A 144,179-nucleotide genomic window follows, 5' to 3' on the forward strand; every position below is an offset into this window, starting at 1 on the left:
AAATGCCCTAGAAGGGGGAGAAATAATGTACATTGATGGGTCCTCAACAATTGACCAGGGCGATGTGGTATGCAGAACTGGTGCAGCAGTGGTAAAATTGACAGAGAACTGGACGTATGTTCCAGTGAAATGTGTCCAGCTACCACAACACTACTCTGCCCAAGCAGCAAAGTTAGTGTCCTTAATTTTAGCACTCAAAGAAAGCAATGAAAAAAGAGTAACTATATATTCCGACAGTGCATATGTCACATCAACTGTACACTCTGGATTAATTAAATGGCAGCGCAGAGGTTTCAGGAGGGCTGATGACACTCCAGTGCAACATGGCCTACTACTTGCTGAATTAATTGAAGTAATAGAAGAGCCCACAGAAGTGGCCCTGGTGAAGTGTCAGGCCCATACAAACGGGGATGATCACATTTCCAAAGGTAATGAAACAGCAGACACACATGCCAAATATGCTGCATACTATGGAGAGAAATGGATCCCCCCAGGAAAAGAAAAATATAAGGGGAGAATGGGTGCAAAACAGATGCTGATGAGGGATGGGTACACTCATATCCCTGAGAATGAAATAATGGAGCTACAGGGAGCAGCACCCATGGCAGAAAAGGAGCTTTGGGTCAAAAGGGGATGCACAATGTCCCCTACAGACGCGTTATGGTGAGAAAACAACACAGGCAGAGTAGTTATGCCCCTAGCCTTATTGAAAATAGCCCTGGCGCAACTGCATCATCCTGCACATACAGGGAAAGAGGTGATTGCAGCACAAATTAAGGAAGGTTGGTTCTGTCCTGAGTTAAATTCACATGTTGCAAATTTCATTAGCAATTGCCTTACTTGCCAACAGTTTACGGCTGGTCACATGCTGCAAGTGATAAAAGGTGTTATACCCTGGCCGGAAGGACCATTCCTGCACCTCCACATAGACTATGTTGACATGATCAACGTGTGTCAAGGGTACAGATACATGATTGTAGTTGTGTGCCCATTTTCAAGGTGGATTGAAGCTGGGCTATGTTCCCGTGCAGATGCTTTTAGAACAGCCAAGTTCCTAGTGAGGGAAGTTTTACCGCGGTGGGGGGTGTGCAAGGTATTGCAGTCAGATAACGGCAAACATTTCGCAAACAAACTGTTCCAACACATAACTACCCTTCTCAGAATCAAACATAAATTCACATGTGCATATCACCAGCAGGCAAATGGCGTGTGAACGCCTCAACGGCCTCCTGAAAGAAGAGATAGCAAAGATACAGCAGTCAACAAAAAAGAGCTGGCTCTACTTTTTGCCCTTAGCACTATTTGAATTAAGAAACAGGCCAGGGTCGGATCACCACCTCACGCCCCACGAGGTGGTGACCGGGCGACAAATGCACCTTCCGCCGACCCCACCGTCAAGGTCCATTTCTGACTGTCACTCTGTACAAAATGTTTTTGGTGATGAAATGATAGAATATATAAATTCCTTGATTACTACTGTCACCTTTATCTCTCAAAAGCTCGAGAGGACGCCGGGCGGGTCGAAGACCACCCAGCAAGAGGACAAGGAAACTGAAGGACTGAAACAACCTTTGCAGTGGACAATTAAGGAGGGGGACCACGTCCTCCTCCATAACTTTAACCACCAGTGGGACAGCCCTAGGTTTACAGGGCCCCACCAGGTGGAAGCAGTAGCTCCTAGAGCAATTAAATTGAAAAATAAGAGCACCTGGGACCACCTGCATGACGTCAAGCCCTACAAAGTTAAGACTGCCCTTGCGTCGAAGACAGGGCCAACACAGCAGCAACGACAACAGAGGAAAACACAGTATCAGCATTAACAAAAGATACCAGCGACACATACCCTGTCCCCTCCCAAACCCCAGAAGCCCATAAGGACTCGAATGGACAATCGCCCATAGCCCACCACATGGTCACAAGATCCCAGAGCAAACAAACACTGTCCCAGCCAGTAGCACTCCTTCCACTACCCCAGTGAAGGACATTGTCTAACAAACTGTAATATCGCACCACACTTGTAGACACATGTATGTTCTCTTTCTCTTTTTTGTCTCGCACATGCAGGTACCCCGTTCTACTGTCTAAATTTAAAGAAAAGTAACTAACATTACGTTTTGCCCAAGAGTAAATGCTGCCCACGGGCAACGACACACCTGAAGAACTGTCCTACCTATTTGTATATGTTATAAAAAGACCAAAGTATTTACAGAAGAGGAAAATACGTGTGTATTACAATACATTTCTTTTGGCCATAGAACAATCATTCCCACATCTTCACAAGCACTTACCAGCCCTAAGATATAGATCATTAAGGTACGCGTGGGAACAGCTTTTCGCTTGGGCATTAAACAACTACCTAATAGGGAGGCCTTAAAATAAACAAAACTTACAAATTAATGCTTGTTTTTAGACATTTTCAGGCGGGCATCTTTATCATCAGACATAACAAGCTGCAGGACCGCAGCAAAGGTAAGAGAAAAATACCAGTGATATTAGCTATTGTATTAAACATTATAGGAGTGTTGTTCATCACTGGTCTACTTGCTGCCACTGTCTGGCAGGCACACTATGATTCCCTTGTTATGGCTACATCCTCTACTAATGAAACCCCCACCACGGCTGCAACAGGTACGGTTCCAGGTGGCACGAGCAAGGGAGGAATAAGAGGAGGGAGGATTAAAAGCAGTATGTCCATTGATAATAATGGGGTTGACTCATAACTCACAGATTTTGCACACGTCTCAAACAACATGTGGTATCAGCACATGTCTAAAATTGGTAAGGGGACAACTAAGGACAACTGCTACATGTTCTCACTGATCCCATACGCCATGAGTGCCTCAAGAACTTTTGTGGCTACTGAAGTACCAGCAACATCAGTAGAATGCCTGATATATTTGCCCATGTTGCAGACAAAAGGAAGATTTCAAGGGAGAATGGCAATGATGAAATGGAAGATGAGGTATACATACCCGTATGAAAATAAATTCATCAAGACACTACACATGTACAATCACTACTGGCAACCAACTAGCAGAAAGGCTCCAATATGTGACGGATGGGCCAGACAAAGAAGAGATGAAGGAAGTAACGCTGAACTATCCACCATGTGAATGGCGCGCAAGTGAAGTTGCTGGAGTAATGGGGTGCTGGGAAAGAGTCCTGTTGGTGATATATGGGAAGGTATACACGAAGGAAGGATGGACAGATGGAGTTGTGAGGAGTGAAATGATAACACTAACAAAGCCAAATATAGTGAAAATGGACGAAGAAAACAACAAGTGTTTCAACGGATGGATAAAGACAGCTGGACTAGTGACTTGGTTGGAGAAGGACGAAGACCCGGTGTCCATACTTCCTCTAACTGCACCAACACTATGCTACCAACACAACGGAGACATCCACGTCAGAAGAAACAACAACTGCAAAAGAATAGTGACAATAACGAAGGAGGTCGCCGGTACAGCAGTTTTAATGGATTACTATTGGGCCTGTGGAGATAAGGGCTACCACAGCCTGCCGTCGTCCTGGAATGGACTGTGCACCATGGTACACATAAACGTACCATCCTTAGTGGTCCCACAGAAAGATGTGAACTTTGAAAACTTCCCTAAAATGGATGAAGGGAATAAAAGGAGGAAAAGATCTGCGACGATTTGAGAAGGGAAAAGGAGGCAGGAGGCAGTAGTTTCCAATACCTCGCACCCACATATTGGAACACTCTTCCCCTCCCCATCAAAAATGAGCAAACATTCTCAGGTTTCAAGAAATCCCTGAAAACGTGGCTATTTAACCAAGACTAAAAAATCCCCCTCCATGCTTCAGGAAATATCATTGTACTGAAACCCTGCATTTAATGTCTTCGTGTATGATTATTTTGTATTCACATGCACTGCGCCCGATTGGCAAAGTCCAAGAAATGTTTTAACCACGCTGTCTGTAACATCGTCGTGGTACCCAAGGGTTTGGGCGAGTAATAAATGCAATAAATAAATAAATAAATAAATAAGTAATGGAACAAATGTGTTGTTGAGAGCAAAAAGACAGGGGGAGCCGCTGACAGGGAATTACTTGCAGGGTAGATCAGAAACAGCTCTTAGCGATATCCCACCAGGACACAGACTGTTTAGCAGAGCGGCAATGTTCTTCTCCTCTATAATACATCTGGGACTGCAGGCCAAATGGCTTCAAATTACCAGGTGGGAGCTAATGATGACGATAAACTCAACAGTAAACGGATTCAACGCAATAAAAGAAGAACTGAGCGCCGTGCGAATAGTAGTGCTACAGAATAGATATGTACTGGATCTTCTCACTGCAATGGAAGGAAAAATTGGAAAATCATGCTGTACATTTACACCTGCTAACAACGCAGACAACGGTACACTTACTGAAGCGGTGTCACAACTAGCCAGAATGCACGCCAAAATGGAAGAAGAAGCTAAGGGAGTGAAGAAAGACAGCAGCTGGTTTTCTTGTTTATGGTCCTGGATGCCATCGTGGTTGTCAGACGGCCTTAAAATAATAGCTGGGTGCATAATATTGGGAATGGCGGCCATTTCAGGATTAAGGTTGTGGAGAGCCCGGACAGCTCAGACTCACACCCGCTGTCTGTGAAGGTAGAGAACCCAAGGAACCCGAAGAGCTATGTTGGAAAGTGGGTTTATTGCAAACCCAGTGGTGGATGTGGAGGCCACGCGGAGAAAGACGAGCAGATAATTTTGTGGTCGACAAGTCGATCAGAGGGGGGACTGAAGTGGGAAAATCAGAGAATTCTTTCCCCCATTCTCATCCAGAACATGGCCAAGAGAGGAGTTTGACCCGCTCACCCCAGATGACAAGGTACCATGTGTTCGCGACCCACATGCACGAGGAGCCTGCCCACTACCATGCTCCGGTCAAGCTGACACCTGTGATATGGACCAGATTGACTAAAACAGTCGCAAGCCATCAACATCCTTAGAGATGGCATGATGAGATAGCCAACTGACAGGAACACATGTGCCACCATGCACACTGGTCACTCACACACCAACCCACACGAAGAACATACCCAGTGCTATGACCTAGTGGACTGACTCACTCACGGACGTGCATCGTGGTTATTTTTCACATAGGCTCAACAGCACCGCAGAAACGCAAGATGCCTGAAGAGCTTGTGTATACGTTTGTTGATGCTTTATGCTACCTGACCCCTATAGAGATGCCGTCATATGTACATACAATACTACAACGTGTGACACTCTATTGCCCTGTGTCACCCATCTTGTGGATCATATATTGCTCCCCAGGAACTAGGCCCGAGTAGGCCTCAAGCAAGAGTTCCCAGGCCGGAGAAAACCCTTTTGAGACGAAACGCACTGCGCTGACTAGGCAGAGTGAGCTACAGCCGAAATGTTGCAACCCACATACCCAGCTCCCACCGCCAAGGTTACACCTACCACCTCCAAGCACCCTCTGGGTCAACAATCCAAATTAAATGCTCATAATTATGCTCCAGCTATGGTCTCTCCACACATAACCAAGTAAACCTGACAAGGTGCCAAGCTTACGAGACAGAAAGTCGCCGGGGTCCCACGTCTGGGACACAGGATGCAAAAACAAAACGCCAAGTTGGACATTCATACCGATGGGAAAGGCGTGATCATCCGCCACTAGCAAAGACCTGTCCATTATCCCCCTCTAACACATAGTTACACAATTTTGCAAATGCCAGGTACCTCGTGGGCTGGGAACAGCAGTGGTCCCAGGCTTGGGGGCTCACGAGGCAGCCAATCAGGGGACGCAGAGCTCTTTACTGATGCCATTTTGGTTAGCCAATCATTGAGGGTCCCCATGTAACAAGTTCAGTGTAGCAAGTGTTAGAGACACCCCAAAGTGTGCCACCTGATCCATCCTTACCCAATAACCTTCCTTCATATAAGCTTCTATACTAACCCTACCACTTGCAAAGCTTACCCGAAGTGGCGATAGGTTTTGTGATGATTTTCTCATGTCACAAAGTTTTTTTACTGAATTTCATAGGTTTTTAGTGGCACAACTTAACCAAAACGTCCCTTTAACAACGTGTTTTTACTGAATTTCATAGGTTTTTAGTAGCACAGCTTAACAATAATATCCCTGAATTTATGTACATGTAACATAGAACATACTGAACCCCCACTACTGAATTTGATGTCCGCGAACTCTTCCTATGTCCGCGGACAGATGCGGACAACAGCAGCACTACCCAAAACTTCTGGGGGGGTATCTTAAATTGTTATATCATAACATATGAACACTGCACAAGTTCACAAACCAGCACACATACACATTATATGCAGTAATAAATAAGAAGTGTAACCTATACATGTAACACATCAACCATTCATTTAAATACAATATGTTCTAAAATGGAATATACCAACAGAAGAAAGATAGGCTTCCAACATGATTACCTCACAGAAACTCCACATCTAGGAGCAGCAGCAGATCTACAGACCACTAAGAACACACCTTACCAGAAGCTAGTAAGTGTACTTCATTTTACTCATATATTTCTAAGATTTCTGTATTAAATACAAAAAAAGTAATGCCATTTTTTTTTTCTCACAGAAATGTCTAGTACTCTGCAGTGGCTAGAGGAGAATTTCCCACATGAGGAAATGTCTGAAGATACTGAACCTAATGGTAGACACTTTTCTATTTAAACCAATTAATAAGTATTATTTCATATACATTTAACATATACATTTTTTTTTTTGTACAGACCATACAAACATTTAAATAGTACACGAAAAGAAATAATGGATGAGACTCTCCAGAAAAAATGGACATACTTATGGCAAATTTCAACAATTTGAAAAACTTTGTGAAGGATCACTTGAAGGAAAAAACTAGATACCATTGTCCCACATCTACCTGTCCCCCCTCACCATATCCATTCAATTGTTCCCAAACCCTCTCCATGAACAAAAACGTTTTGATGAGACTTCCATCCCTTCTTCACCTCATATGAATCCTCTTGAAACCCCCAATTCACCTGTGTTTGTCTCAGTTTCTATTTCACCTTCTCTGTCATAAATTTAACATCCATATATAATAAAGTAAAATTATTATATTGTGTCCTTATTCATTTCTTGTTTTTTTTTGTTTGTTTAAAAAGCAGTTAAGGTGTCCGCGGACAGCGCGGGTGTCCGCAATGTCTGTAAACAAATGAAAATGGGGGCGTCCTAAGGACACTATGCCTGTCCGTACTGTTTGCAGGCAAGTTGAAACTGTTCTAAGAACACACCTGGTGTTTGGGATGTCCATAATTAATCAAAATGGCGGTGTCCTAAGGACATTATACCTGTCTGCATTGTTCACAGGCAAGTTGAAACTGTTCTAAGAACACAAGAGGTGTCTATGATGTCCATAATTAATCAAAATGGAGGTGTCCTAAGGACACTATACCTGTCCGTACTGTTCGCTGGCAAGTTGAAACTGTTCTAAGAACACATGAGATGTTCGGGATATCCGAAATTAAACAAAATGGATATTGTTATAAGAACATTATGCCTGTCTGTAATGTTTGCAAGCAAGTCCAAACTGTTCTAAGAACACAATCGTCCAAACTAAAATGGCGGTATCCTAAGGACACTATACCTGTCCGTACGCTTCATAGGTAAGTTGAAACTGTTCTAAGAACACAAGAGGTGTCCAGGATGTCTACAATTAACCGAAATGGAGGTGTTCTGAGGACACTATATCCCCTAACATCCAATAACATAGCCTTAAGAAACCAAGCATGTTTCATACACTTGGTATTCTATTTATTTGCATAGCATGTTCAACCAACATAATGTAAATAAAATATGAAGGCTGCACATAGTCAAAGGAAACTACATACTATATACAATCAAAATTACTAACTACTTTCCTTTACAATTACAGTGAAGAGCACACTCCTGAAAAGCAGCAGAATATGAAGTACAAACAACAACTCAGAAGAAACCTAATCTTTCCACATAAAAGGTAAGTACAATACTACCATAATATGCTTACTGTTACTCAAACAAACTGTGTGGTTGATTAATGGTATTTGTGCAAAAAAAAAAAATAAGAGCACCAGTCTGTCCACAAATACCCATTTATTAAACAGGAATTTGTAGGCAGAATGCTGCACAAATCCCAATTTTTTCAGTGCACAAATGACATAACTCAGCCTCTAGAATGTTATTATTGCAGAACAAAGAACTGTTTTAATCCTGTACATTAGATCTAGTATTTGTGCTTCTCCTCACAACTAGCTTACTTTCTACTGTCATCTGAACCCTAGTATAGTAACACACAAATAGAAGAATAGCCTCCACACACCATCACATACATCTCTACCATCATACTCAGACACTCACACACACAGCACACAAGCCATGCAGAACAACACAACCCATACCTTCTTTATTTTTTTCAACAGACCCCAAAGAATGCCTACCAAAAAGCAAGTCCGTAGAAAGCAACGTAGAAGTAGAGCAAATGAAAAAAGAATTATCCAAAATAAGCATCCATCTCTAGAGGAATTTGTACAAAAGGTTCAAGCAAAACAGCTAATACAGTCATTTAGCAAAACTAAACATGTTTCAAGTACAGAAACCTTGTCTCCTCTATCGAAATGTAAAATGAAACAGAAAATGATTATCAAGAATTCAGCTACCACTACTGCTAAAACTACTCCTATAAATCTTGATATAATGGCAAGTAAAAATACCCCAAAAAATATTTTAGCAAAAAGTTTCTGCCACAGAGTCCTTCAAAATCTTATAAAAACAGAAGAGAAATCATACACAATCCTTAAAACCTACCGTAGAAAATCAATATTAGAAGCCTTGATAGACAGTGCAATCCTACTCAAAAGAAAATTATTTATTTTAGTGTTAAAAAGAATGAAACCACTAAAAAAACGAATTAGTAAATTACAAAAAAGACTTCTCAATAAACGGAATGTCAACAAAAATAACTTCTTAAATATCTGTGGAGGTGAATGGAGTCACACCACAAACATAGAACAATATTTTAATGAAGTAGCATACAAACAAAAGCAAACAAAAATACGATTGCTATGCATAGCAGTGGCGAGGATATGGAAAAATGTTTAATACCATAATGGAACAAGAAATACTGCTTACAAAAATATCCCCTGAAAACCCAGAATTACCTCTCCATTCGACTGGACGAAAACATCCAGTATACAAATGGTCATGCACGTCAATGTGTAACATTTCCAAAAAATCTTTCAAATCTTTACGCCAATTTCTCAATCAATATGAGAAAGGCAAAGACAACATCAAAATGAAACTGCTGAAAAATATGGATACCTGTCCAGTACGTAAATACACAGGACTACAAGGACATTCATTAGCCTGCATTTCAGGACCAATTTGCAAAAGCACCGTCCATCATATCAAAATGATATGAAGACATCATCCAACTATAAGAAATCTAGTCTATAAACTGTACTATGCTAAAGGTCCTGCATTAGCACTAGCCAATTTAAACAACAATCTTCTACATGGTACAGCCAAAGAACTACTTGAAGAAATTGACCATATCCAGGAAAAATATTTTGGAAGTGAAAGCCACTTACAAAACGCAATACCTTTACAACAAACTAGCAACAATTGTACACATGGCAACCTTCTACTAAACACATACAAAAAAGAAATACTGACATTTAAAAGTACATCCGCTGAAATACCAAACCATGTGTGTGTGTGTTGCCACATAACTTTTTATAAAACTAACACAAAAACTATAGACAAAACATACAAAATAGACGACAATGAAGATTCTAAATGGTTTGAATTAGCTCTCTACCTTATAGCAGAAAACAAATATGAAATAACTGACCATTTAATACTTTGCAGTTACTGCACCACAAAACTTGACAACAACCAAACTCCTTCACATGCTATCACAAACAATTTGCAATTATTTCCACTACCAAAACCACTGCAACAACTCAATGTATATGAGAACATCATAATTCAAACAGTAAACGCATTTCAAGCAATAATACGTCTTCAACCAAAAACAGCAAAATTACCTCCCTCAGAATTGGTGAAAGGTATTTGTGGCAAAGTAGTTTATTAAATCTGACAGAAAATGTACACACTCTAGGAGTGCAACGTCCAATACAACAATCTTTAATTATCTTAGTAAATGGTGTACCAACAAAAGACACAAAAATTTGGCAAAAACTTGTCGACTTACATAAAGTTAGACAAGCCTTGCAATATTTAAAAGAGAATAATGAGTACTACAAAGAAATGAATATTGAAGAAAAATGAAGTGGAACAACTGAAATAATTCAGAGTCATGAAAAACTGGTCAATTTGAACTTCTGGATACCGATGCAGTGTCCAATATTTTAGACCATTATACAATTCATCCATTGCACTCTAAAGACAGCATAGATGATGCACTAGAAACATACCAAATGTGACAAACCAAAGGATCACCAATGAGCATACTATTTCCTACTGGCAACGGAGGAAGATACGATGACAGACCCATTCAAATAACAGCATCAGAATACCGCTCATTACGAATGTATTCTGAAGAACCCAGATTTAGACAAAATGTGGAATAAATATTCCACCTACTCTTTGAAAGTGAACTAGCAACTCTATGTTACAGAGTTGCACACATATTAAAATCAGGAACACAGTTTCAAAATATGTCGGCTGCACAATTAATACAAAAAGTGCAAGAAAAAGATGAGGTTTTACAATCAAGTATTACAAATCTGTTTGGAAACATGCGTGGTACGAAAGAATACTGTTTCCAACGTCACAGAGATGTACGTTGTATGATCAGAAACCTTGGCCCACCCACTTGGTTTGTTACATTAAGTTGTGCAGAATATGCATGGGAAGATTTACATGATTTCCTACACATATCAAACAAAAACAAAACAAACATAGATATACTGGAGAACTTTGCTCTCTAGATCCGGTTAATGTTTCAAGATATTTCCATCATTGTTTCATGGCTATGCAACACTTTATTTGTAATAAAACTGTTCCTCCACTCGGAGAAGTGTAACACTTCTTTTGGAGAAAAGAATATCAAGTCAGAGGAGCACCACATATCCACATGCTTTTATGGATTAAAGATGCTCCTAAATTTGGTCAGGACAGTGATGCCACTGTTTTGCAGTTCATCCAAAAATATATCACTTGTGAAATCCCTTCACAAACGAAAAATAGTGACCTTCATGCACAAATAGTACAATTTCAAAGACACAAATGTGGCCAATATTGTCGTCGCAAATACAAAAAGAAAGGGAAATACTACACCAAATGCCGGTTTGATTTCCCTAGACCAGTTACAGAAACAGGTGAAGTAAAGAGCTTCATGTCTTCAGTTAGACATAATGTTAAAAGTAAATCACCTAAGAACACATATTACATAAAAAGAACAGAAGAATCAAAATATGTCAATGACTACAATGCAATTATTTCCCACTTATGAAATGCAAACATAGATGTGCAGTACATTGCAGACAATTCCACTGCAGTTGCACAATATGTTACAGCATACTTAACAATAGCAGAAAAAAACAGAGCTTCAAGACCTCTGAAATGACCTATCATCAGACAAAACCCATCTCAGAAATTGTACAGCTTAGACATAAAAATGCTCTCTCATAGAGAATGCGGCACCTAAGGAGCTGCAGATCGTTTAACTGGTACTGCTTTGTATGGGAAATCTGAAAATATGGTATGGCTAAGTCTTGGTCCTGCTAAATCTAGGAAAAGAGTTCTCAAATCATATGATGAGATAGAAACAATAGCCAAAAATTATCCAAACAGCCAAGACATTTTGAAAAACAATTTACTAGACACATACGACCCGAACAGGAGTACCACTTTGGAAAACATGTGTCTATACTACATAGCCCAATACTTTGCATACAAAAATAATATAAAACCCGATGAAAGCAAAGGTAGATATACAGTGACAGATTGTGAAGGCAGCTTAGTAAAACTTACCAAACAAAGGTTAATTAATCATCAAATTGTCATTAAAAAGTCCTCAACAGAAAGAACTATATTACGTGTCCCTCCTACAACTTTTTAAACCATGAAGAAAAGAAGAAGAGTTACTAGATAACTATGACTGCTACAAAGATGCTTTCAAAGCAAGTGAAAGCACTATCACCGATGTGAACTTTATGCAGTACAAAACAATGTTGCAAAACGAACAGCAACATGAAGAAGAACTCCAGGCCCAACTAGATAAGGACGCTCACGACAGTAATCAACCTTCTATAACAGAAAGCCAAGAACCACTGGGACAGCCACTAATAGCAAATGAGGCAGTATTAGCTATGCCAGAAGTAGAAAACACCATGTTTCACTTTGAAGAAGATACAGAAGACTTAACTGCACTACAATCAAAACTAAACAAAGAGCAGTGCATCATTTTTTAAGAAGTAACAAAACAAATTGCAAATGGTGTACAACATGAAAATAAAGAATGTACCTGTCAAAATTACAAACCTATACTACTATATGTCACTGGTGAAGCTGGTTCAGGTAAAACATTCTTAAAACCATCAGCAGGTTCCTTCAACAATTGACAAACAACAAACTGTCAGCTGTTGTAACTGCCCCCACAGGTTTAGCTGCCCACAACATAGGTGGTGTCACTTTACACCAATTACTACTCCTTCCAGTAGAACACAACAAATTAGATTATTACAAACTTTCTACAGAAGCTGATATGGAACTACGCAGACTTTTGAAACAAATGAAAATGCTACTAATAGATGAAGTGAGCATGGTCTCCAACCTAATGTTGGCTTTTATTCATCTTAGATTGCAAGAAGTACTTAAAACAAACTGTGAAGAACTCTTTGGAGGAACACACATTATTGTTTTCAGAGATCTTTTTCAATTGACACCAGTGAAAGGTGAATCTATTTTTAAAACCTTAGGACACAAACTGTGCCGTAAAACTATTGGCAGCATGGGAAAAATGTCAACCTTTGGCAACATTTCCAATACACAAAATTAACAGAGAACATGCGCCAATCTACAGACCTCACCTACGCCAACATTTTAAAAAGTATTAGAGTTGGAGTACTACCTCAAGAAGCACAAACAATATGAAAAACAAGGCACATCCATGCACTTTATGGCGATAACTCATGTGCTACTGATGCTATGGAACAATTAGCACAACAAAATGTCAATTGTATGGCATTAATGCCAACTCTTGCAAGCTGTTCCAAATTCAATGAAACAATGTTAAAAAAAGAAATGCAACCAATAATTGAAATTTGCTCCACAGACAAACTGGACGTAAATGGTATTACACTACCTATGTGTCAACAAGCCACAGCAAGACTAAATACCTTAGGAAATTCAATCTCACAGCTGGCTTGGAAAACATATTTAAATTATCCTTAAACTGTAGAGTAATACTTAAACATAACCTAGACGTGGAACAAGGGCTAGTTAATGGAGCAATGGGTACAGTTGTTAGATTTCAAACATACCCACGTGACAAAAACATTCAGTTTGTCAATATACTCTTTGACAAACTTTCAGAAGTAAAAAGGATAGAGCGCTCAACAGCTCGATTCCTTCTCTTCAAAGACATGCATGTACGTAGAGAACAATTTTCTCTAACTCTTGCATATGCAGTCACCAATCATAAATCCCAAGGTCTTACCCTAGACAAAGCATTGATAGATATTGGTAACACAGTCTTTAAAGAAGGCATGAGCTACGTAGCACTATCACGCTTATGTACACTTGAAGGACTATTTCTAATCAACGTTGATGCAAAGAAAAGTCAACGCTGATATTTCTTGAATTCTAGAATACAATTGATTTTGTTCACTATACACCCCCAATCTAAAAGCATATCCTGTTCCACGAAAAATAAAATGTAAAAGAAAACTAATTCAAACAGAAATGCAACAGAATATGGCTGCAAATCCTCCGAAGAGAGAAAAAGAAGCTAATACTTAATTATTCACAATAAGTAAAGAAGAACCTATTAGTCAAAGTAACTTAGGTACTTCTTCAGAAAGGCAACATACACATAAAATGACTTGGACACAGAACTACCTGGTCCATTCAAATGTTCAAATGTAACTGATGTAAGTTGTTACGCAAATGTAGCAATTAATATTCTATCTCAATTGCCACCAATTGTTGACAACATTTACATACACAGTACAGACCAACTGTGTTTGGAAATGTTAGTCCTTCATAGAAACGCAAAAAGCAATCCTGACAACACATATAGTGTTCACAGAATAAGACAAAAACTGGACTACTGTGCTGGAATGGTAAAATTCACTATAAACTCACAAGAAGATCCACAAGAATTTCTAATGTACTTATTACAAGTATTGGAAAACAAAAACATACCTATAAATTCAATCTTCCAGATTTCATACATGTGGAAACATACCTGCTCTCTCTGCAACAATGTTACACAAGAAGAAATCCCTAATGAGCGCTTTGTGTATGTATCCATACCAAATTGTGAATCCATTCCATTTCAGCAATTTGTACAACATGCAAACCATGGCAGATTATGTACTAACTGCAATTCAGATAATCGCTCCTCCTTACTAATACAAACACACATTAAATGCTTAATACTAATGCTGCTACGTTTCAATGCAGATGGTACCAAAAACAACTGCAAGCTGATTGGATTCACACATGGTCAAGTATCACTTGGTAGAAAAACCTTTAAACAAAAGGTATAATCCACCACGCAGGAGCCACAACCAATGCTGGTCACTTCACTATATAAAAAAGAAATGTGGATAGTTCGAATGTAATGATAGCACCATTACTCTAAAGCAGAGATTACCAGCAAATCTCACTAATGCTTATTTAATCTTCTTAAAACCGAAATTTAATAACTAATCTGTACTTAAACATTAACAAAACTTCAATTAGAAAACTATAAACTGTTACAATATACCAACAGGTATCCTAATACCCCAAGATTCTATAACAACCAAACAGATTAATCAATACCACTAAAAAAAAAATAAAAAAAATAATTACAGTTAGAATACGCCATCAGGTATCTAACTGCTTAAGAAATCTGCAATAAAAATGTGGATGTTTACTCTAAAGCAGAGATTACCAGGACATTATACAAACACTTTGTAATCTTCTTAAAACCAAAATTTAATAACAAATCTGTACTTCAACATTAAAATAAATCAATGAAAAAAACTATTAACTGTTAGAATACGCCAATAGGTATCTAACTAGCCCAAGATTGTATAACAACTAAAAATAGATAGTTACAATACACCATCAGGTATGTAACTGCTTCAGAAATCTGCAACAATCCAACAGATAGAACATTAACCACAAACAAGAAGTAAACACTGAAAGGAAACAAACAAATAGACTGTATCAAAACAAAAAAGTTTTTTTTTAATCTGAGAAGGCTTTTTTTCCCACAGACCCAATGATTTAAAAAATAAACACAGAAACTGAGCAAAATGCACAGTACACTGGTTTGTAAACCAAATATGAGGGTAAAAAAAAGCTGAAATATCTATTATGAAATGTAATAAGTCTTTATAGAATACATACACTAACATGCTCTTTTCGTTTATCACATAACTTGAAAAATAACACTTCCTCCAGGTACCAAACCCATGCAAAAAATGTATCGAATGTCAACAAATCATGCAGTATAATTTTGAAAGATAATTAAATCTATAGGTATGATCTATGGCTGTGATATGGTGCAGTGGTTGTGGTCAGGACCTATAGTATTGAGTATACAGCCTACAGCCTTCACCCATGCACTCTGCCACAACCACCACAACATATCACACCCATAGTAACTTATAACTTCAGCCCTTATAATTTCGGTCTTCGGTACAGTCTGGCCACAACTCCAAAACATATCACATCCACACATCACAACCATGTTTGATTCTATGGGTGTGATCTATGGGTGTGATATGCTGCGGCGGTTGCTGCCAGGGACAGGAGTCATAAGAAAACACGAGCAATCTTCTGATCAACAAAAATCCAGTGACCACGGTATTCTATGGTCTCCCCAAAATTCATAAGAGTAGAACGGACCCACCATTGAGGCTGATCGTCGCAGGAACTGAAAGTATTTTTCATCCACTGGCTGTATACCTTGATACAGCACTACAACCGCTGATTCAAAAAACAGAAACTTAGCTGAAAGACACTACCCATTTTTTACAACATGCATGAACCTAACTTACTACTCTTCACAATGGATGTGAGTAGCTTATACAACTCAATCACACACAACAAAGGAATTGATGCTCTGGAATGGTTCCTTTTAAGACATGGAGAAGTTAATATACATAAAGTTTTTGCAATAGAACTCATAAACATTATCCTTTTTAACAATTACTTTTGATTTAACGGACAATGTTTTCTGCAAACCTCAGTTACCTCCATGGGATCATCAGTGGCACCCTCCCATGCTAATATATTTATATATTTTTTTAACAAACTTACGTCCTGGACGACGCAATGTAGAAAGACAAAATCAAAAGTTGGTTTAGATACATTGACAATGTATTTGGCACATGGAAGGCACGGAATCAGAACTCCTGCTATTTTGGGAACACCTTAACAAATGCAATGACAGAATCAAGTTTACAATGGACATAGGTAAACCATCAGTGAATATTCTTGATGTCACTATTGAGATCACCAATGAGGGGCTTAAAACGCAGATCTACAGGAAACCAACTGATGTCAATAGCACCTTGCATTTTCAAAGTTTCCATCCAAAACAGTTCAAAGAAAACTTACCCTACAGCCAACTCCTCAGAGTTAAAAGAATCACCTCAGAAGTTGACAAACTGCAGGAGGAATATACCATCATGAAATCCAGATTTAAAGACAGATGTTTCCCAGCGTATCTTATCGACAAAGCCATACTCAGAATTACAGAATCGTGAGGACCTTCTGGTCCTGAAAGTTAAAAGTGAAAAAACAAGCTTGATTCACTCATTGAAATGAGTATTCAAATAAAGAGGATAATTCACAAAAACTGGGATATCATCAAAACAGACCCCCCAATTGAACCATCTCTTTCCTGAAACACCAATGCTGGCATATAAGAGGGGAAAAAACATTTGTGACAAACTGATCAAAGCAGAAAAACACAAAGCCACTAATCAAACTGCTCTGAATATACCTAAGAATGGCACTTAGCCATGTCTCAACTGCCAACACTGTGCCAACATGATAAAAGGTGACCATATTCGACATGGAAACACTGCCAAGAAAATACCATTGAGACAATATGCAACTTGTGATTCTAAAAATGTGATTTATGTTGGAAAATCAACCAGAAAAGCTAAGGAAACATATACAGAGCACATATCAAACATCCCTACTAAAAATACCAAATCACCACTATACAGACATTTTAGAGACCATCAACATACAGTAGCATAAATGAGAATGGTAATACTAGAGGTTATACATCCCTAGAGGAGGTGATCTACAGAAACTATTATCCCAGAGAGAACTCTTTTGGATTCACTGCCTTGACTCACTCTCCGACCCTAGTTATGAATGAGGACTATTACCTGGGCCGTTACTTATGAAATATGAATACATTATAAAGTTTTTCACAAGTCCAAATCCATGGTTATGTGCCATTCCGTATCGTTAATGTCTATACTTGTTTTTTATCTTTTTACTTTCCTTCTAAATGGTTGTTTTTCGTATTTTCCTGTTTGCTTTCTACCTGCAAATTATATATATTGATGTATCAAGCTGTGACCGAACTGGTATTATTGATCTCTGAGCCGTTTTGTTTTCGTCTTTTTTATCAATATATACAAATGGTTAAAAGATTGTACGTCCCTATGGGGACAGGATAAAAAGGACTGACCAGTGTTTTTAATTCAGGACTGTTAGACTCTTACAATCAAGACTGATTGACACTTCAATGTCTTCCAAATGGGGGCTCTATTTTTGGGTCCTGCACTCACTCCTTTATTCGTTAATTTTCTTTATTCTACAGCTAAATTAGGGAACAAGCTCAGTTTACTTTTCATTTTCTCACTTGGCGGGACCCAAGTATTGTTGAACTTGGAAATACATTAGCATATTTTACATCTTTCCACACACACGCGTAATAACGCTACGCGTTTACCTCTCTCCCCCTAACGCCTCCGCGCATGCACGGGGATGTCGTCATACATATGACGGACATCATCTATGGCGGCTGCTTCACCCATATGTTGGACGCATGCACAAGCAGCACTTGGGGTAAATTAGGATACATACTTATTTAGTCTCTCTTGTCTGGTCCTAAGTTGTTTAGGACTTGTAACCATGTTAGCATTTTATTTATTTAGACGCGCACACGTGCAATTACGCGAAGTGTTTACTTTTCTTCTCTTGACGCCACCGCACATGTACGGGTGTGTCGTCAGACCTATGATGGTCATCATCAATGGCTGCTTCAGCCATGCGTCTGGTACATGCGCGCGCAGAACTGTGCTTCCGCGCATGTACTTGTATGCATCATCACTTACTGAGGTATATAAGAATGACTGCCATGAGTGAAACACATCCTCCTCCAGCAGGATGTGTTCCATCATGGCTCCTTCGCTCGTATCTTCTTCTTAATGATGTAAGTATTTGGGGGATGCACAACGACTATTCTTTCATAATGCTTCCTCTTTTTTACGCTATTCCTGTGCTCCCACTTATTTTGCAGTTTGAGCGCTGGATCGAGTTTTCCTGCAATTGAATTTTGTTTCCTGGTTCTAAGCTCAGTGTAAAAACAGGAGTGCCAGAGGAGTGCCTCCGAGAGGAAATCAAAAGTTTCATGGACCACGCCTTACAAGAGAAATGATTTGACCAAGACGGACATCACTTCTTGATCAAAACATCTCCTACTACTCCAGCATTTTACCTTCTTCCGAAGGTTCATAAAAATGCAACCCACCGTCCGGGCAGACCGATTGTTTCGGCCATCAATTCTATTCTTGAACCCCTATCTATTTATGCTGATTGGTTCCTGAGGCCTTTTGTCACAACCATGAACTCATATGTTAAAGACACCACTAGTATGATAAACGTGGTAGACTCCCTTCGTTTAGATACCCAAGATCTTTTGGTAACCTTAGATGTCACCTCTCTTTATACAAGCATCACACAAAGGGGAATGCCTGTCAATCATGGAGACATATCTCAACAAACATACTGACACCCTCCATAAAGTACCAACCTTCTTTATTATGGAATGTATTAAGATTGCCCTCACTGAACATTTCTTCTTATTCGATGGGTCCTACTATAAGCAAATACATGGCACAAGCATGGGGGCCACTTTTGCCCCAGACTTGGCGAATTTGTTCAAGGACCATTTTGAATCTATATCCATTTACGACTCATCCAATCCTTTCAACAATCACATCTTAAAATGGCTTCGTTATATAGATTATGTCTTTCTAGTCTGGCATGGAGGCCCTATCCTTCTCCATTATTTTTAGAGTGGCTTAACAATCACAATCAACACATAAAATTTACTATGAATTATGATTCACAAACTATTCCTTTTCTCGATCTCTCCATTTACAAAGCCGAAGATGGGTCTTTGCAAACCAGACTTCTTTGTAAATCTACAGACAAAAACACACTGCTCAGATATAACAGTTTTCATCCCTTCAGTTTATGAGAAAATCTACCAGTTGGTCAATTTTTGAGGTTGAGAAGAAATTGTTCAGAGCTTGGTGATTTTATCCAAGAAGGAAAAGACCTTAAACAACGCTTGAGTACTCGGGGCTACCCTAAGAAATGTATTAATAGGGCCTACAAAAGAGCAAAACACGCAAATAGGACCTTATGTCTTCACCCTGAGCCTTAAATCACGGAGGAAACGATTACGTGCGTAAGTACCTTTAGTCCTATTAGTAACTCCCTACGTAGAACCATCAAAAAACAGTGGCATATCTTATCCACTGACGATTTTCGCCCTGCTCAACCCAGATTTGCTTTCAGACGTCGGAAAAATGCCAGAGACTTCCTGGTCCATACATATCCAACAACACCTATTCCCCTGGCTCAAACCACGTCCTGGGCCATTATAAATGTGGTCATTGTTCAGTTTGCTCGTTAACAACCAACTGTAAAACAGTAGACCTCAATGGGAAAATATGGAATCTTCGCTTCTTTTCCAATTGTGCATCTGACTGGCTGATTTATGGTATCAAATGCCCATGTAATGTATTGTACATAGGCAAAACCAGCAGAGCCATACGACAAAGAATATACGAGCACCGCTCATGTTTGAAAAATAAAACGGTGGCCCACTATAACAATGGCAAGCACAAATACACAGATCTTCATTGGTTTGTGATTCAAAAAATATTGCCCTCCCTCTGAGCATGGCAGAACAAAGATGGATTTATAATCTTAACACAGTAAACCAGGGCTTAAACTCTTCTGTGGAATGGAATAGTCCTGTCGCCTAACTTCGTCCCTTTGGCTATTTCGTAGTTCCATCCATATTCCTTATGTAGTAACAACTTGAAGTCTCCTCATGTGGAGTTTGTATGGTGCCCACTTCTTATTCTGATTCTTTAGCAAGGTAGCTGTTTTGTCCCTTCAGTGTTTTGGGTCTTAATATTGAAGATTCTTACACAATCTGCAACCTCGGCTCACCGCATACCACCAGTTTGGCGTTATATGTAATATCAAAATAACATGATTCCAAACACCTTTGTTGCGGATTATTTACGTTCCTCACGATATTTAGTTAGAACTAATTAGTGTTTTGATCACATTAATCCTCATATGATGGTCGTGCCGTGTCCAGTGTTCAAATCATATACTGCCTCTTTAAGATCAACACTGACTGCTGCAATCATGTGACTTGTAGATGTTTTCAACATCGCAGTATATTTACAAACTCACTTCTCGTGATCTTTCTTACATCCGGATCCGAGTCGTGAGAGTAAGCTGATGTACACTCCAGTACACTACGCCGCTTAGGTAAGCCAAGTGCCTTCCGTCCATTAATGTCCGCGAATACAAGAAAATCCGTCCTTGTATTGCACCGTATACCTGTGATTACCTTATGTAATCCGTAACATCGATTCTAGGATACATGCAATTCACTATCTATTTGTGTTCTCTTTACACGTTTTAGATTGGTAAAACTCGCATCCTGAAGCTACGACTTCCATTCAGGCTCGCATTTAAGTCAAACCATCCCGTTATGAAGAATACGGGATAGCGTGAGTCACTCGCCTTCCGATGCGAAGATCGGATTGTATTTTAGAAGGCATAACCTTCCACATCGCGCATCCAGTCCCATAAGGTATTAATCTTGGGACATCTATCGTATCTCCTTGTTATTATACGACTGTAACAGTATGTTTACCCAATCTTTTCTCTATTAAAATATAGAGACTGATCCTCGCAGTAGTACTGGCGCCCGGCGCTGCCCATCAAATAAACATAGTATTTCTCAGCAACTCAGTACCAGCCTCTAAAAATCAGTGATGCTTGGGTTATGTAAGTATTTTTTTCGAAATTTCACATCTTCAGTATTTGGCCTGATGTTGCGTCACGTATATCTAACTTTCTTGCCAGATAGGGCCAAAATTTAGCTGCCCTCAAACTATATGAAATTAGGGTGAAGTTTGTCCCTTGGAAGATAATATACACTAATAGTCCACCCAATAGATTCAAACATGGGTGTAGTCCTTTTGAGATGTAAGGTGATGAACACACCTGATTGTGAATAATCTATAATATTTCACTTGATCTATTAAATGATCTTCTGACTTTGATCACTTGATACTCATTTTTAGAGTGACAACGTTTGCCCATCTGGAAAAAATTAAAGGAATGGTTCGGTCAAAATTTGTTATTGCCCCTACGGGTCGGCCATGTGCTTTTAAACCTAAATCGCTCGATTTTAGAAAGATTTCCTATGGACCTTACCCGAGTTTTCGTCCATTAAACGCACGCGAAAACAGTCATCAGGGAGCCGCCATTTTGTGATAATCCTATCATTTCCCCCATCGCCCTGGCTGACCTCCTTTTGCGGCACTAAATCATATCCCCCGCCCCTGAGCCCGACATTATCAAAACATTCATATTCCCTGCCTCTCTCCGTGACGTTTCTGTGCTGCGTAGGCAAACACGCCCAGTCGTCTTCTATGCGACTTCACACAGAACCCGGAAACCAACACAGATCAACTCACAACACAGCGCGCCACAATTCGGAATATGAAACTGTACTTTAAAATCAAACAGCTACACGGTACATTTGGTAAAGTACATTTATTTGACATTAAATGTTTATAGAATATTCAGCAATTGCCGTATGAACTCCGAATGCCATTTATTTTCTTTTATCTCTATCTGCAAATCCGTAAAAGTTTATCATGAGTCACGCGCTGTTCCTTTATGGTAAACAGGGTGTTGGTTTTCGTTAAAAGAAGCACTTTGGTCGCACGTTGAACCGCAAAGCTGTTCCATCAAGTAGGCACTAGGCCAGTGTAAAGGTTGATATGTTGCTTCTAGCCGTTAGTACCGCGTAAGGGCATATGGGCCCTTGGCGATCGTCCCATAAAATCATCAAAATGGTGCAGTTGTTTACATGAAGCTGCAGCTGGCGGTTGAAAAAAACATCTGCCGGGGTCTGAAACTGGTGGCAGTAGTAGTAGGGAAGGATATACCTGTTTTGAAAACATAAAATTTATAATTAGTCTCGCCAGCCGATCTTTATTAATATTATTAATTTTATTTATTACGGCCAAGCTGAAACTATTTGCTTTCAAGGATAGTGCAATGGAGTATGTTCGGCTCTAAAATCAATGCGAAAAGTAACGAAATAAATCGAGGTTAGTACACAATGAGAAACGACTTTTTGTCTACATGCGTGTGGAATGTGGACCTGCATGCCCATGTGCCCGCTACAAGGATGATCCCACAAACGTTTTCCTAGCGCTTCATTCATTCATTTATTCATGCATCGATTAATTAATTCTTCATTCCGGTATAAAAGCGTCTAAAGAGTTACTTACATTAAATTTGCAATTTCCATTGTGTCTCTGCGTAATGCAGTTCGTAAATCCCACTGTGGTCTTCACAATGATTTTTCGTATACTGAACTAACATGAAACTCGGTCTAGTTTCAGAATTTTCTGCCTTATCGTCTCTTACGTTATTGCACCCCCCCTTCAAATGAAGTTCTTTCGGCATACACATATAGACAAGGTCAGAAATATGAGATGAATACAGAGAGAATTCAAAGATGACACCCAGGTTGTTCGCCTCCCAGGATGGTGAAGGTAGGGGTTAGGGTTAGCGTACTCTGTATGTACACAGTAAAATAACATTTATTTACAAAAAGACAATCGTATTACAATTATTTAAACCGGGATTTGTACTTCACAACCAGCTCTCCTTTGGGTGGACATGGCACAGTGGCAATGTTGGGTGGCAATGGATCAGTGCTCTGGACAGAAACATTCAAAATTCCATATCTGTGCTTCTCTAATACAGCAACAATAAGGCTTTTGACAAAGTCGAACTCCATTTCCTCATAGACTGGTTTCATCACCCATTGCTTACTTCTTTTTGAAAAGGCCTTAGTGTAGCGAGGCATCCTTACATTACCCGCAGTCCTAGATTGTTCACAGCCGAGATTCTTGTTATGGGCCAAGACAGCAAGTAGAGTCCTATGTCTCATGCCTTGTATGCTGAAATGCAAGCGCTTTGGCCTGTACTTTAGGCACATATTGTGGAACACCTCCAAAACTCCTGTGTGACAGAATTCTGTCAGTCCCCTCAAATCTCTTGATAGAGTTTTATCGAAAACAATCTTCTCAATGGCTTTGTCTGTCAGTGAAGATGGATTCAACCACTTCTTCTTCCGTGCCTCCACTGGGGACAAAGGGCCATGTTCACATTGGTGGAAATGTAGGTTTTCTGACCAGCGGTGCACGTTGGTACAGTGGTGCATCAGTGACCGCCATTTTTCAAGTAGTATTTCCACTGACCCTCCACAAGTTTTGGAGCTCCACCAAAGATGGTTGCTGATAGACTGGGACCACTCTGAAATACTTTCCAAACCTTTTTTTTCCCTGCAGCCGAGATTTTATTATTGATTGATTTAGCAAGATGCCATACGTCAAATTGATGTTTAATATGTGGGAACTGCTCTCTCATTGTCTTGGCAATTGAAACGTGTATGTCCGTGGCTATGAGGTTGATGTGCATTCCCCTCGATTGTAGATATTCCACTGATTTTATAAAACCTAGTTTCTCCATGGCCACTGAGGATGTACATTGTGTTACCTGCACGACCACCATCTTCTTACTATCCATGTTCTGAAAGTGGTAGGTGCAGCACTTGGCAGAAAATCCCGGTCTGTCACACTGTCCATCCCCGGCTAGCCTGAATCGTTTGCCTTTACTTGCTATTTGAATGTACTTGCTAGAGACAATTGTTCAATTTTCCAAGCATCACTAATGGCCGGAAACAGATAATCATGTTGGTATTTGTGGTACTGCGTTTTTTAAATGAAATGGAATCCCACAAACCGAAAGAAAGACTCTAACTTTCTATAACTGGAGCCACTAAAAAGTGATGCAGCTGCACACAGTAGATTGCCTGCTGGCAGTTTCCCCAACATCGGTTGTGCAGTCCATGAGAACGTATGATGTAATCTACAGGCGGCATGTATTGTGACATTACTGCCTTGTTTTTGACGAGTTACATGAATCAATGGCTTCCCACATACTTTCCCTCTGATGGAATGCCCACATTTCAGCATACTTATAATATCCATCAAACAACTGTTGAATACTATGTATTTGCCCTCTTTCATTAGACTGTCATCCTGCGTCAAAGTTGTTTCGGCCTGTGACGTTGAGGACATATCACCACATTTGAAAGAAATATTGCTGCTATCAAGTTCTGATGCATCAGTGAATGCTGCTGCTGGTTCGTTCTCTGTCATTTCAACATCTGCTACTTCAACATTGATGGGAGAACACAACAATGTGGACAGCTTTTTTGGTGGCAATTTTTTGGCGGGTGTAGATTGTGTGAATTGATCTGCGACTACTTCAGAGCTATCTTCAATGCATCCAGTATCATGTTGTTGTGGTGGTGCGGTCGCACTGTAGCAATGGTCCTTTACAACTTTACTGTATTCTCCAGACACATTCATTTCATGTTCTGGCCATTGGACATGAGCATCTCTACTCTAAACACGTGGCGTCTGAATTAATAGTTCCTCCATAGTGTAAATGGTCTGGTAATCAACATCTCTCATTCGCTTCACTGTCTGTGTATGTATAGTTCGGACACCCACGGGTAACTAGAGGACAGATTGGAAAAGGGATGTTCAGTTTAAACACAAGATAATGTATAGTACAATTGACTGGAAAAAAAAACATAAAATAGTCCCCAGCACAAAAAATGTCTAAAGTTATGAACTGTTTGTAACTAACCTTATTTTTGTTTCTTTTCTTTGCAACTTTCTTGACTCGAACTTCAAGATCTGCACGTTGTTGCTCCGATTTGTTTCCGCATGTCTTCCCTTCCTCTGGCGCTGCAACGACTACATTTTCTGGATCTGCATAGACAGCACGGAATGACGCTCCATCGACTCCCTGAAACATATTGCTTACATTACTATGTATCACAATATTGAAAACATAAAACACACGTGAGGATGAACACACAGGTACATCTCAATAGCTTAACGCAAATTAAATATTGTGTAGAACAACCAAACAACAAGTATTTCAGCTCTGATGATCCAGTTCGATGGAACTGTCAGTATCCATACCTCTGGCTCCGAATGGACTTCCATGAATGATTGTATTGGAGAGGAAGCATCAGCAACTCCCTGAAACACAGTACTTGAATTAGTATGGTTTTCAATATTGTAAACATAACAAACACTTGGGGTCGACGGCACAGTTACATATAAAGAGATAACCACAAATGATGCATTGTCTAAAAGAATCAAGGAATATCTAAATATGATGAGATTTCATCGACTTATTTCTCCGAATTCTTTACATCTGCATCACCTACAAGGAATGTTGTCATTGTAGAGGAAGCTCCGTCGTCTCCCTGAAACACAGTACTTGCATTACTATGGTTTTCAATATTGTAAACATAACACACACTTGGGGTTGACGGCACAGGTACATATATAGAGATAACCACAAATGATGCATTGTCTAAAAGAATCAAGGAATATCTAAATATGATCACATTTCATTAACTTATTTGTCCGATTTATTTACATCTGCATCATCTAAATGGGATGTTGTGATTGTAGAGGAAGCTCCGTCGTCTACCTGAAACACAGTACTTGCATTAATAAGGAAGAAAGTATAGCAAATGGAATCATGTCATATGATCACGCTCGATGGAGCTGTCAGTATCCATACCTTGTGCTGCTGAAGAATATCTTGGGATGTTGTAAATGTAGTGTGCACTTCCGAAAGCTGTTGCGCCGATTCGTATACGCAAGGTCCCACTTCCACTTGCCCTGGAATTACTTGAATGTCAGGCTCCGCATGAAGTGCAGGGGTTAACTCTCCATCTACTGCCTGAAACATAGTACTTGCAATAGTAAGATTACAATATTGAAAACATAACACACACTTGGGGTCGACCGCACAGGTACATATCAATGGCTAACCATGAAAGAAACATTGTGTAGAACAATCAAACGACAAGTATTCCAGCTCTGATGATCTAGTTCGATGGAGCTGTCAGTATCCATACCTCGTGCTGCTGAAGAAGATGTATGGATGTTGTAAATGTGGTGCGCACTTCCGAAAGCTGTTGTGACGATTCGTATCCGCATGGTCCCGCTTCCCCTGAAATTACTTGAATATTAGGCTCCTCATCAAGTGCGTGGGTTGACGTTTCAACAACTGACTGAAACATAGTGTTTGCATTAGTAAGGATTACAATATTGAAAACACAACACACACATGGGGTCGACCGCACAGGTACATATCAATGGCTAACCACGAATGAAACATGGTGTAGAACAATCAAACGACAAGTGTTCCTGTCCTGATGATCAGGGTCGATGGAGCTGTCAGTATCCATACCTCGTGCTGCTGAAGAACATCTAGGGCTGTTGTCAATGTGGTGGACGCTTCAGCATCTCCCTGAAAGACAGTACTTGCATTAGTATGGATGACACTAATTATAACTGAAAACAAACACCAGGGGACGACAACTAAGGTGTATATCAATTGGAAAGCACTAACCAAACATTCGGTAAAATAATCACACAATACATAAAAACTATTACTTGACATGCATAAAACATGTCTGTAGCGGAATAGCCAAGTAAGATTACCTGATACGCGCTATGAGTGGTTGATAACTGCGAGCACGTCAGGGATGTTGAATGTTCTTGCTTCAGATTCAAGGGATAGTCAAGCAGTTGTAAAGGTAAATTATTGTTTGATAAAGAAATGCCAATATTAAAAATTGCCATGTAAGGAGACAGAATACTTGAGAGTAATGCTATCGAAAATGCGCAATATAGCACAGATCCCTGTGCCCATATATAGATTTTGTTTGTGGGTTATGAAATCGAAAAAGAATATATTGATAAATGTCATTATTCAAAAAGTTATACACTCATATCAATGTCGAAAGTATTACAAGGGACACAACACCTAAAATATCAATTAATCCATTCGGCTACCTACACACTACCGCAAGGCCTAAAGCTAAATCCGGACACTTGACTCACCAGTGGTGGAATGTGGACGAATAGAGTGGGAATGGTATTTGCAAGCAATTTTCGTGTCGTTCGCCGTTTATTCTTCTTTGTTACCCAAGATGTGGTATACATGTTCGAGGAAAAGTGCCGGCTGCAGATGCGGTATCGATCACCCCTCTTGTCCTCTAAGACTTGTTGGACTCTACTTTCCAGCTCAACCAGTGGATATCTGCAATGTCTGACCCATTCTCTTATTCGATCAACAGTTTTCGGGAATACATGCATTGTAGTGCCTTCAGTTTTATCATGGGTCTTCCAAGGGCAACCGCTAATCGAACAGGCAGGCATTGGTGAAAATTCTGAAAAGTAAATATCGACATTATTATACAATCTTGATGAATAAAAATGTGATACAAAAGTAAATGAACCATACAATGTTCAATGCAAGATTTGTTTTGGTCGCCGGAACTATACCAGTTCATCATGTGCGGCTTAGTATTTGCATAAGATGCATAAATGTATAAATGATGTGACTAAACTCTGAACATGTGACTCGTCACTAAGGATGTTCTTTCTTGCACAAGAAGGAAACATGCTTACATTATAGACTGGACCCCCGAAGGATGCAATTCGATGACAATTGACACAGATGAAAATAAATAGATCTATTGATAGCATAACAATTGAAACTCAAGTCAATAGCAATGAGACCAATGAACATAGCACTATTGAGTACTCTACTTGCAAATAGATAGAAATTTAAAAATCAACAAAATATGACTAGGATACATGGCCTTACCTTGACCAACAAACAGTTGGATTCAGCAAGCCGAGCAGTATGTTGCAGGAGAACAGGTAGATGGCCACAGGTAGCACACTGACGAGTTTGCTCGAAGTGGTCACAGAAGTTCACGGATAGCACGACCATGAGCAGATTAGCATAGATCTTAGTGGTTCTCAGGTGCACGTTCAGGAGTTGATTTGCAAAGCACAAAGATGTTCTCATGAGACATATGAAGTGGTTTATAAAGTATTAGAAACAGTGGTGTGTTTGTGAATGGATGACGTGTGTATGTCGTGGTATTATGTGGTTTGCCGGGGGCCGGCCAGCGTGAGGGTGGCGGGACCTGCCTGGAGACACGGGGTCTGAGGAGGCCATGTGAGCGATGGCCCCTGGGCGTGGGATACCTTTTGAAGTGTACACCTTGCGCCCCTTTCAGCCCCCTATGCCAGCGCTTATCCCCGGGTGCGAACCGACCGCCTTTGATAGAGGGGGTGGGATGGATGGGCCGGTGGGCATGCAGGCAAGTGTGTGGGAGCACAGTGAGAGAAAATCCCCTGTAATGACCGCTGTCACTCGGGAACGTTTCTCTTATGGCACGAACGGCACAGGCGGGTATTACTCTTCGAACGTGGTGTCCAAGCCTCCCGTGAAGCCACCATGTAAAGGAACGATAGGCCACCAGCCTGTACCACCTGTGAAAAGGAATGAAACAAACTGTTTTTAAATGACCAAGATGAGTTTAATAAACGTTTGTTGTCAATGACAAGTCTTGTAACTAATGGCATTCTGCTCGGACAAATGCTATCTAGACACTGCACACTATTGAACGACTTTCATGCGTTACGATGATATGTATATGTAATTTTGGATATAGTAGAAGACCATGAAACAGGACCATGCATGACATGAGAGTATACTTACTCGTTACTCGGATTACGAGGACAAATAGTTGCACAAAGTTCCCGCATAAGCACCATCATTATCCTCAACACGGACCGTGCGAGGTAGACTGCCCTGAAGTCTGGCAGCTCGGTGATGCATTGCGGTCGTGGCTCTCCTTCCGAAATGTAGGCCACTAATCCTGAGTTTTGACAGCAGCAGTTCTCGTCCTTGGTTGGCATTAGCTCGCACCGATTGCATGTGCACAAGGTGGAAACACCGTCCATGCGACTTGGTCCAGGCTCTTCAGCTGTTGAATCGTCCTTCCAACTGCCGTCCGAAGATCCATCGTTTTCGCGTGTTTCCCTTTCCAGTAGATCCTCCTCAGTATACTCGGGCTCATAAATGTAGGACATTATTGTATCCATTGTGTGTTAAACAAACTAAAATAATTTTTAGCGGTGGTACTGGCATGTGTTCACATGGGCAACAAGCAACGAAGGTAGCTGACCAGAGCACAGAAACGAGTCACAGAATACTCAAAGTAACACAGAGAGAGGGATAGAATCAAAAATCTGCTGCTGTGTGTTGTGAAATGGTCTGTTTATACTTATTGAGGAAAGAGGCGTCCTGCCATTTCCATGGCGACACGTCATTAGCTGAAGCGCAGCGAATGTAGACACGAGATTTGCTTTGGCGTTAGGAAATGGGCTTTACGAGTCTGCTGATGACAGGCGGGGGATCTGATTTAGTGCCGAAAAAGCAGGTCAGCCAGGTTGATGGGGGAAATGATAGGATTATCACAAAATGGCAGCTCCCTGATGCCTGTTTTCGCGTGCGTTTAATGGACAAAAACTCGGGTAAGGTCCATAGGAAATTTGTATAAAATCGAGCGACTTCGGCTTAAAAGCACATGGCCGACCCGTAGGGGCAATAACATTTTTTGACCGAACCATTCCTTTAAATTTCGCCAATGTGCTTTCAGATACAACCTTTACAAGCCAATTAACGGCTTCTACTACATTACACCCGATCCAGTGATAATAAGTAAGATTTTGAATTTTTCTATGTGTCACACTTTGTCATGTCATCTGTCTGGTTTGTAAATGTGGTTTAGTAAAAAATAACAACTTGTCAACAACGCTGTGTTTTTCCATCAAGCCACCCTTTTTAACAAATTTTATAATACCATGTGAGGATAAAACAACTTATATGTCAACGTTTTTGAATGTATCTGTAATTCTGTCTACAGTTAAGCTGTGCCTGTTTCATTTGGTAATCATGTGTATAAACATCTTTTCAGATCCGTGATGTTATTACCCAATGACCAATAAAGCCCACCTTGAAGAAATGTCCTGTCCTGATGATGGCCATAATATCTACCTTTGTATGTACACCTGAGAGAATGTCCAATCCATCTGGCCGAAACATGTCGACACTCTATATCTCAACAAATGTCTAAAAAGTAGGCTCTTTGTGAAAGGACTATATAGGACAATAGGGCGCATTTATTCACCCATTCTTTCCTTTCTTTTCTTTGCCTTTTTTTCTCCACTGTAGCCCTTTATATTGTCTTCTGACATAAGGACTAGAGAGGTTCTTTTGATGCCTCTGATCATCTTTTAGATGGAATAAATTGTTTTTAAAAAATGTATATTTTTGATACATTAATGATTACATATTTTGAATTCATGCATTTGGCAGTGTTTGGTTGTTATGTTTTGTTAACTTTCTGGAAAAATGTCTAGTAGTAGACTTTTGTGCATGTGACCATAGAATCTTCAATCTCTTCCTAAAGATCGGAGTAGTAAGGGCTAATCAATTCTGAGTGCCACCTCTGGCATCCCTGTTTTTGCATATATTTACTGATCCCTTCTTGAGAATTGCTCCCCCGTAAACAAAAAATTCTGGGATTTGGCTTCTTTTTCTTAGTACTCTAATCTCAGCGTGACACCGATTGATTGTGTTATAAGTGTAGACCGTCGTTATTCTATTACTAAACCCTATACTATACCATAGTATATTTCTTTTACTTTTGGTACATTCTCTTATTTTTAGCACCGCTTTCTACTGATTATGGGACTGAAAGCCTCAGAAACTTTCAGATTTTCAACGTATCCAAATCATTCACTTTTAGTGGTAAGTGATGCCTCGACCTGGGACTTTAGTTATCATTGAATTTGCTGACTTCACCTTCTGAATTACCTTATATTTGACTGGGTAGACTCCTCCTAGTTCTCTGATTGTGACAAGGTTTTATAATTACTTTAAGTAGGGATGAACACTTTATGCATTAAGCTGACTCAGCTCTCTAACTTTGTTCAAATTGTCAAAGGGGTGTGTTTATTACAAAGGAAATACATGTATGGGGTTTTTATGGAAGTACAATTACAAGAACATGCTAAGATGTATCCTTTTCTATTTTTTCTAGAAATTTAAGGAATTGTGATATTGCCCCTGAAGAAGAGTGCAAACTCGAAACGTGTTGGGCTTAACATTTTACAATAAAAAACAATAAAAAACTACGATTGTTTTGATTTAAAAATTGTGAGATGGTATTTCTTTACACTATCTTACATATTGAATTTTTGATTGCTAAGAAATTGTAGTAAACAGTTTATATGAATCTTAGATTACCTTATCAAATGACTGATTTGTTTCACAGATAATAGATAGTGTGCAGGGGACAGGAGTTCCTAAAACCCTTTATGAATAACCACTTTTTGTTCTTCGATACACAACCTAGATGCCAAGGTTGAGTCTTTCTCCCCCGCACCTCAAAAACCCTTTAAACCTTCTGTGAACCATTGTAGGTTCTATCTACAAAGATCCCAATCTCTATTTAACACAGGTGTTCCCTGGTGTTTTCTCCCTCCTCTTATGGTAATGTGATGGAAGTCAGGTATGTGTAGTATCAGTAATTGCCTGACTCTGCCTGATCCTAGTGTTGGGACATGTCAGGTATGGGGTTCGGGTGTTGGTCCGTTTTCGCTTAGAGTGAGCTGTCTGTCAGAAAGTGTGTCGGAAAAGGGGGGATCATTTCCTAGGTACCTTACCTGCTTATATGGGGGAAAGGTGTTACAAGGAAGGGGATACCGCATCTCACCCTCCAGAGTCCCACTTCCACTCCTGAGGACTCCCCATCCAGGTGAACCCCCTGAACAGGTCCACCCCCAGGAACTGGATCCAAAAGCGATGGCTGTGTCCTGGCCCCCTGGATGACAGATACCCGCGGACTGGCGGTTGAGACACCTTCAGATTTCTCACACATTTTTAGCACAGCCGTGATTTCTCCTCGTGTGAACACTGCACAGGTGGATGGCTCTTGATGTTATGTATGTACCTGACACATTTCACACATTATTCAGTTTCAGTTTTGAAAGCATACCGCTGTATTTTCTTGACAACAGTTTTAAACTATTTACTCTCATAAGTGATTCAGAAGGCCTCTTGTTACTTTGGCTATTTACACACATCTATCAGGCAACAAATCACAATCCAGACGGATTGAATAATGCACACATTATACTGCAGAACACTGAGCGTCTCGATATCTTGATAACTTCATATCTTCATCATTTCTCTAGTATAAGTTTCTTCATCTTGATCCCAAGATGTCACTTATCTTTACTACATTCTTGATGTCTTATAGAAAATCTTCATTCTCTTGTCTCTGCCTCTCTTCTATATATGTCAGTCTGGCTTTGTGTAACATCACCAATCTGCTCTTTCATTCATTGGTAATTGTAAGTGATTTCAATCCGGCACTTCTCCTAAGTCAATGCCTAGCATGGGATGCACAACTGAAACCCTTAATTATTTATTTGTGTCTATAAGTTCTTTTATTCTGAACAATGTATCACTTATATCACGCTCCTCTCTTTGAACCTCCCCTGTCACACTGAACCAGGAAGCAGGCTTGTTTGCAAAGTTAAAATATGTATTTATGTATTTCACAATATATATCACACTATTTCTAATGGTTATACAATGATCACCGATGGGGTGATGTCACACTTAACAATCTCTTTAAACATGAGGAGTAATGAAAAACAATGCAGCATAGCAATAATACTTTTGGGTATGTTCAGTCAAATGGCACTGTGGTTACTATTTCCCCCTGTACACCCCTCAATCCCCCCCAATATGCAATATAAAGAGATGGAAGGAGAGAAAACAGGGTTCAGAAATGCAGAATTCAAATACAATGTGAATCCCAATTTCCCCCAAGCAAACACAAGAGAGAAATAGAACTAATTGGCAAACTGTTAAAAATAGTTTTAAAGTTGGCTTCGAATGGAATGGGTAAAACACTAAAAATGGTCTAAATCATTAAAATTGATTACATTTGAATGGGAGACACTTTGTATGGTTGTAGACAAACATTAGCAATGGTTTGAGAGTAATGCACAATGGGAAAACTTACATTTTGAGGTCGGGTGCTATGAAAAGCTATTTTACATGTTATAGATTTTGTCAAAACAAAAAACTTGTGGCAAACTTTTCTGCACGCGGTAATCGATTGCGGGAAAACTATAACTATTCGAGATTCGTTTCTAGCATGGAATTTGAGGAAGTTATGGGCATTTTCGTGGAGGTCATTTTTTTCAGAAAGAGGCACGTGTAAAACAAGGATGCGCTTTTAAACAGACAAACGGGATTTCTTGACACTGAGGATGGACTATGAAGAAGCAAACTACACAACAGCACAGCCACCAGCCCAGGACATCTCTGGATGGTTTTTGCCTGCCAAGACGCTCGCCTTCTTCAGATGAAATATATATCAGCGCAAAGATCGGTTTAACACTACTAGTACAGAAGATAATAGGGATGCGATGGAGAGTTCAGGCAGTTCAAAAATATTCTAACTATGCAGTTCTGGATATAAGAGAGGATGGGTTTGGATAGGGATGACTATGGACAGTACATAGGCTAGTGACAGTCCTATACTAAAGATAATCACTACATACGTTTGGACAGAACCATCAGGGATTAAGGTCAGTCAAGATTTCTGGACAGGAATTCTGCTGGGCACACTGGACTGGACAGCAAGGCACTCTGGTCTGCAATCAGCAAGGCGCTCTGGTCACCACACGGTAGGACTGGACTGGTTCTACAATGGCTCTGGTTCACAGCACGGCTCTACTGGGCTGGGTCTTTGGATTCTGGCAATAATTCTTAGCAGGAAAGCAGTTACAGCACAACCAGGGTATTCTTTGGTCCCCCTTAGATGTCTGGGGTAAATTCTGTTTTCTGGAATTTTAAAGGCCAAGCTGAGAATGGTTCAGCTTTAGAATGGGACTTTCTGCTTGCCAGGTTTCTGGAGTCTGGAGCAAGGGAGATGTCAGGTCCTCTGGCAGGGTGCTCCGCCAGCAATCAGTTGGTGGGTGAATCTGTGTGTCTCTCTAAGCCCTCAGCTGTCTCTATTTAAGCATTTAATAAATGGGCGTGCCTGCTGAATTATCCTAAGTGCACCCCCTAGGTAGGCTTTTGGCTGGAATCCGCTCTCTCCCTTGATTGGAGGAGAACAAGTGTGTCATCACGATGATGTGGTTTCATGAGTCAAAACATCCTCCCTTTGCCTATTGAACATGAAAATCTACTTTTGGTATAATACCTATGTACATGTGTACAATCTTTATACCAATAACATACATTGATCACATATTTTGTGGAGCAAATATTCTTCCAAGCCCCGTTGCTGTGGGATCTTGGATCTGGATTTGACAGACTTTTACACTTTGTCTGGGGCACAATATCTAATTTGTCCAAAAATGGGTACATATTTGTGCATTGTCTATGGTCATAAGTGTGTGACGTTTCATGCTTCTGACATAAATACATTTGCTGCAAAACCAGAATTTTCACTGTGCCTTCCCAGAACATCACACATAGTTCTGGCATCTTTTAAAATGTGCACCTAAAGTCACATTAACAATGCTATTAATTCTATACTTGTTACAAATGTGCACAGTCCTTTATCAGACTTTTTCAAAAATATGCTTTCTGTGCTTTGTGAATCCACAAGTGACTGTCTGTCCCCGCCTCCTTTCCTCCTGGCAGGTCTGAAGCAATCCGCTCCATTCCTTCTGGGAGAGGTCACTTTTGACACTTCACAATCTGCATATCCTTTCAGCCAAGGAAGGTCCATTGTCTCTTTCTGGTGCAGCCCAAGATCTCCTCCACTGATTTAATTCTCACAAAGGTATGACTTCCTGGCCTTGGTGGGAAGCAGGAGCGAGATTCCTTTTGTTGGGGGGAGGCTGTGGAACTTGTTGGGTGGCTTTGAGTTAGCTTAAATTCAATGTCATTTTCTTACATTTTTCTTGGTTTAACACAAAACTTGCAATTTTCACACAAACATCTAGAACTCTTATTCCAGCTTCTAAACCATGGAAATTAAATAGTTACAACCTAGGTTCCTTTTAATAACAGGACAATTAACTTCCATACATTTGATTTCAATTTCACAAGTTTAAACTTTTGATGCAAACTAATGACAGCTGCCACACAGGCGGCCGCTGGTACTGCGCCCATATTTTGACAGATTTTCACAGGCAGGCACACTTTTTACTATGGATATTTTTATGAGAGATTCCGCTTTCCATGACATTGTAGGTGCATAATGATTTCTTAAAGGAGATGACGGTTAACACCCAGCAAGGATATTGGATGTTTTCTGGTGTTTTTGGACCAGTATTTTGTATTTTCAGCAACCAGGAAAAGGGATTTAAGAACAATTTCTGGTCTGCCTTTCATGCGGTTTCCATTTTTACTTGGTGGGCGCCCAGTGGCATGTTTCAGCAGTGAGGTCTCTGTTCCACCACTGACACAGGCAAGGTAAATTTGGCAGCCATCATTTTGTGTTTTCAAAGGGCAATTTCCATAGGTTTTGGCGCGCATAGGGGTTTTGCGGCCATTTTGCTGATTCTGGTGGCACTAGCACACAGTGATGCCGCAGGGAAGAGCAGAGTGGGTTAAAACATCCCACATAATGATTCTTCTGGAATTTTATTCAAATGGCCATCATAATGTCTTGTATGCAGGTATGGCTTTCCCAATGGGAACCTTGCATCCAGGACTGTCCTTGGTATCAGTATTTTCACTGGTACCGCACGTATCTCACACTCTGGTTCCCAACATATAGGCAACATGGGTGAAGTGGTTGAGGTGGGGGTACTTGGCTCCTTCTCTAAACCCCACCCCCCCCCTGGCCGATTCATTGACCACTTTCCCATTATCCTTCACATCTAGATATCCTTGTCTGAAGAAATGCTTCTTTGGGATCTTTATCTTTGTGACTCCCTTATGACATCCAGTTGATTTATCATGCTCATCCTTGTCCCAAGTCATCGGCATCCACTGTCCACTTGGGCTGCAAAAGATCCACTTTCCCACATACTTCTTATGATTTTTTGGATACAGGAACTTAGCTCACTTAGGTGATTGGATGCTGGCCTTCACAAAGTCTCTGACTTCTTCATCTGTCAAGTCTATGGCCTTGCATCCTGATTCAACATCAATCATAATTGTCATCCCTATGTTCTTCTTTGCTGTCTTCTTGCATTGTGTGATTATTATCTTGATCACACAAAATCCAAGCAATACCAACACGATCAGGGCTCCAAGAAACTTGAACATGTCTACCATCCATTGTGAAACCCAAGAAAATAGCGATCCAAACCAGCTGTCATCAGCAATGTCTTCTACTACGTCTATCATCTGGACTTGTAGTTTCGTCAGCATTTCTATGGCCTCTGTCAAGGTGCCATTCTCATCATCATGAGAAGGTGTGAACATGCAGCATGATTCTCTGATTTTTGCACAAACACCTCCATCCATGGCTGTAATCATGTCCAGGACGTACCTATTCAGAAGAGTCATCAGTCGTATGGCTCTCATCTCTTCTCTGATAGCACTGAATCCCTTTATTGTAATGTTGATTGTCTGCAGCAATTCCCATCTGGTCATCTGCAGCCATTTGGTATTTGCTCCAACCTGGATTCTCTGCATGAAGATCAATTTGAATACCGACAAAGTTTGGCTGAACAATCTGTGCTCCTATGGAATGTAGTCAAAAGCTTCTATTGACTTTGCAGAGAAATAGTTCTCCCTCTACATTCGATTAATCAGCTCCACATATCACCTCTTCCTCAGGTGAGTATTTGCTTTTGGGACACTATCAAGGTTCAAATCCCTTTTAGGAATCACCATCGCTGGAACATGAACATTGCCTAGTGAGCATACTGCGTCCCAATCCTTGGGTAACTTAATATATGCTCCAGATGCCAAACCCAATTGTGATCCATGATCACTGATGTCCCAATGCTCATTCCTTGTGGCTCAAATCTTCAACCACAGTTCTGATTCTTTCCAACTTTTCTTGTGCCATTGTTTCTGAAGCACAGCTTTGCACTCTCCAAAGGTAAAATCTGCATGGGTCCCCCTCTGCCTTCAACCGACTTCAGCAGTTTAGCAAGTTTCAACCATAAATGCTTACAAAGCATGTATGCATTCTAAATAGTTGGCTGGTAGTGACCCATTTTTATCCAGTCTCTGCAGATCATTACACCTTCTTCCTAACCATCTGGTGATAACACTGTTCCCCAAATCTGCATCTGGCCTCTGTTTTTCCATTTACAAATGTCTTCTGCAGATTTTCCTGGACTCTCAAGTCTTTTTGTTTACTTACCTTATGATTTCTGCTCCTTTCTCTCCAGGCTTTTTTTATCTGATCACGGAATTCTTAGTATGATCTCTTAGCATTGTCTTTGTATCTTGGACATAGTCATCTACATCTGGATCTGTCCATTCAGTTGCCCATTTGAGATAGGCTGTTTGACCCATGAACTGGCCTCTTCTATGAAAGAATGCCAGGTGCAATATGCAATGTCCAGTCAGGACATTGATTTCAATAGCTAGGAAAATCTTAAACTTCCCTATGCTTAAAGGCAGGGGTGCTCACCAAAAGCATTCCTCCTTTGAGGTCCTTCTTCCCACTTCTTATATGCTGATACCATATGTTATTCCCCAAGTGTGAGGTGTTATCCAGGTAATCATTTAGCTCATAATCATCCTACCTAGCATTTCCCTTAGATCATGTTATTTTCTTATGAGCCTCTATAATTATCTCATGAAACATGTCAGCATAACTCTTCTTTACTGGACCAATCATAGGAACATTTGTCAGTGGACTGGGTGTCTTTACATGTGCTACTTGTGTAGGTACATTCCTAGACAATCTCTTCCTTTGTCTCTCTTTCTTTTTGAGCCTGTTTCTGGTGCTCAAGAACCATTTCCACAACACATTTTCTACAGAAATATGTAACCTTCATCATAGACCCAAGCAATTTTACACCATCTACTGGAATAGGGAAAATTACATAGGGTCTTGGTTGCTTAATAATTGCCTCATTTGTACTCTCCTTCTGCATAGGACTATGAAAAAAAATGCAAGTGTAAATTACACATAAGACCATTTACAACTATAGATTCTTGCACATCGTGGACATTTCTCATGATCTTCCATAATTATATTACTATTGATGCTGCACAATTGGCCTTTTACCAGACGACATGAAGATTCTTATTCAGCATGAAACAAAGCACTTCAACCATTAGATTTTCAGATCTTCTCCTTCGAAAGTCTCATTCAGTTCTAAGTGTTCGCTCAGAGTAAAGGTTCACGTACATGTTTATGTCTCTTAGTATTTCATTGAGTGTAGCATTATTCATCGGATCCCTCAGGAAAGTGCGGACATCAGTTTGTCTCCCAATAAGATGCGGGCACTCCTCAATCAAATAATAGAACACCAAGCTGACCAGTTGATGTGCATTGTCCTCTGATAGGGGCATTTGTGTTTTCCTCACTCTACTCAGGAAGCTGAAGGATATGCTCAATAATAGCTGCGGGCAATCTCCTCACGATTGGACCATGCTTAGGAACTTTCAGGAACAGATGACCATTAGTAGTTCTCCCCATAAGTCTAGGGTATGTGTGCAGAATAAACAAGAAAACTGCAAGAACGATAGGTGAAACATTGTCTTTGGGCATCACCATGGGCACCTTTCGAAAATAAATTCAGTGAGAAAGGAATAAAGGTACTGTTCCCTCTTCCAGTTGTTGAAAAGGAACTCCAAATCTGGCATGTTTTTCTTTATGATCAAGACTTAAACATGTATCAGTCCAATGTCAACAAACTCATGTGGCTCAAGAACAAATAGCTTCCCTTAACTAATTTTTAGTGACTGAACACACTGTCCCAACAATAAGTCACAGTCAATATACTAATTGTCTGTTTATTCAACAGCTTCTGTGTCCTTCTTCCTCGTCATAGACATAGTCTACATGTGCTGTGGTTCTTCCCAGATGCTTGCTTCTGACACGGGTGGGGGTGAAGGAGGTTCCCCAGCATAGATGTTCATGTCTCTGAGAAATATCCAAGCGCGTCTGCCTTGAACCTTGGCTGCAGATAGTGTCACAGCTTCCACTATGAAGGGACCCTTGAAATGCGGTCCGTGCCACTTCCTTGTGAAATTACGAATTAGGATCGAATCACCAGGGAAAAGTTTGGGAAGACATAGTTTTTGTAGCATCTCCTTCAGTGTTCTGAGCTGCCTCACACCCCTTCTGCATGAGCTGATATGAAATGACACAGATACTTGTGGTCATGCATGTTAAGTAATCACGTAACTCCTTTCCTAACAATTCTGCTGTTGTCTGGGAATCACTTCTAGCTCTAGACGGAGGTGAGAGAGGTGTCCTCATTCACCTCCCTGTCACTATTTCAGGGAGGGTAAAATGGTGGTCTGAACATGGTTGATTTCTCAAAGCATATAATGCAAGTGGTAGACAATTCAACCATCCGTTCTTGAAGGTAAGCTTCAGTTTGGCTATTCTCTCTTTAAGCAAGCCATTGAGTCTCTCACAGAAACTGTTCGCTTGCAGGTGATACAGCGATGAAAACTTGTGCTTTATGCTAAGCAACAAGCTTATCTGTTCAAAGACTTCATCAACAAAATGAGTGCCATTATCTGATCTCAATACTTCATATATTCCCCATCTAGGAAATATTCTCATAAGTAAAAATGTTGCTGCACAGGTGGAATCTGGGTGTGTACATGGAACAGCCTCAATTCACCTTGAAAAGGGACATATGACTACAATCATATGTCTATATCCATTACATAATTGCAGCATGTCGACCTAGTCGATATACAAATGCTGAAAGGGAACATTAGGTCTTGGAATAACTCCTCTGATTGTGCAAAATGTGTGGCCAGCTGTACACTTTTGATATACAATACAATTTACTACATAAAATGCAATGTGTTCTACTATATTTGGAAGAAACGAATCCTCCGCAACAGTTGTGGCGAGGCATCACCGGTTTACCACTGCTGTCTTGTCACCACAATGCTTCAGAGGGGTTGAAATAACACCCTCTCTGCGTCCACCAGTCTTTCTCATCTTGAGGTGCTTCCCCTTGAATCTCTATCAACTGAGTCCTAGAATATTATTATAACACTCAGACAAACTCATCATCACCACCATGCTTTCATTCATATCAGGCATATCAAACAACATAATACTATCTGAACATGCAACTAGTTTTGCTTCCTCATCTACCTTTTGATTTCCACAGGAGACAAAGGGCCTCATTACACGGAATGCGTTAAAAGTTTACCGGTACCGGTAAGGGCCCCGGTACCGGTAAACCCTTACCGCCTTACTACGAGGTCCCTATGTGGGACCCGACCTTAACGGCTCATTTTACCAGCCGTTAAGGAGCGGGCCCGCAAAGGGACCTTGGTGCTAATTACGGTACCGCAATTTGCAGTACCGTAATTAGCTCCTTCCCCATTCCCATTGAGCCCTATGGGGGCAAAAATGGGAATGGGGAAGTGCCTTGGTGAATGGGGAATTACCACCCCACTCACCTTGGAGTAGGGCGGTAATTCCTGCATCCACCAAAGTGGACACGCTAAAATACCAGCGGCAACCATGGCACTAATAGCGCCATGGTTACTGCATACCGTGTAATGAGGCCCAAAGTCTGCTCTTTTATTGCTAATAGCGCCATGGTTACCGCATACCGTGTAATGAGGCCCAAAGTCTGCTCTTTTATTGTGTGCTTCATATTTAACTACTGTGATGGCTACTGGGCGTTGGAGTGCTTTAATAAGTTTGTTCAATATGGCTGTGTGCTGCGCTAGAGTGCTGTCTGCTCAGAGGTAGCCCCTCCCTTTCCAACTTGCTAGCCCTGCGTGCATTGTTGATGTCACATAGGCAGAGTCGCTGTACACTGTTACTTCCTGGTCTTCATGTCTCTCGTGCGCAATAATCAGTGCCACTAATTCTGCAGCCTTTGCCAATAAGTGAGACGGTAGTCATGTACTTTTCAATACTTCAACTCTCCATTGGCCATGTGCTTTACCACTGCGGCACCTGTAGATTTTTGTCCATCATTCTGATTGCTTCTAGAAGAACCGTCAATAAAGAGAATCTCCCCAGCTGCCAACACATTTTCCTTCACCCTCGGTAGTTATCATAGAATTCCTTACAGTTCGAGCAATCATGTGCATGCTCATCCTCTGCCAGTGGTTCTGCTACAAACATGGCAGGATTCACTATTTTGCATCAGACTATTTTAATCGCCGGAATAGATATGAATACCTCGTAGGCAGAAGCTCTTTGAGAAGTCAACGTGCCTTTAGGTTTTTCCAAAATAGCAAACAACGCATGTTCAACAAATAACATCATGGAACACCCCATTACTATGCTAACAGCCTTCTCAATGGCGAACACAGCAGCTGCCAAAGACTGTCCGCATGGGAAGTGACCCCTCATTACTGGGTCTAAAATCCCATTGCAATATGAAAGGCGCATGTACCCCAATTTGGTCCTCTGCGTGAGTGCAGCTGTCATAACATTGCCATTTGTGTTCAAGAACAAAATTAATTCCTCAGCATAATTGGGAATCCCAACTGGATCTGTGCAAATTGCCTTTTTCCACTCATCAAACCCTTCTTCCATCTCCTCAGTCCAGACAATTTTTTCCCGATTTGCCTGTGCTTTCCTCAGAGCTTGCAACAAGGGCCTTATGTATGAACTGTAATCATCAGAGACCCATGCTCTTACATAGTTACACAGTCCTAAAAACCTCTGCATGTGCTTTATTGTGAGTGGCTTTACTGTTTTCAAAATATCCTCAGCTGTCTCAGGAGTAACTGTCTTTCCCTCATGTGAAATTTACTGGCCTATATACAGTACTTCTTTTTGACAGTATTGTAATTTCGCCTTGTCTACTTTAGATCCTTTTTCTGCAAGGATAATCATCAGTTGAACTGATTCACATCTGCACTCTTCCTCTGAGGTGGTACAGACCAATATGGCATCCATATATTGCAACACAACACTTTCCAAATAAATATTGCTTACGTCCATCTGCAGGACTCTGTTGAAAATCAAAGGAGACTCACAGTACCACTGGGGCAGGCCAGTACTTTTCAGATGAGTTTGTCTGAATGTAAATGACGTCATATCTTGCGAGTCTTGATTCAATGGGATTGAGAAAAACACATTTTTCAAGTCAATCACAGTGGAGTATTGTGCCTTAACAGAGCTATTGCATAAGATTGTTGCAGGATTAGGAACTAGAGGGAACTTGTCCTCTTCAATCTGGTTAATCGGGCAAAGGTCTTGCACTAGACTCCACAACCCCCAACCCCTTTCTTCACAGGATAAATCATGGTATTACACAGTGATTCTGATTTCACTAGGATGCCCTGTTCCATCATAGCAGTTATCGTCTTAAACCTTCATCTGCCTCTCCAGACATAAAATACTGTCATGCTCGAGGGAAAATTGCTTCTGGTTTCAATTTAATCTTCACTTCTCCAACTCCCTTCAATAGGCCTGTGTCATAGCGGCCAGTTGTCAACAATGAACCTGGCACTTTCGCCATGTCTTCATTGAAATAAACTGGGTGTTTCTGTGCTAACATCATTTTCTGAGGAACCTCACGTTTAATTGCTTTTACCCAATAAGTAATGCTCATCTCAAATACTACCTTCATCTGACGGGTGATCTCCAAACATATCCTCATCAGTGACATCAGTCAATCTGTAACCTTCCCCAATGGCAATCACTGTGCACCATCGTCTGCCTTCATAATAATTTCATCAAGCAAAGCCATTTCTCCTCGTACTATGGCTGCTTGTAATTCTAAAGGAAAGACTTGCCCTTCCTCTTCATCCATAGATATCTTTTAAATGAATAAAAATTCATCAGGTATTCTCATAGTTCTGCCCACTAAACCTGGCAGCCATGTTAACAGAAGTACATACCCCATTGTGAAAAACTTCTGGTTCTAAAGGTACTACTTGTATGGCCATTTGTCATGCAAATGCCATAATAAATTAACACACATTCAATATTGCATTCCTGCTGTTGAACATAATATGCCTTTATCAGTGAACAAAATCGTCATGTTCAATTTGGTAATTAAATCTCGACCTAATATATTGACAGGTGTCTGCCTTGAATATAACAATGGCATAGACATTTCACACTCTCCTATAGAGACTGACTATTTTTCAGTAAAAGCTCCTGTGAAACCTTGAGTATTCATGGCATTTCCAGACATCGAAAATTAACCCTCTCGTATACAAGAGCGTGTTGCAGCCGTGTCCATTAAAAAAGAAAAATATTTGCCTCCCATATTGACGTCAGCCCTCTGTTCCTCTTGAGGATTGGGCGTCACTGAAAGTATCAACCACATCAAGTCTCCCAGTGAGCTGTCCTATTGTGGATACATTCTCATCCCCGTACCTGTGAAAGGATTCCCTCCATCAACAGTAACACCCCCTATTCTAGGAGTCATTAACTGTCCCGTGCGTGTGATTTGCTGTATCTGCATGGGTGACTGCTGTGACTGCCCTTGTGGCAGATTTATTATTGCCTGCTGTGTTTGAAAGTCTTGTTGCATTCTCGGTGCTTGTGTTTGATGCACTGATTCTGAGTAAACCCATTTCTATTCTGCTGCAAATATGCAGGCGGGTTTGTGGTCCCCCCTCTTGGGAATGCCCATTCTGCACACATCCTTGACTTCTACATGTGCGAGCATAATACCCTGACATACCACATGTCCAACATATAGGAGGAGGTCTCCTAACTTGCCCCTCCTGCATGCCTTGACTATCGTTCTGCATGTTTTGAAACCCACTTTGATTGTTCTGGAAGTTACCCTGCTTATTCTGGAAGCCTCTACCTTGAAAGCCTCCCCTTCCCTGTGATGCAAATCCGTTATTAGCTTGATCGAACTGCCTTTGGTTATTCACCTGTGTCATGCTTGCTGCTTGCTGTGAACCTGATCCATTTCCACTAGTAAACATGGCCCATTCAATGGCATACTTTGATAGTTTTTTCTGCACTAACTTTGTCTCTTCACCTTTCCTAACATCATCTTTCTTTCAATTCTTCTATTGCAACAGTTTGCAATAATGTGTGATGTGGTCAGCTGAATCTCTGACCATGGCTTTGCTTCCATGTACACTAATTGCTTGAGCTGCATTTGTACTGCTTCTGGTAGCCCTTGGCACAATATATGATACAATACAGGTATGGATTTCCCCCAATCCTCGTGTGTCTCCAAACTTACTGCTTGGTAATTCTGAATGTAAACCAGAGGATCCTCCCCTTTCTGCATCTTCTTTGCCATTGTAGCTCCCATGTCAGAAGTGTCTGTATACAGTACTCTAAATGCCTTCCAGATCGCCACCCTACAGTTATTGAATGGTGCTCCATCATGAGCAGTGTTTACCGTGGTAACACTAGAATACCCTGCTCTTGACCAAACATCATCAGCCAATTACCCAAGGATGGCGCTCAGGAGATCTTTAATGTCCCCTATAGCTAATGTATTTCCTCCTGTCATTTTCTCTAACTCAAGTATCCATTTCCCAGCAGCAGAAATTAAACTGAGGAGATTACACCTTAAATTATCCATCTGTGGCCAAGGTATATACCGTGGCCTAGCTCCTCCTTTTTCTAACAGAGGAAACTGCAAGACCTTAAACTCACATTCATCTCCCAATTGTCTGTCTGTCCATAGCAGGAACAATGGTTCTGCACCATCTTCTACCTGGCAGTGACCTTAACCTGCTCAAATAAGGTGGCAATCCCACCTCTCACCATGGGATCACCCTAGGTGAATGTAGGTCAATGAATCTGACGCCCGAGATTTGGATAGGTCTAGATCCGACCATCTTACTTCCTTATCCATTGAAAACACCCTTCAGGGCCACATGCATTGCCTTCCTCCTCCCCATGGAATGTTTCCTTGTCCTTATCTGACATATCCTGTCCCCAACTCATGTGACTCCTCTCCTCTTCATTTCTATTTAGAGTCAGTCTGTCTAAAGACAGCTCCTTTGACTCAAAACTGCAAGAGGCTCCTTCTTTGTCGTACAACTGTGTTCTCTCGAGTCGATCATTTTTACCCTTCCCCTGCAGCACATTCTTAGTCCTCATTTCATGATAGATTTTAGTGATAGCGTCTCCAATCCCAAGTCAAACTCATCCTCTAGATTTGCTCTAATGGATCTGCTATTGGCTCATGTTATGGGAAAAACTTGTCTATGTCTTACCGTGCTATTGCTGGATTAGGATCTATTAATTCCACTTACACACGTACAGGATCACAAGCTCTCTGCCTCCTCTTTCATTCTAGTTCCTAATAAAACTCTCTTTGCTTCCTTGATTCTTCTCTTACTCTTGCTTCATTGTTTCTTTTTATATCTCTCCTCTCATTTGCCCTTTGTAGCTCTTTGTCTTTGTATTTTTTTATCCCTTCATTTCTGTTTGTCCTCTTCCTCTCTCTTTCCTTCCCGTCTTTCTTGTCTTTCTCATTCTTCGATTGCACTCTATTGTCATACTTTCTTTGCTCCTCTGCTCTTTCCTGCTTTTTGAGTTGCTCATCTTGATATAACTGTACCCGTCTTTGTCTATCCTTCCTTTTCTTCCCATCTTCTTTCAATATTTCCTCTATCCCTCTATCCTTTATGTCCTGTTTGTTTCAATCTTCCCTTTGCCTTACATCCTTGATGCTCTTACCATTGTGTTTGAGCAAAATCTGACCACCCACCCATTAGCTCTATATAAGTGCTAACTCATCAGTCTTATCTCTTTTTCCTTTCCATCTCTTTATTTCCTGTCCTATATCTAAGGCTCTACTCGGTCGATCACTTCTCTCCTTATCGTGTCTCTCCTTGACCCTCAGGACCTTAGAGACCACATCTTTCTCAGAAATTTTCTATGGGCCCTCATTGCTGCTTTGTGCAGGAGACTCATATGCCGGCTTACTATATCCTGTCGCTGCTTTAAGATCTCTTAATGGGTACATCCCATCATCTTTTTTACTATCGCCATCTGCTACAGGTGCAGACAGGGAACAGAAGGCTCCTCACCCCCCTCTTTGCATATATTCGACATCCAGTCTTCAGGAGGTGGCTCCTTTTTTTCCTCCTGGTAAATTTTCCAGAGCTCTAAGCTCGCTAATTCTTTATCTGACTTTTTACCTGTATATGCTGCATGCAACTATGTCATCATATGCTGCAAACTGCCTTCGATAGTGATCCCCCTCGCAGCCATGGCATGATCATCTTATCTGCCGTGCCTTTAACCCATTCTGCACTGTACTGCGTAAGTTTGTGTGCGTGTTCCGGTAGCTGTTTGCAGAGGTGTATAAGTGGAGTAATATCGCCCATTCTGACTCGTCACACTTGACTGTCAATACTCACCCTTACTCTTTGTAGATTTCAAAAATACGTTTCAGAAAAGCAAAACAATATGAGCGTGTACCAAATCATCACAGGCTCCAAACCCTCTATATCACGTTTTTTACCTTTATCTACTTTTTTCTCTAAACACCATCAATTCAATTTCCACTAAATAAATAATGAGCTCTCAAATCTCATGTTTTCTTTTTACATCTATCACTTCCTCTATTGTTTTTTCACCGTATTCAGTCACATAAAACAAACAGACAAACTGACATACTTGACCGGCCACATATCTCAGTCTTCTCCTCAAGACCGACCTTTTCCTTCCCCTAAAAATACTCCGATTGGGATGTGAATCGTACTCTTTCAACTTGTCTTTAACCAAGTTCATAGTCTACGTCACCCATAAATAGGGCTCTAGAAACTATTCCTTCTGTTACGTCTTTATGACGCAGGAAACTGGGCATACCCTTTATCGTGGCACCTTCACTCCCAATACCTCTTAGTTGCTTGGCATCTACTTAATATCTACTTAATATCTACTTAATATTAAATGCTCATCGTTCTCAAGTTACTTTACCCCAACCTCCCTCCATTACTCCCTTATCACTTTCTTCACTCATTGCCCATTCACAATTTTTGCCACCTCACTCAGTTTTTACTCACCATTTGATTTTCGACTTCCGACTCTTGGGATCGTCCACCTCTTTATCGGCTGCTTCAACTTTCCGTTTGTTCAGCTTCCTGTAGACGCAGGGAGGGGATTCTGCTTGAAAACAAGGGACTTGTCTCACCTAGCTTGCAGGTCTGATAATTAAAAATGTTTCCCCTATCTACAGGGAGCTTAACGTCCTTTCAGCCAAATGGCATAGGTTGTGTGATATTTCTGGGACCCCAAAGCCTACATTATCAATGGATTTCTAACCATCCTCTCCGCTACCACATGAACTGGTGGACTCCAGCCCTTTAAGACGAAGTAGCAATACCGTTGAGATGGATAGGGATGCAGAATTTACTCAAACATCAATAATCAAAATGACTCAGGTAGTTGGCAAAAAGGTAGCGGTTTTAATATCAATTATCTAAAACAGGGAGTACAATGGACATCAAAGGATGTCTCATCGTAAGGTCTCTCAATGCATGTTAAAAAATGCATTCTTATATAGCAAAAAATCATCATTCATGATGTCAACCTTTGTATTTTACTAACCTCATCCTACGTGGCAGATTAGCCAAACCTAGTGGCTATTGTGATAGGTTCTTAAGAAACATATAAGCATATGATCCATACTCATCTAAGAGAGTGAAGAAAAGTGATAGGTATTTAAACATCAGGTGGGGCAACTATGCCCTCCCCTTAAACAGTTCACTATGAACATCACTAAATACACAACGTCCCATTGGTTAAACAAACTATAGGACCCTTAATCACACAGCCCCCTACTATTGGTTGGCACTCTAACCTCTGTCAGTACTTTTCCACCTATGTTAGCAGCACGCAGGCTGGTCTTCCAGGTGCTGGTAAGCTAGTCTTAACCATAGCTTTCCACAAATTAGCATGTTAATCTATCATCAACTCAGTGGTCTGCTGTCAATTAAGACTTTGAACTTGTCCATGGGAGTGTTCTGTTGCTCTCTTGAATTCAGGGGAGTGAAGGCATGCTCTGCCCTCATGAGTAGGTGTGGTCGTCATGTTCGTCCAACTTTATGCTTCCACGTGACTGAAAACCACAAAATCAAGCTCTAGTGCATTTAAAGTACTATTTTCGAATAGACCTCTGACGTCTTCCTTGTTTTTGTCCAAGTCTTCTGACCAGGAGTTTCGTTCTTTCACACAATGTGTATCCAATGCCTGATATGGCCTTGGCTTCTTGGGGCTCGTCCAGCCTTGACTTTATGAGTTTCACTCCTGTTTGTTCATTCACTTGTATTGAACTGTGGCACACTGGAAAAAAGGCCTTCCTTCTCTGGTCCAGCTCTGATATAATACGTATACATATATTCAGTGAAAAAACTTTGTTAAAGGGACGTTATGGTTCCAAGTAAAACTGAAAAACCCTTGAAATTCGCCAGTTATGGTAAGCTAAGCAACCATACCTCGCGCCACCACCGTGCACTGCTAGGCCTAACACCCAGGACATCAAAGATGACATCACAAATGTCATTGACGTCCGTGAACCGCGTACAAGCACCCCTATAAAAGACCACGCCCTAGAGCCTATTCTCATTGTGTTTCTGGCTATTCTTCAGAGCACAGCTATTTCCCCAGCACCTTGCTGATTCCACCATCGAGATGGCATCCCTGGCTGCAGAACTGCCACCTGGTGCTGCACCTGCTTCAGCACCATCCCCACCCCCTCCACCACCACCACCTTCCCAAGGGCCTGAAGAGGGGAACAGGAGTGAGGATGCAGAGGAGGAAGAAGAGGATGATGAGAATGAGGTAGAGGAAATCCCTACTACCCGCACTAGACGTGAGTCTTGGGTGTGGCGGTTATTTTCCATTTATGGGAATGGTCCTAAGGCTTGTGCGAACCGTGTTATCTGTAATGAGTGCAAAATGATACTCAGACGCGGGAAGCACGGTTCGTACAGCTTTGGGACCACGACCATGAAGGGACACCTGAGGTCATTTCACTCTGGGGCTATTCGCAAGGTTGTACCTTGCGAATAACGTAGTAGGTTGATTTCCTCTACTTCATCCTCTGTTTCTGATCCTGTCACCACAAGGACCACCTCTGTGGGACAGCGTCTTCCTCAAGCTGCCTCCCAGGCCATACAGAATTCTGATGACCCTTACCTTTCGAGGGTCACAGTTGTCTGTATGTACTGTGACACAATACTCTGCAGGGGGGAGCGACTTTGGAGTGCTTTTGAGACTATCGTCTCCGAGCACGAGAAGACCTGCTCACTACCCAAACAAAACCCACTCTACATCTTCCTCTCTCAGCCCGCCCTGTCTTATCCCTGTGGTTGGTGTCCCCCCCTTAACCCTCCTTTCCCCTCCACTCCTAGTGTGTCGTGTCTAAAAAACCAAAAAAAAAATACAAAATTACAAAAATCAAAAAAAATAAGCCTCTTTTCAGAGCCGCCTTTCACAGTTAAAAAATAGAAGTGAAGATAAATAAAGCAGGGCCCTTTGTATTTCTTAAAAGTCAGCGGACAATTTGCGAACATTAAAAAATTGGGGTGCTACCCTATTGTTACCATTGCATTTTTCTCTGGGAGGAAGTGGTGGCTCTGAAAAGAGCCTTCGGGAGGTGTTTGTATGTCAAAAAATTATAAATACTTAACACCTACTTCAAAATGGATGCTGTATTTCTAAAAAAAACGGTTGCAATGCATTTTGTACATTTCTCAGACAAATCTGATTGCCAGCATAAGTAAGATGGACTCCATCTTTGCGAAAAATGTATGTACTACGAAACATAATATTTTCATTGTGAAAAGAGGACATGCCAAAATCTCTTAGAAATGCACTTAGAACATTGCACCTTGCTTTTTCCATTTGTGGACCAAATGAAGAAGAAAGAAGCCACATTTGTCTGTGCGCAATCTGTGAAAATATTACTTAAGAATTAGGAAACATGTCCATGACTTTCCCAAGTCCTTCTTTCATAGCAAATTGCAAAGAAATTCCAGACACATGTCCTAAACTGTTCCCTCCACAATGATTTACAATTATGTCTGGATGTTGCCTTGTTTCCAAAGTAGCACAGAGAGGTAGCAAGTCCAACCACTACATTCCACGTACTCCATGCCAGTGTACTTCCACATGTGGAAATCCAAGATCTACAGCTACTCCACAGCTTTCTGCATGCACCTTCAACCAATGTATCCACGAATCTCCCAAAATCCAAACAATCTGTTTTGTGAAACACACAGCCATAGCTACCTGTTGTTCTCTGAGCAAAAAGGGTATCTGAGAAACTCTCTCCTGGCACAACACACCCACTAAACTTTCCTTACCAATCCCTTTCACTGCTCATTCTCATTTGCATGACTTCTGAACTCATAAATCCCCGGATGTAACTCCCGATGTCTGCGAACTACCGCCATGCCCGTGGACATATTGTAACACAAACAGCCCTTCTACCATTTCCACTTCACTCTCTGTGCCATTCCCTCATTGGATGTAGCTATGAAATCACATTACCATGCACCAATCACATTCAAAACCTCTACATCTAACTGCATCATCATAGATCAGCACTGCAAATGTACTGTGAATCTCTCTGAGTACAAGTGTCATATCATTGGCAAGCACCATCTACAAGAAATACTGTACAAGTCTAAAAGATTTCTACTTGCAGCTCCATGCATATCCATATGCATGAACACAAACTACAGGTATGCATATTTTCTGTCCAGTACATGAACACATTTTCAAACTGACTTTTAGCTTGTGTAATCTGTAAAATGAATCTACTGTCTTTTTTCCAATTTCCTAAAATCAACTATCACTTATAAACCTTTATACAATTTACTTTCTTTATACGCACACTATCAAATCATGTTAAACTAACATTTTTTAAATGAAATTTATAGACTACATATATTCAAAGAAAATTGCATGCATGCACACTCTATGTTCCAATCTCAAAAAATAATACTTATACAATTACATTTATTTATTTATTTGATTACTTTAATTTAAGCATGACATTAAGGCACTATTACCTAGAACAGCTTAGTTACAGAAATGGTGATATTCAGTGGTACATTATACATTTCACAAGACATACTAAAGATATTTTGTTTGTTACAGTTACTCATTGCAATACAATTTGTTCATTAACAACATATCATATGTATTGAACTGGTGCAACGTATCTTATGTGAATCAGTTTTAATGGTTTTAAGGAAGGCGCTGAGGATTTCAATTAAAAAAATAAATATCTAAATTAAAAACAATGCTATATACAAACAAAATTACTAATTTGTTTCTTTTACAATTGCAGTGAAGACCATTCTCCTGAAAAGAAGCAGCCGAATTTCAAGAACAAAGAAGAACTAATAATTAAACAGCTCATTTTAGAAAAAAGTAAGTAGAATATCATCATCATATTTGTATTATTACTCAGACATACTGTAAAGTTAATTCATGCTATTTCTGTGCCTAAAAATAGAGATTGTGCAACATTCTGTCCAAAAATCCCCATGTCTTAAACAGCGATTTACAGCCAGAATGTTGCACAAATTCCTACTTTTGGACACACAAATGACCCAACTCAACCGCTAGAATTTTCATATTATAGAACAAACAACTGTTTTTATTGTATACATTAGATTTACTATTTGTACTTCTCCACACCACTAGCTTATTTTTTTCTGTCATCTGAACCTGAGTTAAGTAACATATTAATTGAAGAATACACATCCCTACTAGTTGTAGTTCCCAATGCACAATCAGACACCATTACATACATCATCTTACTCAAACACTCATGCACACAGCACACATACATTGCAGAACACCCCAACCCATACGTTCTTTATTTTTTTCAACAGACCCTAAAGAATGCCTACCAAAAGTCAAGTCCGTAGAAAGCAATGCAGAAGTAGAGCAAATTAAAATAAAAGTATCCAACATAAGCATCCATCTCTAGTAGAATTTGTAAAAAAAAAGTTGAAACAAAAAAGTCATTTAGTGAAACACAAGAAGTTTCAAGTACAAAAACTTTGCCTCCTCTATCAAAATGTAAAACAAACCAAAAAAACAATTAACAGAAAATCAGCTATCACTACAGATAAAACTACTTCTTTAAATTTTAATATAGTGCAAAGTAAGCATACCAAGAAAAGTATTTTAGCCAAAATGTTCGGTCACAAAGGCCTTTAAATCTTATAGAAACAGGAGAGAAATCAGGTTCAATGCTTAAAACCTATCGTAGGAGATTTATTTTAGAAGTGTTGATAGATAGTGCAATTCTTCTCAAAAGAAAGTTATTTATTTTAGTGTTAAACAAAATGAAACCACTAACAAAACTAATAACTAAATTACAAAAGACTTCTCAATAAATGAAATGTCAACAGAAGGAACTTCTTAAGTATCTGCGGAGGTGAATACACTACGAGCACAGAACCATACTTTAATGAAGAAGCGTACAAACAAAAGCAAACAAATACAATTGCCATACATAGCAGTGGTCGAGGTTATGAAAAAGTTAATAATACCATAATGGAACAAGAAGTACTCCTTACAAAAATATGCCCTGAAAACTTAGAATTACCCCTCCATTCAACTGAATCAGAACGTCTAGTGTACAAAGGGCCATGCACGTCAATAAGCAAAGACAAAATCAAAATTAAACTACTGCAAAATATGGATACCTGTCCAGTGCGCAAATACACCGGACTACAAGGACATTCATTGGCCTGCATTACAGGACCTACTTGTAAAACCACCTTCCATGCTATCAAAAGAATATCAACACATCATTCAACTATAAGAAATCTACAGGGTAATTCATAGAATTTCGCAGAAAAGTGTCGCAAGCGGCTGGCGCAGAGTGTCCGCGTGCGATTGTCTGCGCCAGGCACGTGCGCTAAAACCGATTTCTGCGCACAGCGTATTCATGGATTTTAGGCTCCCAAACCAGCCGTGGCGCAGAGAATCGCAGCGACCCTGCAGCAGAGCCAGTAACGCCCCGAAGAACGCCCTCGCGCAAGAAAAAGCCATCAAAATCGCTAAATCATCGCAAAGGGCTGCGCTAACCCTGGACCAGTTCACCGGGCTGGCAAACAGCAAATGCCAAGCGGGGAACGTGTATTTCAGGGGTGCGCGGGAAGTTCCACACGTGATTGGCCCAGTGCGAGCAAGGTATGTGTATTTCAGGGGTGCGCGGGAAGTTCCACACGCGATCGGGCCTGGGGGAGCGGGCTACGTGAATTTCAGGGTTTCGCGTGAAGTTTCTCACGCGATCGGGGCTGGGGGAGTGTGCTACGTGTATTACAGGGGTTCGCGTGAAGTTTTTCACGCGATCGGGACTGGGGGAGCGGGCTACGTGTACTACAGGGGTTCGCGTGAACTTTCTCACGCGATCGGGCCTGGGGGAGTGGGCTACGTGTATTTCAGGGTTTCGCGTGAAGTTTCTCACGCGATCGGGCCTGGGGGAGCGTGCTACGTGTATTACAGGGGTTCGCGTGAAGTTTTTCACGCGATCGGGCCTGGGGGAGCGGGCTACGTGTATTACAGGGGTTCGCGTGAACTTTCTCACGCGATCGGGCCTGGGGGAGCGGGCTACGTGTATTACAGGGGTTCGCGTGAACTTTCTCACGCGATCGGGCCTGGGGGAGCGGGCTACGTGTATTTCAGGGGTTCGCGTGAAGTTTCTCACGCGATTGGCCCCGTGCAAGCAGGGTACGTGTATTCCAGGGGTGCGCAGGAAGTTCCACACGCAATTTCAGCAGGGTACGTGTATTCCAGGGGTGCGCGTGAAGTTCCACACGCGATTTCAGCAGGGTATGTGTATCCCAGGGGTGCGGGGGAAGTTCCACACGCGATTCCAGCAGGGTACGTGTATTTCAGGGGTGCGCGGGAAGTTCCACACGCGATTGGCCCCGTGCAAGCAGGGTACATGTATTTCAGGGGTGCGCGGGAAGTTCCACACGCGATTGGCCCAGTGCGAGCACGGTACGTGTATTCCGTGGGAAGTTCCACACGCGATTTCAGCAGGGTATGTGTATTTCAGGGGTTCTGGGGAGTACTACACGTGAATTGGCTGTGTGGGTCCTCCCAGGTGTACGCTCCACAACCTCCACGGCCCCTGCAGGCAGCCCACACCACGGGGGACTACCCTGCACCCCTGCTCATGTCCCGCAGGCAGCCCATCCACCATGGGCATGCCCCCCAGCCAACCCACATGTCACCTTGCACTACTGATCAACAATGCATGTCTCCCACCACCCCCACCCCCCAGCAGTGCAGGGGCAGCCTCCACCAGGCCCCCACTCATGTCTCCCACCACCCCACCCCCAAGCAGTGCAGGGGCACCCTCCACCAGGCCCCCACTCATGTCTCCCACCACCCCCACCCCCCAGCCACCATGGGCAGCCCCCACCAGGCCCCCACTCATGTCCCCCTGCACCCCCACCCCCCAGCAGTGCATGGGCACCCTCCACCAGGCCCCCACTCATGTCTCCCACCACCCCCACCCCCCCAGTCACCAGGGGCAGCCTCCACCAGGCCCCCACCCATGTCCAACTCATGTCTCCCACCACCCCCATCCCCCAGCACTGTGGGGCACCTGCCAGCAGGCCCCCACCCATGTCCAACACATGTTCCCCACCACCCCCACCCCCCAGCACTGTGGGGCACCTGTCAGCAGGCCCCCACCCATGTCCAACTCTTGTTCCCCACCACCCCCACCCCCCAGCACTGTGGGGCACCTGCCAGCAGGCCCCCACCCATGTCCAACTCATGTTCCCCACCACCCCCACCCCCCAGCACTGTGGGGCACCTGCCAGCAGGCCCCCAACCATGTCCCCCTGCCCCCAGGTCCTGAAGATACACAATCATGGCAGTAATGGGCAGCATACACAGCACAAACACCCAGCCAAGGATTGCATCCACCCACATAGCAAATGCAATTACATGATACAACCCCAATGGCAAGTATGTAAATGAACACATGTCCGTCACACACACATACACAATGGGTGCAAGTGAATGTCAAAACCCTTATCATGACATGCATGAAACCAATGAGAAAATACCACAAAAGAAAGTTATAAAAACATGTATTCTCGAAGAAAATGAAGTAAACTAATCAAACATACAACAATGGGGATAACAAAATAAATTGTCCATGTCCGATAAGTAATGTAAAAATCCAAAAAACAAAGGAATCCAAAAACTAATGTTGTCCAAAGCAAAATCATGGTGAAAAAAAATAAGGAAAAACCATTGCCTCATGGTGAACACAAATATAAATCAAAAAAATGTATTTTAAAAAATCCAACTATACACAAGAATATTCCAGGGTCCATGAGCCCAACACTATAAATGAAACCTACTACTACCTAATAAAAAAACTATATACAGAAAAGTGGCCATTGTCCGAGCGGTCCAAAAAAATCTAAAAAAATAAAGGAAACCTAACACTAACTAACTAAAGAACTATATACAATGGCAGCGGGCAAGTCCTGCGGCTCACTCTGTGATGTTGCCGGCCAGGGCATCATCGAACTCCATGTCGATGTCCTGGAGGCGGGACTCTGTCCTGGCCCCGAGGTCTCGCAGGGATAACCCCATGTTCACCTCAAACTCCCTGCGAGCTTCCTCGAGGCACTCAGCCCGCCTCAACGCCCGACCCATGGAGAACTCCGCCCTGACCATGGTGAGCCGCTCCTCTTCCGCCCGCTGCCGCTCCGCACCTATCCGCTGGACCAACTGCTCCCACACGGAAGACACTACCATCCCAGGGTTCTCCTGCCCTCCGGCCGATGCCTGCCCCTCTGATCTCGATGTCCCCGAGCCATGATGCCTCCCACGTCGAGCCTGCTGCTGCCTCCGACGCCACTGCCTCTGCTAGCACGACGGCATCCAGGATGATGGAAACCACCGACGCTGTCGTGCACGTGCCCTGCCAGATGATGCCGTCACATCCTCCATCTGCTGGGGTCCTGTTGCTGTGTTGTCCACCCCTGCTCGACCTCTGACTCCCGACTGTGGCAGGGATGGGATCCCCACTGAGCTGGCTGCATTGGTCAGGGCAGGTCCACAGGGGGCCCTGGTGGCATCTGGGCCGGAAGACAGCAAGGAGAACAACTGGCGTATAGTCTCCACAGAGGAGGAGAGGGCCGCCAGATTGGCCGACACATGCAGGAAACCCCCGAACATGGCCGATCCCAATTGGGCCACGTCGGCACGGTGCTCTTCGTGATGACGTGCATGCTCCTCCCGGGAAGCACGCATGGCATCACGAATCACAGCCGTGCGCATCGCGACCCCAATCAGGACCACACAGCCAGGGGTCCCCTCGTCCGCAGGTGGAGGGGAGTCAGGTGACATGGACATCCCCTCTACCTGCGGACGGGCCTGGGACGGGGCATCCCTGCTGGTGCAAGGTGGTGCACCCAAAGGTTCAGGGACAGCGACATGCACAGGCCCCTCCACGGTGACCTGTGCTGCCTCCTGCCCCTGCCCCTGGACTGCACCACTTGCACCAGCAGGGATGCCCCCACCAGGCCCCATGTGCGCCTCAGTGGCGGCCTCCTCCTCCTCTGTGGAAACCACCAACCTGGATGGCTCCTCGCTGTCTACTGCCGTAGCAGGCCCCTGTGGGGGCTCACCCACCCCTTCCGCTGCAGCCGTGGGGGCATCCCTGCGCCTTGCTCCACAGCGCCGTCTCCACCCTCTCCTTCACTAGCCGCTGCGTAGAGGGAGACATAGAACACAAGCATCAGGGTACTGTACAATGGTCCCCTAGACAGGAAGCAATAGCAGATGAGTGCCACTGTCAAAGTACACTTCCATCCTGTCACACCACAACACATGTGTCAGTCCAGGCAAAACACACACAGTGACAGTCATGGTGCGTGCCATGGACATTTCAATGCATGTCCAATGGACTCTCGAATCATACAATGTAATGGGACTCACATGCATCATGGGTCATGCCCATCACATGCACACACTTCACCTCAGTCACATCCATCTGGCCCCGTACACCCCAATCACAGTGCATACAAGGATGACTAGGCTGCATCAGTGAATCTGTACATTGTCACAGACATGTGTCATGCATCCATGGCACTCACAAGTCACAGACACGCAGGTCAGGCACACAGACATGGATACCACATATGTATCTGGCATCAGCACCCATCCCTCGCCCCCACCCATGTCCAGGAACAGAGACTGCCATGCTCTCATGTGTGCAATCTGCACAGGGCTCCCCATGTCGCATTCAAACACATGCAACAAACGTGCGGTTCACACATTACAGGTCGCACATGCATTCCCATGATGTCCCTGCACACATACATGCGTACATGGCCTATGTCACACATGCAGGCAAGTATCAGACAACCAGCACACTGCAACATGCCCTGTCTCACACAGCAATGCTTGGCCACTTACCGCTCAACTCCAGACGGGTCTCCCTCTCAAGAACCTGGGCATGGAGCGCTGGGTGTGCGCGTTCCAGGACCCTCAACTGGATGGAACTCATGCGGCCCCGGCCCCCCTCCACGAGGCGCCGGGCCTTCATGAGGTTCCTGGACCTCAAGTCTTCCCAGCGCTTCTTGACCTTCTGGATGGTGCGGGTTGCCACCCCCTCCGCATTGATGACAACCACACAGTCGGCCCAAATCCTCTCCCGTCCTTCCTTGTTGGCGCGGGACGATCCGAAGAGGGCATCATACTGCCCCAGGACTTGCTCCACCAGGACACCAACTTCGGTGGCAGTGAAGCTGGTGCCCCTCTGCCCCTCTGGCCGGGGGTTGCCACTGGTGCCAGATGTTGATGTGCCCGACATAGCAACCCCAGGGGCAGGAGTGGGTGGGCAACTGGGTCCTGGGGCTGGGCTGTGGAGCGATGTTATCCGAGTCGGGAGTCTTCTGTTCCAGCAGGGGTGGACACAGCAACTGGACACCTGCAGATGGCTGATGTGCAGGCACCAAATGGCAGGGCACGGTGGCAGCAGGCAGGCAGACAGGCAGGCAGCAGCAGATGGCACGTGGGAGGCTGCTCGGGGCACTGGGTGGCAGTAATTCAGCCTTCTGGGCAGGAGCGTGGTCTTCCGTGTGTTTTCACGTGGCCAGCTTGATACGGAGTGATTTGGCACGTTAAAATCCTGCACGTCAGCATGAAAATCGAGGAAAGGCCCTTAGCGCGTAAGCGCGTCAGCACGCGTAGCACGGGCGTTGCCCTGGCAGGGCTTGGTGATCCCGCGTGCCTTTATGTTCTGTACGTGCTTTTCGTGCGGTGCGTGTGTTTTCCATCCGTTGGGGTTCACACGCTATTACTTCACAGCGGGTGTTGGCTACGCGTTCTTCTACACGCAAGGCAGACGGTGAGTGGTACCCCGCTCCCCCAGGCCCAATCGCGTGAGATAGTTCACGCGAACCCCTGTAATACACGTAGCCCGCTCCCCCAGGCCCGATCGCGTGAGAAACTTCACTCGAACCCCTGAAATACACGTAGCCCGCAACCCCAGGCCCGATCGCGTGAGAAAGTTCACGCGAACCCCTGAAATACACATAGCCCGCTCCCCCAGGCCCGATCGCGTGAAAAAGTTCACGCGAACCCCTGTAATACACGTAGCCCTCTCCCCCAGGCTCGATCGTGTGAGAAACTTCACGCGAACCCCTGTAATACACGTAGCCCGCTCCCCCAGGCCCGATCGTGTGAGAAAGTTCACACGAACCCCTGTAATACACGTAGCCTGCTCCCCCAGGCCCGATCGCGTGAAAAACTTCACGCGAACCCCTGTAATACAAGTAGCCCGCTCCCCCAGGCCCGATCGCGTGAGAAACTCAACGCGAACCCCTGAAATACACGTAGCCCGCTCCCCCAGGCCCGATCGCGTGAGAAACTTCACGCGAACCCCTGTAATACACGTAGCACGCTCCCCCAGGCCCGATCGCGTGAGAAACTTCACGCGAACCCCTGAAATACACGTAGCCCGCTCCCCCAGGCCCGATCGCGTGAGAAAGTTCACGCGAACCCCTGTAATACACATAGCCCTCTCCCGCTGGCCCGATCGCTTGAGAAACTTCACGCGAACCCCTGTAATACACGTAGTCCGCTCCCCCAGGCCCGATCGCGTGAGAAAGTTCACGCGAACCCCTGTAATACACGTAGCCTGCTCCCCCAGGCCCGATCGCGTGAAAAACTTCATGCGAACCCCTGTAATACACGTAGCACGCTCCCCCAGGCCCGATCACGTGAAAAACTTCACGCGAACCCCTGTAATACAGGTAGCCCGCTCCCCCAGGCCCGATCACGTGAAAAACTTCACGCGAACCCCTGAAATACACGTACACTGCTGAAATTCCGTGTGAGACTTCCCGCGCACCCCGGTATACACGCAGATGTATTTTTTGTCAGCGGGTCTCTGTGTTTGTGGGTACCCCTTTGCACGTCATTTGTCCTGGAGGGCCACAGTATAGGACATTCATCATGGCAGTATATAGGTGCTATTTGTTGGCGCACCTTTTGGCACACATTTCTTACAGCCGCAGAGACGCTATCGCCTGCTTTCTTGTGGCGGTCATGTTTGTGCCTGTGCGCTGGTTTGAGCGTGCGCTTTTTTCCCCTATTCTATTCCATGAATACGTGTTGTAGGCGAGAGTGTGGGCGTTCCGCGCACTTGTGCCCTGTACTTCCCCCATGACGCCCACGTTTTGGCAAGTTGTTCCCCATTCCGAGTGTTACGCCCGTGTTCCGCCTACTTTTGTTGTGTGCGCCGCGCTATGTGCGAATTTCGCTGTGGCCTGTGCGATTTTCGCTGTGACCTGGCGCACGCTGTTAGATGGCCTGTGCGCCAACGTGCGCCGCGCACTTTTTTATCGCACATCCGCTGGTTTTCTCGCGCACGGACTTCCATGAATCGATGTGCGCTGCTTTTCGTGCGATTTTCCCACTTGCACTGCGATTTTCGCTATTCCACTGCGATTCGCACGTTTTTGGCCACTTGCTCCGTGCTAATTATTCCATGAATCGGCCTGCTAGTCTATAAACTGTACTATGCTAAAAGTCCTGCTTTAGCACTAGCAAATTTAAATAACATTCTTCTACATGGTACAGCGAAAGACCTACTTCAAGAAATTGACTATATCCAGAAAAAATAACCTTTTGCTAAACACATAAAAAAAACAAATACTAAAATTTAAAAGTACATCAGCTGAAGTACCAAACCATGTATGTGTATGTTGCCGCAGAACTTTTTATAAACGTAACACGAAAAACTGTAGACCTATCATATAAAATAGTAGACAATGAAGATTCTAAAGGGTTTGAATTAGCTCTCTACCTTGTAACAGAAAACAAATACGAGTAAGTGACCCCTTAATACTTTGCAGTTACTGCACTACAAAACTTGACAACAACCAAACTCCTTCACTTGCTATCACAAATCATTTGGAATTATACCCACTACCAAAACCCCTACAACAATTTAATTTATATGAGAGCATCATAATTCAAACAGTATACCCACTTCAAGCAATAATACGCCTTCGACCAAAAACAGCAAAATTACCTCCCTCTGAATTGGTAAAAGGCATTTGTGTAAAAGTAGTTTATTTACCATTAGATCTAGAAGAAAATGTGCATACTCTAGGAGTGCAACGTCCAATGCAGCAATCTTTAATTATCTTAGTAAATGGAGTACCTACAAAAGACAAAAAAATATAGCAACAGCTGGTAGATTTACATAAAGTTAGACAAGCCTTGCAATATCTTAAAGAGAATAATGAATATTACAGAGAAATTAATATTGAAGAAAACTTGAAAGATACAACTGAAATAATTCAAGAAACACAAGAAGCTGGTCAATTTGAGCTACTAGATCCTGCTACAATATCAAATACTTTATACCATTATACAATTCATCCTTTGCACTCTAATGACACCAAAGAAGATGCACTGGAAACGTACCAAATGCGTCAAACAAAAGGATCACCAATCAACATATGGGAAAAAAGTATAGAAGCACATGCTTTTCCTCTACTCTTTCCTACTGGTAAAGGAGGAAGGTATGATGATAGACCTATTAAAATATCAGCTTCAGAATACCGCTCATTATGGATGTATTCGAAGATCCCAGATGTGGACAAAATGTGGAATACATATTCCACCTACTCTTTGAAAGTGAACTAGCAACTTTGAAAGTGAACTAGCAATGTTACGGAGTTGCACACATATTAAAATCAGGATCACGCTTTCAAAATATGACAGCTACACAATTATTACAAAAAGTGCAACAAAAGGATGAGGTTTTACAATCAAATATTACAAATCTATTAGCAAATATGCGTGGTACTAAAGAGTACTGGTTTCAACATCATGGAGATGTAAGTTGTATGATCAGAAACCTTGGCCCACCCACTTGGTTTGTTACATTAAGTTGTGCAGAATATGCATGGGAAGATTTACATGATTTCCTACAGATCTCAAACAAAAACAAAACAAACATAGATATACTAACACCTGGAGAACTTTGTTCTTTGGATCCTGTTAATGTTTCAAGATATTTTCACCATTGCTTCATTGCTATGCTACATTTTATTTGTAATAAAACTGTTCCTCCCCTTGGAGAAGTGCAACACTTCTTTTGGAGAAAAGAATACCAAGCCAGAGGAGCAACACATATCCACATGCTTTAATGGATTAAATATGCTCCTAAATTTGGTCAAGACAGTGATGCCACTGTTTTACAGTTTATTGAAAAATATGTCACTTGTGAAATTCCATCAGAATCCACAAATAGTGATCTTCATGCACAAATTTTACAATTTCAAAGACATAAATGTGGCAAATAGTGTTGTCGCAAATACAAAAACAAAGGGAAATACTACACCAAATGCCGATTTGGTTTCCCTAGACCAGTTACAAATACAGGTCAAGTGAACAACCTCATGTCTTCAGTTAGACATAGTGTTAAAGGTAAGTCACCTAAAAATACATATTACATAAAAAGAAAAGAAGAAGAAAAATATATTAATGATTATAATGCAATCATTGCCCACTTGTGGAATGCAAACATAGATGGCAGTACATTGCAGACAATTCTACTGCAGTTGCACGATATGTCACAGCATACTTAACCAAAGCAGAAAAGACAGAGCTCCAAGACCTCTGGAATGACCTGTCATCAGATAAAACAGTGTCTCAGAAATTATACAGTTTGGGCATAAAAATGCTCTCCCATAGAGAATGTGGATCATATGCAGCAGCTGATCATTCAACTGGTACTGCATTGTATGGTAAATCTGAAAATATAGTATGGCTAAGTCTTGGTCCAGCTAAATCTAGAAAAGGAGTTCTGAAAAAATACAAAGATATAGAAACAATAGCCAAACATGATCCCAACAGCCAAGACATTTTAAAAAACAATGTATTGGACACATACTACCCAAACAGAAGTAATACTTTGGAAACCATGTGTCTATACCACATAGCCCAAAACTACACATACAAAAATAATATAAAACCTGATGAAAGAAAAGGTAACTACAGAGTGACAAACTGTGAAGGCAGCTTAGTTAAACTCACTAAAACAAATGTAATGAATCATATCAAATTGCATTGAAGACTCCTCAACATAAAGAAATATATTACATGCCCCTGCTAAAACTCTTTAAACCATGGAGAAAAGAAGAACAAATACTAGAAAACTATGACTCATATGAAGATGCTTTCAAAGCAAATGAAAGCACAATAACTGATGTAAACTTTACACAATACAAAACAATGTTGCACAATGAACAGCAACATGAAGAAGAACTCCAGGCCCAACTAGATAAAGACACTCCTGATAGCAGTCAACCTTGTGTAACAGGAAGCCAAGAACCACTGGGAGAACCACTAATAATAAATGAGGCAGAATTAGCTATGATAGAAGTAGAAAACACCTTGTGTCAGTATGAAGATAAAGAAGACTTAACTATACTACAATGAAAACTAAACAACGAACAACGTAGCATTTTTGAAGAAGTAACAAAACAAATTCCACATGGTGTACAACATGAAAATAAAGAATGTTTCTGCAATAATTATAAACCTATACTACTGTACGTCAGTGGTGAAGCTGGTTCTGGCAAAACATTCCTAATCAAAATCATCAGTAAATTCCTTCAACAATTGACAAACAACAAACTGTCAGCTGTTGTCACTGCCCCCACAGGTTTAGCTGCCTACAACATAGGTGGTGTCACTTTACACCGATTACTACTATTGCCAGTAGAATACCAGAACAAATGAGACTACTACAAACTTTCTGCAGAAGCTGCAATGGAACTACGCAGAGTATTGAAACAAATGAAGATGCTACTAATAGATGAAGTGAGAATGGTCTCCAAACTAATGTTGGCTTTGATTCACCTCAGATTACAAGAAGTACTGAAAACAAACTATGAAGATCTCTTTGCAGGAAAACACATTATTGTTTTCGGAGATCTTCTTCAATTGACACCAGTAAAAGGTGAGCCTATTTTTAAAACATTAGGACACAAACTCTGCCGTAAAACTGTTGGCAGCATTGGAAATGTCAACCTTTGGCAACATTTCCAATACAGAGAATTAACAGAAAACATGCAGAAATCTGCAGATCTCACGTATGCCAACATCTTAAAAAGTATCAGAGTTGGTATACTCTCTAAAGAAGCAGAAACAATATTGAAAACCCGGCAAATTAATGCACTTTATGGCGATAATGCATGTGCTACAGATGTTATGGAAAAATTAGCCCACAAAAATGTCAATTGTATTGCCTTAATGCCAACTCTTGCAAGCTGTTTCAAAGTCAATGAAATAATGTTAAGTAAAGAAATGCAACCAATAATGGAAATTAGCGCCACAGACAAACTAGATGTACATTGTATGACACTACCTATGTGTGACCAAGCTACAACAAGACAAAATAGTTTAGAAAAATCAATCTCAAACACAGCAGGCTTAGAAAAGATATTAAAATTATCCTTACATTGCAGAGTAATGCTTAAATGTAACCTTGACGTGGACCAAGGACTAGTTAATGGAGCACTGGGTACAGTTTTTGGCTTTCAAACATACCCACATGACAACAAAATTCAGTTTGTCAATATACTCTTTGACAAACTTTCAGAAGTTCAAAGGATAGGACGCTCAACAGCTCGATTCCTTCTCTTCAAAGACATGTGTGTACGCAGAGAACAATTTTCTCTAACTCTTGCATACGCAGTCACGATTCATAAATCACAAGGTCTTACCTAGACAAAGCAATGATAGATATTGGTAACACAGTCTTTAAAGAAGGCATGAGCTGCGTAGCACCATCACGCTTACGTACACTTGACGGTCTATTTCTAATCAACTTTGATACAAGTAAAATAAATGCTGATATTCCTTGCATTTTAGAATACAATAGACTTCACTCACTATACACTCCCCATCTAAACACATATTCTGTTCCACAAAAAGTAAAACATTATAAAAGAAAAATAAATCAAACAGAAAAGCAACAGGATGTCACTGCAAATACTCCAAAGAGGGTAAAAGAAAGTAATACTTCATCAAGTACCACAAGCAAAAAAGAATCAATTAGGGAAAGTAAACCAGGTACTTCTTCAAAGAAGGAAGACAAACTCCAAAAAAAGCAGTCAGATACAGAACTACCTGGTCCATTTAAACTCTCAAATATAGTTGGTGTAAGTTGCTAGGCAAATGTAGCAATGAATATTCTATTTCAATTACCACCAATTGTTGACAACATTTACTTACACAGTACAGACCCATTGTGTTTGCAAATGTTAGTACTTCACAGAAATGCAGCAAGCAATCCTGACAAACCGTATAGTGTTTATGGAATAAGACAACAATTGAACTACTGCGCTGGAATGGTGAAATTCACTATAAACTCACAGGAAGAGCCACACAAATTTTTAATTTACTTACTACAAGTACTGGAAAACAAAAACATACATATAAATGAAATCTTCCAGATTTCATACATGTGGAAACATACATGCACTCTCTGCAACAATGTGACACACGAAGAAATCCCCAATGAACGCTTCGTATATATATCAATACCTAATTTTGAATCCATTCCATTTCAGCAACTTGTACAAAATGCAAACCATGGTAGATTATGTTCTACCTGCAATTCAGATAATCGCTCCACGTAAGTAATGCAAACACATAGTAAATACGTAATACTAATGCTTCTACGTTACAATGCAAATGGTACCAAAAACAACTGCAAGCTGACTGGATTCACACATGGTCAAATATCACTTGGTAAGAAAACCTTCACAACAATAGGTATAATCTACCACGCATTAGCCACAACCAATTCAGGGCACTACACTGCATATATAAAAAAGAAATGTGGATGGTTTCAATGTAATGTTAGTACCATTACTCTAAAGCAGAGATTACCGGAAAATCTTACAAACGCTTATTTAATGTTCTTAAAACCAAAATTTGAGAACTAAACTGTGCTTAAACCTCAAGTAAACTTGTAGTAAAAAATATGAACTGTTAGAATATTCCAAAAGCTATTTAACTGCCCAAAGATTCTACAACAATTAATCACATAAATGAATACCACTAAATTAGAGCAATAAATAGACAACTAGAATACGCCAATCGGTATCTAACTGTCCCAAAATTTAACAATATCCAAACAGATAAATCAATACCACTAAAATATATAAAAAAAAATAGACAGTTAGAATACGCCTACTGGTATCTAACTGCTCCAAAATGTCATAATATCCAAACAAATAAATAATATGTTACTGCTCCATAAAAAATGCAACAACCCATTGTATAAAGCATTAGCCAGAAACAACAAATGAACACTGAAAACAACAAACAATAAACTGTAGCATAACAGAAAACGTTTTTTTTTTAATCCAACACAGATTTTTTTTCTCCCACAGACCCAATGATATTAGCAACGAACACAAAAACTGAGCAAATTGCACAGTACTCTAGTTTGTAATCTACTAAATATGAAGGTCCAAAAAAAATGTTGATTATAAAATGTAAAAAGTCATTACAAAATACTAATACTAACATGCTATTTTCTTTTATCACAGAAATTAACAAGAAATACATGTACTCCAGTTACTAAACCAAACAGTAAGTAAATTATACACTCTATGCTCTGGCCACAACCATCACAGCATATCACACCCATAGTATCTTATAACTTTGTTCCTTATGAATTTGTTTTTGACCCAATGTTATATGCAAATATAAATGTGATATGCTGCGGTGGTTGTGTCCAGGGCATAGAGTGTTGGGTGCATGGCCACAACTACCGCAGCATATCACACCCATAGAGTAAAACATTTCAACTATGGCCTATGGAAACTTTTAATGTCCATGGATATTACCAGTGTTCTTGGAACAATTTCAACTTGCCATTGAATAATACGGACAGCGTCTTCAGGACACCCCCTATGAACATTTCAGGACAACGTGTGTGTTCTTAGAACACACCCCCATTTTGTTTATTTGCAAACATTTCAGGACACCGAGACAGTTCTTAGAACACTTTCAACTTGTCATCGAACAATACCGACAGCGTCTTCAGGACAACGTCTTCAAAACAACCCCTAAGAACATTTCAGGACAACACGTGAGTTCTTAGAACACACCCCCATTTTGTTTATTTACGAAAATTTCAGGACACCGAGACAGTTCTTAGAACACTTTCAACTTGCCATCGAACAATACGGAGAGCGTCTTCAGGACACCCCCTACGAACATTTCAGGACACCGCGAGAGTTCTTAGAACACTTCAGGACAACAAGTGTTCTTAGAACACACCCCCATTTTGTTTATGTGCAATCTTTTCAGGACAACGCAAGAGTTCTTAGAACACTTTCAACTTGACAATGAACAATACGGACAGCGTCCTCAGAACACCCCCATTTTGTTTATTTGCAAACATTTCAGGGCACCCCGAGTGTTCTTAGAACACTTTCAACTTGCCATCGAACAATACGGAAAGCGTCTTCAGGACACCCCATGCGAACATTTCAGGACACAGAGACAGCTCTTAGAACACTTTCAACTTGCCATCGAACAATACAGACAGCATCTTCAGGACACCCCCTATGAACATTTCAGGACAACGCGAGAGTTCTTAGAACACTTTCAACTTGACAACGAACAATACGGACAGCGTCATCAGAACAACCCCATTTGTTTATTTGCAAACATTTCAGGACACCCCGAGTGTTCTTAGAACACATTCAACTTGCCACAGAACAATACGGACAGCGTCCCCAGAACACCCCCATTTTGTTTATTTGCGAACATTTCAGGACACCCCGAGTGTTCTTAGAACACATTCAACTTGCCACAGAACAATGCGGACAGCGTCCCCAGAACACCCCCATTTTGTTTATTTGCGAACATTTCAGGACACCGCAAGTGTTCTTAGAGCGTCTTCAGGACACCCCCTACAAACATTTCAGGACACTTTGAGAGTTCTTAGAACACTTCAGGACAACGTGTGTGTTCTTAGAACACTTTCAACTTGACAATGAACAATACGGACAGCGTCCTCAGAACAGACCCATTTTGTTTATTTGCGAACATTTCAGGACACCCAGAGTGTTCTTAGAACACTTTCAACTTGATATCGAACAATACGGACAGCGTCTTCAGGACACCCACTGCAAACATTTCAGGACACCGAGACAGTTCTTAGAACACTTTCAACTTGCCATCGAACAATACGGACAGTGTCTTCAGGACACCCCCTACAAACATTTCAGGACAACGCAAGAGTTCTTAGAACACTTTTAACTTGACAACGAACAATACGGACAGCTTCATCAGAACACCCCCATTTTGTTTATTTGCGAACATTTCAGGACACCCCGAGTGTTCTTAGAACACATTCAACTTACCACAGAACAATACGGACAGCGTCCCCAGAACACCCCCATTTTGTTTATTTGTGAACATTTCAGGACACCCCGAGTGTTCTTAGAACACATTCAACTTACCACAGAACAATACGGACAGCGTCCCCAGAACACCCCCATTTTGTTTATTTGTGAACATTTCAGGACACCGCAAGTGTTCTTAGAACAGTTTCAGCTTGCTTGCGAACAAAACGGACACATATTGAGTCCTGAGAACACCCCCCATTCAGTTTATTTAGAACATTTCAGAACACCCGTGATGTCTGCAGACAAATTGAACACAAAAAGAACGTCTACCACATAAAAAAGCGCAACATTTAACCTATCTCATACCCTTCCATCCTCCCCAAACACTTTTACACACCAACACACTCTACTAAATACACATTTTAAACAAACTTTCACCGCGCTGTCCGCGGACGTACGCGAATCCAAGATGGCGGGCGCTACTGAAAATCTGACGTGCTTCACGCTTAACACCGTCCAATCAGCGAACACGTCACATGTCCGTGGACATCACGCAAGCCAAATTTGCAAAGCACGCTTTCGGGACCAAGCTGCTACTCCTGGTCCAAATTTGGTAAAAATCCGTCCAGCGATTTGGGCTGTAGGCGCGAACAAATTTTGTTTCCCATTCAGCCTATGGGAAAAAAAAAGTTTTGGGATCCCCACTACAACTTTGCCCCCCCTGGACTAATCCTCACCAAACTTTGCAAAAGAATTCAGAGTGGGCAATATACTTTTTCTTGCAAAGTTTGGTGAGGATTCGTCCAGGGGGAGCAAAGTTATAAGCCGCCCAAAAAGTGTTCTTCCTATGGAAACAGCAACTTAACCATAACTACATGGCCACTACTGTGGCCATGTAATATATATTACAAAGTTTGGGGAGGATTCGTCCAGGGGGGGAAAGTTATAGTGGGGGTCCCAAAACTTTTTTTTTCCCATAGACTGAATGGGAAAAAACTTTGCGCACGGCTACAGCCCGAACCGCTGGACGGATTTACACCAAATTTGCGGCAGGAGCGGCAGCCTGGTCCCAAAAGCATGCTTTTTGTAAATTTGGTGTAAATCTGTCCAGTAGTTTTTTTAAAAATGACCAAAATGTAAGGCAAAAAAATTAGTGATATCTGCGTTCGCTTCGCAGACGGACTTCCCTGTTCGCTCCGCGGACAGCACCCCGATTGGCCCATGGGCTTGCGTCATGTCCGCGGACATACGACATGTTCGCTGATTGGACGGCGAGGGGCGTGGAGCGCGTCAGATTTTCTGTGGCGCCCGCCATCTTGTATTCGCAGTCGACCGCGTACAGCGCAGTGACACGTGGATAAAACATTGTATTTAGTGCCGTGTGTTGGTGTGTAAGAGTGTTTGGGGAGGGTTGGGGAGTATGAGATAGGTTCAATGCTTTGTTTTTTTATGTGCTAGACCTTTTTGTTGCGTTCGATTTGTCCGCGGAGAACACGGCTGTTCTGACATTTTGTAAATAAACTAAATGGTGGTGTGTTTAGAGGACGGAGTATGTGTCATTTTGTTCGCAAGGAAGGTAAAAATGAGCTATGAACACTCGCGGTGTACTTAATTGTTCGTAAATACACAAACTGGGGGTGTCCTCAGGACGCTGTCCGTATTGTAATCTGTCTAGTTGAATGTGTTCTAAGAACACTCGCAGTGTCCCGAAATGGTTGCAATTACACAAAATGGGGGTGTTCTGAGAACGTTGTTTGTATTGTTCGTTGTCAGGGTGAAAGTGTTTTAAGAGCACTTCTTTTGTTCGCTAATAGTACAATTTCCTAGGGGCGTCAACCGACTTTTTGTCCACTAAAGAAACGATAAATGCGGCTGGTGTGCGTCGACATTATGTGATAATCCTATGACTGGCGCTATTGACCTGGCTGACTTGCTTTTGCAACACTAAATCATATCTCCCGCCACTAAGCGTGATATTATCAAAGAATTCATATTCCCCGCCTTTCTCCGTGACGTTAAAGGGTGCGTAATGAAATGTGCCCAGTCGTCTCCAGTACTACGCGACTTTACACAGAACCCGGAAGACAACACACATTATGTCACAAGACAGCGCGCCACAATTCAGAATATGAAACAGTGATTTAAAAGGAAAGAGCAAGATTGTAAATGTTGTAAAGTACATTTATTTGACATCAAATGTTTAGAGAATATTCAGCAATTTGCATTTGTCTTTGTTGTCGATCCGCAAAAGTTCATGTTGAGACACGCAATGTTCCTTTGCGGTACAGAGAGTATTAGATCAGGTTACAACTCAGTGCGCCTGAAGTGGGAGAATGGAAGACCAGGCTCCCGTCCTTCACCTCTCGCGCTTGGCCTAGAGGGTCACGGCCCAGACACCCGCCGCGAGAAGAGTTTGTCCAGTTACCAGACGACCAGGTACCATGGTACAGGAACATACGGATGTGTCCACCTGTTTGCCCAGCAGCCCGCACTGGCCATGCCGACACCTGCGGCTCGGATCAGCTAGACTAAAAACCACACGTCGTTAGAGATGCCATGAAGACCTAGACAACTGGAAGCACATCTGTACAAATATACACACCTAACATTCCCACAACAATCTACACGAAGAACATACTCAGTGCTCTGACGTAGGCGACAGGCATATTCACGGACGTGCATCTTTATTATTTTTACATAGGCTTTCAGAATGCAGAAACGCAAGATGCATCATGAACTCATCTATAACGCCGCTTGCTCACGCTTCTCTTGAAACCCGTTACCACCATGAGAGGTATAATAGAAACACGATACTGGTCATGGAAATATACGCCACTATAACCTAAAGCACCCATGCCCGAAATGGATCACTTATACACCAGGCCCAAGTAGGCCTCAGGCAAGAGTTCCCGTGGACATTAACAAAGCAAAAGTCAGGTTGCTGATCCCGCAGAATGAGCCTGGTGGAGCAACCAGCCAAGGTCGCAATGTTGCAAACCCACATCCAAGAACAAATCATCAAAGGCATGATGTTGCAACCTTGCACTCCGCGTACCAACGTTAAAGTCATATCTACAAATTAAACCAGACACACAGTGGAAAAGCAATATTAATTGTGCAGAATTCTGCCTCAAACACGGTCCCGCCTCACGTGACCAAGCCGAACCTGACGAGATGCCAAAGCCCAGGAGAAAGAAAGGCGTCTGGGTCCCTCGCTACGAGACATAGGCCGATACACTTGAAAGGCTCAATGGACATCTGCTACAGTGGGAGCGGTCAGCCTTCCACCTATGAATAAATCCTCACATTGTCTGCACGTACCCATATTGAAACATTGTTGCAAACACAGGTACACCGAGAGCTGGGAACAACGGTGGTCCCAGGCTGGGGAGCTCACGGATGCACCAATCAGAACATGGGGCTCTTATCTCAGACGTCAGTAACATTAGCCAATCCTCAGGAGTCTTCATGTAACAATTCTTATGTATCTAATTATAGGGACAACCCAGATATACCACCTGACTACACCTTGACCACTAATATCATTCTCTATATGTGTACTATACTAACCCTACCACTCGAGCAACCAATTAAGAGTGGCGATAGGTTTTTTGTTAACTTTTTGAAGTGACGCAAGTAGCGCGTCATATTACAGTAAAAAGGGCCTGCGAGCCCCACGATTGTGTGTGTGTCAGGACGAACGCGTACGCTCCTTGACCCATCCCTGCCGTTTGCATAATAAACAGCAGAAGTTGCCTTGCTCCTTGTGTGTGCCTCATGCTCTGTCTCGATCCGAGATATACACGGGAGGAGTTGGGGCCTCCCTGCCCGGAGGTCTGCGGACGGCCCGGCCGACCCCGGCAGAATTTCCCCCCGACAAGTTGGAGGCACTGCTGAGATCTGTTTAAGATCGACTTTTATTTTTAATTTTTCCAGGCACTCCCGTTGCGAGGAGGCCCGGCGGCGCGGCCCCCTCTGCCGTTGCCCCCTTCTGAGGACTACAGGACCATCGCGGAGCTGCGAGAGGACCGGACAGCGCAATCCGGATATTGGCTCTCGGGAGCCGGTTGAGAAGTATCCCGCCCGCGGTCGGCGAGTGTCCAGACGTGGTCCAGACGAGGGGAGGTGGCGAGCCGCTTGGAGGGGTGCACGCAGTCGAGCGGCCCTGCATCGAGAGAACTTGGTGAGCATGACACGCATAACAAGCAATGCGAAATTGTGAGGGGGGGGGAGGAAGTAAATAAGGGAGGAGGGAGGTATTGTAAAGCGGCGAGGGTTTAATTGAGTGTTGCTAATGGAATGAATGGTAGCGAAACGAGTGCGAGAGCAGGCGGCTAACGTTACGCGAAAGAGGGGGGCGGGGCACGAAAACATCACGTGCAGCCGCTCGTAACAGTGAGCTAACGTTACGCGAAAGAGGGGGGCGGGGCACGAAAACATCACGTGCAGCCGCTCGTAAGACACTGATTGGCCTAAATCGCGACTACGTGTGAGGGTGGGTGTGTGGTTTCCTACGATTTGATATTTATTATTGAATGAGTAGATGAGGTTCCCTATTGTTCGAGCAAGAAACTCGATAGGTAGATGACGTTTCCCTGTGGGCGGTGGCTAGTTACGTAGTTGCCCAAAACGGAAGATAATTGGCTGGTTAAGCCCTCCTGTTGAGGGGCGTATCACACGCGAGGCGACGCAGCGTGCGCAGTCCGGTTATAGTATTGATGAGATTACCTTGTTCCAGGAGAGACAGGAAGACAGCTGTAGGGTTAGCGGGGTAGATTACAAGTGTATTTTGAATTTAAAGAACATAACACGAATATACCAGTAGCTCGAAGAAATCGGTGACGTCACCAGTAGGGATTTAATAGGATATCGCGAGCACAAGGAACATTGGGTTTGAGAGTGGTGGGGAGGAGAAGCATGATAAAGGAGCTGATACGGAGATAAACTATAAACCAGTGGATCGAAAGAAGGGGAAAGGGGCGTGGCTGCGCACGGAGAACGCCGGCCACGGCAAGTGTAAAAGGGGGAGGAGAACGGAGAAACAGGACAACTGTATAAGATCGTCGTAAGGGGTACGCAGCCGCAGGGGGCTGCGTGCGCTTCGGCCGCAGGGGGCCGTAGGGGAAGGAATATAATATAACATCACATTTATTACTATTGCATAATTTGTCAAAGGATTGTCGTAAGTCCCCACACTTGCGGGGCGAGGTAAGCAATAAAAGGTTGTATATTGTAAATTGGTAGTAAGGGGAAGGGTAACAAGGGGAGTACAACCATGTCATACGGGAGAGGGTCGGGAGGGTGGGGGAACACCCTCACTACCCCACTACAGCACATATGCACCACACTGCCACCACACAGGGAGAAGTTAATTAAGTACAGCATAGAGTGGACCCAGGGGACAGACAACAAAATGTTAACACCATGGCCGCCTAATGGTAGTTTCGATCGATATGCCCAACACTCACTACTGAACCATCTGCACAATACATACAAGGGGAAGAAGTTGGCAAACCACGTGGAGGTGTTTAACTTATGGAGGATGTTCCAGGGGTCTCGACCAGGACCAAATGGAATGTTCACTATGGGGGAAACACCGGAAGAAAAGGAGATTAAGAAAGAAGGAACGGGTGGGGAAAAGGAGTGCGAAAGCACAAAAAATACGGGGAACGAAAGACAGGGAGGAGAAAAGGTTGATAAATCAGACGACATAAAAAAGGAACCGAGCAATGAGATACCCATAACACCGGGAGTGAAAACAGAGGGAGGAGGGTTGTACCCTTTAAGAGAATTAGGAGAAATAGAAGGACAGTTAAGGGCGGCTGAAGGATACTCAAACCCGGCATACAGCCCTCCACCATATGTGGCTCATGGGAAGATACCAATGGGGGAAGGGAGGATTAGAGAAGAGCAGACTGTAGAGATAGGAGACGATGAGTGGGTAGCTGCACAGATATTGTTGAAATTACGAGGCTCACTAACTGGAGAAGAAAGGGAGGCGGTAAGGAGAACAAACGAGGATAGTGCCAGAGAGAGTGAAATGAGGGGAGAGGAGCTACTACGGCAGAAGGAAGAGATTTTGGAGGAAAGATTAGCAAAACTAAGGGATGAGCAGAATGAACTGATCAAACAACTTGAGAGGGAGGAAAGAGAGAGAGTGAGGAAAAGGAAAGAAGGTAAGGACGAATTGGAAAGATTAAGGGAACGAAGCGAGGAACAAAAGAGAGAAGCTGAAAGGGTAAAAGCAGCAGCAGATAGGGTATCAAGAGTAGTGCTGAGAGAGAAGAAGAAGGAAGAAGAAGAAAAGGAAAAAGAAATGGAAATATGGAGGAGGAGGATAATATCTGAGACAGCTAAAAAATATGAAGAGGGGAAGGTAATAGAGAGTATAGTAGAAAGAGAAAGGGTGAAATGGGAAAGGAAGAGGGAGGATGAAAGGATATTGGAACAGATGAGCAACGAAGTAATGGAGGAATTAAAAAGGAAAAGAGAGGAAAATAGTAGGGAAATGGAGGAGAGAAGTGAAGAAGGAAGAGAAGGGAGGGGTAGGGAGAGTGAAAGATGGGGAGATGTATATAAAAGTAGGGAGGTAGCAACGACATCAGCACTAGGGGGGACAGTTGGCAACAACGAAAGGGGAGAAAGAGACCTAATAGATTTAAAAACAGTAACAATAAAAGGAAAAAAGGCAGAGTGGGGGGTGCCATTTATAAATGATTTTTGGAGTGAGGAGGAAGAAGGAGTGGAGAAGGATGGAAGAGAGAGTGAAAGGGAAAGCTTAGATAAACTGTACCTCACTAGAACAAACATAGATTCGCCCTGGATAAGTAGAAGAGGGGAGGAGCTGGAGAGAAGTAAGGAGGAAACGAAAAGAATAGGGGAAACACAAACCAATGAAACCACGCCACCCACGCCCACGTCACTACCTACATGTTCAACCACCGCACGCTCTCTGCACAGAATAAAGCTCGCGCCCTTCATGAACGAACTTACACCGTATGCATGTCGGCTTAGGGACCTCCCTAGTCGCAGGCAAGACAGACAAATAAACATACCCATATTGAACACAGGAAATGATGAAAGAAGGGGAAAGGAAGAAGAGGGAGGTAGGGGCAGAGGTAGTAAGGAAGAATTTGAAGTAGTAAAAGAAATGGGGGAAGAGGAGGGGTGTGAAGACTCAATATCATGGAGGGTAAAGGGTGACAAAAGACAGAATTTAATGCCACTGCTGGAGAGAGGAGGGGTTAGACCACAGTATGTACCTTGGAAACATACGGATAAGGAAAATATAAAATGTAGGCTCCCATCACTAAGTGGAGGTGCGGGTAAGTGGATATATGAAATGGAAAAACACACCGCAGGACAGAAACTAGCAGTAGGAGATGTGAAGGGCCTGTTAATATCAATATTAGGGGATAGAGCGGATGACATTTGGAAAAGAGCGGGATTCCATGGGGTAACAATAACAAACACATCGCATGATGGGGCACCATTTGCAAACTGCAGACATGCGCTATGGCAGGCACTGAGAGTGCAGTACCCAGACACCTCAGACATAGGAGCCATTACTTCCCGTAAGATGGGTGAAAATGAGGATCCTGTTGATTATATCCAGGACATTCAAGAGAAGTGGCGCATGGAAACTAGAGAACAATGGGACAAAACACCAGCCATATTTTATCATATACTAGTACAAGGGCTCCCAGAAGGAGTTCAGAAACAGCTAAAGAAAGTAGTAGGAATGGAAGCAAAACCATGGCCAGAAATACAACTGACTATAGTACATCACTGCAGGACATGGCAAGGAAAGATGAAACAAAAGGAGGAGGACAGGAAAACAGAAGAGGCCAAATTAGTACAGAAAAAACTTACTAAATATACAATGGAAGGGGCACTAATAACTACGCCCACACCAATGGCCCAAAGCCCAACGCAAGTAGTGGCTGCACAAGATCCAGCTCAAATAGCGCCCCCACAAGGTGTAATACAGCAAGTGCCGCCTCTGCAATTACACACACCGAACATGGGAGGAGGGTACCCAATGCAAGGAACTGGGTATTATAGTTATAACAGAGGAAGAGGAGGGGTTATGAGGGGGAGAGGATATGGATATAATACCCAGCAACAGGGGGGGGGACTCAGAAATTACTACCCCACAGGGCAACCCGTATACCAGGACAACACAGGGAGCTTCCCATGGCAAAACAGGGAACCACCCGTGTGTTGGAGCTGCGGACTATTAGGACACATGTCACGTACATGTAGGGTCAGGCCAGGAACACCAGCATGGAATGAACAAGCACAACCTAGGACCTCACAAGAACAGCAGGGCATGCAACAACAGCAGATGTCACAACAAGGGAGTGACCAACCACAACAAACACGACAGCAACAAACCTATTCACTGCCACAACAACAAATAACACAGCAACTGACGCCGCCACAACAACAAGTGGCGTTAATACAACCACCACCCCAAACTGAACGAACACAATTGGGTGGGGTGTCGGTGTTGGGACACAACCCTTACACAGGGAATGGCCAATCATTGTACCCCCAATAGGCCAGCCCACAGACGGCCTTGGTGTGTCCCATCCTGTCAGTAACACCTAATAGTGCGGAGGAGCCACGCATAGAGGTAACGATAGGTGACAAAAAATTATCATTTCTTGTTGACACCGGGGCAACCCGGTCTTGCATAAGGGAAGGTAAATTTAAGATGTCAGGCGAAGCCATGAACACCCAAGGATTTTCTGGGGCTAAAGGGTTGGTTCCATTTACTGATAACGTTCCCTTATCTATTGGAGATTATGATCTGTCAGTCCCACTTTTGTATTATAGTGCCTCGCCAGTAAACATACTGGGGAGAGACATAATGAACAGGTTGAATATGACGATCTCCTTTACAGAGGATGGCATAATTTGCTCTACTCCAGGGATTAACATGCTCGCAGCACGACAGATTTTGCAAGCATACTGTGGACAGACAGCGATTAGGGCGGAGCCACTGGATGGCGAGATATTCCAATATGGCACAGACATGGCATTTGCATGGATGCCAGGGATAGAAGGGAAAATATGGAGGATGCCAGCAGCCTATCTATTCCGACCAGAAACACCAGCTAATGAACTGGAAGGGAAGGTGTTTGCAGTGGACATTGAGAGCATTATTGCAACAGCTGATTATGTTGCTGTGCACGCCCAAGATAAAGAAGGGAGAGCCTGGAGGGCGGTGATAGCACTAGCAGAAGGGTGTAGGCTGACCCAGGTGTCAGATGAAGAGCTGTTTTCAGAAGAAAAGGAAGAAAATGAAATGGTGTTCATGATGAGTGTAGAAATATGGCTAAGAGTGGCTCACAAACAAGTAGCACAGAAAATGGCAATGGCACTTGAGGCACCCGCAGGCACCCCAGTCCCATTTTTTAAGGAGGATATGTCAAAGGTGCCCAAATCATTATGGACTATTAGCCCTTATGACGTGGGATGCATAAAAAGCATAGGGGGTGTAAGGATAAAATTGAAAAAAGGTGCCATATTACCAAGAGTGAAACAGTACCCATTGTCAAAAGAGGCAGATGAGGGCATATATGAAACCATAACGGCCCTTATAAACAATGGCATATTGGTCCCCTCAGAATCACCATGTAACACAGCTGTGTACCCGGTGCGCAAGGCTAAAGGGGGGTCTTGGCGCTTCATACAGGACCTCAGACCCTTGAACAACATAGTAGAAGCAGAGTATCCAGTAACAGCAAACCCGGCCACAATATTGTGTGGCATTCCAGCAGAAGCATCACGATTTACAGTGATTGACCTTAAAAATGCTTTTTTCTCAATACCATTACACCCAGACTCACAAGATTTGACAAGCTTTACTTACCGAAATACAAAGTGGAAACATACCAGATTACCACAGGGGTATTGTGAATCACCCTCAATTTTCAATAGAGTAATACAGATGGATTTGGGTAACGTTGAGGTGGAAAGCACAGTGTTACAGTATGTGGATGACTTAATAATTTGCAGTACAAACGAAAGCAAATGTAGAGAGGACTCCTTAAAAATGTTGACAATATTGGCTGAAAAGGGGTATAAGGTAGACATGGAAAAGATACAATACTGTCAGGAACAGGTACTTTACATTGGCCAACTGATATCTCAACATGGAAGAAGGATTGCACCACAAAGAGCACAGGCCATCTCAAGCACTCCCGTGCCACAGACTGTGAGAGAACTGCAGCAATTTCTGGGGCTGTGCAACTACTGTAGAGCATGGGTATTTGATTACAGCTCATACATAGGACCCCTGCTTGAGGGTTTGAAGGAAGCAAATAAAGGGGAGAAAAAGTTGGGATGGACTATGGAAATGAGGGAGGCATTTGACGAATTAAAGGACGCGATATCAACTGCTCCAGTACTGGCATCCCCAGACTATGAGCGGCGCTTCTTTATATTTTCACATTGCGACTCAGCAGTGATGAAAGCAGTGTTGGCCCAAAAAACTAGCATGGGCTATAAACCAGTAGCATTTTACAGCGGTCACTTAGACCCTATAATGTTAGGCCACTTCTCTTGTGAACAAGGTCTCGCTGCAGCTGCTTTTGCAGTAGAAAAAGCATCAGCAATAACTATGGGGTGTCCAACTACACTATTTGTGGAACATGCATTATTTGCGATATTGAATAAACCTAAGTCCACACTAACAACACAGAGGGCATCAGGTTATGAGATTATTTTGTCTAAAGCTGAACTAGCAATTGTTAGATGTAGCACGGTTAACCCTGCAAGGTTCCTAGCAGAAGTTATTGAAGAGGGAGATTACGCCCACGACTGCACCCAAGTAACTGAAATGTACTCATGTACTAGGAAAGTTGAAGAAAACGCACTAGAGGGAGGTGAGCTTTTGTTTATTGATGGGTCATCAACTATTGATCAAGGAGATGGGATACGAAGGACTGGGGCAGCAGTAGTAAAAATGATGGCGGCGCCGGTGTGTGTGGCTATGAAGTGTGTACAATTACCACAGCATTACTCTGCTCAAGCCGCGGAACTCGTTGCACTAATATTGGCATTAAAGGAAAGTTTTAATAAAAGAGTAACTATATATTCTGACAGTGCATATGTTACATCAACTGTCCACTCAGGGCTATCAAAATGGAGAAGAAGAGGGTTTAGGAGAGCTGATGGCACTCCAGTACAACATGCCCTCTTGTTGGCTGAACTAATTGAAGTAATAAACGACCCCCAAGAACTAGCCCTGGTAAAATGCACCGCACACACAAATGGAGAAGACTACGTATCAAAAGGTAATGCAGCAGCAGACGCACATGCGAAATATGCTGCATATTTTGGTGAGATATGGAACCCCACAGACTCACAGAGAGGGAGAGGGAGGGGAATAGCTAGGGAGATGTTAATAAGAGAAGGGTACACCCATCTCCCAGCCACACAGATTATGGAACTACAAGCGGCTGCACCAATGGCCGAAAAAGAAGTATGGGTGAAAAGAGGATGCACAATGTCACCAACTGACGCACTATGGCGCCAGGGTGGCACTGGGAAAGTTGTAATACCGTTGGCACTGTTAAATACCGCCCTGAGCCAATTACATCACCCTGCCCATACAGGCAAGGAAATAATTGCAGCACGAATTAGAGAAGATTGGTTTTGTCCCGAGTTAACCTCTCATGTGTCAAATTTTATCAGCAATTGCCTCACATGTCAACAGTTTACGGCCGGTCATACTTTAAAAGTGATAAGAGGTATCATACCCCGGCCAGAAGGACCTTTTCGGCACCTTCACATTGACTATGTTGATATGATCAACATATGTCAAAGTAATAGGTATATGATTGTAGTAGTATGCCCATTTTCTAGGTGGATTGAAGCAGGGCCCTGTTCACACCCTGATGCGTTTAGAGCAGCCAAATTCATAGTAAGGGAGGTCTTCCCCAGGTGGGGAGTGTGCGAGGTGTTAAGATCAGACAACGGGCCCCATTTCGCAAACGAAATGTTCCAGCATATCACATCCCTGCTGAACATTAAACACAAATTTGCATGTGCATACCACCCACAGGCTAATGGTGTATGTGAACGCCTGAATGGCTTATTGAAGGAGGCAATTGCTAAAATACAACAAACAACAAAGAAAAGTTGGTTGTATTGCCTTCCGTTAGCATTGTTTGAACTTAGAAACAGGCCAGGGTCCGACCACCACCTCACCCCACACGAAGTGGTTACTGGATGCCAAATGCGCCTTCCCCTAACACCAACGTCAAGGGCATTCACCGACCACGAAAGTTCAGCGAATGTGTTAGGTGATGAAATGTATCAATATGTGTCTTCTTTGATTACTAGTGTCGTGTTTGTGTCTCAACAGCTCGAGCGCACACGGGGCGGGTCTACCAGCAACCAAGAAAAAGACGAAAATACAGAATTGGGAAAGGAGAACTTGTGCAAACTTGCCAAAGGTGACCACGTACTACTTCGCAATTTCAATAGGAAGTGGAACCAGAAGAGGTTCACTGGCCCCCATCTGGTAGAGGACGTATCAACAAGAGCAGTAAAACTAAAGGATAAGCGTGCCTGGAACCACCTACATGACGTAAAGATCTACAAACTGCAGACCCGCCCCAGCGCCAACGACAGATCCATTGGAAGAACAGCAACCACATCCCCTACAGCGGAAGAAAGTTCCACCACAGACAACGACCCAATTGTTCCCTCGGAGACAATAACTGACGAAGAAGGGAGTGATCCCCATACTGCCCACCCCATGATCACTCGCTCAAAGAGTAAAAATACTTCCGCCATTTGAGCACAAACCCCCCCCATTGACTACTAAGTACAGTTGTAACTAAAACTGAAGGACATGCTTGCACTAATACACATGTAAACACGTGAATGTTCTCTTTTTTCTCTCGCACATACAGGAACTGCGTAATATTGTATTGTTAAGAAAGCTAATTAACAAATTCAGTGTGCAGGTGTAGATGGTGCTGCCAGACGATAACTACCCAGAAGAATTGTCACACCAGTTCGTATACGAAATAAAGAGGCCAACATACTTAAAAAGGAGAAGGGTACGTGTCTACTACACAGCCTTCCTCCTGGCCATAGAATATCACATGCCCCACCTCCACCCATACTTGCCGGTCTTAAGAGACCCATCACTTAGAGTAGCGTGGGAGCAGCTCTTCGCCTGGGCACTGAATGACTACTTGATAGGGAGAGCTTAAAACTAACATTTAATAACAAGCACTTTTGAGAATTTTTAGGCGGGCAACTGTAACGTCGCAAGAATAAGCTGCCAGGACTGCAGCAAGGTAAGAGCAAAATGCCGGTGAAATTAGCATATGTAATAAAAATAATAGGGATTTTTATGATCACCGGGTTCTTGGCTGCCTCTGTCTGGCAGTACAGCTATGCTATCGATTTTATTGCTGCGCACAAACTTAATATACCCCCGCCCTCTGCTGCAACAGATGTTACGTCAGGTGGTAATAGTAACATTGCACCCAAGCAAAATAGAGTTAAACGCAGCACATACTCAGACAATAAAGGTATTGATAATTATGTACAAGATTCAGCACACGTCACAAACAACATATGGTACCAGCACATGACCCGCATTGGTAAGCAGACAACTGAGGATAGCTGTTACGTTTGCTCATTAATACCATACGCCATGAGCGCCTCACGAACATTTGTTGCCACAGAAATAGATGAAAAAACAGCACAGTGCATAATATATTTGGCCCTGTTCCAAACGAAAGGAAGATTTCAAGGAACAGTAGTGCACATGACATGGAAAACGCGAGACTCATACCCATATGAAAACAACTTCCTCAAGACCTATCTGAGTTATCACAAGACCAGTTTACATGCCGAAGCATTCAGGTACATAACAAGTGGCCCTGCAAAAGGAGAAACAAAGAAGGTAACACTGCAGTATCTACCATGTGATTGGTACGCCACTGAAGTTCCGGGTAAACAAGGATGCTGGGAAAGGCCGCTACTGACGATAACAGGAAAGGTGTATCTGGACAACAGCTGGGAGATAGGAGTAATTGGCAGCAACATGGTAACAAAAGAAACTATCTCAACCATCGAGACACACAATCATCGATGTTGGACGACGTGGATCAAGTACGTACCAATGCTCACGTGGGTAGAAGAAGATGAAGACCCAATAACAATATTACCATTGACTGCGCCCAAAGTATGCTACCAGCATAAAGGAGAGGTGGATGTAGGATATAACACCAATTGTGCAAGTGTGATGGAGTTACCTGAGGGGGGTGCGGGAACAGCAGTAATAATGGACCATTATTGGGCCTGCGGAGAAAAGGCATATCATACACTGCCTCCCCTGTGGAATGGTGTGTGCACAATGGTACACGTCAATGTACCATCACTAGTGGTACCTAAGAAGCATGTCAATGTGGCGAAATTTCCTAAAATGGATGAAGGGGATAAGAGACGAAAGAGATCTGCACCACTCCAGAAGGAGCAAGAGAACAAGACCAACAGCGAGGATACTGTCCTAAATAGGAGAAAACGACAAGGAGAGCCACTGACAGGAAATTACCTGTGGGGAAGGTCGGAAACGGAACTAACGTCAATACCGCCAGAACACAGACTATTCAGCAGAGCAGCAATGTTTTTCTCCTCAATAATACATCCGGGACTGCAGGCATACGCAAACGCAAAATGGCTCCAAATAACAAGATGGGAACTAATGATGACCATCAATTCAACAGTAAATGGGTTCAACGCAATTAAAGAGGAGCTGCGAGCTGTAAGGATGGTAGCACTACAGAACAGATATGTACTGGACCTTCTCACAGCAATGGAAGGAGGAGTTTGTGCAAAGATAGGACAATCTTGCTGCACGTTCATACCTGCCAACGATGCCGACAATGGTACACTGACAGAAGCAGTTTCACAATTGGCCCAGATGCACTCTAAAATGATGGACGAGAGTAACGGTGTAAACAAGGATAAGAGCTGGTTTTCACTATTATGGTCATGGATGCCATCTTGGCTGTCGGATGGACTGAAAATAATAGTGGGGTGTACTATTTTGGCTGGAGCTACTCTGATCATAATTAGATTTTGGAAAGCCCGAAAGGCACGCACGGCTGACGAGTTGCTGGAAATGGTGGGAATGCACCCCTTGATGCCAGCAGATGATGGTCAGCATACAGGGGTGATAATACAAGAGAGGGAGAAGCTGCGCACACAAATCATCACCAACCATCTAGATCCACCATCAGTGAAGATCGAGAACCCAAGGAACCCCAGGAGCTACATAGGAAGATGGGTATACTGTACTCCTGGAGGAACATGTGAATACATGTATTGGTCGTTTGAAGATCATGTAAACCATTATGGACATCTCGGAGGGATAACTAAGATATGGAGGGTAAGAGGAGATAACGAGAAGGATATGTTTGTGGTCGACAAGTCGACCAGAGGGGGGACTGAAGTGGGAGAATGGAAGACCAGGCTCCCGTCCTTCACCTCTCGCGCTTGGCCTAGAGGGTCACGGCCCAGACACCCGCCGCGAGAAGAGTTTGTCCAGTTACCAGACGACCAGGTACCATGGTACAGGAACATACGGATGTGTCCACCTGTTTGCCCAGCAGCCCGCACTGGCCATGCCGACACCTGCGGCTCGGATCAGCTAGACTAAAAACCACACGTCGTTAGAGATGCCATGAAGACCTAGACAACTGGAAGCACATCTGTACAAATATACACACCTAACATTCCCACAACAATCTACACGAAGAACATACTCAGTGCTCTGACGTAGGCGACAGGCATATTCACGGACGTGCATCTTTATTATTTTTACATAGGCTTTCAGAATGCAGAAACGCAAGATGCATCATGAACTCATCTATAACGCCGCTTGCTCACGCTTCTCTTGAAACCCGTTACCACCATGAGAGGTATAATAGAAACACGATACTGGTCATGGAAATATACGCCACTATAACCTAAAGCACCCATGCCCGAAATGGATCACTTATACACCAGGCCCAAGTAGGCCTCAGGCAAGAGTTCCCGTGGACATTAACAAAGCAAAAGTCAGGTTGCTGATCCCGCAGAATGAGCCTGGTGGAGCAACCAGCCAAGGTCGCAATGTTGCAAACCCACATCCAAGAACAAATCATCAAAGGCATGATGTTGCAACCTTGCACTCCGCGTACCAACGTTAAAGTCATATCTACAAATTAAACCAGACACACAGTGGAAAAGCAATATTAATTGTGCAGAATTCTGCCTCAAACACGGTCCCGCCTCACGTGACCAAGCCGAACCTGACGAGATGCCAAAGCCCAGGAGAAAGAAAGGCGTCTGGGTCCCTCGCTACGAGACATAGGCCGATACACTTGAAAGGCTCAATGGACATCTGCTACAGTGGGAGCGGTCAGCCTTCCACCTATGAATAAATCCTCACATTGTCTGCACGTACCCATATTGAAACATTGTTGCAAACACAGGTACACCGAGAGCTGGGAACAACGGTGGTCCCAGGCTGGGGAGCTCACGGATGCACCAATCAGAACATGGGGCTCTTATCTCAGACGTCAGTAACATTAGCCAATCCTCAGGAGTCTTCATGTAACAATTCTTATGTATCTAATTATAGGGACAACCCAGATATACCACCTGACTACACCTTGACCACTAATATCATTCTCTATATGTGTACTATACTAACCCTACCACTCGAGCAACCAATTAAGAGTGGCGATAGGTTTTTTGTTAACTTTTTGAAGTGACGCAAGTAGCGGGTCATATTACAGTAAAAAGGGCCTGCGAGCCCCACGATTGTGTGTGTGTCAGGACGAACGCGTACGCTCCTTGACCCATCCCTGCCGTTTGCATAATAAACAGCAGAAGTTGCCTTGCTCCTTGTGTGTGCCTCATGCTCTGTCTCGATCCGAGATATACACGGGAGGAGTTGGGGCCTCCCTGCCCGGAGGTCTGCGGACGGCCCGGCCGACCCCGGCAGAATTTCCCCCCGACACGCCACAATTCGGAATATGAAACTGTGGTTTAAAAGTAAACAGCAGGATTGCACATTTGGTAAAGTACATTTATTTAACATGAAATGTTTAGTGAATATTCAGCGGTTTGCTATTGTCTCTGCTGTCGATCAGCAAAAGTTTATTTGGAGCCACGCGTTGTTCCTTTGCAGTAGATAGGCTGTTGGTTTTTGATAAAAGCAGTAAATGGTCTCTCTGATAATCGGAAGGTTGCTCCAACAAGGAGCCATTAGACCACCGTATTGGTTGGTATGTTATTTGTAGCCGCTAGTACTGCGTAAGGGCATATTGGTCCTTGGCGATTGTCCCATAAAATGGTGAGGGTCATGAAGTTGCATATTTGGACTTGCACCTGGCAGTTGAAGACCCCATCCGCTGGAGTCTGTAAATCGTGACATAGACAAAACGGGGCCACGTACCTGTTTTAAAAAACATAAATTAGTCTCACCAGCCGATCTTCATTAAAAATCATCATTTTATTTATTAGGGCGTGAAACTATTTGCTATTGAAGATAGTGCAACAGAGTATGTTAATAATAAAATAATAATATTTTCCCATTCATATAGCTCTAAGAACTGTGAGGTATCTAAGTGGTGCTTATTATTAACCACTGTGTGTGGTGCTCATTTATCGACCACGGAAGGATGAAAGGCTGAGTTTGGCCTTGCCGGGATTCGAACTTGCGTTAGCAAGCTGTGCACGGATGTCAAAGCGAGCGCTGTACTCGCTGTGCCACTTGACAGGCTACAGTGAGGTGGCACAGCGAGTAGAGCGCTTGACCGCCTATAGACCGGTTAAATTATTTATATTAACCCACTCTGTGTCGTCTGCCTTTTTCAGAGCCCTCTAAACGACAGGGGATCAATTCGGCGGTGATAGTGAGCGGTAGAAAACATTATGCCACTTTCAACGAACAAGTTCAACTTCAGCTGTCTTTAATGCTACGCTATTGTAATTATATTTGGTATAAAGTAATGTAAAGGGTTACATACAGTACAATTGCAATTTCCATTGTCTATGAGTGGTGCAGTCCCAAAATACGACTCTGCGTGTGCCAACGATCTTTCGCATAGTGATATAATATGTAAAAGTGGTTTCGTTTCAGAAATTTCATCTTTATCTTCTCTTACGTTTTAGCAACACTCCTTCAAGAGAAGTCTTTCATCACAATCTCTGTCTGTCAAGGTCAAAACATAATACAACCTTATAGTATGCTTCGTGAGCCTCTCCGGGGCCCGAGAAAAAAATGGAAGCAGCTGACCTTCACTGTGAACGAGCATAAATTCTTACTTTGCAACATTCTGTCTAAAGCCATCTGTAGAAGTTGGTTTTTGCACGCCATGTTTGTATATTGTTTGCGTGATATTAAAAAAAAGTTTGTTTAAAGGACGTTATGGTTCTAAGTACAGCCGAAATACCCCTGAAAATAGCAAGTTATGGTAAGCTATGAAAAATAACTCGCGCCAACACCATGCACTGCTAAGACTACACCCAGGACATCAAAGATGACATCGCAAATGTCATTGATGAAATCACTGATGACATCACATGTGTATGTACTTTTCATGGAATTTGTGTACTAGGGATTTTCATTATAATGTTCCGAAAAAAGTGTCAAGGATATTGCAATAAATATCATACCGTTATTAGTGATTTGAACAATGCATTTATATCAATAAATAGCATTGTATTATGGGATTCTATGTAGTATACTGAGCTGCTAATGGAGAAAGATAACATTGTGTGCAGAGTACAAGATAAAAGTATAATATTTGTAATGTTAATATGTAGAATAATGAAATGATAATTGTCCTGAAATGTTTGAAAATTCACAAAATGGGGGTGTTCTGAGGACGTTATTCGTATTGTGTGATTGCTTAGCTGTATTCAATGAGGTAATGGTACAGAGAGTAAAGTGGACGCCGTCTGCGGACATCGCGGCTGTTCGTGGACAGGGCGTGGTAAATCCGGGTTTTTCCAGGAAATCCAACATGGAAAGAAGACTGTACGGATCAGCCAATCAGATGTCGAGGTTGTGGATTTGTGTTGAAAGAGACTGTGTGCGGTAAAGATGGCAGAAGTGGAGAAAGTCAGGGTGTTGTTGCTCAGAGATATGTTTGTGCATGGTTTACAGCAGTACGCTGAATGCAGGCATGTTGCAAAGAACTTTGATGTCAAAGGAGTGGAGGTGGTGTGGAGCACTGTGCCTGATTGCAATGTACAGGGAATTGTACAAGTTTGTGCGGATATGGCCACGATGAACAGTCCGCATGTGGTAGTTTTGCACTATGGTGCTTTCCATTTGGGCAACGTCAGTGCCCCTACTTTGTTGGCTGATTTGAAACGCTTGGTTCAAGCCGTAGTGAAGATCCTTCAAAATGCGAAAGTAATTCTTTCTGGATTACTACCTAGGGCAATATGGGACAATAGTTCAGTTGTTTGTCCTCAGCAAAACATTGCTAGGTGTGTCATCAACCGAGGCATGTGTGCATTCATGCTTAGAGCTGGTATGTTCTTCTGTAACAATGAGAATATTGATGCCAGTAATGCTGTTAGTTTTAAAGAAGATGGCATTTGTTTATCTTTTACCGGAAATGCCTTTTTATTTTGGAATGTAAGGGTTGCTTTGGAGAAGGTTATGTGAAGATTTTAGGAGTAAAGTAAGAAAAAAAACAAGAAAAAAAATATAAAATAATAGGTGTCTGTCAAGCATCTGTAAAAAAAAAAAACAGCTCTTTTCAGAGCCAACTTCAAAGGGGAAATGGGGCACACTATTTAAATTTACATTCACCACGCTCAGATTTTCGATGTGTCTGCGGACATGGCGGTAGTCCGCGGACATGAAAATCACTACGAGGGGGTTAGTATGTTCTATGTTACATGTCAGGGATATTATGGTTAAGTTGTGCTACTAAAAACTTATGAAATTCAGTGAAAAAACTTTGTTAAAGGGACATTATGGTTCCAAGTAAAACTGAAAAACCCTTCAAATTCGCTGGTTATGGTAACATAAGCAACCATAACTCGCGCCACCGTGCACTGCTAACACTAACACCCAGGACATCAAAGATGAGATCACAAATGTCATTGATGACATAACTGATGACATCACATGGCTGGCTCTCCCTTTTTATCCTTTACTGACATATCGATGCCACATAGTTTTCTACAGTAACAGTCAGGAAGTAAAAATTGAAAAGGTACTATATTTGTAGACTTAGGGTCCTGTCACATCATATATGAAACATGTACATAGCGGAAGATACAGGCTTGAAAGAGAGCAATCCTTTCTGTGCATGAAGATAATCATTATGGTTATCAGCACTTTGTCATAGTTTTATTTTTATTACTCTACATTCCCTCTATATGCTCATATTTGTATACATTACACTCACTCTCCATAGAGTGAATGGGAAAAAAATTGTGCTCACGTCTACAGCCCAAACCGCTGGACGGATTTCCACCAAATTTGGACCAGGAGCAGCGGCGTGGTCCCGAAAGCGTGGTTTTGCAAATTTGGTGAAAATTTGTCTAGTAGTTTTTTGTTTAAAATGACCAAAAAGTAGGTAAAAAAAAATTAGTGATATCTGTGTTCGGTTTGCGGATACACTTCCCTGTTTTCTCCACGGAAAGTGTCCTGATTGGCCAATCGTCTTGCGTGATGTTCGCGGACATGCAAAGTGTTCGCTGATTGGACGGCATGGAGCGTGAAGCGCGTCAGATTTTTCGGTAGCGCCCGCCATATTGGATTCGCGGACGTCCCCGGACAGCGCGGTGAAACTTTGTTCAAAATGTGTATTTTGTAGAGTGTGTTGGTGTGTAGGAGTGTTTCGGGAGGGTGGGAGTGTGTGAGATAGGATGAAAGTTGTGTTTTTTATGTGTTAGACGTTCTTTTTTATGTTCGATTTGTTTGCCGACATCACGGGTGTTCTGAAATTTTCTAAATAAACTGACTAGGGGATGTTCTAAGGAGTCAAAATGTGTCCGTTTTGTTCACAAGCAAAGTGAAACTGTTCTAAGAACACTTGCGGTGTCCGGGGAGTGTTCGTAGGTGGTGTCCTGAGGACGCTGTCCGTATTGTTCTCTGTCAAGTTGAATGTGTTCTAAGAACACGCGCTGTGTCCTGAAATGTTTGCAAATAAACAAAATGGGGGTGTTCTGAAGACGCTTCTAAGAACACTCGCGGTGTCCGGGGAGTGTTCGTAGGGGGTGTCCTGAGGACGCTGTCCGTATTGTTCTCTGTCAAGTTGAGTCTGTCCTAAGAACACTCTCGGTGTCCTGAAATGTTCGCAAATAAACAAAATGGGGGTGTTCTGAAGACGTTTCTAAGAACACTTGCGGTGTCCTGGGAGTGTTCGTAGGGGGTGTCCTGAAGACGCTGTCCGTATTGTTCTCTGTCAAGTTGAATGTGTTCTAAGAACACGCGCTGTGTCCTGAAATGTTTGCAAATAAACAAAATGGGGGTGTTCTGAAGACGCTTCTAAGAACACTCGCGGTGTCCGGGGAGTGTTCGTAGGGGGTGTCCTGAGGACGCTGTCCGTATTGTTCTCTGTCAAGTTGAGTCTGTCCTAAGAACACTCTCGGTGTCCTGAAATGTTCGCAAATAAACAAAATGGGGGTATTCTGAAGACGCTTCTAAGAACACTCGCGGTGTCCTGGGAGTGTTCGTAGGGGGTGTCCTGAAGACGCTGTCCGTATTGTTGTTTGTCAAGTTGAATGTGTCCTAAGAACACTCGCGGTGTCCTGAAATGTTCGCAAATAAACAAGATGGTGGTGTTCTGAAGACGCTTCTAAGAACACTCCCGGTGTCCGGGGAGTGTTCGTAGGGGGTGTCCTGAAGACGCTGTCCGTATTGTTCTTTGTCAAGTTGAATGTGTCCTAAGAACACTCGCGGTGTCCTGAAATGTTCGCAAATAAACAAGATGGGGGTGTTCTGAAGACGTTTTTGAGAACACTCCCGGTGTCCTGGAATATTTGTAGGGGGTGTCCTGAGGACGCTGTCCGTATTGTTCTCTGTCAAGTTGAATGTGTCCTAAGAACACTCGCGGTGTCCTGAATTGTTTGTAAATAAACAAGATGGGGGTGTTCTGAAGTCGTTTTTGAGAACACTTCCGGTGTCCTGGAATGTTCGTAGGGGGTGTCCTTAGGACGCTGTGCGTATTGTTTGTTGTAAAGTTGAAAGTGTTCTAAGAACTATCGCGTTGTTCTGAAATGTTCGTAGGGGGTGTCCTGAAAACGGTGTCCGTATTGTTCGCTGGCAAGTTTAAAGTGTTCTAAGAACACTCACATTGTTCGCGGACATTAAAAGTTTCCCATAGATCATAGTTGAAATGTTTGACTCTATGGATGTGATATGCTGCGGTGGTTGTTGCCAGGGCATAGAGTCTTGGGTGCATGGCCGTTTGGCCATGCACCCAAGACTCTATGCCCTGGCAACAACCACCGCAGCATATCACATTCATATTTGTTTATAACTTTGGGTGAAAAACAAATGTATAAGGAACAAAGGTATTAGATATTATGGATGTAATGTGCTGCTATGGTTGTCCTTATTATTGTATACTTACTGTTTGGTCTAGTAATGGGAGTCCATGTTTTTCTTCTTCATTTCTGTGATAATAGAAAATAGCATGTTAGTATTAGTATTTTGTAATGACGTATTACATTGTATAAGCAATATACTTTTATTTTTTTTCAACCCTCATATTTAGTAGAGTACAAATCAGAGTACTGTGCAATTTGCTCAGTTTCTGTATTTGTTGCTAAAATCAATTGTGTCTGTGGGAGAAAAAGAAATCCATGTTGGATTTAAAAAAAAACTTTTTCTGTTATGCTACAGTTTATTTGTTTGTTTGTTTTCAGTGTTCACTTGTTGTTTCTGGCTAATGCTTTATACTTTGCTTTGTTGTATTTTTTTTGGAACAGTAACAGATTCTTCATTTGTTTTGATATTATAAAATTTTGGAGCAGTTAGATACCAATTGGCGTATTCTAACTGTCTATTTTTTTAATATATTGTAGTGGTTTTCATTTACCTATTTGGATATTGTTAAATTTTGGGACAGTTAGATACCAATTGGCGTATTCTAACTGTGTATTTTCTGGCCTAATTTAGTGGTATTCATTCATCTGATTAGTTGTTGTAGAATCTTTGAGCTGTTGGATAGCTTTTGGAGTTTTCTAACAGTTTATATTATTTTAACACACATTTATAATTTTGGGACAGTTAGATACCAATTGGCGCATTCTAACTGTGTATTTTTTGGCATAATTTAGTGGTATTCATTTATCTGATTAGTTGTTGTAGAATCTTTGAGCAGTTAGATAGCTTTTGGTGTATTCTAACAGTTTATATTTTTGTAACACAAATTTACTTAAAGGTTTAAATACAGTTTATTTATCAAATTTTGTTTTTAAGAACATCAAATAAGCGTTTGTAAGATTTGCTGGTAATCTCTGCTTTAGAGTAATGGTACTATCATTACATTCAAACCATCCACATTTCTTTTTTATGTATGCAGTGTAGTGCCCTGAATTGGTTGTGGCTCCTGCGTGGTAGATTATACCTATTGTTGTGAAGGTTTTCTTACCAAGTGATATTTGACCATGTGTGAATCCAGTCAGCTTGCAGTTGTTTTTGGTACCATCTACATTGTAATGTAGAAGCATTAGTATTACGTATTTACTATGTGTTTCTATTACTAATGTGGAGCGATTATCTGAATTGCAGGTAGAGCATAATCTACCATGGTTTGCATTTTGTACAAATGCTGAAATGGAATGGATTCACAATTTGGTATTGATATATATATGAAGCGTTCATTGGGGATTTCTTCTTATGTCACATTGTTGCAGAGAGTGCATGTATGTTTCCACATGTATGAAATCTGAAAGATTTCATTTATAGGTATGTTTTTGGTTTCCAGTTCTTGTAGTAAGTACATTAGAAATTCTTGTGGATCTTCCTGTGAGTTTATAGTGGATTTCACCATTCCAGCACAGTAGTCCAATTGTCGTCTTATTCCAAAAACACTATATGTGTTGTCAGGATTGTTTGCTGCATTTCTGTGAAGTACTAACATTTGCAAACACAATGGGTTTGTACTGTGTGAGTAATTGTTGTCAACAATTGGTGGTAATTGAAAAAGAATATTCATTGCTACATTTGCATAGCAAATTACACCAACTATATTTGAGAATTTAAATGGTCCAGGTAGTTCTGTATCTAACTGCTTTTTTTGGAGTTTGTCTTCCTTCTTTAAAGAAGTACCTGGTTTACTTTCTCTAATTGATTCTTTTTTGTTTGTGGTACTTGATGAAGTATGAGTTTCTTTTACTCTCTTTGGTGGATTTCCAGTGACATCCTGTTGCATTTCAATTTGATTTAGTTTTCTTTTACAACGTTTTAGTTTTTGTGGAACAGAATATGTGTTTAGATGGGGAGTGTATAGTGAGCGAAGTCTATTATATTCTAAAATGCAAGGAATATCAGCGTTTACTTTACTTGCATCAAAATTGATTAGAAATAGACCATCAAGTGTACGTAAGCGTGATAGTGCTACGTAGCTCATGCCTTCTTTAAAGACTGTGTTACCAATATCTATCATTGCTTTGTCTAGGGTAAGACCTTGTGATTTATGAATTGTGACTGCGTATGCAAGAGTTAGAGAAAATTGTTCTCTGCGTACATACATATCTTTGAAGAGAAGGAATCTAGCTGTTGAGTGTCCTATCCGTTTTACTTCTGAAAGTTTGTCAAAGAGTATATTGACAAACTGAATTTTGTTGCCACGTGGGTATGTTTGAAAGCCAACAACTGTACCCAGTGCTCCATTAACTAGTCCTTGGTCCACGTCAAGGTTACGTTTAAGCATTACTCTGCAATTTAAGGATAATTTTAACATCTTTTCTAAGCCTGCTGTGTTTGAGATTGACTTTTCTAAATTATTTAGTCTTGTTGTGGCTTGGTCACACATGGGTAGTGTCATACCATGTACATCTAGTTTGTCTGTGGCGCTAATTTCCATTATTGGTTGCATTTCTTTACTTAGCATGATTTCATTGAATTTGAAACAGCTTGCAAGAGTTGGCATTAAGGCCATACAATTGACATTTTTGTGGGCTAATTGTTCCATAACATCTGTAGCACATGCATTATCGCCATAAAGTGCATTAAAGTGCCGGGTTTTCAATGTTGCTTCTGCTTCTTCGGAAAGTATACCAACTCTCAAACTTTTTAAAATGTTGGCATAAGTTAGATCTGCAGATTGGCGCATGTTTTCTGTTAATTCTCTGTGTTGGAAATGTTGCCAAAGGTTGACATTTCCAACGCTGCCAACAGTTTTACGGCAGAGTTTGTGTCCTAATGTTTTAAAAATAGGTTCACCTTTTACTGGTGTTAATTGAAGGAGATCTCCAAAAACAATAATGTGTTTTCCTGCAAAGAGCTCTTCATAGTCTGTTTTGAGTACTTCTTGTAATCTGAGGTGAATCAAAGCTAACATCAGGTTGGAGACCATGCTCACTTCATCTATTAGTAGCATTTTCATTTGTTTCAATACTCTGCGTAATTCCATTGCAGCTTCTGCAGAAAGTTTGTAATAGTCTAATTTGTTCTGGTGTTCTACTGGTAATAGTAGTAATCGGTGTAAGGTAACACCACCTATGTTGTAGGCAGCTAAACCTGTGGGGGCAGTGACAACAGCTGACAGTTTGTTGTTTGTCAATTGTTGAAGGAACTCACTAATGATTTTGATTAGGAATGTTTTGCCAGAACCAGCTTCACCACTGACGTACAGTAGTATAGGTTTATAATTATGGCAGGAACATTCTTTATTTTCATGTTTTACACCATGTGCAATTTGTTTTGTTACTTCTTGAAAAATGCTACTTTGCTCATTGTTTAGTTTTCATTGTAGTATAGTTAAGTCTTCCTTATCTTCATACTGACACATGGTCTTTTCTATTTCTATCATGGCTAATTCTGCCTCATTTGTTATTAGTGGTTCTCCCAGTGGTTCTTGGCTTCCTGTTACAGAAGGTTGATTACTGTCAGGAGTATCCTTATCTAGTTGAGCTTGGAGTTCTTCTTCATGTTGCTGTTCATTGTGCAACATTGTTTTGTACTGTGTAAAGTTTACATCAGTTATAGTGCTTTCATTTGCTTTGAAAGCATCCTTATATGAGTCATAGTTATCTAGTAACTGTTCTTCTTTTCTCCATGGTTTGAAGAGTTGTAGCAGGGACATGTAATATACTTCTTTATGTTGAGGAGTCTTCAATGACAATTTGATATGATTAATTAAATTTGGTTTAGTGAGTTTAACTAAGCTGCCTTCACAGTCTGTCACTCTATATTTACCTTTTTTTTCATCGGGTTTCATGTTATTTTTGTATGTGTAGTTTTGGGCTATTTGGTATAGACACATTTTTTCCAAAGTATTACTTCTGTTTGGGTAGTATGTGTCTAATAAATTGTTTTTTAAAATGTCTTGGCTGTTGGGATCATGTTTGGCTATTGTTTCTATATCTTCATATGATTTTAGAACTCTTTTTCTAGATTTAGCTGGACCAAGACTTAGCCATACTATATTTTCAGATTTACCATACAATAAACTACCAATTAAACGATCAGCTGCTTCATAAGATCCACATTCTCTATGGGTGAGCATGTTTATGCCCAAGCTGTATAATTTCTGAGATACTGTTTTATCTGATGACAGGTCATTCCAGAGGTCTTGGAGCTCTGTCTTTTCTGCTTTAGTTAAGTATGCTGTGACATATCGTGCAACTGCAGTAGAATTGTCTGCAATGTACTGCACATCTATGTTTGCATTCCATAAGTGGGCAATGATTGCATTATAATCATTGATATATTTTTCTTCTTCTTTTCTTTTTATGTAATATGTATTTTTAGGTGACTTTCCTTTAACAGTATGTCTAACTGAAGACATGAGGTTCTTTACTAGACCTGTATTTGTAACTGGTCTAGGGAAACCAAATCGGCATTTGGTGTAGTATTTGCCTTTGTTTTTGTAATTACGACGACAATATTTTCCACATTTGTGTCTTTGAAATTGTAAAATTTGTGCACAAAGATCACTATTTGTGGCTTCTGATGGAATTTGACAAGTGACATATTTTTCAATAAACTGTAAAACAGTGGCATCACTGTCTTGACCAAATTTAGGAGCATCTTTGATCCATAAAAGCATGTGGAGATGTGGTGCAACCTAATGTAACAAACCAAGTGGGTGGGCCAAGGTTTCTGATCATACAACGTACATCTCCATGACGTCGAAACCATACTCTTTAGTACCACGCATATTTGCTAATAGATTTGTAATATTTGATTGTAAAACCTCATCCTTTTGTTGCACTTTCTCTAATAATTGTGTAGCTGTCATATTTTGAAAGTGTGATCCTGATTTTAATATGTGTGCAACTCCGTAACATAAAGTTGCTAGTTCACTTTCAAAGAGTAGGTGGAATATGTATTCTACATTTTGTCTAAATCTGGGATCTTCAGAATACATCTGTAATGAGCGGTATTCTGAAGCTGATATTTGAATAGGTCTATCATCATATCTTCCTCCTTTGCCAGTTGGAAAGAGTAGAGGAAAAGCACATGCTTCTATACTTTTTTCCCATATACTGATTGGCGATCCTTTTGTTTGACGCATTTGGTAAGTTTCCAGTACATCTTGTACGGTGTCATTACAGTGCAAAGGATGAATTGTATACTGGTCTAAAGTATTTGATATTGTAGCAGGATCTAGTAGCTCAAATTGACCAGCTTCTTGTGTTTCTTGAATTATTTCAGTTGTATCTTTCAAGTTTTCTTCAATATTAATTTCTTTGTAATATTCATTATTCTCTTTAAGATATTGAAAGGCTTGTCTAACTTTATATAAATCTACCAGCTGTTGCCATATTTTTTTGTCTTTTGTAGGTACCCCATTTACTAATATAATTAAAGATTGCTGCATTGGACGTTGCACTCCTAGAGTATGCACATTATCTTTTAGATTTAATGGTAAATAAACTACTTTTCCACGAATGCCTTTTAACCAATTCAGAGGGAGGTAATTTTGCTGTTTTTGGTTGAAGGCGTATTATTGCTTGAAATGGGTGTACTGTTTGAATTATGATGCTCTCATATAAATTAAGTTGTTGTAGAGGTTTTGGTACTGGGTATAATTCAAAATTATTTGTGATAGAACGTGAAGGAGTTTGGTTGTTGTCAGGTTTTGTAGTGCAATAACTGCAAAGTATTAAGGGCTCAGTTATTTCATATTTGTTTTCTGCTAGAAGGTAGAGAGCTAATTCAAACCATTTAGAATCTTCATTGTCTTCTATTTTGTATGATAGGTCCACAGTTTTTGTGTTACTTTTATAAAAAATTCTACGGCAACATACACATACATGGTTTGGTACTTCAGCTGATGTACTTTTAAATTTTAGTATTTCCTTTTTGTATTTGTTTAGCAAAAGGTTGCCATGTGTAGAATTGTTGCTTAATTGGTTTAAAGCTATTTCATTCTGTAAATGGCTTTCACTTCCAAAATATTTTTTCTGGATATAGTGAATTTCTTCAAGTAGGTCTTTTGCTGTACCATGTAGAAAGATGTTATTTAACTTTGCTAGTGCTAAAGCAGGACTTTTATAATAGTACAGTTTAAAGACTAGATTTCTTATAGTTGAATGATGTGTTGATATCCTTTTGATATCATGGAAAGTGGTTTTACAAGTAGGTCCTGTAATGCAGGCCAATGAATGTCCTTGTAGTCCTGTGTACTTGCGCACTGGACAGGTATCTATATTTTGAAGTAATTTAATTTTGATTTTGTCTTTGCTTTTTACATATTTATTGAGGAATTGGTGTAAAGATTTGAAACATTGTTTGGGAATGTTACACATTGACGTGCATGGCCATTTGTACACTAGACGTTCTGATTCAGTTGAATGGAGGGGTAATTCTAAGTTTTCAGGACATATTTTTGTAAGGAGTACTTCTTGTTCCATTATGGTATTATTCACTTTTTCATAACCCGACCACTGCTATTTATGGCAATTGTATTTGTTTGCTTTTGTTTGTACGCTTCTTCATTAAAATATGGTTCTGTGCTCGTAGTGTGATTCCATTCACCTCCGCAGATACTTAAGAAGTTCTTTCTGTTGACATTTCGCTTATTGAGAAGTCTTTTTTGTAATTTAGTTATTAGTTTTGTTAGTGGTTTCATTTTGTTTAACAGTAAAATAAATAAATTTCTTTTGGGAAGAATTGCACTGTACATCAATGCTTCTAAGATTAATTTCCTACGATAGGTTTTAAGCTTTGAGCCTGATTTCTCTCCTGTTTTTATAAGATTTTGAAGGACTTTGTGACGGTATATTTTGGCTAAAATACTTTTCTTGGTATGCATACTTTGCACTATATTAGAATTTGAAGAAGTAGTTTTATCTGTACTGATTTTCTGTTAATTGTTTTTTGGTTTGTTTTACATTTTGATAGAGGAAGCGAAGTTGTTGTATTTGAAACTTTTTGTGTTTCACTAAATGATTGTATTAGCTGTTTTGTTTCAACTTTTTTTACAAATTCTGCTAGAGATGGATGCTTATGTTGGACACCTTTATTTTCATTTGCTCTAATTTTGCGTTGCTTTCTACGGAGTTGTCTTTTGGTAGGCATTCTTTAGGGTCTGTTGAAAAAAATAAAGAAGATATGGGTTGGGGTGTTCTGGACTGTATGTGTGCTGTGTGCATGAGTGTTTGAGTAAGATGATAAAGATGTATGTAATGGTGTGTGATTATGCATTGGGAACTAAAACTAGTAGGGGTAGGTATTCTTGAATTTATGTGTAACTAAACTGGGGTTCAGATGACAAAAACAAAGTAAGCTAGTGGTGTGGAAAAGTACAAATAGTAAATGTAATGTATACAATTAAAACAGTTGTTTGTTCTATAATATGAAAATTGTAGTGGTTCAGTTGGCTAATTTGTGTGTCCAAAAATAGAAATTTGTGGGCCATTCTGGTTGTAAATCGCTGTTTACGACATGGACATTTTTGGACAAAATGGTACAAAATCACTATTTTAAGAAACCAAAATAGCTGGTATTAATGTTATAGTATATTTGATTAATAATATAAATAATATGGTGATATTTTACCTACTTTTTTTTTAAATTAACAGGTAACTTCTTAGTTTTTCTTTCTTGTTCGAATTCGGCTGCTTCTTTTCAGGAAACTGGTCTTCACTGCAACTGTGAAAGCTTCAAATTAGTAATTTTGTTTGTATATAGCACTGTTTTTAATTTAGATATTGATTGTTTTAATTGAAATCCTCAGTGCCTTCTGTAAAACTATTAAACTAATTTATTTACATAAGATACATTGCATCAGTTCAGTGTATATGATATGTTCTTAATGAACAAATTGTATTGAATGACTAACTGTAGCAAAAATAAAATATCTTTACCATGTCTTGTGAAATGTATAATATATTAGTGAATACCACTATTTCTGTAAGTAAACTGTTCTAGGTAATAGCACCTAAATGTCATGTGTAATTTAAAGTAATTAAGTAAATAAATAAATAAAAACAAAAAATATGAAATTGTATAAGTATTTTTATAAAGGTTTAAACATACATTGTGTTTGCATGCAATTTTGTTTGAATATATGTAGTCTATATATTTCATTTAAAAAAATGTTAGTTTAACATGATTTGAGTGTGTGTGTTTAAAGAAAGTAAAAAGTATAAAGGTGTATAAGTGGTAGTTGATTTTAGGAAATTGAAAAAAGTACAGTAAATTCATTTAACAGATTTTACAAGGTAAAAGTCTGTTTGAAAATGTGTTCATCTACCATAGCTCTCAAGTCACACGCTTTTGGCGGGTGTCACAAGCCTTGTAAAGGGCAGACTCACCCACCAAGCCTCCTGCACGCCCATTCATTCCAATGGGCATCTCACCCGCTAAAAACAAAATCGGGCGATTTCACCCGCCTCTAAAACAAAAATGGTTCAGAGCTATGTCATGTACTATACAGAAAATATGCATACCTGAAGTTTGTGTTTATGCATATGGATATGCGTGGAGCTGCAAGTAGAAATCTTGAAGACTTGTACAGTATTTGTGGTAGATGCTGCTTGCCAATGATATGACACTTGTACTCAGAGAGATTCAGAGTACATTTGCAGTGCTGATCTATGATGATGCAGTTAGATGTAGAGGTCTTGAATGTGATTGGTGCATGGTCATGTGATTTTTGAGGTACATCCAATGAGGGAATGGCCGAGAGAGTGTAGTGGAAATGGTAGAAGGGCTGTTCATGTTACGATATGTCCGCGGACATGGCGTTAGTTCCAGGACATCTGGAGTTACATCCGGGGATTTTTGGGTTCAGAAGTCATGCAAATGAGAATAAGCACTGAAAGGGATTGGTCAGGAAAGTTTGGTGGGTGTGTTGTGCCAGGAGAGATTTTTTAAGATACTCTTTTTGCTGAGAGAACAAAAGATAGCTATGGCTGTGTGTTTCAGAAAACAGATTGTTTGGATTTTAGGAGATTCGTGGATACATTGGTTGAAGGTGCATGCAGAAAACTGTGGAGTAGCTGTAGATCTAGGATTCCCACATGTGGAAGTACACTGACATGGAGTACGTGGAATGAAGTGGTTGGATTTGCTGTCTCTCTGTGCTACTTTGGAGACAGAGCAACATCTAGACATTATTGTAATTCATTGTGGAGGGAACAGTTTAGGGCATGTGACTGGAATTGTTTTGCAATTTGCTATGAAAGAAGGACTGAGGAAGGTTATGGACATGTTTTTTTAATTCGCAAGTGATATTTTCACGGATTTGCGCAGAGACAAATGTGGCTTCGTTCTTCTTCATTTGGTCCACAAATGGAAAAAGCAAGGCGCAATGTTAATAAGGCTGTTTGTGGCTTTCTAAGAGATTTTGGCATGTCTTCTTTTCACAATGAAAATATTATGTTTTGTAGTACATACATTTTTCGCAGAGATGGAGTCCATCTTACTTATGCTGGCAATCAGATTCTTCTGAGAAATGTACAAAATGCATTGCGACCTTTTTTGGAATTACAACAACTATTTTGAAGTAGATGTTAAGCATTTACAGTTTTTGACTTACAAACACCACCCAAAGGCTCTTTTCAGAGCCACCACTTCTTTCCAGAGAAAATTACAATGTTTGTGATGGAGTAGTAACCCAATTTTTTTAATGTTCGCAAACTGTTCGCAGACTTCTAAAAAATACAAAGAGCCCTGCTTAATTTATTTTCACTTCTATTTTTTAACTGGGAAAGGCGGCTCTGAAAAGAGCCTTATTTTTTTTGATTTTTGTAATTTTGTATTTTTTTTTGTTTTTCAGACACGACACAGTAGGAGAGGAGGGTAAAGGAGGGTAAAGGGGGGGACACCAACCACAGGGATAAGAAAGGGCGAGCTGAGAGAGGAAGATGTAGAGTAGGTTTTATTTGGGTAGTGAGCAGGTCTTCTAGTGCTCTGAGACGATAGTCTCAAAAGCATTCCGAAGTCGCTCCCCCCTGCAGAGTACTGTGTCACAGTACATACAGACAACTGTGACCCTCGAAAGGTAAGGGTCATCAGCATTCTGTATGGCCTGTGAGGCAGCTTGAGAAAGACGCTTTCCCACAGAGGTGGTCTTTTTGGTGACAGGATCAGAAACAGAGGATGAAGTAGAGGAAATCAACCTGCTACGTTCTTCGCAAGGTACAACCCTGCGAATAGCCCCAGAGTGAAATGACCTCAGGTGTTGCTTCAGAGTAGTGGTCCCAAAGCTGTAGTTACCGTGCTTCCCGCGACTGAGTATCATTTTGCACTCATTGCAGGTAACATGGTTCGCACGAGCCTTAGGACCATTCCCATGAATGGTAAATAACCGCCACACCCAAGACTCACGCCTAGTGCGGGTAGGAGGTATTTCCTCGACCTCATTCTCATCATCCTCTTCTTCCTCCTCCGTATCCTTACTCCTGTTCCCCTCTTCAGGCCCTTGGGGAGGTGGTGGTGGTGGAGGGGGTGGTGGTGGTGCTGAAGCAGGTGCAGCACCAAGTGGCAGTTCAGCAGCCAAGGATGACATGTCGATGATGGTGTAGTCTGCAGGTGGCAGCAAAAATCACTGTGTTCTGAAGAATAGCCAGAAACACAATGGGAATAAGCTCTTGGGCGTGGTCTTTTATAGGGGTGCTTGTGCGCGGTCCGCGGACATGCGCACTGTGCGCGGACAGATCGAACACAAAAAAAGGATCGGAAAGTTTCAAAAGGTGTATAGAAAGTCAAGATTGCTATGTGGGACTTGTGGCATGGTGAGATTTTATTGAAAAATATTATGGATTAACTGAAAATGTACTTTTAAATTGTTCGGGGACACGAACAGTGTCCGCATTTCAGGACACACGATGAGCCTGGGCGCGGTCATATGATCTGTTTGCGAACTAGTCTGCGAAGGAAGCGCCTGTCCGCAGGACACCAAGTGCACGGAGATTGGTTAGCGCATGCGCATTGATGTCCTACGGACACTGTTCGGGTTCTGAAGTAATTAAAAGTGCATCACACGTGAAACGAATATTTCAGGACACCGCGTGTGTTCTTAGAACAGCTTAAACTTGGTAGCGAAAAGTAAGGACAGATATAGTGTTCTTCAGGACACGTGTAATTTAGTTTATGTAGGAACATTTCAGAACACCAATTGTGTTCTTAGAACACTTTCAATTGGGTAGCGAACACTATGAACAGTTGTACTGTTGTTCAGGACACATCATTTTCGTGTATTTACGAACATTTCAGGACAGCAATTGTGTTCTTAGGACAGTTTTAAATTGATAGCGAACATTACGGACAGATATAGTGTTCTTTAGAACACTTTAATTTTTGTTTCTTTACGAACATTTCAGGACACCACGTGTGTTCTTAGAACAGTTTCAACTTGCTAGCGAACAGTACGAACAGGTGTGGTGTTCTTCAGGACACCTCCATTTTCGTTTATGTACGAACATTTCAGAACACTTGCACTGTCCGCGGACACTTTTAAAAAACGGAAACTGTTCACAATACAATATAAAAATTAAACTTTATTTAACATATATTAATAATTTATGACAGAGAAGGTGAGGCAGAAACAGAAACAAAAACAGGAGAATTTGGGGTTTCAACATGATTGGTGTTAGGTGAGGAAGGGATGGAAATCTCATCAAAACGTTTTGGATTATGGAGAGGGTTTGGGGATAATTGACTGGGATATGGTGAGGAGGGACAAGTAAATGTGGGGCAATGGTATGATGTTTTTGTTTTAAAATGATCTTCAACAAAAGTTTTCAAATTATTAAAATTGGCCAACAGTAAATCAATTTTTTCTTTGATGTTGTCAAGCGTGTTTTCTATAACAGCTTCTTCAGAGGTAGTTTCTATTTTGTTATGCTCTTTATAAAATATATATATATATGGTAAATGTATTCAAAATAATAATATTTAAATGGTTTATATTATAAAGTGTTTACCATTAGTTTCACTATCTTGTGACATTTCTTCATGTGGGAATTTGTCCTCTAGCCATTCCAGAGTACTAGACATTTCTGTGAGAAAAAAAAGAAAAGATAATATATTTTTTAATCTAATACAGAAAGTTTATAAATATATGAGTAACATGAAGTACACTTACTATTTCTGGTAAAATAAGTCCTATGTATTCAGTGGGTCTGGTCTTGTTCTCAGTTCTGTTGTGTCTGTGAGGTAATTATGTTGGAAGCCAATTTATGTTCTTGTGGTATATTCCATTTCTGAACATATTGTATTTAAATGAATGGTTAGTGTGTTACATATATGGGTTACATTTCTTATGTATTACTATATATAATGTGTTTGTGTGCTGCTTTTTGAATTTGTTAAATGTTCTTACATTATGATATAACAATCAAACATACCACCCCCCAAAGTTTTTAGGTAGTGGTACTGTTCTCCGAACATGTCCGCGAACATTAAATAAGTTCGCGGACATCAAGTTCATAAGAAGAGATCTAGTCAGTTCCATATGACATGTATATAAAGTCAAAGTCATTAGTGTTAAGTTTTGCTACTAAAAACCTATGAAATTCCGTGAAAAAACTTTGTTAAAGGGACGTTATGGTTAAGTTGCGCTACTAAAAACCTATGAAATTCAGTGAAAAAAACTTTGCAAAGGGACGTTATGGTTTATGAAATTCAGTGAAAAAACTTAGTTAAAGGGACGTTATGGTTCCAAGTAAAACCGAAAAACCCTTGAAATTCGCCAGTTATGGTAAGCTAAGCAACCATAACTCGCGCCACCACCGTGCTCTACTAAGACTAACACCCAGGACATCAAAGATGACATCACAAATGACATTGATGACATCACTGATGACATCACATGTGCATTTACCTTTCATGAAAAGTCTGTACAAGGGTTTCTTATTGTAATGTTAATTTTAAAAAAAGTGTCAATGATCATTGGAATAAATATCAAGGGCTATTTAGTCCATCCAGTATACTAAGGTGCTCATGTAGAAACATAGGCATTGTGTGCAGCATACATGATGGAGGTGCAATATTCATAAGCTTGCCATGTTGAATAGAGAAATGATAACTGTTTTCTTATTAGACTTTTGCATACTGTGAAACATGTGATAAGTAGATAATAAAACACAAAGAGACAACACCACATACAAATATGAGTATATACAAGGAAATTGAAGTAGTAGCAAAAAGTGTTCATAACCTAACTTATTACCTTTATGCAGAGAAATGATTGCTCTGTTTCAAAGCTGCTACTTACCCTATATATATATATATATATATACATATATCATGTTGTGCCTGGTCTCTAAGGAAAGTAGTGTGAATACAAGATATAAAAATATGAGCATATACAGGGAAAGTACAGTAATGAAAAAAAAACAACAGAACTATCAGAAGGTGCTGACAACTCTACTGATTATTTTAATGCACAGAAAGGATTGCTGTCTTTCCAGCTTGTGTTTTCCCCTATGTATATGTTTCATATATGACTGGATCCTAAGGGAATTATTGTAAGAACATACTTGAAGGATAAGTCTACAAATATACTACTATTTCCACTTTTAATTCCTGACTGTTACTAAAGAAAACCATGTGGCCTAGATATGTCAGTAAAGGAAAAAAGGCGGAACCATACATGTGATGTCATCAGTGATGTCATCAATGACATTTGTGATGTCATCTTTGATGTCCTGGGTGTTAGTCTTAGCAGAGCACGGTCGTGGCGCGAGTTATGGTTGCTTAGCTTACCATAACTGGCGAATTTCAAGGGTTTTTCGGTTTTACTTGGAACCATAATGTCCCTTTAACAAAGTTTTTTCACTGAATTTCATAGGTTTTTAGTAGCGCAACTTAACCATAACGTCCCTTTAACAAAGTTTTTCTCACTGAATATATATATATATATATATATATATATATATATATATATATATATGCAGGTGCATGCCGCAATCTATGCACTATAATGCTAGCCTCAAGAATGCTGTGTCTGCTTGTGTTTGTTTGCATCTGTACACGTATAAAATAACTTGATATCTTCATCATTTCTGTAGCACACGTTTCTTCATCTTGATCCCAAGATGTCACTTATCTTTGATACTTTCTTGATCCTTCTAGAATATGTTGATTCTCTTGTCCCTGCATCTCTTCTATGTATGTCAGTCTGGCTCCGTGTGACGTCACCAATATGCTCTTTCATTCATTGGTCCTTCTTCTTCTGTATGCAGGTATGGCTTTCTCAATGGGAACCTTGCCTCCAGGACTCTCCTGAGTATCAGTATTTTCACTGGTACTGCACGTGTCTCACACTCTGCTTCCCAACATATAGACAATATGGGCAAAGTGGTTGAGGGGGGTTCATGGCTCCTTCTCTACAAAGGGATTGATCGACTATTTATAATACGCATTCCTCCTCCTGCACTGCAACCCATAGAATATAGTTGAGTCCCATGCAAAATGTGGTCGAACTGTCACAAAGTCACTGATATAGTAGCCATCTATGTAACTGAACACAATGCACTGCATGATTTATATACTGTTTTCAACTAGTTATATCTGCTTGCAATTGAATATTCTTCTAATTCTGTTTACCATCAATCAGTACAACTTTATTTGTATTATAAAGACATAAAAGCACATACAAACATAAATGTTCATAAGGTGGGAGTATACATGACAGCACATACCAATTTGATTTCATCCAAGCAAGGAAAAAACTTTCATGTAAAATGGTCATGAAGCTCCATATGCAAGGGTTTTGAAAAGTATAAAGGAACTGAGATTCAGTGCAAATAATATTCTGACAGTATCAGGTTCATGTAATTACATTCCAGGAAGTCAAGTGCGGAGAGTATTCTTGCAGCCCCACACACCGTCATTGCCTATTAAACAAATTCCCAATGATTTGTTTTTCCCAGGTCAATTTAAATTACTTCATGGGCCTGTTAATTATTTTTTGTCTACAGAGCCATGCTTGGTGGATGTAACAAGCAGTACTAGCCACTGTGCTTGGGCTTGTGCTCTCTTTGGAAAATTCCAAAGCATTGGTAGCTAAACAATTTCCGTTTACTATTCGCATCCTTTTTTTTATTTCAATGCTTGCACAAACTGCGGTCTTCTGAAGGCATTCCACCTCACTGCATTTTGGAGACATAAGAATGGCAGTAGGCGCTATACAACCATGAAATAACATCAATTAAGCAGGCACAAGAAATCCATAAACTGATGCAGTAGGACACAAATATACATTATGTGTTTGGCATAGAATTTTTGAAAGGAGAATCTGATCAGCAGATTACTCTTTCAGAGATGGAATTACCTGTTTCATTGTATTAATTAATACAAATAAAAAAGCCAGGGCTTTTACACCCTTGCCAGGTGGCAACTCTTGACATGCCCACCAGCCATAAAGGTTAACACTCTTGTTTCTAAGGGTCTGGCTGATCATCTTGGTGAATGTATTGACTGAGGCCATCTGAATACGAGTGCAGCAAACCTGGTTTTTATTGGATATCCATGTCCAATCTCTGTAGGGGAATGGTCCAACACAGTAGCTTGGGATTCTCTTCCTGGATGGCCATATGCCACCTAAGAGGTTGGTGGAATGTTTGGAATATGAAGTGTGACCCAAAAATGTAGGGTTTCAGCTTGCTTACCGTCCAAGCCACCACAAAATCCTCTTTCTCAATGGTGGCCCAAGTGCACTCTCAATTGGTCAAGCACCTACTCAGGTACGCACAAGTTAGTTCTATCCCTTCACGGTTCATTTGTACTAAAACTGAACCAATCTGAAATTCACCTGTCTCTGTTTAAATGATAAACCCATGCCTAAAATCCGGGATCCTTAAAAGTTGGGCCTGCCACAGGCCATCCTTTAAGCCCTGGAATGAGGAGTAGCAGCCAGGGGTCCAGGTGAACTTATTTGGCAGTTTTCTTGATGTCACATCAAATAGGGTTAGGATGAGAGTCCCATACCCCTTAACAAAAGTCAGGTAATAATCCATAAGCAATAGGAAGGCTCACACTTGAGTCTGAGTGATGGGGTGTCCCAATCTATCACCTCCTACTTTGGCCTGGTGAGGCTGTTGCTTACTGCCACCAACTTGCTTTCCTAAATAAGTAACAGTACCCTGTGCTATCTGGAATTTGGAAGCATTGATAGTCAAGCCCGTCTCCTGCATGGCTTGAAGTATCTAATCCAGATTAGAGAGATGGTATTGCCAGGTGTCCAGAGCATTGAAAAGTCATCTAGCTATGCGACGCTGATGTCTGCCTGTCATGAAAGCACATGGTTTACCATCCTTTGGAATGTTCCAGGTGCATTCTTTAATCCGAAAGGCATGACGGTGAACTGGTAATGCCCTTCTGGAATGGAGAATGCAAATCTCTCTCTTGCTTGATCAGTTATACCGATCTACCAGTAGCCTGCTGTGAGGTGAAAGGTCCCCATGAACTTGCCAGCGCCTAACCTGTCAATCAGTTTGTCTCCTCTAGGGATGGGGTGTCCATCAGTCTTAGCAGCAGAGTTGAACACCTGGTAGTCCACACAAAAGAGGACTCCCATTTTCCCCCTACTGGACATTTTAGGACCAGTACCATTGGGCTAGGCAAGGGGCTGACGGATGGCTCGATGACCTTCAGGGTGAACAATTTAGAGACTTCCTCCTTGATGGTGTCTTTGACCTTCTAAGACATCCAGTGAATCATACTTTTCATCAGCTTACTCTCTTCAGTGTTGATTACATGGACACACCAATCAATCTTGGAGTCAGCAAGAACAATCCTGCAAACTGATCCAGCAGAATCTGGCAGTCCTGCAATTGCTATTCTGTGACATCTGGGGAGATGTGAACTCCCTCTAGAGACCCGTCACTCAGCCTCGGTGTGTGACCTGTCTGGGAGATGATCAGTCTCCTCTTTGGTCTAATCATCAGTGACCAGATTAACCACTAAGCCATCCTGGCTGGAAACAGGCTTAAGCCTGTTCACATAAAAAAACCTGATGTCTCTGCCTCTGGGTCTTGTTGTGAATGTGGTAGTTAACCTCACTGAACCACAGAGGGAAATGTCCACTTGTCATGCATGGCACTGGGCTTAATTTGCTCCATGATCCAGACAATCTGGCCTGGTGTGTACTCAGTCTCCTGTATTCTGGTCTTCAGGTTCTGGGTGCTCTGCTCTCTGTACTTGACCATTTTGGATATGAGGATAAAAACATTGTCCACTATTTTGTGGGAAGGAGTTCGGAGATTGCCCTCATATCCTTCCTGCACCAAAGTTAGATCAGTGGACCCCTAATGGAATGGCTAAACAGGAGCTTGAAAGGGACTGAACCCGATACCATTCTGTGACACCACCAGGTAGGAGAAACTGAGGCATAACAAGAGAACATCCTAATTCCTCCTTTAGGTCTTTTCCAAGCCACCTATCACGCCCTTCAGTGTCTCCTTATGCACATATATGAAATTGGATCCCATGTCACAAAGGACTTCTTTAGAAACCCCTACATGAGAGAATATTCCAATGAGGGCCTTCACCACTACAAAGGCTTTCATGCTCCTGAGAGGTACCAGGTGGTGTGATCTACCACTACCAAAATCTACCAGTTTCAAGTGGAGGTTTGGAGATGCAAAGGACTCGCAATGTCCATGTCTATCCTCTCGAAAGGCCACTCAACCATGGTGTAGTGGAATTATGGGAGCCTTGGTGGCTTTGCCATCTTTTTCCAGATGCTTGGAAGGTGTGGCAGGGCTGGAAAATTCATTTAATGTTTCAACCCATCTGTGGACAGTAGAAATGGGCAGACAGGTTATCGGTTGGCTTAGTCATTCCTAAATGACTTTCCATGTCATGAGCCAAGTCAGGGAAGACTCTCCTGATGCACCGCTAAATACCAGCTGGACCTTGCCTCAGAGTTCTTGGGCTCACTGTACAGGAGGCCATTCTCACAGTACACTCTGAACATTCCCGGGTTGCCCTTGCGACTGCCCTGCCTTTTCATGCAGATCTGTCAATGTTGGACAGTTGTGCAGTGCATGGCAAAAGTCCACAGGTGTTTGAACTAAAGCAACCCTGCCTTACTGGCCCAATCTCTGTTCTTGAAAGAAGCTGACTTTGCCCTTCTGACATCACATCAAAAGTGCTTTGCTCCAGGGTAGTGGAGGACACAGGAAGGAGAAAGAGAGACAGTGAGAAACAAGATGGTGGATGTTTTCTCCTGCTGTACAGAGCCCTGCTGACTACTCTAACCCCACCCCATCCCTTCTTAATAGAATCTAAGACATTTAAAAATGTGGCACCCTGGAGTGAGGCTGCTCCCTTTGAAAGGGTGTTCTTCTTTGTTATCTGGGCCAAGGACAGCTATGTCTGGCAGTGAGCATTACCTATCCTCACAAAGAGATCAAAGACCACCATTCATGTTCCTGCTATGTTATTTTGCAGGCTGAGCATGTCTGGCCACAAAACACATCACCTTCCACACAGCTTGAGCTGACTCACTGAGGCTGACACATGTGAGATATCAAATTGAATGTGGCTGCAATGATTATAAGTAGTGGCATGCACCAAGTCTTAACTCAGACATGGCCGCTGTTAGAGCAGGGACTGGAAATCAAGACACTGATGCAGCAGGTTATAGATACACACTATGCTTTTGGCATGGAATTTTTGAACGGGGAGTCTGATCAGCAGATTACCCTTTCAGTGATGGACTTACCTGCACAATTGTATTAATTAATAAACATAAAACGACAGGGCTTTCACATCATTTAGAGATGGCAATTGCTCACACGTATGCCCACCTTGTCAACTCCTAAAGTTGACACTGATCGTGCAATTCCATACCAGTACTCTTTTTGGAGAGGCCACATACCAAGTTTCATGCACCTGTCTTAGCTAGTCAAGTATGATGCCACATAGTGGTAGCCGCATAGCCAGTCCTCTGCGTCTTCCTGTAGGGATGATACTTGGCATTCTATGTCTTAATATCCTCTGCAACCTGTCATTAATCCTTTGATGATCAGGCAGACTGAGGCAGATTTTTCATTAGCATGAGTTTGAAATGTTTCTTTTTTTCTGGGGTTGGATGAGCTCTGCTCCTCCTCTGTCACAGAGACAAGGATAATGGTGTACATTTCTGCCCACTGAAGGTGGGGTGACAGGTAGCTCACTTTGGAGATGGTCCGTGCCTCAGTCCACTATTTACAATCTTCCCGATGGGAAATGTTCAGCATTGCTTTTGAAGGTTGTCCTTTATTTTCAGCTAAGACTGGCACGGTATGACTTGCCAGCCGGTCATGTGCATGTGTCGCTAGAACACGCATACACCTGTGTCATTGATGAGACCATCAATGTTGTAGACAGATGTTAGTTAGTTTATTTCTTATATAAGCACAACATGCCCATAGGCTCAGTGCACTCACAAACATAAAACATAACAAATCACATATAACAAATAAAAATCATAATCGGATAAAAAGAGCAAAAGTGTCCATAATCCTATACATTACAGGAAGTCAGTCCACATAATTCTCAACTTAGTATGAGATGACATGGCCTGTAAATGTTTACTTTGGCTCAAAAACAATGTCAAATTACTTTGACTGCATCCTATAACCATGCAGTCAGTATCACTCTTAGAACACCACTTATTAACATGCACCCTACGAAGTACTCACAGGTCTTGAGTTCTAATGAAACTTTTGCCAACTCTTCGATGTAACCAGGCCTGAACTTTATTTTTTAGCGATTCTTTTGATTCCAGTTCCTTAGGCATCTCGACATTGGTAAGGTTAATGTTCCGAGAGTCCATAATAAACACTCTTAAAGTCGGCATATGGGCTTTTCTTATGCAAATATCCTTTTTAGATGGAGAAGCCAAAGTATAATTAGTCCTGATGTCAGGTCCAACAGACATTATCGCAGATGATGATATGACGAAGAGTTCCTTAATACACTGCCATCTACCTGCCATCTACCTGCACTGAGTGATTCATCAGCCACCCCTTTCTTCGCCAGTAGAGTCTGCCCCAAAGCTTCAGAAATAACATCATCCATCGTTTTAGTTGGCAACTGCAATGCCAGAAAGAAGGCAGACACTAAACCATCAGGACTGCTGACTCCATTTCCTGATGATACCTCCCTAAGAAAACAGTAATAATCTGTTTTACCTCCTTCACTGATTCCATATGAATAATAGTGGAACCCCGAGTTGAACCTGTGTCAGCCTGATCCTCAACTATACTAGTAGATTGGTAGGACTTATCATGAAGTTGTCGTCTCCTCTGGGCATTTAGTGCTAAAAGTTAAGAAAGTCGACTTTCTGTATACATGTAGTCAGGATATGTTCATTGTTATATACTTTTAAATACCTTTTGTGTCCACAGATGTGTATGCTAATTTGCCATATTTGATTGTGCCAAGCATTTTCAGGTGTATGAAGGCATTCTTCCACCAAGAACAATTACTGCTCCACTGTTCTATTAGTTTGTATTACACATTTCCAATAAGGGAGAAATGGGGTCATGCACCGCTGTTGTCAATATTCCTATGCATATGTAACTATGTATTCTTTTCAGTGACTGTTGTTCTTGCATAACCGAGAAGTAGCGCCATTTAAAGAGTGATAACCTTATCAGTTTCTGCTTTTGTATTCAGCACCGCATTGCCCTCTGCCACGTAAAGGTTGTTGCATGTGATTGGAGGAAAAGTTGCTCGAATTCTCAATATCTAAAGGGATGCAGTCTGCAACCCCCTTAGACTAAAAGGAGATGACGGACATTGACATTCTTAGCAGGTATGTCTCATGTATGCCTTTTTAAACTTTGGTACCTGAAGTCGTGGAGGTGGTTAGTCTTCTGTCTACAAGACACCATAGGAGTGTTGGGATATCAGTGGCCTGAAGAACTACTTGAGGTTGTGTTAATATTTTTTACTCTATTCCACAAACCAAGTAATCACGATAACTATATTCATGTGATTCAGACTGTCTGCCAGAGCAATTTACATGTTTTGAGGCTTATTTTATAGTTGCCAGAAAAGACATGCCTCAACCATCACTAGTTCCATTGTGTTAACCTGCAGCTCTTCCTCATTAATTGAATTTTTCAGAATTGTTTTTCCTTACACTGGCCTTTTTGTCATGCACTATGGCAAGTGTTGTTTGCATGTGTGCTGCCATTTGCAGACTGTAAACTCTAGTTCTGCATTCACATACAGATGTGTTAGATTGCCTCTGCTTTTTCCACTGTGCAAGCTTTGATACTTGATTAGAAATATGTACCTCTCTGTCCTGTAGTGCAATGGGTATGCAAGGTACCATAGATCTCTAAATAGGGGCCAGTGTCATGCTAGAGCATTGACCAGTGTCCACTGGAGAAGACACATGAGATATTACTACAGCTTTACCGTAGTGTGATGACCCTTGCTTCTGAAAGGAGCGTACATCCTACGGTGGTGTGGATCTGTGTCCCTTTAAATCCCAGAACCATTGATGACACAATATAAGATTTCCCATATATTGACCTGGGTCTTATAGGATCTCAACAGAACACACTAGTAATGCTTCTGCTGGATCATCTTCATAGTGACTGGCATCTTTCCCGTTGAGTGAGCCTGAAAAAAACAAAGGGTATTAATCAGTGATGAAGGTGAAATCCAATCCTCAATTGTCTGGAAGCAGTGGGACACACAGGAATGCAGGGGAAACTGCGTAATCCAGCTTTTGACTAGGTAATGCCGGTGATGAACCTTTTAAGATCTAGGACGCAATCTCTAGCTAGAGGCATGTTATAATCAGCTTTCAGTTGAAGCTCCTAACCTAAAGTTGCAGGTTCTGAAGTGTTGATTCATCAACAAAGATAGTGACCATATGCTGGCATCACGTCTATAGCTAAAATCGTCCTTCCTTTTTGAATGACACAGAGGTAATCAACCCCAGCGACAGTGCAATGTAGTAGTCCTCCATGTTGCCGTCCTCAGCAGATTCTCAACACGTTAGTGACACAGGGTGGCTACTTATTGTGGAATCCAATGTCAGGAAGTGAACAAGTCCTATATCAGCCTCTTATTCCTGTGGAGATAAAGGAGAGAATTGGATGGGGATGTCTCTGGAGGAGTGTTCAGGTTTACCTCCCACCTGCTGTCACTTTGCCTACTTGATTAACTGAAGGATATCACATGAACATGAAAGGTCATTTGATATATATATTTACTCTGATACAAGTTATGTCAATGAGCTCTGCTGCTGTGTCTGTTCGCCTGCTTCCTATTCTCTCTCTTTCATTCAGTACTCTCCTGCGCTAAATACTTAATAGAATGTCTTCTTTGGTAACAAGGAATACTTGACTCCTGAATACACCATCATGGTTATGGGCATTCCATCTACTTGTACTATTAAGGTGGGGCTACCCAGGACTAAGTCCTCATTGTCCTCATTGATTACCACATGTATACTCCCGTCTGCCTCCTCAGCATATTATTCTTCGATGCAGTGGACAAATTCCGTAGGCCTTCAGCATTTTACAAGGTGTTGTCTACTATTGCATTTCTTGCTTGTTGAGCAGGGCAATTTTGGCTGTTAGACCAGTGTGTATTGCTGCCAGACCTGAAGCGCTGTTGTTTTTCTCCAAGGTAGGGACGCAATCCATTGCCTCCTCCTCTGTTCATCTCTCTTCAATGATATATCTGTCCAAAATCTGGTTTGTGATTTGCATTCATGACTTCTAGGCCGTTTGCTGAATTGTTCGCCCTTGACGACTGTACGGCTGCTATGCCATTTGCAATGTCATTGGTTGGCTCAATTGCTTCTCTCATCCAGCGCCTTCACACACACCTCTGTGTGCTCCACTTCCTTTGCTTGGTGGAGAAACTTATCTAGGGTCGGATCGCTCTTCAACCATAGTTTGTCCCTCACCTTGCTGTTCCTAAATTCTAACATGGACTGCTTCCTCAACCTCCCTCACATCTGCTGTCCGAAGCTACACTTTCTTGCTAACCCTTGCAGGGCTATTATGTATTGCTCTACTGTTTCTCCTTCTTGCACTCTTTTTCCAAAATGATATCATTCCAGGATAATGCAAATGTTCTTCTTGTGGGGCTTATCAATCATGTCCATGCATTTCTCAGACCCATTTAAATCACCCGCATCCTCATCAGGCAGATTTGGTAAGTTCTCAGACTGATCCTGTCCGGCTGTTCCTAGGCAGTATAACAACAATGATGTCTTTTCTTCCATCGCACAATTAGTGCCACACACTACAGTAACATAATTCTCAAATGATTCCTTACAGGAATCCCAAGGTATAAGAGGCTTGTCCGGCTCCGTCAGGAACCTCACAGGTGAATTCATATTTTGCATATTGATATGTGGCTCCAGGTTGCACCTGCTTTGTAATAGTTGCTCAGTGGTAAACTGGTACGTTTGCCACGTGTGCTGCCACTTTCCAAACGTATGCTTTGCACTCTATTGGTTGATTCTGGTATCTGTCTGCTTACTTTCGCTTAGTTCCCTTTTTTGCTGTTCTACAAGCCCACATGTTTTGCCTGCACCCCTCACCTCTATATACTTCCTAACCCTTTTCTCTTTCGAATTGCCTTTTTTTGTTTTGTTTTAAGCACTACAGAACCATTCGCCTGCACAGGGGCCAGTGTAAGTGTTGAGCGTGTCACACGCTGAGTGTGCACTAGGTTTTGGTTGCTGGGCACCCAGGCTTGATGATGTGCGAGACAGGCTCTTAATGGACATGGCGTGCTGCGGCCGAAAGGTGCTCACTCCCGTTTCTGCAGTTCCTTACCTGTTTTGGCGGTTGCCTGCTGCACCCCTGGAGCAGTCCTCGCCTGTCCCACACAGGCTGGGTATGGAAAGTCCTCCATGGCAACATCTGGCACATCCCTGTGGAGTGTCAATGCAGAGCGTGGGCCCTTCAGCGGTCACCTGACCTGTTGCCATCTGAAGTATTTTGCATGAACACGAAAGGCACTTTTATTTATTGTATTTATTTATTTGCATTTTTAAAGTGCACAGCTGCCCTCGGCCATCATGGCGCTGTTACAAGAAAGTTTACTTGGCATGGTGAATATCACGAGAACAAATGGAGACATGGTTACAGACATGGCTCCAGTTCCAATGTTACATGGGAACAGTGAGCGTGGTACAGTCGTAAGTTACAGACATTGTTGCATTGCAGTAGTATTATAAGTGGGATTCACTTAAATAGGGTGGTTTTCAGAGCTTTTCTGAAAGCTATGAGGGATGTTTCAGCTCTTAGTTTAGGCGGTAAGGAGTTCCAGGCTTTTGGCGCTAGGACTTCGAAACTCGAGCTGCCAGCATTAGCTCTAGTGAAGTTGGGGATTGAGAGTTGGTTAGCGTACAGGTCCCTTTTGGGTCTGAGTGACTGGACTGGTTGTATCCGTTCAGTATGGCAGCTAGGGGCAGATTGGGATATGCATCTGTGGGTAATAGTGAGAATCTTGAACTGAATGCCCTCTTTGACTGGGAGCCAGTGGACATTATGTCTTGCTAGGAAGATGTGTTCCCTCCTTGGAATATTGAGGGCTGCTCTCAAGGTGTTGTTCTGTGTGATTTGAAGTCTATTAATGTTTTTGGCAGAGGTGCCTAGTAGGAGGATGTTGCAGTAATCCAGTTTAGCGCCTATGGTGGCCCAGGCTATATAGTGGACAAGTGAGGCTTTACTGCATTAATTATTTTGGTTGTTAGGGCTGCTGAGGAGGAGATGTAACTGACATGTCTGTCCATGGACAGGGTAGAATCTAGGTATACTCCCAGAGTTTTTACAGCAGAGGAGTTCTTTCTCAATTAAGAAGGTGCTGTATTTGCTGTCGTGTTTGCTGAGGGATTCTTTAGGGGCCACCAGTAAGATCTCTGTCTTGTCTCCATTGAGACAGAGGCCATTGGCTGCCATCCATGCCTGGATGATGGCATAAATGTTTTGTAGGGTTTTTAGGTCTTGCTCGTAGTCACCAGTTAGTGGGAGAAGGATCTGAGTATCGTCGGCATAATTGGTGAACGTTATGCCAAATTCTTCTAGGTCGTTGAATAGCGGGAGTGTGAATACGTTGTATATTGTGGGGGAGGTGCAGGAACCTTGTGGTATTCCACAATTGATGGGGGAGGGAGTGGCTGATGCTTGGTCTGAGTAGACCCGCATAGCTCTGCGCTCCAAGAAGGATGAGACCCATGTTGTGGCTTCATCCGAGAAGTGAGCTGTATTGGTGAGGTGTGTCCTTAGGGTTTTATGGTTGACTATGTCAAACGCAGCCAACAGGTCAAGGAGTAGGAGGATGCCACATTTGCCTTTATCCATATTTTTTAAGAGTTGGTTCTTTAGGTCGAGTAGCACTGACTCTGTGCTATGGCGTGGGCGAAAACCAGACTGTCTCTTGCCTAGGATGTTGTGAGATTCAAGCTAGGCTTATATCTGTAGATAGGCGGCCTTATCCAGGATTTTCATCAAAAATGGCACTGTTGTAATGGGTCTGTAGTTGTTGGGTGAGTCTGGGTCTAGAGTGGGCTTCTTTAGCAGTGGGTGAACCCAGGCTTGCTTGAAGGAGGATGGTACTGAGCCAGTGGCAAATGAAGCAAGGTTGCAATGAGCTGTGCTAGGGCTCAGCGCAATCTTTGATTATGTTTGCTGGACAGATGTCCCCCTTGCAAAGTGAGGGTTTTATTTGTTTCATAATGCGTAGGACCTAAGGAGCGGTTACCTTTCTAAAGGTAAATGGTGGTGGAGGATTGCTACTATGTTGGGTAGGGTGTTTAGGGTAGGGGGCAGTCTGCGTTTTGTGAGGGGATTGGGTAGACTGTCAAGGTTGGCTTTGATTTTCGTTTTTGGAGTAGGTCTATTTTGTCAAGCATAGCCTTCTGGATGTCATTACACCATTTCTCGTCTTTGACTGTTTGATGTTTGGATGTGGGAGGTATGACTAGCTCATTGAAGATAGCAAATAGTTATTTTAAGTGTGATTGGGCATTGTCGATTCTAGTGTTGTATGTGTCAGCTTTAGCTTTGGCTATGGCATTTTTGTATTGTTTAACAATAGTTAGGTATGAGTAGCGTAGAGGGGTGGAGGGGCAGGATTGTCTTTTTTTGAGTGCTTGTCTTGAGTGTTTTTAGGTCACGTAGGTCTTGGTTGAACCATGAGTTGGCGTGGAAGAGGTTTTTTCGCTTTTTTTGTCTCTAATGGGGCAATTGTGTCGGTGACCTCTAATAGTGGTGTAGTAGCGTTCAACTAGTTCTTCAGGGTTATTAGGGATGGGTGATGCTAATGCTGAGACTTCTAGGAGTGGACACATTCTCTCTTTAGTGAGTAGTTATTTGATCTGGCTAGGGAAGCTGTCATGGGAAGGTTTTGAGTAATAGCTGCGTTTGTTGGGATGTAGAAGTGGATGAGGTGGTGATCGGTCCATGGTTGTGGCGTGTTCGAGCTGATGTCTACCCTGCAGTTGTGGTCGACTATCCAATCTAGTTTGCAGCCTTTAGTGTGAGTGGCAGAGTCAACTCTCTGAATGAATTGTAGGTCCACAAGGGCTTTAGCAAAGGTTTTGCTGTCTTTGTCTTTTGTGTCATTGAATCCGAGGTTCAGGTCTCCTAGGAGTATGGCTTTAGCATTTGGTTTGAGGTTGTTACCTAGGAGGTGTAGGATGTCGGCTGACTTTAATCTATATATATTCGGATGCAAGTTATATTGCGCTCCACTTCTCTGTCCATTCGCCTGCTTTCTCTCCTCTGCCAACTTTCTCTAATTGTTGGTCCCTCTCTGATTGCATCTCTAACCTTCTACGTTCTGGTTCTGCTCTGTCATCATCGATACCACATGGGGTGTAGGTTTACCTCCCACCTACCTTCACTTTCCCTACTTGATTAATGGATATGGAAGGTGCTGGTTCACACTCTAGGAGTGACTGGAAGGGACGCAAGGCTGGCAACACATCAACTGATTCACCATCTTTTCACAATGCCGATAGACGAACGAAAATGTCAAGGACGTGCATATTCACATCCTTGGCATTTCATATGTATTGTTAAACAACATTACTTTTGTTTTGTTTTTACAGAGCAGTCTATACTGACAATAGCCCACACAGGATGAGAGGCATCCTCAGTGCCTTCAGCTCAAGGCCTCAAAGTATTATCTCCCCCGTTGATATCCCGGTAATTTTACAGAAAATGTATTTTCGATGGATTTTTTAATCGTAACAAATTCATAGATAAATCACCAAATTAAAACATATATACATGGGGGGGTTAAGTGGTTACAACAGGTCGGGAGGGGGTTGTGGTGGGGTTAAAACATAGGGAAATGGGAGGTTTGGGGGGTGAACCCCCCAAATAAAACAATTATTCAGTCATTTTTTCGATGGATTTTTTTCTGGAAAAAACCCATTGAACATGTTTTCTTTTCTCAGTAAAATCACAGTGAACCATCACTATGCAGATTTACTACGGATTTTCAAAAATGGTAATGATTCAGTTAAACGTTTGGTGAGCGTTTGGTAAGAGGTGAAACTGAATTGATTTACCTTCATTGTATGCTTAATTTGAAGGAATCACGCCCAGTGGATACCCTGTTTAAAGATGACTTATAACTCATAGCTGCTCGATTGCTGGACTTGACTACATTTTATTCTCAGTGTGTAGGGCAGGACAGCCTTACATATTTAAACCCTTATTTACAGAGCGTTTTCCAAAGGGGTTATCCTATTATAAATTGTTTCTGTGATTTAGTCCCTAAATGTCAATGACCGTTCTTTGGAAATGTCCAAAGGGATTATAAAATGCAAATCTAGAATTCAAAGTTACAGCTAGGAAACCAGTGTAACGACCCGCCAGAGCAACTGAAGGCAGACATCGCCTATTGATAGAACTGTGTATGAAAGGAGAGAACAGTTGTGACTGTAAGGCTACTGTGATGTCAACATGATATACCTAAAGAGTGGGAGTGGCATCATGCATGGCACATGCCTGGGAGAAGCTGACTTTTTGGTTGCAACTTCTGCCTGATGAGAATATGCAGCAATGTCATTGAGAGAAGTGCAGATGGGCTGCATAGACAGAGCGAGCAGATTTATCAGGATAGCATAGCAGGTCTCAAGGACAGACACCCATGCGGTGTAGGACATTGTATTTAGACCGTACCTCTCTGTACATCTCTTTATATGTTCTAAATGGGTCACGTGCAGGGAGGCACTTGGACAGTCAGATACAGAGACTCAGTGAATGATGGCACGAGGTATAAAGACGATGAAGGACACAGACCAGTGTAAATCTCAGCTGTTGTAATGGTGCAGAGAAGAGTTATCCACGTAGAGAAACTGTTAATATGGGAAGGTTGCTTGTGAGTTTCCTGGGCACTGGCCCACGACAGTGGACTCTAGAGGCTTGAGAACAATGACAAAACATGTATGTACATTACATAACAATATGTTTGCAGCAATATTTGCTAACCCAACAACAGAAAATCCCAGAAGTTGAACACCCTTCTGTAGGGAGATCTTGCATTTATCCCAGCACCTCCCTTAAGTGCTCAATATATACATCTGCTAACCTGGCACCTGAGCAGGGCTGTTCAAGATAAACAGGCGCTGCACTATGCGGTTGGTCGTCATATGCATAACTACTAGCTGTGGCCACACATTGTGATAATGGACTCAAAGTCACATTGCATGGGGCTGCACTGACACTGGCAGAGTGGCAGGAATCAATTAGAGCAGAAATGAAAAGTATGCCCCAATGAAACTCCTCTTCATTCTGCATTTGCACATTCACCCTAACGCGCACACACAAAGAGCACCCCATCCATGTTTCTGCATTTGCACTTACTATTATCCTCAAACTCAGACACACACCACGCCCTCTCACCTGCCCACTTATGCCACCACGCGGTACCTGCTTAAAATGTACTCCTCCCTGAAACAATCAGCTTCTTGTCATAGAATGGCACTTATACACATTCAAATATTAATAACCAGACTGCCCTCCAAACCACACCTCTCAACGGTATGTAGCACATGTACTCAACGTGTACTCTACCACCTGCCATTGTCTTTGCCACTTTCACGCCCTACTGGTCTCCACGTCCAGGTGTATTTTTCTGCAATCATTGATGTGTGTGACATTTTTTTAAACCGTGCAAACCATTCTAAATCCCATGTGGTGTGCTCCATGCAGTCAGAGAGAAATGCATAGCCAAATTCTAACTTCCGAATCACAGCGTACCATGGCCACTCTCAAGTTCGACCAACGTGATCTAATATGCACAGCGTTAACCTTTCTTTTGATCACTCGTACAGTCCTTGAGATCTTTGTATCGCTGTGTGTTGCATGATTAAATGTGCTGGCATACACCCTATAAGCTCCATGTATAAACTGTTTTTGATACGTTTGTTTTTAATCTAAAAGTCAAGCACACCTATTTCTTAGAAATACTGTGGGTAATTTTTCAATCCCCATACAGTGCAACAGAAAGGTTTAAATGAAGACAGAACGTTGTTATGCTTTACTTTAAGATCCTGAACATGTTTACTCTGAATGGGCTCAACAGTTCGTCTTTACACCTGAAATGACAGGCATACATAACCTCCCTTCAAGGTGGTGAAACTGCACAGATTTAAAATGCACGTCTATTCGCTCAGAATATCACTATAACATACTGATTCAGAGAAACATTTTATGAGAATAATATTGCAAGGGTAAACCATACTTGCACAAAAAAATACCACCTGCTCCGAGAAGACGCAATTTATAAGATTAAAAGTTGATTACCAACAAAGGAGAGACCAGTCATTTGATTAAGCCATGGCTGAACCCACAGCAAGCCACACATCAAAGACAATGCGGGGAGAGCACATACATTACAGTTCTAACACAGTTCAACTTTTCCAACACAATATAACGAGACATTTGTTTATCCCTGTGACAGAGCCATCTAAGTAGAATCGCATGCCAGGCCCAGCAGAAGCCTCCGTCCCATGCAGGCCATCAGCCTATAGCCCTTCCACCATCTAAATCAGCCCATCAGACTGCACCTGTGCCCCAGCTCAAGCAGCCCATCAACCCACAGTCAGGCCTCCACCATAGTCAGGACATTAGCCTGCATCCCATTCACCACACCACATACACTACCAGTCTAAACCCTATCCTCCAGCCAAGGCAGTCCTTCACACAGCAGCTCAGGTGGTCCATCAACCTGAACCCCATCAACCCAGCCCAAACTGCAGGCAGCCATTTAGCCTGCACCATAACATCTCACCCCGCTCACTAATCAGCCTGCACCCCAACCCTAACATGAGGCCGTCCATCAGCCTGCTAACAGCTCCCACCACAGTGAGCTCACCAGCCTGCACCCCACGCCCAGCTGTGCCAGGGAAGGAGAGTTTAAAGACCCTACCCAGGGCTTAAAGGGCCAGGCTGTCATGCCATACCCTCATGGGCCAGCAGGTCTTTGCCACCTACTACTTAGACAATCTCAAGCCTCCGGTCAGAAATTGAGTTCTACATACAGTTTGACAGGCAGACTGTTACAACAATCTCCCCACTCTTGTTGAAGGTCCTGACAGTGCTCCATTTGGGTATGCAAGTTGTTTCTAGCACACGGTTGCCCTGACAAATGGTATCACCCATATCAGCGTCCCCTACATTCTCTTGGAGGTGCTGACACGCATGATGAGATGAATGCCCAATGCATATCCTTCCCCAAATATCTTGTGGCCCTCTATCAAATGAAGGCAAAGGCATATGACATAGCTACTTTCAGTAATGTGGTTGGGGACCTGAACTGCAAACACATGATTCTTGAACCATCGAAAGCAAGAAAGCAGGTCATCATCAGTCACTTGAAACACTCAGCAATGTGCAGATTGTCTTTAATGCAGACCTGCTCTTCACACACATGGGCACACGATTTCCTGGATCCACACATGATTCCATGATCCTGGCTCATAGAAACCTGCCATTCATCATGGAGGGATTACTCCTACATTAGGAATTACAGTTGGGTACATACATGACTGCTCATCATCTTAACAATGTGTCTAGTTAAACACACCTAGTCCTGCATGATACCCGCCTCCCATGATACATACATAACGGTAACGGCATGCAAACGTGTTGGACATACACAGCTGTTATGAGAGGTGTGCAAGGGGACCAGCTGCCACTGGAACTCCCAATAAAGGAAAACCTCTGCTTCTAACCTCCATGTAGCTAGGAGGACATCATGACCCACAAAGCTAGTAGGGACACAACTGCTCTTGTGGCCAGCTGTGTTGATGAAATTCTGTCTCCTCCAGCATTTTTTATAATCAGAAAAGTGACCATTAACTACACTCAGTTGGCATGATAGCCCATTTACCACTTGCACATATTTTTATCTGTGGAACAGAAGCACAGCTGTGTACAAATTTAATTATTGACACCCCTTGCCTTGGCGGCATCTACTTTCAATGACTGATTTCCACAATATGGGGAGAACCATATAGACTGCCATCATACCAAATTAGCCAGACTCATAACATTAACAGTGATGTCTCACAACATTGGTCTGGTTAATTGTTATGGTTAATTGTTAAAGTGGATTTCTAAACTCTGACCTGATGGACAAAAGTTTAGGAGGCCACCATAGTTTAGTGGAATAGGGGAACTTTCTGGGCAACCCAGACCAATCACGGTAGCTTGGCAGGTGGTCAAGACTAAGGCCCTCATCACGAGTTGGCCGGTATCCCGGCTGTAATACTGCCCAACTGTAATAGAATGAGCACCCACCCGTCCGGCAGTATTAGCACCGGATCGTGGTTTGGACGTTAACTGTAAATCCCCATTGGGTCCGTTGGACACAATGGGGAATCTTTGTTGCTAATACTGCATGCTAATACAGCTGACGGTATTATAGGGCGCTAACTGGGATTTTCACTCCCAGAAGAAAGATGGAGCTAAAACAGCCCATTTAGCACCCAGCTCGTGATAGGGCCAGCCCTTAAATGTGGTGCTAATACTGCTACCACCGCATTTAAGGCTACAGTTCAACTCGTGATGAGGCCCCAAGTCTCAGGAGGATTGAGAGTGATCGGAATCCCACAATGAACACACACACAGTGAAACTCCACAGAATACGCTTAGACAAGTGTATATCAAAAATACATACACATTTCTCATAGAGCTTAAGAATTAAACAAATAAACTACAGTGATATAAAACAGTTACCACACATGCCTTTCACTATTTAACATATACGCAGTTACGTTTCGCCTAAGGCGGTAACGGGGAAAACACAGCCACAACATGTAACAGAAGTGTAAATTAACACAAATATAGCACTAGGCAGTTCTTCAGAATCGATCCCTAACCTAAACAGTCCAGCCATACAAAGTTGGGAGCCTTGTGCTCAAAAGTACAGTAGTGCTCTGAAAACGTGCAGTTGTGCCTAATAAGAGAAAGCGGGTCCTCTTCAGGAAGTTGTAGCAGTTCAGGAAGGGGTGTGAGGTAATGCAGAACAGTGTCCCACTATTTGAGGAGGGTCTACCCTTGCAGGCAGAGCAACTTTCAGGTTTCGGTAATAGCTAGGGAGCGCAGGCTAACCCAGCTAAGGTGAGTATCTTTTTAGGGATTCTTGTGCATAAAGAACAATGGATGTGTCAAGGGGCCACCGGTAAGTGATGGAAGTACTCACCAACCCTCGACACAGTCTGGGCCAAACTTTGCCAGTCTATGCCAGATTGCTAGTAGGTTAAACCCCTGCAGTTGCACGTCGCTCCGACTCTCAGCGGCTTCGGGATGGGACGATGGTCTGTGGCAGGACAGTAGCCTTTTCTCAGCTCACGATGAAGAAAAGATGACAGTTCCAGTGCAGCACATCTCAGGGCTCAGGGGGGCAGGCAGGCAAGGATCCTACAATGACTGACACCACAGCATGGCGATGCAGAGACCGCAATTGCTCATGGCTTGGCACATTCTCAAAATGTTTTGGGAGCGGGCCCAGGACCACAAGCTGGCAATTCCCCAAGTGCCAAGTGTCAACTCAGGACAGCAGCGCTCCATTGCGATACCCTGTGTTTGAGCTGGTCAGTTCGCTGGTTGACCCAGGAACACTTCCGATAAGGCTCTTTTGGAGGGTAATCAGGTGGTGAAGAGAGAGTAGTTATTTCCACTACTTCAAAGGGTCGAAGCGCCCATGCTGCCCTTCTGTGATCGTTGCAAATACATCAGTCCGATGAGACAACAGCCTGATCAGGGTGCCAAACCTTCCTGGATGTCTCTGGCGGTGCCACAGATCTACCTGAGCATTTCAGGATACGTGGCTCCTTCTGTAGTTATTAGAGAACTTCAGTTGATCGGCCTGGAATGGATGCAGAGCCCCTACTCTTATTCAAGATTTCTTTTGCGATACCCAATGAATATATGCTCTCTTGCATGCACCAATCACGGGCCACGGTGATTGCAGTCATTCAGGCATACAAGACATTAATTGCCACAAGTGCAGTAGTAAGCACATACACATATCATATGCGCAGCAGGCTCCTGACCCTGATCTGGCCCAGGGAGACTATCATAAGACATGGAAGCTAGCAGATATATTGACATTATGCAGCATTATCTAAGCACCACTGCCAATCTGTGCATGTTCATGTGGTTCTTCACATACACGTCCTTCATCTGAGCCCAGACACATAAATGGGTCACGCATGTAAATCACATCCTGTTGTGGAGACAGGGCATTGTCAGTTTGCATAGGCGCAGTTATGGCAACTCAGGTCACATGAAAGTTGAAGAGTTTAACACTGTGAATTAATAGACAGAACATGACACCCATTTCTATACCCACCACGTGATGCTGAATATCCCAGTGGCTCATGACAACACTTAGGAATCCAATGATCCCCAGTCTGCAATGTTACAAACATGCCCATACCTGTTAACCCCTTGTAAATTGTAATGGGTTATTTGTGATGCACTTAATACACAGAGGTTTCTAAGCGCGGACCCAGCAGAGGTTTCTAAGCGCGGACCCGGCGATCGAACCTGTGTTGCTCAGCATCATCTTGCTTCCATGGCGAGCACATTGCTCCTGAGCTAACCACCAGAGACAAGGGGATTTGTGGTACTGAATAACAGATATAGATGCTTCCATGAATTTGAATTTGAAGGGGAATTTGTGGTACAGAATAACAGATATAGATGCTTTCACAAGACTGGTGGTGCGAATGTGTAGCCATCTGCTGCATGTTACCACGCCCAAGGATCCAGAAATATCCAGACTCCAACAATGCAAATGATGGCCATGGAAGGCGTCTAAATGTGCAGCAACATTGGAGGGACAATGTGGATGAACTAGTCCTTCTTGAAGAAGTTATCAACCATTTATTCAGATATAGGTGAGTGCATCTTCAATAAATGCACACAAAGACCATACCTCCACCAACAACATACTTGTCAACAGAATATAGAAGACCCACTCACTCTACCCCTCTAAGTATGAGGTGTAATGTACAACCCAAAAGAAGTTCAGATAATGTCTGTGAAAAGATACACACTGGCCATGGTGCTTCAAAAGAAATTCTGGGCTGAACTGTAGAAACTCATGTCCATTTACAAATACATCAATTTCCAGATCATATCTGCACAAAGGAAATGTCCAAACAAAGAAAGGTAGCCTTACCATACCTTCAGTGGTCACTTGTGCACCTGCCCTGTCTGATTGGTGCCTGTGACTAGGTAAGACCTCGTCGTGGGAGCAGTAGGATGAAGTGTAGAAAGGAGACAGATGTGCAGATGTTTGGGTGGAAGATGGCAACGTAGTGGATGAGGAGGTGGAATCCCTCTCAATATATTGGTACACAAGGGAAAATAATGCTTTTGGCGGGCCTGCCACCTTGCCAGAATTACCTGCGACTGAGTATTCGCCAGGCTTGTCTTGACCATCGAGCAACGAGGACAAGTTTTGATACTGGCCAAGTGCACGCTGCAGAAGAGGGGACACTGGCAGAATTGCAAGCATCTAGGTTATGACTGGATGCATGTTAGGCAGGAATCCTCTCTGGGCCCAGAGGTTGCGCTGTTTCATCTACTGCAACTGAAGCAGCTGAGGCCTACTCCTTAGCCTATTAGGGATTCTCCATCACCCCAGTGCAGACCTCTGAAGCATCAGAAACATACCCCTGGTCCAATTGGGGGTCCCTGTTAGCCACAGCACAACCTTCTCTAAATGTATCAGAGTTATCAGCAGCTGAGGCTTGCTCCCTACCCATTCTTCCTGGCCCAAGCCTCTACAGCTACTGCAGAAGTGGCAACAGCAGAGAGCTGCTCTCAGGCCAGGTGAGCACACATGCTCACATTTTGCCTCACTGCCTTATCAGTTCTTCCCTGAGCCAATTGGCTTCCTTGAACTCTGGGTGTACATTCTCCAGCGATCAGTGGATTTCATTCACGATAGGCCGCATGAAGAAACAGGGATCCATCCCATGCTCATTGACCAATGTTTGTCCTGCCTTAAGGACTGTTATTCTCACTGAAATGTTTTCAAAGAATAGCAGTCACGGGGGCAGCAACCGTAAATTCATGCGGATGAAGTGGCAGAGTGGATATCATTTCCTTGGGGGCCAGAAACATTATTCCATGGAGGTGTACCAGAAAGCTCCCTAGCTGGCTTGGCAAGGGACTGCTCCATAGGATTTGTTAACGTTGTGTGCTGTCAATACAATAATGTCCAAAACCCTTGGCAGCTGTGGGTCTGGTTGTGTCACTATGACAGCGCCTATTGTGGTGACAGTGGTGGAGGTGTTTCGTTCAACGAAGCAGAGAAGCTGGTTTCTTTTGCTAGTTAAAGGCTGAGCATTGATGTTGCAGTCTGGTGGTGGGTTGGTGTCCTGTGGAGAATCAAAATCCTTTCTGAAGACTAGGTCAGGATCACTTACTCTATTACCTTGGCCCTCATTAGCCCCATAATCTCATGCATGGTCCCTGTGTGTGACAGCAAAGAATCAATGGGCACACTGCACTGGCTTGCACGGAACAGTCATACATGTATGTCACTTTCACGTTGTTTTACACTGTCTATTGTACACCATGTGTAGTGTTGCTGGTGTAACAGTTATGGCCAGAAATACTGACCACGTGTTGTGTGCTTTGGGTTTGACTGGAGGCAACTGATTAAGAATGGTGGAGTGATGTGAGCCGAATGCACATATAATCATTGGGACGACAAAAGTAAAGTGTATTATGCATACAACGGTCAATGTACATGACAGATGTATTATTATTATTATTATTATTATTATTATTATTATTATTATTATTATTATTATTATTATTATTATTATTATTATTATTATTATTATTATTATTAAAGACAAACAAACAGAGGATAAAGACCAGAAGGAATATTAGGAAGGCAGCATATGATGTAATTTAACCCGGATTCAAATTGAAAGGTTGTGTCTTAACGGCCATTTTGAAGGAGTGCAAAGAGGGTAATGTCCACAAAGAGAGAGGGAGAACATTCCACTTCATGGGGCACGAACATCAACATCGAAGCTCATCCAACCAAATCTTTCAAGCTTAAAGTGTGGCTGCATATATTTGTGATCGTCACTAGAGTGCAGGTTTCTCACAGATTGTGCAGCTGCCAGATGGTTCATCAAGTATTGTGGTGCTTTGGAGGTTTGACATGTATATGTCAGTGATAGCAGTTTATGAATATTCCTGTGTTCGAACAGGAGCCAGTGCAGGGCATGCCTCAAGGACATCACATGATCATGTTTGGCTAAGCAATAGACGGCCCTCACTGATCCTTTTCGTGTTGTCTGAAGGGAGTGCATATTGGCGTGAAATGTTCCTATCAGGAGGCTATTGCAATAGTCTAAGCTTGCATTGTCAAAAGAAGTGGCAAGGAAAGATCTATTTTCCATGGACAAGGCTTGATGTGATTCAGCAGCCTTGTGGCATAGGAGCAGGAAGAGTGAAAATGGGCAACATGGGGTTTCATGGAAAACTCTACATCAAAGTACACTTTCGGTGTCTTCACCCATTTTACTACAGGTACCTTACAGCCCATGATGGAAAAATGACTGTATTGTGGGTCCAGTTTTTTCAGACGAAGCCCAGATGCAATAATGAGGAGCTCTGTTTTACCATCATTGAGGGTCAAGGAGTTAGCGGCCATCCATGATTGAATCGCAGAAAAGACTCTGTTCACAAACTCAGTATCTTGTAAATGATTGCACGATTGTTTAAAGAGTATCTTTGTATCATCAGCCTACTTGGTATACTGCAACTCCGGGTTATTCAAAAGGTTGAGCAATGTTTGGATGTAGATGTTAAATGGAGTGGTCAACAAACAAGCGTCCTGGTGCAGTCTGCATGTAGTAACAATGGGAAGTGCATGAGAGGTATCAACCTCTATTCTAGAAAATCATGGGCCCAGAAAAGTCTCAATCCCCTGGGAAGCACTCACTGAGCAATAGGCAATTTCCTTTAACCTACTCACAAGAAGTGTGTGGTGCCAAAGTCAAATGCTGCTGATGGATCTAAAAGCATCAGCAGCGCTGGATGATCCCTCTGCACAATATTGGTGATGTTGGATTTTAGGTCCAGTAGGGTTCTCTGTACACCATGCTTGGCCCTAAAACCTGATTGTCCAGTGCCTAAATGTTATTTGCTTCCACAAATTTCTGGAACTGAAGGTATACAATATGGTCAACAGGAGGTAGGGCACATTCGTGATCAGTGTTAGTTGTTAGCAATGGTAGAGTCCAAGCTGCTTTTATTAAGGCGGGGGATGATCCATGCTTTCTTAAGACAGGAAGGGACTTGGCAATCCCTAAAGGAAGCATTGGCGATCTTAGTGAACCCCGGGACCAGAAGATCAAGTGAGTCTTCAAGATACTGGTTGGGCAGGGGTCCTCAATGCAAGAGGTCGGTTTCAGGTTTTACAAAAAACCTTTTGATTTCTGACTCAGTACTTTGCCTAAATGCAATCTTGAGAATGTTAGACTCAGCGTTAGGGCTACTTGCAGTAAGAGAGATTCCACTAACCGGAGGATTATCTTTAAGGTAAAGCTTCCGGGATGTGATTGCTTGGTGATGGATCGACATTTTCTTGGAAAACTCATCTTGTATTTTTTTTACAAAATAGTGAGTTGCTCTCCACAGTGGAGGACTGAGGGGATTTGCCCGCAAATTCATTTAAAATTTCAAAGAATTCTCTGAAGTTGGACTGAAGCCAGCATATTTGGCATGAGTGATGGCTCGTTTAAAGCTCAAGACAAGGGTTATTTCTTCAAAGCGTTTGAATATCCTTTTTTTGAATCCTAGCATGTATAACATCATCATTTGGTCGGTTCCTGTGCTAGATGATTAATTGTAGAAGTGATAATCTGCAATAGAATCATCTAAAGCTTGGAGAATGTCAAGTTTCGAGGCCAAAAATGTCAAAAAGTCCAGAGGCGTAACACGCTTCAGATTCATACTCTTTTTTTGAGTAGCCTGGTCAATTTGTCCAGACTTTGGGGTTTAGAAGGCTCGCAGCAGTGAGAAGGTGACCATTGCATGAGCAGACCACTGGCAGAGGTGAATAGTGATGGGAGAGAAGATGCCATTACTTGTCAGGACCCGTATATCGTGTGTCCATCTCTGTGTGTATGCCCATTGACTGATTGTGTGTAAAAAACTGGTGGGCGATGGTCTGTCAGGGAGTATTGACATGGATTAGGTTGATGGAGTGGGGATTTGGCAGCTGCACTGTGGGTGTCAGGGGGTGCTTGATGATGGATAAGTGTCAACTTGGGACATGGTAAGAAGGTTGGCAACATTAGTTGTCAGATTATGGTAACAAGAGGAGAGGATGTGGGCAGGATTTGGGGAATGTGCAGGGTTGTGCAGTGGAGGGGTGGCAGCAGGACAACAGCAGCTGGGGTGTCAAAAGGTACAACATGGGGGTATCAGCAGTGAGTTGGAAAGAAAGACACAGAGAGGGGAGACAGTAGTCAATAGGCAGAAAGGCACATGAGACCAACAGCAGTTAGGGTCCAGGAAAGGCCCAAAGAGGTACAATAGCATTCAGGGGAAGAAAGACACAAAGGAACAGTTGAGCAGTTACATTGGTCAGCAGTGTACTGCTGCGCAGCAGCAGTCAGTAGGACTGCAGAGCAGTTGTGGGAGCAGAAGAATGATAAGAGGTGCAGTAGGTCCATATATAGGACAGCAGGGAACAAGGTATTACAAACTAAAAACTGGTGCCTCATCAACGGTCACAAAGGCACAGTTCATGGGGCCGAGGAATATAACTATGTGTGTGCCTGGTGCTCACGGTTAGTTACAGTGGCAAATAGGGATTTGACAGTTTTTGCCAACTCTGTGCAATATTCTTAATTTTTTCAGCAGCGCTATTCATCTAACTTTTACTCATAGCCGGTTGCTGAAATGACGAAGGGCTTTCACGTGAAGTGTATAGATCTCGCTTTAAGATCAGAAAGCAGATTTCTAAAGCATACTTACCAATTCACTTCAGTTATATGCATTTGTCTTTTTGGAAGAAAAAGAGGCAAAAAGTCTTGCCTGTATGGCCTGTCGACTTCTCCAGCACGTTTGCTTCCCATCCCCCACGATTCTGTCCCTTCTCACATCAACAATATGGCAGGTCACATTACTGTCCTCTACAGGAGGGAGCACTATTCTATAACTATCTATTGCAAAGCGGATTATCTAAGCTTTCATCATTACAAGGCTACTCCCACCACCTGCTTCTGCATACTTGATGTTAGCCCCACGTGGGTGTTCCATTTTTGCACTCTCATATTGTACTCGTAAGGACACTGCTGCCTAGCTTCCGGCACCTGGTGCATAGTCTGCTTTTATTAACTTTATCCTGGACTGTCACTTGCAGCCCTGTGACTTAATCCTGGACTGTCACTTGCAGCCCTGTGACTTTATCCTGGAATGTCACTTGCAGCCCTGTGACTTTATCCTGGACTGTCACTTGCAGCCCTGTGACTTTATCCTGGAATGTTACTTGCAGCCCTGCGACTTTATCCTGGACTGTCACTTGCAGCAGCCCTGCGCTGTTCCACCCATGGCATCTGCCTATTGTTGTCGCCCCCTTCATCATGAGGTGTGGCATTCCATTGTGGCTTCCCGTAACTTGTACCTGCATATTTGACGTAGCCCTCTGCACCATAGGGCGATGATTTCCCAAGCCATGCACCAACTGCCAGGGCCTTCCAGGCTGCAGTCATTCTTCCTTGTTTTGACATAACTGCATGTCTGCATGCTTGATGTAGCCCCACATTCCATGAGGCAAGGCTTTGCCAGTCTGCAGTCTTCATACATGCCTTTGTCATAACTGCATGTCTGGTTTCTACATAATGCAATTTACCTACTTGTACCAGCACTTCCCCTTCTCCCCACTCTCCCCTGCTTCCGTTCAGCACTTGCCGGCTCCGAATGTCCTTTAGACTAGTAGGAATGTGTTGTATCTTGTTCTCCTCATCCTCGGTCCCCTGCAGCTTTTGTCTTGATGCCTTCATGTGACAGCGCTTGCCTGCTCTGAATGTCTCATGGCCTAGTAAGAGTGTTTCTGCATTTCTGTTTTGTTTTCATCTCTCCTGCCGCCCCATTCTTTGTCTTTGTGCGCTTTGAAACATCTCTCCTGCCCCCTCCCCATTCTTTGTCTTTATGCGCTTTGAAACATCTTTTTGATGTATGAGCTCATAATAAATGCTCAGTGAGTAAGCATACAATATATGCACATACTCTATTTACTGTAGCTTATTGGAAGACTGTTTGGCACATGAAACATGGGTGGGAACATAAAGTATTGCATTGCATGATTAATTTCCTGAGACATTTTAATGATGCATGGCCAACACAAATACATAATGATGTGATCACTGTCTTGCCACTAATCAAGTAAATAAATGACAAAATAATGACTGCCTTGCCTAATGCACTGGCTGCCTGACCTTCTTTTCTGTTTATTAGGTTGGTAGTTCTCCTGCACCTTATGGTGTGGCTTATGCACTGGTGTGGCTTATGCACAAGCATGCCTCCGTCCTCATTGTGGCTCTCCAAGTCCACCTCCGTATTGCCTATAAGATGATAACTGATTCTCTTTGTGGCATACCTTGCGGCAGAGCCAATTTCCTGGCACATGCAAATAGTGGTGATGACACAATTATGGCCTGCACCTTTGTTTGCAGAGATTCTGGCAACAAAGCAACACAGCATTTGCCTTTGCTGAATTGTAAGGTCATAGGAGGATTTCTAATCATGGTATCATGCTAGAACATGCTTGGGCATGTTTGACTCTGGTCTTATACCTTTTCCATTCCTTTACCTTTTCTCTCTTCCTTTATACATTGTTGTTGAGTGTATTGACTGTATAAAAAGCCATTATTTTGGTTGAAATATACATAACATTAAAACTAGTCAGTATCACAGTGCTTCCTCACACCTGGCCAAGAACCCTCAGGAATTATTCTCGAGGACCTGAATACCTGTAGCTATGGAGAATCCTGTGGAATTACAGTGGATGAAGATCTCGAAGAAGAGTAAGTTGAATCATACCAGGTACCTGGGTAGGCTGCAACTGGGTCACTCATCACAAGGTATGGGAGGTTAAACTTCCCAGAACTCTGAAATGAATCAGTGATGATTCCTCCCGTAAAATCTGGTGTGAGACTCATCTCTTGAGGGCGGGGAAATGCAGACACTTCTTGGTCTTGACCCTGAGGTTGGTGTACTGCATGGGGATCATATGGTGGGGGGCAGAGCAAGGAAACCCCACCTGTTTGACTTTCAACATAAACCCACACTTTTGATGGCTGTTTGCCAAATATCAGAACTTAAAAGACCTACCTTTGTTGAAGGGAACCACAAGTCCCATAATCCCATGGGTACTGGGATGAGTAATAGGGCTGAAGAGGCATGCTGTATGTAGCAGTAGTCAGGCAATTAAGCCTAACAGCCCATACCTGAAGGAACCTGGGAGACATAAAAGGTCCCTTCATGTGCAGGCTATTGGAAGGAGCTGGAACTGTGACTGGAGTGTGAGCTGTAGCAGTAGAAGCAGAAAGAAGAAGTCACAACACTGGTAAACCAAGCAGAAGTGTGAGAACAAGAGGGACTCAGGAATGTGGATACACCAGATTTCAACTGCTTGTTCTGAGAGGGTCCTGTTCACCCAAACTCTGAAGTGCAGAGGCTGTGCAGAGGAAGACGTGCAAAGAGGCTGTATTTCCCCATGTGAGCCTGATTAGTTGTCATGCAGAGAATATGTCAAAGACCAAGGCAAGTGTCATGGTCATGAAGTCAGGTGCACAGGCATGCAGGGGTTGCATGCACAGGAGACTTGGGTGGACACTGTCCTGGCACCTTTGGCACCAGGCTCATGAACAAAAGTAAACAAGAACATCCATTTAACACCAACAAGCTTTTATTATGGACATAGCACTTCAGATGCATTAACCTTGAACATTCCATCCATTAAGCAGGATGCATTAACCTTGAACATTCTAACCATTAAGCAGCCTCAAGTGTATTATCGGGTGTGGCTGCTAATGGATTGCCTTCACACGTGCTCAGTGGCAGGGTGTGGCTGGAAAGCTGGCCCTAATGGGCGTGCCCATGATCTCAGCTATACAAGCTGCCCTGATCCTCAAGACAGAAGCTTTGCGTTATTATGCACTTGCAAGCAGCGTAACGCTTAACGTCGTCTGAGCTCATACTTACCTTTGAAGATCCTGCTTCCTGGACATCCTGCTTCCTGCCAGCATACTTACCAACTGGGGGAAGCTGTTCTTACTTGTACATCGCTTCGGCGAACCAAGTATTAATCTTTACACTTTCCGGAACGCCAAAATGTTCATCTTGGCACCGCAGCATGTTATGCTCCATCGTTGACAACAGAGCCTGCAAGAAAAAAACAGAAGACAAGGATAGACATTGAAACACACAGTCAGTTTAAGTTTGCGTTTTGCCATACTTCGCGCTTTCCTTAAACCATCACTTATCTGCTGTCGAACATTGCGTTAGCATCCATCTTCCTTCCGGCCACATCTGACGTCTCACAGCTGTATTGAGGCCGCATTTCCATCTAAGGGAAGAAAACAGAAGAAAGACATTATTGCGGGCATAAATAAGATCAACATATAAAGACATTAAACAGAACGAACAGCATCACAAGAGCTCAAGAAAGACTCACCAATCAAAGGAGAAGCATAGTCGAAGCTCGACCGGTCTAATCCTCATCAGGGATCAGTGAAGGAACTAGATCCCATTCGACACGCCCCTGCCAGAAGTAGCAGGATGGAGAGCTTATCTTCCATAATTCACAGGTGAGCTTTATGGGCCGGCGTATGCTCACAGAAACTGTACTTTGGTGTGAAGGTTTCTAGAGCTACAACAATCACAGATTTGCGCACTTGCACACTCTTATCTCTGCGCAGGAGCAGTATCACCATGCACCACTGCTCACAGCTTTTCTACTGAGGGAGAGGCCTGAAGGGGGTGATTCAAGTTCAGGGAGGGCTACAACCATGCCGCAACACCTCCACAGAGATCGGGTGAGTATAACAGAATGCAAAGCCTCTAATACTCTCTGCCTGGGCGTTATGGAAACTTCAGAAACAGATCAGTTAGCCCTCTTACTAGGGGAATTACGGGCTGAAGTGCATGCTTCAAGACAGGAAACCAATGCATTACAGACGGATCTTATTGTAACTCGAGAAAGAACTGATGAATTGGCAAGACAAATGCTACAAGCACAAGCAGGACAGGTTCCACTGCCTGGAGTGACCCATTCTTCTCATTCTTCCCCACCACAACAATCAACACCGGTTCAGGTGGTTCTTCCAGAAGCAGTGCCTCTAGCCCCACCCGAATGCTTCATTGGTGACCCAAACAAGTTTGCTTTATTTATGAGCCAATGTTGCTTTCATTTCTTGTGCAGACCAGGAGCCTTTCCTAATGACCAAGCCAAAGTGGCGTTTCTACTCTCGTATTTAGGAGGTAGTGCAGCAGACTGGTCTATGCCTTTGGTAAATCAAGATGACCCTTTACTCCAGGAATTTGGGAATTTCCAACATGAGATGGAGAAATTGTTTGCCCTTCATACTCAAGGACACGCTCTGGACAACAAGTTGTTGTCACTCAGACAAGGGAGTAAAGATCTTTTAACCTTTATTGTAACCTTCAATCGTCTCATATCCCAGACCAACTGACCAGAAGAGAAGAGGGCTACACTCTTTTACCGAGGGTTACATGGAGAACTTAAGGAAGTGTTGGTGCAAGTGGTTAATCCCCCTGAGAGGTGTGCGGACTACGTAGACCTGACGGTGCAACTCAATCATAGGTTGCAGAATCATAAAATGGATCAAGCTAGATCAGAAGGATGGTCAGTTTACGTAAAACCTCATGAGAATCAGACTAAACCACATGAACAGTCTGAGCCAAAGCAAATTGGTGGATTACAAAGTCCCCTTACCAAAGCAGAAAGGGAAAAAAGAAGCCACCAATAGCTTTGCTTATATTGTGGACAAGGAGATTACTTCCTCTGTGATTGCCCGGTAAAACCACCCAAGAAAACAGTTGGGGCAACAGAAAAAACTGATGAAGAAGAAAAACAGAACTCAGGAAACGCCAATGCCTGGCAAGTGTAGGGGTCCGCTTGTCGAGCATGAAAAAGGAATCCGTACAGACCTCACATCTAGTCCTTCCAGTGCTTTTGGTGAATCACAAGCAACCATCAAAAATACATGCCTTGGAGGCATATATTGATTTTGGAGCTGTGGGTAACTACATTGACCAAGATTTCACTCTCCGAATAGGCCTTCCTCTCCGACAGAAGCAGAAATCGGAAAATGTCACTGCTGTGGATGGTTCTCAGCTATCAGTCGGCCCGATGACACAATAAACCGAGAAAGTCAAGCTTCTGTGTCATGACGGGCATCAAGAAGACATTATTTTTGATCTCATTGGTGCTCCTTAGTTCCAGATGATATTGGGAATGCCCTGGCTGGAGACCCACAGTCCTAGGATCGACTGGCAAAAATGAGTTCTGACATTTCCTCAAGATTGTGCCGACACATGTTACAAAAAAGATGACACCAATCTGAAACCGAAGAAAGGAATCATGTTGCGCCTCATCAGCTCCTTACCGCTTGAATACAAAGATTACCAGGATGTCTTAAAAAAAGAGCAAGCCAACGTTCTGCACCTGCATAGACACTATGATTGTCAAATAGATCTTGTACCCGGAGACCAGATCCCTTGCAGCCGAATGTATGCTTTGACAGAACAGGAAAATCAGCATCTTACAACTTACCTGGATCAGTACCTGGCAAACGGTTTTATTTGCCCGTCCAAGTCACCTGCCTCCTTGCCTTTATTCTTCATGCCTCAAAAGGAGGGGGATTTAAGAACTTGCATTGACTATAGAGCCATCAATCAGATCACAGTAAAAAATTGATATCCTTTACCATTTATACCAGAGCTCCTGGAACATGCTCAAATCTACACAAAACTGGATTTAAGAGGAGCATACCATCTTGTAAGAGTAAAAGAAGGAGATGAGTGGAAAACTGCCTTCCGCACAAAGTACGGCCTCTTTGAATTCCAGGTCATAGCCTTCAAGCTTTGCAATGCCCTCGCGGCGTTCCAATTCTTTATGAATGATGTACTCCATGAACTACTGGACGTTTGCACTCTTGTTTACATTGACAACATTCTTATATACTCAAATTCCATGAAAGAACACATAGGCCATGTCCGGGCAGTCTTAGAGAAGCTTCGACAACACCAATTGTATGCCAAGTTGGAAAAATGTTTTTTCCATGTAACCGAGGTTGAGTTTCTCGGTTTCATGCTCATATCACAAGGCGTACATATGGATACACAAAAGGTGGATGCAATCCTACAATGGCCATCATCAACTTCCACGAAAGGAGCGCAAAGCATGCTCGTATTCGCCAACTTTTACAGTTGCTTTATACCTGGGTTTTCACAAATTGTACATCCAATTACCTCCTTGTTAAAGAAAAATCAAAAGTTCCATTGGTTGACAGAAACTGAAGAAGCTTTCCAGAAGTTGAAACTAGCCGTCACTACAGCACCAGTCCTTCGACACCCACGACCAGACCTACCTTACATAGTTGAGACATATACTTCAAAAATAGCCATGGGAGCAGTATTGTCACAACGAGACCCTGAAATAGGACAACTACACCCTGTCACATTCTGGTCCCACAAATTTTCAGCCCCCAAGTTGAACTACGCAATCACAGATAAGGAATTGCTGATGATCAAAGCAGCATTCAAGGCCTGGAGACATTACCTTCTTGGGTCAAGAAATACGGTCACTGTATTCTAGTACTGTCACGACCCGTGACCCAGAGCACCACTGGCATGGTCACATGCCAGGTAGGGTTAGGACTCGGGGTTCATTTGGGGCCCCAAGGGCTCCAAGGGCCTTACATTATCATCACAGACTCTCCTGGAGTCACTCCTGGCGCCTTTGGCGCCAGGTTCATGTTCAGATTGGGACTTTTACTTGAAGGGACTACTTTTTTTGTGAAGGCCTGCGGCCAACATGGAGTCACCCAAACAGTCTAGTACCTAAGAACCAGACTATGCGGTGCAGTGTTTTAAGGTGTGCTAGCCCGGACTACTTTACTTGCACTACTTTACAGGGGGCTATATAAATCACACCCAAGCTACAGAACATGCTTCGCGTTATTCTTCAGCCAGCAGCGTGATGCTCATCGTGTTCGGATGAAATAGCGGACCTGCAGAGGAGACAAAATAACAGCATTAGCAGTCTCAGTTTACTTGCAACTTTCATCCGTCGATTACTGCTGCTCGCAGTCTTCCATCTAGTTGGCAGCATCTTCAGGACATCACGCATGCACTGAACGAAGCACCTGGAGGGAGAGAGAAAGAAGGACAGCGTTAAACAGGTTACTCACGGCATTCACAGCAGTAACTATAAAGTCCTCACCTGGCTGGGCGTTTCTTGGCCGGTTCCGCTCCGGAAATCTTTGCACACCCAGAAAGACCATCGCTACCTGAAAAGGAATAAAGAATACAGGTTAGCCCAAAAAAGACATTAGCGTGCCGCACTTCACGCTTAACCTACCATCCATCATATGCTCCCGCGTCCATAATCCCGGCATGAGCCTGATCCGAGCGGCGCAATCATCGAACCTCTGTACACCTAAGGGGGAAAAGAAACAAGGAAAGACATTAATAGCAAGAAAGAAAAGCAAAGACCTTTAGAGGCAGCTATAGTCGGCTTACCTCCTTAAAGACACTCGAATGGTTGGCACCAATGAAGTTAACTCAGTCGCTTCAACCCGCAAAAAACTATGCGCCCCTGCACAGAAAGCAGGATGGAGAGCACGCCAGACATCATAACAAGGTGAGGAGGGGGCCATCAGTTCGAGTCCAAGGGGCTGGTCCGAGGAAACGAAATCAGTTCCTAAGTCCAGGCCTCCTGTGTTTTCAGTCCCACCTGCCATAGAAGACACCACCCCGAATTGGGCACATCCAGGGTGAATCCGGCAACCAGGGCATACGGGCGTCCCCGTGGATAACAGGTGAGCGTAACAGGACCACCGTAACTTGCAATACTTAAACCGTCAAAGCACAATCCTCACATCAACTTCGTTGGGCTCTCTTTTTCGCAGAATACGATTTTATTATCACTTATATACCTGGAGTACGCAATGGGAAAGCAGACACTCTATCACACTTGATTGAAGAAAAAGAGGCTTTTACAGCATACGACCCCGTGGCCATAATTCCTGAGGAAAGGATTCAAACCAGAATAGCTGCCACCACGTGTGTGGATGACCAAAGAACCAGTTGCAATCACCGATGGATCAATCAACACAACAGGAATGGCTGTTAAAAGGTGACGAGTACACCATCAAAAACTATCTACCGTGTTTCCAAGGACGATTACATGTCCAAGACCAAGAACTGCAAGAGCAAATCATCCCAAATTACGACGATTCATTAGCAGGACAGAGAGCTTATCTTCCATAATTCACAGGTGAACTTTATGGGGCGGCGTATGCTCACAGAAACCGTACTTTGGGGTGAAGGGTTCTAGAGCTACAACAATCACAGATTGGCGCACTCACACACTCTTATCTCCACGCAGGAGCAGTATCACCACGAACCGCCGCTCACAGCTTTTCTACTGAGCGAGAGGCCTGAAGTGGGTGATTCAAGTTCAGGCAGGGCTGCAACCGTGCCCCAATGCCTCTGCAGAGACCAGGTGAGCGTAACAGCGAGGAGCAGTTGTCAAGCCGTAGGTCTCAGGAGCATGAAGGGCTGCTTAAAAATGTTGCCGGACTAGAGACACCTTCAGAAAGGAAGGTGTAGGTCCCTAAGAATTAAGAAGCAGTAGAAGTAGTGTCAAATGTCGTGTAAGTTGTGAAACCCGCAGAACAAGTGTTACAGAAGCCAGTGAGTGAAACCTGGCATTCTTATATCTTGTGTGTGCATTGCCGGCAACAGTATCCAGTTCCCTATTCACTCCTGTAAGCTTTAACAAGGGAACAATGGGAAAGTAGCAATTGCTTATATTGGGGAACTCCTTTTAGTCGTGTGAAGAGCAAACACTGCTTAAAAACTACATTAAGAAGTGGTCACTTGTGCCTAATTGTGATTCCCAAAGGAAGACTCAACCCTATAATTTACTTTAAATTGGCACACCTTTCATCTACAAAAAGCTAACTACTTAAAACAGTGCATCTTTCATTGAAGAGAACAAGCATTGCCCAAGCCAAGAGTCTCCCCACATGAGGAGTGAAACCAACCTTTCTCAGAGCTAACACGCAATCTGACAGTTGCTGTAAAGCTAACAATAGTTCAACCTGCCCTAAGATACAAGTGTGCAAACATTATATGTAGCTAAGAGAGTAGCACCAAGGTTTCTGGGTAATTACTTGGGCTAATAGCTTGCAGACATTTGAATGCAAAGTTGCGAAAGGGAAACTGGCTGCTAGTAAAGATTATTTTTGAAGTTGACACAACATGTATTGCCTATGATTGTGGAAGATAGAGAGAAGTGGGTCGTAGAGGGAAAGCCAGGTTGTTATTGTGGCAGACAGACAAGAAAAGCAAAGAGGATGTCCCTTTTGAAGAAAGATATTCAGAGGAAGAGTGCCTTGCCTACTTGAAGGTATCAAAGAACTTTAAAGTGTATCATGTCGAAGCCTGTCTTGATGTATAAATCACTGAAGCTGTGGTAGTAGTCCAAAGCACTGAAGCTGTGGTGATATATCATCTGGTTGTCAGTAGATGCAACATTATAGTAGCCTAAACAAAATGTTGTACTTTGAGACAAGGGTGACTGTTCTTATAGTAAATAAAGTAAAACTAAAGCTGCTGAAGTGAAAGCAGCAGCACTGTGAAGTCATCAAGGCAAATATACCATTGTGAATTCCAATCCTGTAGCTAATGATATATTAACTGCTACCCAATAACTGTGTCTCATTGACAGTTGTAGAGATGATATTTCTTATGAACTATGGCAAGTCTTCTTGAAGTGGTGACAAGGCATCGTGGCATGGATTACAATTGGTGCACTTTTGAGGAAGGGGCACGTCCATATTTCATCATGGAGAAAAGATTTGTTATTGTTGATAAATTGGGTCAACAAACATTACTTTGGCATTGGAACATTAATAACTGACTTGAGACTGTCTTACCTACAAGGATTTCTTCATTGTTGTCTCTTTAAACATTAGCAGAATTCACCCTGAATCCTGGGGACGAGAACCCACACAGGATATTGGAAGGTTATTTAGATACTGTGAATGTTGTTATTGTTATTTTTCATTCCCATATATTTTCTTTGTGTATTTGTTGTTTTGTGTGATGCCCATATATCCTGTGTTAGAGTGTGCCCCCTTAGCTTTGGGTACACAGGGAAATCCTCAGCAGAGTAGGGATAGTGAGGCATTTTTTCCTCATTTATTTTGATAATAAAATTGCAGTTTTTTATCAATCCTCAAACAGTTTTCTGCCTCACATTACTGACCCCTCACAAATCCTATCCACTTTAGGAGTGCTACTCCAGAAATAACTCATGCTTTGTGGGTAGGTACAGTCACAAATGGATGTACATGGCCCAAACAAGCTCCACAACTGCATTGTCTTAGTAAGCTAGTAAGTAGACAGATGTTGGAGTTTGAAACAGGATACATTGAGATGTTCATGCAACAGGTGTTACATTGGAAGGTATGATGCTCTTTTAAAAAAATGTTAGTTGTGTTGAGGTGACAGCATTCTGTAGATGCTCATTTTGTTTTACAGACATAAAAGAAAACAAAATGTATTCTGGCCAGCAGAAATGAAGCTGTTGGTAAGGTTGCATGTTGAGCTTGAATAGGCTTGGACAGAAATGATTCATCAAAGGATTGAGGGGCTGTTGGAATAGTTGCTGTAAAAACAAAAGATAATAGACCTTCAACGAGAACTACATTTTTGTAGAAGTTGTGATTAATAGGACGAAGCATGCCTGTTTACTCACTGAATTACCACTCTTTGTACACCCTCTGATTTTATATGCCACATTATTGAAGACATAAAAGAAAGGCATTTTCTTACCTCCACTGTGTGTTTAATACTATTCATTGTTTCCTTGGCAGGAATAATCATGTGCTACATCAAAAAACGAGTGTCATTATTGTGAAATAAAGTTCCAGGATGTATACTATGAGTTACAGTAGTTAGAATAAGAGGTGGATGCTTGGATGAACATCAAAATCTATATTTTAATATAGGGGTGAATTAAAAGCCTCTCTGTCTTGCCCCCTTTCCATGACATCTGATTTATTAGTAACAGGGAGAGGGACAAGGAAATGTTCTAGAAGGGTTGTTTTTCAACTTTTATGCCACACTCATGTGCAAAAGGGGATTGATGAACTGACTGATTACAAATAAATAAAGTGAATGAAAAATAAAGAAAGAAATAAAGATAGCACCACAGCTATTTGCATCATTGTCCATTACCCTCAGAATATTTCTCTCTTTTAGCAGATCTTTAGACATTTCCTAATCCCATTTGGCTTCATTAACACTTGTGTCACATTGGACTTGCATGAGCATCTGCACTAAAAACAGAACTGGAAAGTGCTTAACAACAGGATCAGTGTGCCATGTTTAGAGGCACCAGCATGATTGAAATAACCAGATCAAACTGGAATAGAGAATGGAAGTGGTCATTGTGGGGAGGACCCTCGACAAGGGAATGGCAGACCAGAAATTGTCATATGATATCATAACTGTGAATACATACTGATGATGGACTAGATTGGGATGGAGGACTTAATTGTTTACCGCTTCTCCGACCCCTGATAGTCCAGAGGAGAACTGAGGCTCTTTTGCCACACACTGCCCCCACAACACAGATTTGGTGATTGCACTCCGTCCTGAAGAAGGTTGACCAAAATTACCGGACAAGGGGACTTCCTCCCTTGTTGAGAGAACTCAACTGAAACATATGTCGACAACAGTTTTCTACCCCTGAATTTGGACAGAGGGTCACATTGTAAAATAAGAGAGTGTTAAACTGACATTTGTTTTACTTTAATTTGTGATATCAATGATATATCCCCAGTGTGTCCTAATGTATGTGCGTATGATGAATGACTGTGTAAGTTATGAATGAATGATATATGGAGGGATGTGGTTTTTCTGTACATTGAGCCTAATACGCTAATTCTTTTTGCATAATTGTGTTTGTATTTGTACATTAAATATAATGCTACTATGATTTAAGAAATAGTCAGCTGTCATCTGTGGTCTAGTTGTTGTGAGGGTTGCATGACTTGGATTGAAGACTGGTGTCTTCTGAGGGAAAGTCCAACTTAATTCTGTCAAATTGCATCTGATGTGAACAGATTTTTTGTTGGAGTACAATCTGGGGGAAATACCAATGCAATGTTCCATTAACATCCCCATAGGCGTAGGTGTATGTGTAAAATCATGGCGTAACATTTTGGCCATAGAATGTGCTCTGTTTGTACATCTTAGGCCTAGTGTGGTCATGTCTGGTAGTGTAACATCAGACGAAACAAGCATGGGACAACGGTATGTGTGGCCGTGTGCAATTTCAATGCCAAATCAGCTTCTGAGTGGATTTATGCCATTGTTTTACGCTAACCGACCTTCAGTGGACATTGAGTTCCAAAGATGTTACAGGTAGAGCCGGAAGTACAAAGCGGAAAAATATTTCCAGTCTTGTCTAGCACTCCGCCTGGAAAACCTTTGCAAAAATGTCCTTGAGCAGTACAGCAAGGCATTAAGGTCTTTATTTCTTGGATTTACACCTTCTGCTCCCCTTTTGAAATCAAATCAATTGCCTGCGTATTTACCCGCTGCACACAACTGAACAATTGTTATCAATCAGCTTCCGGGTATGTGTTCAAAGTCATTATGATGGAGACATTTTATAATAAGTGGAGACTAAGCCACGACAAAAAAGCAAGGAATAACGCGATTACGCCTTGCTTCACCACTCTGGGGGATTTTCAATCTCTTTGAAGAGCGAAAAAGGGGCACAGAGTGAAATTAATATTTCAACTGAGCTGTCCTCTTCTTTCTTCAAATTGCACTTTGCTTTACGTCTGCAACAGGTTCATTTACAGTAAATGCAAGTTGTTTTTTGGGGAGTGACAGCTGTTGCATTTACATGATGTTGTGTTCCTTGCATGCAATTTTAAACATTGGCAAATCAGGCTGAAA

This window comes from Ambystoma mexicanum, chromosome 6q, assembly GCF_040938575.1.
Source record: "Ambystoma mexicanum isolate Mex_15411 chromosome 6q, UKY_AmexF1_1, whole genome shotgun sequence".
NCBI classification, from domain to species: Eukaryota; Metazoa; Chordata; class Amphibia; order Caudata; family Ambystomatidae; genus Ambystoma; species Ambystoma mexicanum.